The 130,704-nt window shown below is 38.6% G+C and overlaps 3 protein-coding genes across 4 annotated transcripts in view; 2 read left to right on the top strand and 1 right to left on the bottom strand.

The window, feature by feature from the left end:
* The first annotated feature begins 23,031 nt into the window (after positions 1–23,031).
* LOC100116701 (calexcitin-2) lies at positions 23,032–87,969 on the top strand. The gene is made up of 7 exons (XM_001601079.6): positions 23,032–23,489; positions 66,400–66,464; positions 82,805–82,857; positions 82,934–83,053; positions 84,133–84,247; positions 84,823–84,920; positions 85,618–87,969. The coding sequence occupies exons 2-7, from the start codon at positions 66,407–66,409 to the stop codon at positions 85,723–85,725; spliced, it is 552 nt and encodes a 183-aa protein (XP_001601129.2). The 5' UTR covers positions 23,032–23,489; positions 66,400–66,406; the 3' UTR covers positions 85,726–87,969.
* On the bottom strand, positions 87,627–110,817 carry LOC100116664 (myrosinase 1-like). Its single transcript, XM_016987289.3, has 7 exons — positions 110,580–110,817; positions 110,345–110,478; positions 89,765–90,098; positions 89,325–89,667; positions 89,043–89,193; positions 88,731–88,972; positions 87,627–88,652 (listed from the first exon to the last, which is right to left on the bottom strand). Exons 1-7 carry the CDS (start codon positions 110,755–110,757, stop codon positions 88,523–88,525), a joined length of 1,512 nt encoding a protein of 503 aa, XP_016842778.1. The 5' UTR covers positions 110,758–110,817; the 3' UTR covers positions 87,627–88,522.
* A 12,713-nt stretch (positions 110,818–123,530) lies between these two features.
* The window catches only part of LOC100679516, a 12,618-nt gene continuing 5,444 nt past the window's right edge, over positions 123,531–130,704 (top strand). For both annotated transcript variants that reach the window (XM_016987295.3, XM_003425575.5), the window contains exons 1-2: positions 123,531–123,972; positions 126,066–126,205. In XM_016987295.3, the coding sequence (XP_016842784.1) occupies positions 126,106–126,205 (100 nt within the window). In that variant the 5' untranslated portion in view covers positions 123,531–123,972; positions 126,066–126,105. The remainder of the gene's footprint in view (positions 123,973–126,065; positions 126,206–130,704) is intronic.

The raw sequence follows: 130,704 nt of genomic DNA, 5'->3' as shown, positions 1-130,704 counted from the left end.
GATCAACGAAAAAAACACCGATCCTTTTCAATAAACATGTACAAAATTTAATCAAAATGTTAGTTCCTAAGTATGAAGTACCACGACATGCCGAAGAAGCATATAATTTATTTGTACAAATTCTTCGTTTAATGAATTCTTAAAATTCAAATAATTATCGTTTTGTTTATGTTTATAAAATCATATTTAAGTGTACTTATAATATGTTTGAGAAACAAACATATTCTTTTAACAACCTCGAATCACAAATAGTTTTATTAAAACGTAGTATACATAAACTCTTTGTTATTACATTTGATGTACATTGTTTTTCTCAACACATTAAAAATTATATTCACGTCAAATTATACTTATCGCAAGATCATGATACAAAATTTGTTTAATATTGTTCATTTTATATACTTATTAGCGCATCATAACACTTCCGTTTCATAAAATAACTAAGACTTTTAAAAAACTTTTCGTAGCTACAGACAAAGAAACTCATCAAACATTTGTTGACAAGTTGCTCGGTTTTTATGATCATAATTAAGATCTTTAATTAAAATATTCTTAACTAAATTCGGTACTTTTTCTAATATAAGTGGTTCTTGTTTTTTTCTTAAAAATGTGATCCGATGAGTGTAGTCGTATGTGCCGCCTACGTCCCATATATGCTTCTCTTGAAACATTTCAATCAGAGTACAAGCAACAGCCCAGGCGTCGGAGAACTTGGACGCTAATTCAAACGTTCCATCTTCTTTCTTTATCAATAACTCAGGTGCCATGTATGGGCGTGTACCGACAGTAATTTCTTTACCTTGAGTTGTCAGAAGTAATGAACCGAATTCTTTCACTTTAGCTAAACCCATATCACAAATTTTAAGTTGCTTGAACTCTGTACTAATTAAAATATTCGTCGGCTTTACATCTCTATGCGTTATACCAAGATGATGCTTTTCTATATATGTCATTCCTTTTAAAAGTTGAGTACTAAAATTGACCAAAATTGAAAAAGATTTATCCTCTTCGAGTAAACCATATAATTTCTTTATATTCGGTTTGTATATAATGTCTTTCAAGTTATGTCCTTTAACAAGGCCCATAACAATCCAAAATTCACTAAATTGGCAGCAAACTCCGACAATAGAAACTATATTTTCATGATTAATTTCTCTCAAAACGGCTATCTCTTTCAAAATGGTTTTTGATGTAGTACCTAAAATATCTATAACCTTGATCGCTACTTCTGTTCGGTTGTGGTATCCAAGTTTTACAGTTCCAAAAGCTCCAGATCTCAAATACTGTTCTGTTATAGTTAAGTGAGAGTTTGGAATTTCAGTTATGAAAGGTAAAGGTAGTTTATGTACGTTATCCAATTCAATCGAAAATAGGACATTAGTATGTAGCCATCTTCCAAAACTACACACGTCTCTTCGTAGCCATCACACGTTATGTCCACTTCCATAATCTTTTCTGAATTAATAATAAAACGCGAGATTCTGAGGTTAGATTTGAATAAAAGCTGATCTCATAGTAGGTATAATTTACTTACGTTTGAGTGACGTGGTTAGCTTTCAAAGATCAATTATTCAATTTTCTTTAATTAACCTATGACACTGTGAATAAGTTATTATTAATATAAGATTAGAGAAAGTCGCTATTTCGAAGGTCTAATGGTGTAAGCTGGTCAAAAAAACAACATATCTCGGGCCGCGCTGCGCTGCGCGACTTACATTTGTTTAAACGCAAGCGCCGCGCTGGTGCGCGACTGCAGAGGTCACTACAAGCTTTCGTAGTATAGCGTATGGTGTAGCCAAGTGTGTGTAGCGCCTGTTGTGAACATAACCGTATTGTTCATTTTTGCATTTCGTGAAGCTAGAAAGTTATAATTCATTTTTGGAAGATTAAGACAAAAACTTATATATGGAAGAAGATTCTCCAAATGAAAACATTGCTTCATATCATATTTATTATTCAGACCACAGCAACAATTTTAGTGAAAGTAAATTCGACAGTGATTTAGGTAATACATTATTTATAATAAAACGAATCTTTTTTATTGTTTTTATTGAATGAGGATAAGATGAACGCTCATAACGGATTTTTCTCGAGTTTTTGAGTAGTTCACGCCAGGTGACGATGTTTCTGGAGATAATGGCGAGCATAAATTGGCGTAATTTTCTAAATTCGAGATAAACTGGCCAACAAATAGTCAAGATTTCTATCAGACGTACTGCTATATATACATGCACGACTATCTTATAGTTATACATACCGTCGCCCAAGACTAAAACAAAAGAATATATAATTTTATCGCGGAAACTCCTGCCACTATATTAGATTTTGTTATAGTAAACCAATCTTTCTGCATATACACGTCACGTTTTGACTTTAAGCTAGTTCATCTTCAAGTTTTGTTTCTCGATCAGAATAATGGAGAAAATATCTGAAAGCGAATTGATCGTGGATCTTATAAAAAAATGTTCTTGCTTCTATTCTAAATTTAATTCAAATTATAGGAATGATACTTTAAAATTAAATAAAAACAAAATTTAAGATACGCTTTTATTAGAAAAATTAAAAAAGACTAAAAAGAAAGAAATAATTTCTCACTAAGATTCAATAAAAGTAAGACATCGACACCTTCAATCTAGTGATAAAATCGCGGGGCGCCGAGTTTTGAAATATTCTTAAACTTTGGCTCAAATTTAAACACTAAACAGGATCCCCACGCTTTTATCACTAGATTGAAGGTGTCGATGTCTTGCTTTTATTGAATCTTAGTGAGAAATTATTTCTTTCTTTATAGTCTTTTTTAATTTTTTATTAATAAAAGCGTATCTTAATTTTTTTTTAAATCTTTTCAGTTTTAATTATTTTTACATAAATGTTGGATACATCGATAATATGCATCACACATATAGTACACTGACACATATATAGTTCTGAACTGTGGGCGTTACTGCCAAGGGTACTGCCAGGTATACGCCGGGTCCCTTTTCTGACCTGTCTTTTATTGCACCGAGGCGAAAAGACTTCGACCGACGCTGAAGCTCATCAGTTCTAGAACGACAGTAGCCAATCCCTGCTAATAGCGGAAGATTAAATGCGATAAAATTTGATTAATTTTAATCACATTTTAATCGTTCTTAATACTTCTAATCCTCGTGATCATTTTAGCAGAATCAATTTTAATACATTTATATTTAATAATTTTAATCGTTTTCGATCCGCATTATCACTAACAATTCCATTTAATCTATTTTAATGTTCTTGAAATCGCTGAAAATAATGCGGCAATGTCAGGTTTAATCCAAAGTAATCGTATCGTTTTTAAAAGACCATATTATAACTAAAAGTAATAAATTTTAATTATATTTGATTGTTTGTTAGTTAATCGTAATTAATGATGAGCCAAATAAAATTGTTTCTAACAGCATATAATTGAAATCATTTTAAACTACTTATAACGCAATTAAAAGTGATAAACTTTAATTCTTTGTGATTGTTAGTTGATAAATCCGAATTACACCAATAAATTCGGCGCGCACTCCCTGTGACCCATCACGGCTGACCCGAAACACCGACACCGTTTGAAAGCATTATACTTAAATGCTAAAAACTAAGGAGCGTTCTTACTAGACTCAGTGATTGGGGATCTGGAGCTCCTAGATAGAAGTTGCATTACTCCACTCTCCAAAATTTGAGTGCATTAAAACTGTACATCATCGCTCCCTACGAAGAGTAGTACATTTCAGATCTAGCACCAAAGACTAGTACATTTAGTTATTCACCGCGAAGACTAGCACTTTTACTTTTCGCCGCGAAATAACACGTTTTACGGCTCAAATTAATGCTCTTTGTAGTATGGGAAATACTTATGATAATTTAATAATTTTCGTACTAGCTGACTCTTTGCATGTGAATATTATTATGTACTACTTTGGCGTTCGTAAATATCATCTATTGTTTAAGCATAAGGCCCCGGAACCACTAGTGTTTTCGTGAAATGTGCTAGTCTTCGCGGCAAGGACGCGAAACGTGCTAGTCTTTGCGGCAAAGACTCGAAACGTGCTAGTTTTCGTAGGGAGCGAAGATATTATATGCCCGATTGTGAGAAAACATGAAATACTGTGCACAAATATCCCTATATAAAAAAGTTATGACCGGATGAAGTGAAGCCAAGAATGCGTCAATATGATTGGCTCATGTAGTGCGCATGCGTCAAAAGTATCGTTAGAATTTTTTGATTTGTTTCTGATTTCTAAAATTGATTCTAATATTAAAAATGTAATATAATACTATAATACATATAAAATTATAATTTGTGTATTTATAATATTCTAGAGACATTCTACTCTCGAAACATAACCTTAAAATTTTAAAAGAAAGTTGGCGACGAAACCGCGGCAACTTTGAAATTTATATGAGCGCGAAATGAATCATATATTGTAAAGTTTGATATATTTCCGTGATAGAAAACAAATATTAAAAATATCAATCACGTATTTATATTCCACATAATAAGTTAACGAAATATTAACTTTTTATAGTTACTATAAAAAGAACGCTCTTCTGAGTTGCCAATATAAATTTGTAAAGATGTGAAGCATTTTGAAAAATCATAAAAATTTTTAAAAATTATGACAGGTTTCATGTTAGTGATGCTCCAAATTTAAATATAAAATTTTTAATTTTCACATTATTTTACATTCCAACACAATTACTCAAAGTTTTTCACATTTATTATTTCCACAACATTTTTATTGTATTGAACAACAAACAATTAAAAAGTATTAAAATCTTCTATTAATATTATATGTTAAGAACCATTAAATTAATCTAGATTAAAAACGATAACACTACATCATGATCCAGCGAATTTCAGACAATATAAAAAGCATTGCAACAGATTGAAAACGTTTAGATACGATCAAATTTTATACCAAAAATAAAGATCCATTGCGATTATGCAAAACGATTGAATTATACTAAGAAACGATTAAGGGGCTGTCGGAGGAGCAGCCGGACGGTGCCGCCGCAACGTCCAAGTGGCGCTGCGGTCAGGTGGCAAAATCCCGATTAAACAATAAATACAAGAGAACCGCGTACTTTAGAAAAAAACTCGCTCTTTACCGCCCTTCCTTTTATCCTAATAGTAACTCGTGCAAAACATCGCATTAAGTACATTTTTTCGACGTAGTATTGGAATTACGTTACAGCAACAGAGCAGCCGAACAAGCGGCCATCTTGAAATTATATACATGTTTTGCACGAGTTACTATTACTTAAAGATAAAAGGAAGGGCGGTAAAAAGCGATTTTTTTTCTTAAGAGTGCTCCACGCTTATGCTAGAAGTTCGAATTTTTAGCAGAGCCCCCACGTTACGTCTGAATAACCATTAATAATTTAAACAAACTTAAAGGTTGAAAAGTGGGTATTAGTGAGTTTCAGCAAGTGTAGTGTGTATCAAGGAATATTACAAAATTAAGTTTATTAGGTAAAAGTTTAAATTCACATTTTATTCCGTCGGACAAATTTTAAGAAGCAGTGGCCATTTTGCTAACTACAATTTGACTTTTTCCGACGAAATAAGCCGTTATTATTTAATTTTAATTGCTTAATTTTTTTTCAAACATTCCTTAATACTTATTGCACGTGCTGAAACTCGATTTATGATGATAAAGTTAGTCAATTAATTATAATAAACAAAAAACGTTTTCTTCGCTAGGTGGCGGGTCACTCAAGGTGTGGAGCACTCTTAAGTACGCGGTTCTTTTGTATTTGTTGTTCGATTGGGATTTGGCCACTAGACCGAAGCGCCACTCGGACGTTGCGGCGACGCTTTTCGGCTGCTCCTACGAGTTCCGACAGCCCCTTAAGAATGACTCGTAGCTAGGTGGCGTCCGGATTTTATTACTTGCAAGTGGTAAGAATCTGTGATGGTTAGTATATAAGACCATTCAAGTTATTACATAAATAATTCATTATAAAATTCGTGTATTACATGCATTAATGTAAGAGTGGGTGCAAGATTAGGCAGTACAAGTGTGTATTTATAAAGTGTTACGTAAAATATAATGAAAAAGTCCTAAATATAAAAAAAAAGAAAAATGATACATGAATATTAAATATGATTATAAGAGATTAAAAGCGATTAGATTTATAAATGCAGTAATTAGCATCAAAAACGACTAATATATATAACGGATTTTTAAAACATTTTATGATAGTATATTATTCGTTTTTTATTCCATTTTAATCGTTATTGTAATACCAAATTATAGTTTATAATATTTTTGTATGCTGAATTGATACAATACATTCTAATACCTAATAAAGCCAAAATTACGTTACACAAACGACTATCAAAAACGATTACGGTTTTTGAAATCGTTTTTGATCTTCGGATATTAGCAGGGAAGAGATAATCATAACGCATTATATTCACAATTCATGCATTTCATATTCACTGTAACCTTGAGTCGTGCACTGATAACGCAGTGTATTTTATAATTTAATAAAGTTTGCCTCAAAATAAAATATACATTCCTGATTTAACCAATAATAAATAATAAATAACATTATTAAAATGTATAAATATTTTTATTCACGACTGAACTGTGTTGAAGAAGGTCTAAAACCATCAAAATAAAGGTGATTATGTCTAAGACATAGACATAATAGAAATATATATCGATCTGGGGGCACCCTATGAGAGAGAGACAGATGCAATAGAAGGTATGCTGTCTCTCTCTAATCGTGTTATTGCGCATGCGCGGCCATGCTCACGCGCGTCGAGCTTGTCGCGACGCGGGAATTCGCTGGATTTAAAGTGAAACGGCGAAAAACAATTGGATTCAATTAAATAAGCGTGTTAAATACATATAGTATACGAGACTTATATAAAAAACAGTATGTACAACCTTAAATATACAAATAAATTAAAGACATAATAAGAAAATGAACACTTATATAATTTACTGTACGCAGAAAAAAAGTAAGAATTAATTTAATAAGCTGAGATCTATGATCACATACAGGCGACTGATCGAATTCATGATTATCTGTAGAAAAAATATTTGATGGAAGAACATGTATGGTTTTGACAATCATTCTTTCAACTACAAAGTTTTCGAGGAAATTGCTTTGCATTCTGAAAATTCTCTCTGCTGTTTTACAGATGCAGATAACATCCTCACTTGCTGAGATTAATGTACCTCGAGTTTTTCGTCTCTGTAAACAAGATATAGGCTCCTGGTCCTCTGGCATCAGTAAATACTGTATGCACGTTTCACATTTAATTTTTTTTTTTACGATTCGAACAACTGCGCCACTCATATAAGCAATTATATCGACTAAATAATTGTTCAGCTCGACAAAATCAATAGCGTGACTAATCACTAATAAATCTTCATCACTTATTTGGAGAATTGATTCATTTGCCTCTTGTTCATTATTTTCATTACGTACAGTAATAAGCAATGTATCTTCGTCAGGTATACAGTTTGCTGTCAAGGGGACACTAATCGACACGTGGCTTAACAGTTTTTTATAAGCATTTTTGAATTGAACTACCGTGGGGTTATTATTGAAACCACCGAATCGCCTAATGCATGAAAAAAATGTTTCCAAATGGTCCTGCGAAAGCTTAAAAGTCAAGACAAAATGGAGTTTGCCTTCATGAAATAAATGTTCTGCAAGAGAAACAACATTTTTCATCCCAATCAGCAAACCTAAAAAGCCAGTTCTCTTATTAGTATTCAGTATAGGAACTCTGTCTATTGTCAAATTTTGTAAGTATGTAGCATAAGCATCTACTATTCTTTTGATATCATTCAAATTTTGTGGAGTGATTCCTCGCTTTCCAGTATCCTTGTGGAATTGATTTTTAGAATTCAAAATATCGAAGTAGTCATTAATGATTTGGCAAAATCGCGCCGTCGCAGAAGCGCCTTGAAACTCATCAAGCTCAAGATCAAACTCGCAAAATTGTAGTGCTTTTGAAACGCTTGAGCTTAACGTTTGAGCCGCTAAAAATACTTTCATTTTCTCGTTTTCAAAAGAGATATGCCGCTGTCGTAGCTTCGTTGCTGGGTGTAACTGTTCCATTTCTTGAATATTCAGAAGAGCTACGAGGTACTTCCAAGAAATAGTATTTCCTTCGTCATCTGTTATATCACATGTAAGGCATTCCGAATTAATTTCAGCATGTGACACGCGTCTAATGTTACGAATATTGGTTTGGAGTTTACAGACATGAAGTGGACGTCAGATGTTTTATCATAAATACGAGCTCCTAATTTTTCAGCCATATAAATATTGCTTGAAGCTCCATCGAATGTGATATTATATATCTCTATATTGTTTAGGAAACATTCATCTATTATATTTTGCGTAAAAATACTTTTTTCGTTACCGTTCATGCAGTTGATCAAATAGAATGCGATTGGGATTTTAAAATGTCCATTTATACAAACAAGCATGTAAACTAATGCATTCGTAGCTAATGGAGTATTGTCACTATGAAGTCCATCTTCATTTCTTCCTAAATCGACGTATCCCTCAAATTTTGTCCCATTCCAAACAAGCTTTTTACGGATTGCCATTTCATCAAGTGTCAGACTAAAAATCAGTTTCTTTTTTTGTTCCTCTTCAGCCTTTTGACATAAACGTTTGACAGTTTCAAGTGCTTCTCTCGAAATTCCAGGTTCATATTTGTAAGTTTTAAGCCACTCGCGCATAGTCGATGGATGAGGCAAAATTTTGATAAAACTTGCTCTAACAAATTCGTATGAACGTGGAGAATAAAAATGAAGCGTGAGAGCGAAATTTTTTAATTCCAGTGGAAATGCTCTATATTTTTTTCCCGTTAGAATGCCTTGAATTATTTGCTGAACTCCTGCAGGTATCGAACCCTAATAAAAAGAAAAATACAAACATGAAGGAGTTCGCATTAATACATTTTTATATATGACAAAGCAAATATTTTGTGTATAAATTAAGTAAAGAATTCATGTTACACTTACATTTAAAAACTCTTCACCATTTTCTGATAGTGCGTATTTTTTTCTCAAAGTAGTCAATAAACCTTTAAAATCTTTTGCTTTTTTTAGATGACGACGTTTTTTCTTTTCTTCGTTTTTTATTTTGTTTCTTAAAGAATCAACCATGTAACGAAATGCAAACCATTTATTTTCATCGATAAAATCCTCTTCAGATATCCATTCAGTTTTGTAGTCTATTGAAATTTTATATTTTTTCTCCGGGATTTTTTCTCCACAATCGGTATCAGCTTTTCTAAGGTAAAAAAGTGTTTAAATAGCAATATTTCAAGCAACACTACAAATATTCAATAAAAGATTTTTAAACTTTAACAAACAAACCTTTTAACATTGCGGGATTCGGCTCGAGCTTTCGTATTTTCAGTAGAGCTTTGCTCTTCTTTGTGTACCCACTGTAATTTAATTGCGTGATCTTCTTCTGGCGATGAACTTCTATATTATAGTAATAATCAAAGAACGAATTTTAATATATTAGTAATAATTTATCAAGGCATTCCAAATTCAAATCTTTATTCTATTATTACGCACCTATCCAATGACACAGAATCAATGTGAACCGATATTTCGTCTCGTCTATACATGTATAAGGAAGAATATTTTTTTCAACGTTATTATAATATTTAAGCTATGCGGATTTATAATTAGAAAACTATTTTTTGTTTACTTACTCTTGCATGTACTGTGCACTAAACGGCCGCATATCAAAAAGTTGATATTTTCTCATATCTGATGCATGATAAAAATTTAGTGGGCATCGGTTTTCTGTTATCAAATTTTGAAACCGTTGGTGATGCATATCAAAGCTTGGTTGTAAGGGAAACATGCGTATTTCCCCCTTATCAAATATATTGATTAAATGATTCCTCATTTGAGATTCATCAAACCTTATACTGCATGGGCAAATTCCGCACATAATTGATAATGCAAATGCGATAGCAAATAATCCGCAATTGTAAGGTTGACTTTGGATTTGAACTTCTTCGTTCCAAACTTCTAAATATTCTTTTTGTGGAAATATGCGATTCAAATACTTTAAGTGATCATCTTGAAGACCAGCTCCTATACTATCATAAACATGTAATATACTAGTATCGTACCACACGCATATCCAATGTCCTTCTCTCATTGGACCTCTAAACAAAATTTGAACAAACTCATCATCAACTAATCTTTCTTGTACGTTGCTCAACATTTGAAGAAAAATTGTAGGTTGCATCTGCATGCTAGGTATCATTTTTGAAAATTCATATATATGCGAGTCATTCAGCATACTTTCTTTTTTGCAACCATTTTCTTGAAGAATTGAAAAAAAATCTGTTTCAAATCCTTTCTTCTTATTTCCAGGTATCTCGTTTTGATTACCAAAATTGTCGCTGCATTATTAAAAATAAGTGTATAGTTTAATGTTAGGCGTGTGTACAATATTAGCGTATAATTTTAAATAGATTTAAATTTTAAATCGTATAGATTTTTAAAATTCTTATTTTATTGTTGTTATTAACTTTGCTCTTTTGCAGTAACATTAAAATTTATGGACGGAACCACTACCTCACTTAAATCTTGATTAGTTGACGTTAATAAATCATTAGCGATTTTCACTATATCATATTCTGATACTTTGTCTACACCAGCCAAATGAGATACTAATTCATTGATAGTAGACATGCTCGAACCATCTATTGCATTGCAATAACACAAACTGCGAAAAATTCGGAATATTTTTAAAGTATGATACCAGCAAAGATACAAAAATAAAAAGTCATGAAAAGTTCTATTACAGTTTCATCAAAAGCTCTTGTGAATGTGTATTTTACTAACCATTATTAAAATAATGAAATTTTTTTTCATTGTTATTATTATTTCAAATTCACTGTAGTTTATGTCGTATAATAATGTATGTACATCTTACCTCTGTGTATTTTCAATTACACTTAAATTCAGAGATGGAATTGCAGTGGGTTTTAAACGCCTACGACAACGTAGACTTTTTGCACAAATTACAAATTCTAGCGGTCTTGGGCACTTCTTTCTTAGATATTGCTAAAAGCCAAGATTCTTTTCGTTCATCTGATAAGGGAAATCTAAAAGGTACGTGAAGGGCAAATTTTGAATTATGAACGATGATTAAAAAGTCTTGTGTATTCAAGTTCTAGATAGATTGAAAAATATGTGTTTATACTTACGAATGGAAAGAACGATTTTCACTTGAAGATTGATCTTCCCTATACACACAACAAGTCCAAACCATTTTATCACTTAACGTAATAAACTTTCACATTTATTTCTTATAATCTAATTATTGATACGCGATGTAGACGCTGTTACTGTCAACCGTGCGGACCGATGTTTAACTTGTTCTTTGCCGATACTCAACATGCTTGTCGTAACTAAACTTCGAGCACGACTTACTAGACAAGAACAAACTTGTTGCTTTGCTGTTTATGTATAGACATGTATAATCGGAATATGTATCGAAATATATACATTTAGAATATCAATTTATTATTAGGGTGGTAAGAGAAAATATATGAAATATAATTGTTGAACAACAAATTATTTTTTATCATGATGAAGTAATACAGAATATTCATTAATAATAAACAATGATATACTTACCGAATTAAGTAAGCAAAAATAATAAACAGTAATATACTTACCAAATTAAGTAATTAAATAAAATACAACATATATATACATCGCCACGCTTATTTAATTTAATTCAATTGTTCCGTTTCACTTTAAATCCAGCGAATTCCCGCGTCGCGACAAGCTCGACGCGCGTGAGCATGGCCGCGCATGCGCAATAACACGATTAGAGAGAGAGACAGCATACCTTCTGTTGCATCCATGATGTAAAGAAAAGGTGTGCTACAGCGCATCCCGATTATCGACCAATCATATTTTCATCCCAATTTCGGCCATATTGGATTTTCAACCAATCAGATTAACGCGCAATTATTTGAAAGAAATTACACATAATATGAAATATCTTATTTAAAAAAAAACAAAAAAATTTTAAATATTAGAAACTAAAAACGAGAAATACACTAGATAAGTACTTTATAGAAGAAAAATATTTGTTTAGTAGGGAAAATTGCTTGACAGTGTAATATTAAATAATTTTCATATCATAGTACACAAATATAAAATAATGAACAAATAAAAAACAACAAGATTACCAAAAAATAATTTATTTCATCAACAATGATAATAATCTAAGCAATAAATAATAACATATCATGTTATTTTTAAACAACACCATGAAACATCTCGTGAAACATGGTTTTATGAATAAAATTTAATTGCTTTTGCTGATCTTTCTGCAATCCTAATTTTAGCATAACTATCCTTTCTAATTTTATTTAGTTCTCTGAGTCTAATGTAAGTACGTGTTCTGACAAGGCACAAAAGAGCTTCATCTGGAATTTGGAATTGATTATTTATTTGTCTTTTAACCAAATTAGCTACTTTAACAAAAATTAAGTTTGTATCCGACAGCGTATCTTTATGAAAACAATTAAAAACTTTTTCTAAAATACGTGCACTTGTAAGCAATTCGTCTGAAGGATAAATAAGCGAGCCTCTTGATATATGGCATATCCAGTGTATAGGATCTATTATAGGAATTTCTCTGGTAGGTATACCGAGCATTGGATACTTTGATCTAAATCTATAAGCTACATATCCAGCTACATAAATTAAAGCTTCATCAGTGATAATTGCACGAATTAATTCTATCTCAGGCAGCCCATCAACGTAATCTGTACAACAGAAGAAAATATCAATATGCGTGTAAAAATCAAAACTTTATTATAATATTTATTTAAGACAAACATATACAAAAATATATGTATGTACATACAGATATATGCATATCTATGATATACCTATATTAGAAAACCTGTTATAGGAATTATAAAAAAATCATTGCATAAATTTTATTATTGCGCAATTGATTGGTTGGCAAATAATCACCGTATCTTTTTAGAATATATGTACAATTTCTTTAAAAAATGAACGTGTATAAACTGTATATGAATTTGGTACATATAAAAAAATATGTAAGTCAAAGTTAAACAATTCTATTAAAATTGTCATTTAAAATAAAAAATCTAAATACGTTATGCACATTAACATTTTATCATTATCTATTTTTTATATAAATTCGTACCTTCGTTATTTTCATTGGCATTCATACAATCAACCATTTCTTGATCATACATTAATCCTAATATGTCTTGCATACTTTTTTCATTTAAGGAAGTACGTGGACGTTTACTGTCTTGTTTATTAGACGATATGTCATCAACTAAACTAGAGTCTCCATCTTCTTCGGTATTACATTTTTCGATAAACATATCGGAGCTATGCTTTCCTAAAATATACCATCTTAGTCTGTATCGAAACTGTAATGCTGATGGCTTGTCATGAGCAGCCCCCATGCCTCTAATATAAGAGAAAAAATTTTCAATCACATCTTGGTTTAGCCTGCTTGTTAAGATATACTGAATTTGAAAAGTTGCTGTATTGTAATTTTGTTGTAAATATAATAGTAATTGCGGAAGTGATGAATTATTCAAAAGTATTCCTTTTTGAAACGGTAAAACGTTCTTGTGATTTGCAACCTGGATATTCTGCATATAATTATTCATAATTCTAAGAACTTCGTTTTGTCTCTCTAAGTCTATACCGTAGGCACTTGATTCCACTGTCTTATTAAGCTTAGTTTTACTGTTGAACAAATCAAACCAATCATTGGTTGCTTTAAAAAAATCAGCACATTCATTGTAATTGTGACACGACAAAAATCCGTTCAAACCAAACCATCTTACTGATTCAGCTGTATTTTTGTCGCTCAGAACCACTTGCGTCCAAGTGCTTCTGTTCTAGCTTGTAGGGAATTTTTAAGTCATTCTGATTCAGCGTTAACAATTCTTCAAGACATTGTTTATTCAGTAATGTTCCGTTGAAATAAAAACCAGAGTCAATAAAATGGTTCCTTATCAATTTGATTAAATGTGGTGGGTCAGCGAAAACAAACACTTTCAGTTGAGCATCTCGAGGATGAGAGAAAAAACAATCCTTATCATCAGTAATCCCTATGTTAAACTGATTCCATACGGCATTATTTGTAGGACCAAGGTCAGTTGTGACAGCAACAACAGTGTAACCAGCATCGTATAATTTACCAATTGTTTCAGTAATAATTTCTGAAGTAAGAGGCTGATCATAATCGTAATAAATTGGCTGCTTCCACCGTTTGAATAATCCTCTGATCATTCCAAATTGAACAGTTTTGTGTGGACCGACTTTTTGTTCTTCTTTACGATCAATTTCAATTTTCTGGGAGATATAAACTTCATCGAAGGAGAGCACACATAGCTTATCAACGGTTGGTTCACCTTCACCATTAGTTTTCATGACAGACAATACTGATTGTAGGATTCCTGGACTCATATCTATACTGGAAGCTCGCTTTCTGAGAGTAGATAAAGCAGGTAAGGGAAAAATTTTTTTCCTTAAATACCTGTAACCTTTTGGCGAGACACTTCTTAGGGCTATTGCTGAGGAAATATCAGCAATGCTCCATTTCACACGTTTCTGCGTCGGATGCAATAGCTTTTTTATTTGTCCCATTGTAAAAACAGGAGTGAGAATCTCGTATATTTTTTTCTTTACAGCTTGTTGTTCAGCTTTTTGTTGTAAACGTAATTTCTTGTTTAGTTTATTTATTTCTTTTTTCATTGTTTTATTTTCCATATCTAAGGCAGTGCATCTATTTTCTAACTCTTCATTTTGAATTTTCAAATCATTGTTTTGTGTTTTTAAAAAATTGTTCACTAATTTTAATCCATTATTGCCTGCTTGAAGGTTTGTATTTTCTTCTTGTAAGCGTGTCACTTCACAATTATGTGTTTGCCTGAAAGATTATATTTTATAATTAAATTATTAATTAATACATCTAAATTATCAACATCATATAAAATATCAATACGTATTCCATATTTTACAACGCACTCATTTTAACAATAAATGTGTCGTAAATTGTTATTTTGTAAATACATGCTATGAATATTAAAATATAATGCAGTAATTTGAACTCACTCATGCGATTGTAACTCCGTCAAGCACTGGTCCTCTAGTGCTGGTTCTTCTGAAGTAAAGCTTACAATACTGTCAGTTTGTTTTTCAAAATTATCTTGAACAGCACAGCTACAATAAATAAAATATTTTTACATGACGTGTACGTTAAAAAGATATTTCAATTATTTATTTTTATTTTTATATTGTACAACATATACAATTAATTAAAAATAAGTACACCAAAGAACTTACCCAACATTTTCTTTGTCATTCACAGGGTTGGCTAGTGTAAAACTTTTCGAATTATTTGTTGACTTCTTCAACAGAGGTTCATTGATACAGTCTTGCAGTACTTTTCGTTTTCTTCCACATCTAAGATATTTTTGTAAGAAACTATAATTTAGCTGTATTGCACATATCGTCAATTTAATATAATAAAACTAATATGCATGATTTTACCTTGCACTGTCATCGTTGTGTAAATTTAGAGTTGGAATAGCAGTTTTGGACAGTCGAACAGTGTTTGTATCTCCTGGTACTATTAAATGGTTTGGCTTTCGCTCAAAACAATCTTCAGCAAATTGAATGGAACAGATACGAGCTATTTGAAATATTGACTATATTAATATATTGTTTATAAAAATATTTTCTATAAATCACTATGGGATTAACAAACAAATAATTTATGTTACCATTTTTGAGGTTAATTTTTTCATTTTCGCAAGCTTTTATCCAAATCTCAGCAATTCTCGCATCTGCAGGAAATCTGTAAAATTTTATTCCTTTCTTCGTCGTGTTTCCATTCCAATTTCGACAAGATTTTATAGAACAGGATGGCATTTTTTTGAATTCTTGACACAAAATTTCAATCTTCTGCTAAACACCAACACGTAAACATTACGCCGCCATATTGCAATATGGCCGAAAAGTGGGATGCGCAGAGCGAGTCAAAAACGTGTCTGCCTAGGGAGCACACCTTGTTTTCTTTACATCATGGTTGCATCTGTCTCTCTCTCATAGGGTGCCACTTTCGCTAACCTCCACCCGCAGTCTATTTCTATTATGTCTATGGTCTAAGAATAGTAAAAAATTTGGCTTATTCATATGGTTATTTATAAGTTTTTAATGAAAAATTTTGATTTTAATTTCAAATGTAGTGTGCCTCCTTAAATACGGAAGTTCAATTTTTTATTTTTAGTTACGATAGTATTTTAATTGTTTGAAATCATTTGGTAATTTAAAGAATGTTGCAATTACATTAGTTTTATCTTTATAGTATTTGTTCTTTAGAAAATAATTCTTGTGATAGATTGCGCGGGAAATTTTGAACCGTGCTAGTCTTTGTAAGGAGCAACGATTTTAAATGATCTACGGAACACATTGAAAACATAAATTGGAATCTTCATAGCGTGAATAAAAAGTCATATCCACAATTGTTATGGGTAGCCATACTAGGCGTATCTTCTGTATAACGATTGTTTATGATCTGAAAGATTTAAGATCAACAGCCCGTGTAGTGTGCACTTCAGCAATGATTCTTTAAGGTTTACACACACATACATCTATACGGACATTTTCTAAAAACACTTGATTTGAACTTCTAACACACCAAGAAGTATTTTCTAGAAGTTTTGACGAAACTCAAAATTTTACTATTACAAAGCTTCCTCTAAGAGGAAGCAAAAAAAAAAAAAAAATGAAATCACACCCGTAGTCCCGCTGGTCTGTGTATGTGTAATCACATTAGTAATCTCGCTAGTCTGTAAAAGTATATGGGAAAGCAATAGGTGCGGCTAAATTCACGGTCTTAACACTAGCCGTGTGCGGTTAGCTTCATGGTCTGATTATGTTGGGCTTAAGAATCCCAAACGGATTTGAGCACTTTTGTTGAGACATGCTTCTTTATTGTAAAATAGCTGCTTTTTTGCCAATATTTTGATTAGAAATCATAGTTAAGCATACAAATATAATAATACGTCAAAAAAATTCAGATTTGTATTTATTGAATTGAAAATTTGAAAATCCAATATAAAAGTGAATAGTGTCGCGGTCGCCGCAGGCTCCTCATACTCGCCTTCGTGGCGCTACCACGCCACTTGATATACGTGTACGTATTTTTGATGTGAGCTATTGACTATTTTCTTTATAAATGTTTTGGCGGGCTGTAGCTGCTAACGGAGCAGTATCGCGCTCAAAGTTTGCACTTTTCTTTAAATTTAATAAAACTAATAAAAAATCAAATTAAACTAAGCTGAAAATATATTAAAATAAAACAAACTGATTAAATTACTAACGAAGGGAAAACTCAAAATAAAAACTAAATATTTTAAATAGAAAATAGGAAAACTATTATTATCGGAGAATATTATAAGTGAAGCTTTTGGCTCCGTATCTCATTCGATACTGACCCTGCAGAGCACGCGAGGCGACGCTTGCCCCCGCCAAGTCTCCTAAAACAGTCTCCCTTTCCCAGGTCCTTGTTTTCCTTGTCCGCTGGTCTGGATCGCCAGATAACGATGCATCTGATATCCGAAAGTTTTTCCCTCCGCGAAAAGCTATAAAAATTCGGACCCGACACCGCGCTCGGGTCGTGCTCGGCGCTGAATAAACACGGTGACGCGCTCGCTCTCATGAAGTAATAAATGCGGTCCCAACGCCGCGCTCGACGTTGAGCCGAAACATATTACGCGCACTCTCTCGCTGTCCCGAAAACTGACCCTGCGCCGAACCCGGCGCCGAACCATAAAGCCCCTCGACGCGAACAAGGACCCTTTCTTTTCGATCGCGCATGTGCTCCGCAGTCGGAGCCGTCTTCACATCTTATCCCTGCCCTGTTCCCGAATTCACTCGGGCTTTCGCCCGCGACGCAGGGAAAACCTCTTTAGAGGAAAACCTACGTCAGGAACAGAGCGCACACATAAAAAATATCTTAGTTTAAACCCGCACACAACTCGTCGTTGACCACAAATCTAAAACTGAAGCTCCCATCCGCACGCCCGCTCGACCGAAGCGTATAGAATAACGACTCCATGCTTTCACTTCATGGCAGTCGATACGGACAAAATGCTCCCAACAAACTTTGGTTGTCTAAGCCTAATCGCGTCCGCGCAGAAAAATCTCGACTTTTCCTCGCCCCGCGATCTATCCAATTACCGGGTGTATCCACCCGAGGGAGAGAAAAATACTGAAGTATTCAAAAGTGGCCACACATACCACGAGGCCTACGCGACATTTTGCATGACGCGCTGGAGCATTTGTCAGCCGATTTTTGTTCTCACTTCAAACCGCACCTGTACGTCAGGAATACGGGCGTTTTTTATGTTTTTTTGTAACACATGCACGGTTTTCGCGTTTTTTTTGACCTAAAATTAGGGACAAAAGTAGTCGTTTTCCGACCGACGGGTCAAAAAATGCAGCAGCGGGCGCAATAGTATATTACGTGCCTAGGAAGGAAAAAACTTGGACAGTCCATATCTCATGTAAACACGAGGTATGGCATGTTCAATTTTCCTCCCGTGGTGCGTATACTATTTTTCTCCACACCTGCACCGAAAGTACCACATTCCCTTCCGGGCGCCTAGAGAGGAATGTGCATTTCCGGTGCTGGTGTGAAGAAAAATAGTATACGCATCATAAGGGGGGAAAATTGAATAGCCCATACCTCGTGCTTGCCACCCTCGCCTTCGATATTATGGACTGTCCAAGTTTTTTCCTCCCTAGGCACATAATATACTGTGATAGTGCATATGCCCTCACAACAGCTCGGCAAAAGCCCAGCACATATACCCGCGCGCGAAGCACGCACACACACACATACAAACACGCATCGCGATCGCGACGACTATCGAGGCGGCAGGAGCCGCGCGCGAAGCATATAGAAGTAGAGTAGGAGAGAGAGACAGAGGGGGGGGGGGGCAAAAGGAAAGCAGCGTGACAATAGCCGACGCTGACTAATAAACATTATCTAATAAACAACTATCGGTCTATCTCTCGACTCCCGAAAATCGTGCATGTGTTACAAAAAATTATTTAGTTTACGTCTAAATACTAAAACTCAATTTAAATTTTAGACCAGAAAAACTAATTCAACTTTGATACTTCTCTGAAATATATTTCATTCCTACGAAAAATAGATAGTTATTGACAAGTGTTATAGGCCCATATAAAATGTGAACAGTTTTATTTATTTTCAGTGCCCAATTTTCTTGTGAATATTCTTGTCTTTGTCCGATTTTAACCTGTATAGTCGGGACACGGAATCTGGAGTTTTCTTGCTGAAGATGCAAGTTTTAGATTATTTTAATATTATTATTTACCAAACATTTAACATACGTTCGCAATGCCTAATCCTAAACAAGTCGCGGATAAACGCATATAGTTGCACGCATTTTACAATTTACTAGGAATGAAGGAAATGAAATTTTTTTACTAAAAATTACATATATTTTATCTGTTATCAAGGTTTCCACATTTCATTTTAAACTCCTCAAACATTTCTACCAGGGTTATGAGATATGACTGTTTTGAGGGTTATGAATTTAAAGAGCGGTTCTGATCTCGTTGCCTAGGCAACCAACCAGCAACCAATCAGAATCACGTATTAAATGCTTCACAACAAAAGCCATCATTTTTTTAAGAGAGGATTGGTTTGTAGTACCTTCCTGGTAGAAACGTTCTGTAGTGACTCGCCAGTCTATGCTCAGTTCTCTGCCATGCGATTATTTTCAGATTTTTATTCATGCTCTACCGAAAAATCTCACGTGAGATTTCAGGTGAGATCACAGGCTAGATCTCACGCCAAAAATTCATCTAAGAAATTTTTCGTTTTTACGTGTCAATCCATTCTCCGTCGATTGGTGACTTTTTAAAAAAAAATTCAAACACACATTTTTGAAAAATTGTACTTCATTTTTTTAAGTTAAAATTTATGATAAATTTTATAAGATCGAATTTTTTTAAAAAAGCCACTAATTGACTAAAAATGGATTGAAACATGTAAAAAACAAAAAATTGGTTAGATGAGAATCTCGTAATGAAATTTTGGCGTGAGATCTCACGTGAGATTTTTCAATAGGGTGCCACTGGCCATCAAGGACTGCAGAGTGAAGTAAAGACCAGTAAATAACTATACATTGACTCATAATTATCCAAAAACACTCATGAAACTAATGAAAAACGCTTATATGACCATGTATAACATGTTTTTACCCGAATATTGGATTTTAACCCTCACAAAAATAAGTATTCCATGAACACACATTTTTGGAGGTTACGTGACTTGATGCATGAAATGTATTTTTTTAACTTCTAATTCTTGTTGACGTACTGTTTAAAATGCACCTTGACACGTTTTTGTCTCAATCAAATGTGTACATATACAGATAATTCGCAAAACAGTATATGGGGAATTCTACGGAAAAAATACACTTTTTTGGTTGCACAAACGAGAATAAAAGAAAGGGAAAGGGGCTTTAATTAAAAAAATGGCTTTGAAAATCCTTGATTTGGTCAAAAGTTACGCATATAGTTGAAAATACGGAAAAATCATGAAAAAAAAAACATACAAATTTCTTGATTTTGAAAAATCAAGCAATTTTCATAATTTTTCCGCATTTCCAATTGCATGTAACTTTTGATCAAATCAAAATCAAATCAAATTTTCATCGCTTTTTTAAATTTAAAGCTCTTTTCCTGTTCTTTCATTATACCATATTAAGACATTTTCTGTTCGTATCCTTATACATTAGGTACACGCCGTTGAACAATGTCTATTTTTCAACGATTTTGAGGGGCCAAAAAAACAGTCTTACAAGGCACTTTTCCAGTGTTGAAACGTGGTTTTAGATTGTTCTAAACATGTACAATTCGAAAATAAATGGTTCATCTGCGTGTTCCAACAATTTTTTTCCACCGTTTTTGCAATAAAAAAAATGTACATTTTCCGTAGAATTCTCCATATACGTATGTACGTATTTTTCGGGGTTAAGCATGTTGTTATTTACGTTTCACATAATTCGGAATCTTAGCAGTGCTTGGACGGTGCCTAAGCAGTCATCATGCTTTGAACTCGTCAGTGCTAACTGGTATGTTCACCAGTTTCACTGCTTAATTTTCTACCAGGGCTTGAGCGGTCTTATAACTAACGAGCATAAAATCTTAGCGCTTGCGAGTGAAAAAAACCGGATGTCTCTTAACGGCGGGTCCGCAACAGCCGCTTTGAGAAAGTTTCGTGAAAACTATAAAAATAGTGAATTTCATTATAAAATATAGTACAAATAACAAACACCTGAGTCGGTCCTCGTTTTATTATCCAAAGTAGTAATTTTTACAATCTAATTTTTCTCAGTGCGGTATTCACTGAGCAGTTCTCGTACGGCAATATTATACCAGTTAATTTTCCAAAAACCATCCAGCAAAAGCACAATTCACCTAAACAACAAAGCAATGCAGGCGCCTGAAAATAAAATCAACCCAGTGATTTAGCATGTACGCAAAAGTGCGCGTTGCTGCGCATATTTTTGCGCTCTCGCATTTTGTCGATGTACGAAATGAGCCAACCCCACCAGCCTCCCGCTCAGTCGGTCGGTTTTGCATTTCGGGACAGCAGCCAGAGGGAAACGCGAGAGCGGTGCGCTGGGCGTTGATAAATTTTCAAAATCAACACGAATCCATTATGCCGCGTTTGATGTGTCCTGCGGTCGTGTCGTCGAAGCTCGGAAAATAATGCGCGCTCGGGTAAACTAATTGAAAAATAACTTATTCAAGGGATGCTGCGCTCGCTCGGCTCTGTCGCTCGGTTTCGCGCTTCAAACGTACGAGTCGGACAGAGAAGCAAAGAGGACGAGAGAATCAGCCGCGGAGTATACATAGTTATTACGCCGCGTATTTATATGTGGAAGGCAAAAGAAGGAAAAAAAATGATGGAATGGTTTTCATTGCGTAACAGGTTATTTGCGCAGCGCTTGTTTGTGTTGATGCGATCAACATTGATTTATAGCCTATCTGCATACACACTCCGGGATACGGCCATATGGCGGCTGACTGCTTAATTTTCAATGCCGATTCATATTGTTACGGCTGCTGTAGCATCGCGGCGCAGGTCGTCGGTAAGGCTCAAGAACTATTGTGTTAAAGTATCACGGATGCAATAATATGCAGTGTATATTGATTGCAGCTTGATGTGAAAATATATCGCGAGACTATTAAGCCGAGAGCGTATCAAAATTCCACTGTACTCTGCGCGGAAGAATCGTGTTTGTCGATCGAATCCACGGATCAAATTAAAAAGGTATATTAACGATGTTTATGATTGATACGTGACACGGTTTTCCCTCCTTGGCATTACTCGTATAAATTATTTACGCGATGGTCTCTCACCTGTTGATAATTTATAATGCTTCGAATATAATCCGATAATCCTTTAATAACGAAACGCAAAAAGCGCGTATTATTAAAGCGAGCGTAGCAGGAAAATAATTAAAAGAGACGCATCAGTTGGTCGAGCGCATAATGTAATGGGTCGTGCAATAATTAACGTGTCCAAGTCCCATTGCCTCAAACTTTCAATCAGCTTTGTGTAGTTACAAGAAAATCCCCTGCACTCTCGGCGACTGCTGAACTTATAAAGTTTTCGGAACTACCGCTCGCGGCACGATGAAGTTTCGAGCTTCGGATGCTCAACCACGATCCTTGCTCGGATAGCGCAGTACACAGCGATTTCGGCATGATTTAATCAGGTCGCTTATTCCAAATTACTTTTCGCGACTCTCTGAACACTCGACGAAAAGGTGTGCGCAAAATTTTAGTCGTTCGCATGCGCTAATCACAAGCGCAGAATCGCAAAAAGCCTCGAACCCAGCCGACGGCGAGTTATAGGCTTGGCGTAGGATAGAGAAGAGAGTATGATGTGGAGCAACAGCAGCATCAGCGCATAAGCAGTAGCCGGAGTGTAGAGCGGTAGCTCGCGAGGCTGAGGTATAGGGAGGGGAGTCGGCGGCGCGCATCGAGATCGAGAGTGAGTGGAAGGGGGAAGGGGGAGGCGGGCGCGCAGGGAAGCTGCTGGCGAGCTGGCGAGCCAGGCAGGCAGCTTTGTAAGAGTAAGTTCTGCGCAAGCACAGGTGCAAGTTTCCAGGGGGTATAAAGAGCCGGAGCGCGACCCAGCCGTGCGCACTTTGTGTTTCCCGCTCGCTCGCTCGCACACGTTGCCGACAGCTCGCAGTTCTCGCATACACACGTACAGACGTATACTACGCTTCTTTTTCTCATCGGCCGAGGCTAGCCGAGACTCACGTGATCCGTTGCCGCGCTTTGTTTTTGTCTTGCTGCTGCTCCTGCTGCTGTCGCCGTTCCACGGACCGAGTAAGTACCTTTTTTTTTCTTCTTCTTCCCCTTTTGGTAACTCCGCATAAGTGAAATGCGCGTTCGACGCACGCGTGCTTTAAAAGAATATGTTTTTGACTTCAGAAGCACGCACCTCGTGATTGATTGACGATTGGCACGTATATACGCTGCGTGATGAATTGAGCGCTGTATTGATATGATTTAAGTTTCCGCGTGATTGATTGATCGTACATACGTACCTTCGACAAATGCGAAATGGAATATAAACTGCGCGGATTTCCGTTAAACCTGAACATCTTGCGGTCTCCGGTTTCGTTTTTCTCGCTAAATTTGCACTCGGATAAACTTAACGAACGCTTGGCAAATTAGTTTTTTTTTCTTCCGAACGAGAAGAGGATAGTTTATCGTGTGTTATAATCATTCTTACTCGAGAATCGCGGAACAACGGAGGCGTTAAAAACAAAGTAATTTATAGCATAATTTTACTCATCGATATTTAAAACACGTGTAATTTTGATTACCCACTCGATGATTACGCTGATTAGCTGAGCAGGAAAACGCAAACGCATTGATGTAGCTCTATAGTAAAACTTATTTGAGTCCAATAGCAAACCATCGACGCAATCACGTAGCCTATATCCAATACACCGTTTGCGGTACAGAGCCAACAGCAATTCTACATTTTTGCGTTATCTGCACAAAGGCCATTGGATTTTCCACTAATAACGCGCACACGCACACACGACTCTCGTCATGATAGAGTCAATAAACGTACATTATACGAAGAGGGCAAGAGAGAGCTGCGCAACGCACTCGTTGTCCTCCCGCTATATATACGTATATATCAGTACAATTACACGGGACAAGGAGGCTGCATCCGAAACTCGTTTTGCCCTCGAATTTTGCATCGACGCTCGCAACATGTGGCTCTCGGCGGAGGCGAACTTTTTCCGCAGCCAGTTTCCGCGTGCAAACATTGGGCGAGCTGCGCGCATGAGAAATAAAAATAAAAGACCGCCATCAAACTTCGCGCCAATGCTAATAAGTGAATTACGGCCGCGCGCTGGTGAAATAATACTTTTGATTCCCCGATGAAAAAGCTTTCGATTCTCCTCGAGCGCACAGAGGAGAGTGTGCATTATTTTTCTCCCTTTCTCTCTCTCCCACTCTCTCTCTCTCTCTCTCTCTCTCTCTCTCTCTCTCTCTCTCTCTCCCTCTCTCTCTCTCTCTCTCATCTGCGTTCACTCGCGCGCGCGCTCTTCTTCGCGCTCATATCTCGCACTTTGCAGTCGGGCGTAATATCGTAACGAAAAGCGCTTTCAATGGATCTCGTTAACCAGGAAATACGTAATTGAACGCATTCAGCAGCCGAGTATGTGTGCGGGCGCGAAAAAAGGCCATATGAAAGGCTATTTTCACCGGCTGAATTGAAGTCAGTCACTTTCAAAAAAGGATCGGGACAGAGTGCGAGAGGGAGCCATCGAAAGCCTGAGATCTCTCGACCCGTAATTGTCGTCGACGTCCACGGATGTCCATGCTTGGAAAAGGCACTTGTCAATTTCGCTCTTACCTCGTATATCCCCTCGTAGATCCTCGCGTGTCTTGCGCCATTCTTTCTTTTAGTCAAGGCTTCTGAAAACTATGTTTCATTGTGGGTTACGTCTAAACTGGGCAATTAAATTTTGCTTTGTATTTCCGCGTTTTGTTTCTATTCTCACATATACTGAAGTACCTATATTGAACTCGCTGTTATACGTCTCTGTTTTTCGGTTGAAACTAACTTGACATCGTTCCGCAGGCTTTGATTTCGAATAAAAATAAATAAATAGACATTTTCATAAAAGTTTAAACGCATACATATCCATAAATTAATACGAATTGTGGTGAGTACAAACTTGCTTTCCACTCGTCACCTACGAACTGCCAATGAAATCGATCATCAGAGTATTTATGCTTTTATGTGCATATTCATACTGAAAGAATATTGAAGCTCGTGCAAGGTAGTGACAGCCTAAGTTAATACATAGGTTAAAATAACAATGAAGAATAATTTTTTTCTAAAGAAAAAAAATAATATCCGTTTTGTTGTCCATAATAACACTTCAAAGATTTTAATTTTATGTTTTTTTTTTTGTTTGCACTTTTGACGTTTGTTTTAGCAATTAGTCAGCGTTTCTGAAAATCAGTAAATTTTTCAGATACGTTGCAAGTGAAGTATTTTTCCCAGTATTATTGAATTCAATTTTTTTTAATTTCAGATATTCATCAGTTAGAATTTGTTATCGTTAAGAAATTGCTAATAAATTAAAGAGAAAACTGTCGTTAGCACGAAAGTAATGAGTGAGCATACAAAGTAGCTATCATCACTTTTCTTCATTAATTTTGCTTTTAAGAACTTTATGCTTTAATTGAATAAAGAACTTTATAGACGTATTAAAACTTTAACATGTGCCTATATTGTGCAGGTTGTTAATTTCTGGCTGAAAACAAATTTCCTAATAAACAGTTGAGGAATTAAATTAAAAAATTATATGCAAAAAATATAAATAATCCGTAGATTATTTTCTCTTAGGTGACTTGTATATTGTCATACTGCAGATGAAGTAAACGATTTGCCTTATCCGATTGAAAATCTCTCGTATCTTAATAGTAATTTAGCATATTATATGATTACGTCGTTGAGTAGATTGACAGGATAGTATAAAACTAGTACTAAATCTTCGTACACTGCATTACTGTCAAACGGACTTAGTTTTGAAAAATAATGATTATTAATGGCAATCGCACGGATGATCTCTAAATTGTTGCTAACGTAAAAATGATGATAAATACATTTGGGATGACTCCCAGAGATATGCAAATGTCTGTTAAATTCGCTTACAGCGTTATAGATTTGCACTCGCACGTGTCTTGGGATGCGAGTATGCAAGTTTCAAATATTCATATGTTTATGTTCAACGCGTTAAAATTAGTATATGCAAATTCAGAAGTGCAAACTTGCGTCACCTTGATTCTGACTTCTGTATTCATGATTCTGCATTTACCGTATACTTATTCCTCCGCGCGAATCCGAATAATTAGAGGTGTACGTCCAGAGTATATGAAATTTATATGATTACGCTTTAACGGCAAATCGTAAATATTCTTGCGTTAATTAATCCACGAGTTTATAATGATTACCTAGTTACGAAGTAAATCTATTGGCAGTAAATTAAAAATTTATCTTTCGATTAAAAAATATGGAGCGAGTTCCATTTCGTCGGTGTGCACTCGGTTCAAAGGAACAACGAACCTCAGCAGAATTAAGGAACACCTGCGAAGCAAAAATAACAACTGCAAAAAGCCTGCACATGGAGGTACGTGACCACAAGAAACGCATCGTTAGCAGCTCATAAACCAAGCGACCGGCGCGATCCACGAAAATCGTAACTCGGCATTCCTCCTATATTTGCACTCTCTTTTTTCTTTCGCCCCAGAAGTCCGGAGCAGCTCGCATTCCTCTATAGGTATACACTGCTCCCTACATTCGCAGCTGCAATTGATGATCGTTCCGTCTGCCTTTCTTTCCTCACTCTCTCGTCGCACCCTATACATCACGCTCGCGGGCGCGCGTTTACCTCCCGGCGTCCTTAATCATTGGCTGAGCTCGCGTTTGGCCTCGCGGAAATGTCGCGCATACCGTGGGAAATACGAGAGGAACTTTTATCCAGAGCCGCGCACGGGAGAAGAGCGAACGTCATAGTCGCGTCGGTAAAACTCCTTATGGTTTTTTCCATGCCCTCGCGGCTTTACGAGTCTCGCCTTTCTTTTACGACTCGAGCAGCAGTAGTACAGCGGCTTCGTAAACGCGCGCCATTGGCTATACGGTCGTAGAAGCTCGGTTGCCGTTTCCTTATCAGCGAAAATCGAAAAATATGTCGCCTTAAATCGAGCGTCGCATGCGTGCGTCTTACCGCATACTCGAATTTAACGAATCGCGGCGCACTGTATAGGGGAATGTTTCGCAATCAGCCCCGAGCGAGGGATGAAAACTCTCGTTGGCGCAGCGCGTCGAGCTGTGCGTCGAGCTGAAAGAATGCTCGCGTGTGCACGCAATACAGTGGGAAAAAGCGCAGTAGAGCGTGCGATCGCCCGGCCGAATAACTTTTCGGAATATGGACCGCTTTTTCCCCGAGCTTCGTTTGGACGGTTGAGAGGCAGGAATGCGGTCGAAACAGAAGTTTGATTCATTTTCCGTATTATGAACTCTTAACGGCGGCAGCGAAGCTTCTCTTTTTTAGTTCTCCTCGCGTGCACGTGCGGAACGCTAGGGAATCCGAAGTTTTCATTGCAGTTAAATGATGCTCGTAATTTTAGCCGCTCCTACCCGCGGGAAACTGCGCGTGAAAAGTATTCGCCGGAGTAATCGCGCGGTAATCTCTTCGAACTCTCGCGCGTCCGTATAATATATTAATAGACCGATGTGCCTATACACATATACGGTGCGTACGAAACGCCAGTTATAGGCTATTGCATCGCTCGGGCTCGATGAGTCCATCAAGCGACGCAATTTTCTTCCCCGTTATTCGCCGCGCGGGAAAAAGCGGAGGTAGGGAGGGTATTATTCCGAATCGATTATAAAATAATACGTCCCTTATCAAAGTGCGCGCGGCCGCGAGTGAATCAGATATTCGTAGATACATCACGTTCCCCTCTACGCTCCAGTTCGTTCTCTCTCTCTCTCTCTCTCGCTCTCTCCTGTGGGTATACAAAGATCGAGTGGGTGAAGCCCGAGGAATCGCTTAAAAGCTCGCCCGTGGGGACGAGGCACTCTGTATAATACCTCCTGCTCCGCGGCGCGACTCCGCCTCCGGAAATTCTCGGCGCGGCTCGTAAAAATACGCATCTCTCGCGAGCGAGCCGGGAATGGGCTTTTCCTTTTCCCCGACGCCGTCGTTGCGATGATGGCTCGCCGCGGCAACTCGCGCATTAGAGTCGCGGCGGTGGCGGCAACGCGTGTGTGCCATCCGGAAAGCAATTTCCCCAGATTTTCCGCTTATCGGGCCGGCATCGCTCGTCGAGAAGTGATTCTTTCTGCGCCAGGCTGTCTACGTCTTTTAGCTTCTTTCTTTCGTCGGTAGGGCGACGAGCGCGTGTAGAGCGCGATACGATGATGGAGAGATTGCGTTTGATGTAATTTTTCGGCCAAAGTGAGAGCGCTTTAGGGGAGCGGTGTGTCTTTCTTTTGTCTGCAGGGGTTGATACTTTTCGAGGGGGAAAATTTGTCTGATATTTTGGCAGTTTTTCCTGCATAATGTCGCATCCTTTGTGCCGCACGTGATTGATTGTAAGTTCATTTACAGACGAGTGCTGCGCGAATTTTAATTAATTTCGAAGAAATACGCGTAGTAAGAGAATTTTCTATGAGTTTTCTACGCAGCTTTTCGAAAGCTGTCGGAACCTCTCTGTTTTTGTACGAAATTCGACGGAATTCGATTTTCCGGCGCATAATAAGCGTCAATCATGTGGCAATCAAGCAATACTGCAATCGCGCGAATCGAACGCGCTTTCTTTCTTTAAAAAAATCTATCATTTCCTATTCGTCGTCCGCGCGCTCTCTCAAAAGAAAATGCCGCGAGTCAACTCGTTTCCCTGCTTCATATCTAGCCGTAGCGATCGTAGTATACTCGCACGCAAAAGTACATTTCGCAGGTGGCAAAGTCCTTCGCGCCTGTAACCAGCCTGCAGCTATAATGAGAAGAATATCAGCAGCGGATCTTTTCCACATCCAGCAGTGTATTCATCAAAAATAACCGTGGCGGTTAACCTCGCGAAAAAGTCTCTCAAGCGAACGGTGCGAGAGCAGCCAGGTATCGATCGGAAAAAGCTCGTATACACTGTACTGCAGGCAGCGCCTCGATATGATCTACATCGAAAAAAGAGCCGCGCGAAAACCGCAAGTCCGCATCCTCAGCTTTTTTGCTCTCTCGCGCGCCGCTGCAGCCGCTCGCGTACTTAATGAAACCGTCGATTTCCCGCCCGGACATTATATTAGACACGATTTCCAATAAGTCCGAAGAATGCTACGAGCCCCGTATAAATTTCGAGGCCGGCGACGCGAGCTTAATCAGCTCATCTCCATTCTGGTGCAATAAGCGATAACTGATTCGACGGGCGAAGTGAATTAACCTTTTGATTTGAGCTCTCGGAGTTTGAAGGAAATAAGAAGTAGGTACATTCGCGCCCTTAGCCAGACATGTCGAAACACCGATAAGCAGCGCCGAGTCATCGGTTTCTCGAAATTGAGTCGCCTCCTGATATCCCACATCGATGCTCGCTCATCCAAGTGACCTCGCGCGCGCGAGATGATCCAGTACCCCTATCTGGCTGGCGACAAGTCAGTTATATACACCGCATGTACGCGTACACGTAGGCACACACTATCCGCGCGTGTAAGTTTATGTAAGCCGACTGGCTGTCGTCGAAGCCTAAGCTCGGTTTCGCTGTCTGTCTCTCCGTGTGTGGTACCGAGCGGCTCTCTCTCTCTCTCTCTCTCTCTCCGAGGCGAAATTAATCGCTGGGACTGTCTCCGTCGGCTCGGATTGCGAATAAGCTCCCGCGCAAACTTAACGAGAGAGGACAAACGCGAGCTTGCCGATTCGTTGCGCGCCGGTCCGGATTAAGAGCGGAGCTTTCGCGCATCGCAAATTTCCGACTCCTTATACACGCCGTTCTCGTCGCCGGCTCTCTTTAGGATCGGGATGCGCCACACGCGTGCGCGTGTATTCACACACATGCACGAGCTGTTTGCCGCGTCTTCGACTATATTTGCTCAGCTTTCGTTCGTGCATGGTCGTCGTGCGTGTGTCTCGATTCCCACCGCGCGCGCTCTCGCAGCCCCTGTTGTGTGTGCACGCAGGCACGTCGGGTCAAACACGTTTGATTTGTTTTCCGTATGTTAGCGCCTTTCTGCGGAAATTGTTTGTTTTCGAAGCTGCTCCGAATCATTTGGATCATAACTCGTGTATATGTTAATGATTTCCCGCACACACTTGCAATGTGTTTCGCTCGCGAGATTATACGCGGGTTAATTAGGTTTCGATGGATGTCCTTTTGATACAACTCGACGCTTTTCGAGATGGTTTTTTTCACCGAATTTTTCTAATTCGCTTACATGAACTTTGATCTTGATATACGAGTAGAGGTGTTGAAAAGCTTTTCGCTATGAAACTTGATAAAATCCATATCGCAAGATAACGACGCGTGCTCGTAAATCTGCTGGCTCTCTGCAAGACAAGCCAAAGGGGAACTGCAGCTCAGCCGAGTTTGCAACAGAGATGGAAGATGGGTTACACACAGCGAGTGTATAGTCGAGTGAGGGCTGCGTTAAGCCAGCCGAGAGTGGCTAAGTAAACTCACTTTCGCCGCGGCGGCGGTTGTAGTGGCAGCTCTCTGTAGCTTGGCTTATCGGTGGAATTATCGGGAATTATTGGGAATTAGCGGACGACCGACACGGCTGCTTTTACGAGAGTAGCGCCAGCTTGATCAGGATGATTCATTTCGCGCGCGCGCGCGCTCAAGAGAGACAGTGAGACATATAGAGACAGTGAGACAGAGTGAGAGAGAGAGCCTCCGCAGGGATGTGATGCCACCGCCATTGGGCCAAGGTCGCGGCGGCGTTGTCGTAATTAGCGGACGAGGAGATGCTGCTGGTGCCGTTGCAGCCGAGTATAGCCTCTGCTACACGCCCGGATCTCTGGCGCGCCTGTGTGTTGGTATAGCGGCGGGGAATATACGTGCCGATGGGTCGATTCGCCGATGGATGTGTGTATAGCTTGATTTACGCCTCTGATCTGTTTTTAATGGCTGCGCGCGAACTGCGACGAATTTTCGGTGACACGCACGCTGCGGCCTGTTTCCTCACTGTCGACGGCTCGTTTTTCTTCTGTCAGAATCGCGACGAGCTCACTTTGGCACCTCTGTGTGCAAGCTCTTTTATGTATTATTTCGTTTGCATCGCCAATGATTGGCTTGAATCGTGAGACAAAGTTTCTTTATTGTTCACAGTTCGGCCAAAACCGCGTAGCCAGATCGCATCAATTCGCACCGTTTATTAATATCAACTAGTTCGTGCGTAAGGGAAGAGCTTTAAACACTGAATAGCTATGATTCACATAATATACGTATGAAGTTATAATCACTTCACGCTTTGGCTCCATTGTGAATGCTGCATCGTTGAGGACTTTTGTCTGAATTACAATGCTGCGTTGTGTACCTGTTTCAACTGGTTTTGGATTATTTAGACTGATGCACATATAAAGCGATTTACGTTTCGTATATTTAATCGAAATTAGGATGATTATTAAATTTACAAATACGCCAATGTATGAATTTTCATCGAAATTAGCTATTATTGCGGGGCATCCAATTTATTGCCTATTATCGAATAATTGTTATCTCCCTGGATGGAATTTATTGGAGGCGATCGTCATTATTGTGCAATAACGTTATTTATTATACGTTCCAGAGAAGAATCAACCCTTTTACGGAATCCTATCGTGAAACTGCAACTTTCATTGCACAATTATTTCTGTGAAACCTGACAAGCTCGTATTTCGGTCGCAAGTTGTTGTGAATATTGCTTTGAAACGAGAGGTTTCAAATCCAATTTTATCTGCTGTTAAAGTAAAAACTGATGCGATAATAAAAAGTGCTTCTGTGCTCTAAGTGGCTTAGTTAGTATATCCTATATCGATGAATAAAGCGGCGATGTGTTTTATTTTCTAGACTTTTGAAATACTGCATTCGCTGTTCATAGAAATCGTAGTAGGCACGAGTTATCTGAGACGTTTGTTGATATTTATTGTATAAACGACTTTCAGAGAAATTTCGTGGTCTGGTTAAACTTAAATGTAAAATATAGCCGGCATTTATCTATGTCAATCTTTTGAGATCTCTACCGGGCGTATGTAACGCAAATAAAGATCCAATCAGGTTGTACATTTAGTGCCAGAGGGATTCAAAAATACTACTGCACTTTTTGCACATGAATATTACATTCGACTACATATCAGTTGACGTTCCACAGAATTTCTATCATTCGTTCCCGGAGAACCTTTGGTTGGAGAGCTCATTTCTCTTTCGCAAATCGATGTACTTTTTAATCAATTTTGACTTCGCTCAATCCCACAAAGGAGTCTTCATCAGCTCCGCAACAGGAGCTAATCTCGCCGTCGCATTGATAAAAATCCACAAAGGACCCGCGGCTAGTCCGCGGGTCCTTTGTGGATTTTTATCAATGCGACAGCGCATATTACGTCCCATCAAAGTGCAGGAATTACTGCACAGGCAAAGTGCCACTTTCGCCTTCTAGCTCGCACAAAAAGAAGTGCGAATCTCGCCAGCCCGCAGCGATAATCGAACAGCTGGTCGCGTGTAGCAGCGATTAATTCGGGGGCTTGTAATCGCATTATACCCGGCGGAGCTACACCTCCGAGAATACTCCTTCTTTTTTCGACCGCGAGCTGATAATTAACGGCGGATCGTAATTTAGCGAGGCGCATGCATACAGTATAGCGCGACGAGACGCATAGTAAATTCCACGCCAGTGTGGGGGGAACCGAGGCACTTTCCCGAGGTTTTATCGGTTACCGCTCTAGCGCCCGGCGCTCGAGTGCTGTTTAGCTATGCGCGCACGAGAGCCACTGCTGCGGAGGGATGCGAGATAGCAAGAGAGCTGCCTGAAATAAAGAGGACGTTGTCTTTGAGAGCTTCGGCAAAGTTAATCCGATCTAGTGCGGAAATTCCAGTTGAGAGGAGTTGAATGCCGAGAAAAAAATGAGAGTGAATTTAAATAAGCTTCCATAATAGTTCTGTAATCTGGGAAACTTGTTCGGGAGCTTTATTTTTCGAACTTTATTAGCGCGCACAAACGAATCCAATCTTCTATACTATGTACGCGCGTTCAGCTCTCGTGCTGTAAACAGCAGCACGAGCGGTATTATCGTACCGATTATCAGTAGATACGTTCCGGGTACGGCGAGACTCCGGGTCCGATGCTCAAAGTTTACAGTGGAACAAGCATTCGTAAAAGAATGCGTAGAGTTAGGTTGATTCGATACAAAATTCAACGCATTCGAGGCAATACCTACATACATCATCTCGAATAATAGGACGCGTCTATAAATTGCTTATATTCCCCGTTTTCATCCTCATATTGAAATATATATTTCTGTCGAACACGTAAACGCGTACCCCGATCGTGAAATCCCGCGCTGTATATAATATGCGCGCAAATATGTGGCGGTAAATGCTGCATATAAGAGAAGCAGGGCTGCAGAAGAAGAGCACAAGCGACGCCTCGGGGTGCGCGCGCGCGTCCTTCGCGCATCGCCGCGCAGATGCATTATTGTTATTATTATCATCATTATTTTATATACTCGGCGCCGTTGCCGCGGTTATTATTATAAGCCCATCGCCGTAAACTTCGATATTTCTGGAATTGTAAAATAAAAAGTGCTCGATATGCAAACACGTATACACAGCGGCTGCACACGAGCGCGAGCGTGAAGGCTCTCGCGGCCTTGTTGCGCGCGTGCGTTGCTTATATAGAGAGCTGTACTGTCTGGCTGCGCGCGCGGCCATTGATGGATTACGATGAAAATCTGTGAAGCGCGCCTTTTTCTCGCTTTCTCTCTCTCCGGCTGTTATACCGTAAAACTCCTCAACGGGATAAGCGCGTGCTCGCGGCTTCCTTTTTTCTTGCTGCTGCCCCGTGCGCGCTATCAAGCTTTTTGTTATACGAGCGAGAGAGGCCGTTTTGTGCATAGTCCGGCAGCCGCGGACGAGTTCATTGTTGCGCTCGTTGTTTTCGCTGCGGGGATAGCGCACGCGAAAATTCGAATGACGCTTTTACGAGTTGAAATCGCTCGCTCACCCTCGGTTTTACGGTGCCCACTCACTCTCTCTCTCTCTCTCTCTCTCTCTCTCTCTCTCTCTCTCTCTCTCTCTCTCTCTCTCTCTCTCTGCATTTTACGCACGACCGCGACATGGAAGTGCCTTATAGTTTCGTGTGCGAAAGATGTGTGAGATGCGCGATATCTCACGCAATTTTCGACCGATCGGGCTGAAATTTTAGGAGAAGTCTCCTTTTGCAAAAGCTAAAAAACTATTTTTTTTATCTCGATCCTCTACGTCGTTTTGAAATGCGAGCACAATTTGTTCGATTTTCAAGCGTTTTTTTAATAAAAGACTTTAATCAATCTCAGAAAGACTTTAATCAATCGGGCTAAAAATTTGTGTGCGAACTCCCCTCGTAATACTAAGCTGACAGATTTATTTTGGGCTTGATCCTGCACGTATACGCAGAATGCGGTAAACGGTTTTTTAGCTCTAAGCATTCTACAAAAAAGTTAAATGGAAAAGTTATAGATCTTTGAAAAATATAACTTTTTTCTATTGACATCAAATCATGAAAATGCTTATAACTCGAGTTTACAGCCCAAAATAGATTTTTTACAGCTAAAAACCAATTATTTGCCATAAAACATTACGGATTTACGTTTTACATGAAAATTGTAAAAGTTCTAAACATTTTCAAAATACAACTTTTTACCGTGTCAAACATTTTTTTTTAACACTTTTTGACATACACAACCCTAAAAGCGATTTTTTGATACATAAATTCAATAATAAGTTCGGTGCAACATGCCCCATCCAACCCAATTATTTTCAGCAATTTTCCTATATTATTAAAAGCTGAAAGTCATATTTTGGCCTTTATCTCATACATATATACAAAATGAAACCACTCTTTAAATTAAATTATAAAAAATGCATAATTTAGGAAATACGTAATCGCTGAATACAATCCGTGTCACTTGGCATCATATAACGACGTACGCTATATTAATTAAATCTTTTAAGCTGAATCAGTACAATTCACTTTCAAAATTGAAGTGTATATACTGAAATAGAAAAACCTAAACTCAATAAAGAAAATTGCTTAGATTGAAGAAAAGCTCTAAGTAGCTTACTACACCCTAAACTATGCTAAATACCTAAACAATCAATTTTCTAATATTCTAATTTAAATCCTACAAACGAAATATCATTCTTTTTTTTACTTCCTCTTGAATACTGCGATACAAAAGTGTTGTATTATTTATCTGAAATTACAATAGAATAAAATTAAAATAGAATATATTTAAGAATATCTACAAACAAAAATAAATAATTGATACAAATACAAATAAGTTACTAATTTTTCAGTAGTTTTGATGATAGTGTTGATGACCGCCAGAAGAATACCAATCAAAACTTTGACAACAATATTGAAAAAAAAACAGGATAATACTGTATAAGCACCGACAGGCATTACGAACGCGAAGCGCGAGCGTCAGCGGTCGTGCCTTATGCGCAGGAGAGGTTAATTTTGCGACCGCGGCTTCGAGTGCTTACGCGGTGCTGGATGTCACGTTATTATATGGCTTTTACCGTCCGTATGGTTAAGTAAATGTATTTTAAATATGTATATCGAAAGCTGCGTACGCACCAGTGGTTTTTGTTCGCTTATTGATGATTGAGCTTTTTCTTACTATCACCTGCCGATTTTTGCATTCTGCTATCTCGTTATAGACGGCGCAGGCAATAATGAACGTTTCAATTACGTATAAACTGAAGTTTACATTAAAGAAGGGAACTTGTCAATATTTTTTTACCTGTATACAGGAAACGACGCAGGCGAGACGCTGATCTTACAAAGAAAAGCGAATTTTAATTAAAGAAGTCTTGTGCATCAAGAGGCAGAGCTGTATAGTATTTATGTTTGAAAAAAAATCACTCGATCGACCAGCATCTGACGTAACATTGAAATGGTTCAACTTACACGGAAATGAAATAAAATTTCTACATGGTTTGCCAGAGTCAGTCAAACTCAATCACGAAGATAAATATTTAAATTTCACTTGGTTTGATGTAAGTTTTTGCAAGAGAAGGTATATATACGCCGACGAACTTGACGAAGGACCAGACAAAGCGAGAGAGAGAGAGAGAGAGAGAGAGAGAGAGAGAGAGAGAGAGCCAGAGGGAGAGAGAGTTGGATACAACGTTACGTTGTATATGTACGTACATACATCAAGAAATTTGCGCGCAAGTCTTTAGTCATCATTTGTTACAGCCGAATGGGACTGGTCATACTGCCAAGCAAACAAGTAGTAGTGACTTCCGCAAAGTTTTCAATGCCTTTAATTAAAGTCTCTGGCTGCAAGAGTGGCAAACTTTATTTAGTGGCCTGGAGATTTTACTGGAAACGCTGGAATTTAATTGACTTTCCGCGCCTATATACAGGCTGCTTTATTTCTGTTCTCGCAATTGAAATTATTCTGCGGCATTATGTTTTTCATTGATTAACATAAATTATGGAAGCTGCGAGTGGGAGAAATTTATTTTATTCGAGATGTTTAAAATACACACGTCGCATAAATAAATGATAATGTACGATTAATATTGATACAATCACCAGCTATATCAAAATCAATATTCCAACACTGAGCAATCTGTAGCAGTTTTTCGAATAAACGCGGGGATTTTCTCGAACAGAAACAAAATAACAGCTAGTGTATTAGTTACGGTATGCTAGCGTTTCAAAATTTTTCAATTTCCAGCGAAATCCCCCATAACCGCATAGAGGCGAAAATACGATTACCGAAGGAACGAAGCTCGCTCGACTCGAAAGCCGGCCGAGGCGTTCACTCCAACGCTACACACAGCACCATAAACCCCTTCGATTTAAAGACTTCCGTACCGGCCCGCAGTCCCAGCTTGAAAACATTTAAAAGAACTTTTACGACGGTTAAAAGAAGAAAACTCCCCTCTTCTCTCTGGGATAATTAAACATAACGTTTCTCGTATTTTCAAGGGCGACGAGTGCACGCATAAGCTGTTGCAACGGGAATAAAGTGTTAAGGTAGAAAATGCATGACCACCGGTATAAGAGCAGTGCACAAAGCTAGTGAATGAGACACGCGAAGCTAGAGGTATCCAGAGAGAGAGAGAGAGAGAGAGAGAGAGAGAGAGAGAGAGAGAGAGAGAGAGAGAGAGAGAGAGAGACAGAGAGAGAGAGAGAGACAGAGAGAGAGAGAGAGACAGAGAGAGAGAGAGAGAGAGAATAGCGAATAGCGAATCGAGTGCAAGGCGTAGAGGGATTACGCTGTACTGCTCGCATCTTTGAAGCATAGGTTAATTTAACAGGCCGCGAGCGAGCGCCTCTATAGGCAATCGTTCATTAAGGGCAGCGTCCTCCAAAGAGTCGTATTACTTCGTTTGTACGGCTAAACACACGCGCTGCGCATATATGTACAGCCAGCGTGTAACCAGCTCACGGAAGAGCGAGCTTTTCGTCGGCATTAAGCAAATGTGCATTATATACAATTATATGTGTGCCCCGCGTATTTGCATGTATTATGACTGAGACTCGTTACATATTAAACAGGGGGGACAGTTTACAAATTTCGACGGACGTCCGTAATAACGTCTATGCGCGCGAATTGATTTCTTCGTTACGAGGCTGTACAATTGAGCGCGAAAAAATAAAAGCACTATTTGAATATCAAAGGACGGAGCAGGCACTCGGTGGGCATCGATTATTGCCTCGTTAAACGAGCACTGGGCGAGCGCGCTTCTCGCGTGTTATTTTCCGACGGTCGGAACGACGCGGAGTCAGCTCCTTATGCTCTAATGTGCTCTTAATTTTATCGCATTGTGTGCCGGCCGTCTATGATAATTTTCGTCGTGCGCGCGCGACTCTCTCGGCTCTATTATTTTTTATCGGACTTCTTTTATAATGCGGGAAATTCCAATTAAAATCGAGAGCGCGCGAGAGGGATTTATGTGTATATATATATATATATATATATATATATATATATATATATATATATATATATATATATATGCGTACATTGTAGATATGTATAGGTGCGCAGCTGAACTCGATCCCGGGGAGGAGGATTCATTCGATTTATTAAAAGTGTATATAACTCGTTTGGTCATTTCGCCGGGAGTTATAAGTGAAACTGAATCTCGTCGCGGGGAATGCGAGGTCTATTATCCGTACAATGTCGTCCCAATTGCTCCTTATTTTTAAAAGATATCTCTGCGCTGCTTGAAAGTATTTGAATATTGAATCTGGCGGAATATTGAAACGCACCTCACCTTCGAAGCACATTACGAGCCGAAACAAAAGTTCGAAAAAATTAACTCGATACGATCACAATTCACTCTAGGCAAGCGAAAAGTCGGAATGGAATTCACTAACACGCGTAAATTCGCAGCTCTCGCGCTCACAGGAGCGCATCAAAACCCTCCACAAAGCTTGGACGCACACACGAGTCGTTGGGAAATATACAGCTAAGTTTAGCGTCGGGTGCACTCGTGCGCTCTCGCGCATGTATACCCTCAAACTGACTCCCAACAGCGTTTCCCCGCAGCCCGTGTGTCTCGGAAAATTTCAACGGGTTTCCCTCGTCGAGTGCAGTTCCGCGACTCCACCTCTCGATTTTCGCGTGCTGCTACTGATGCACGAGCGCGCAGCGCTTATTTAATACACTCCCATGCGGGGAGGAAGCAGCCATTAACTTAGCGGAAAATGAAGGGATTCTCGCTGGTGCAGCTGCTTGCACAGGTGTGTGCGCGTGGTTTATGAGGGGTTTGCCTTGACGCTTTTCTCGCGTGTGTGCCTACTGTGATTTTTCGTTAATGTCAAATGAGAGTTGACGCTCTTGGATATTGATTTTATAATCTTGAATTTAATCTTAAAAAAGGCTATTCATGCGGCGAGCAATTTACTTAATCTACTCACTTTATCCGAGGCGGTTATTACTCCCTGGGCAACTTTCTTGACTGATGCGCTCCTTTCATACGAGCTATGGAGGAAGCGTCCTTGTAATTGACACGAAAAAATTGAATTTTAAGCACTGTGCGAATATAGGAGGCTGTATATTTTCTCGCTAATCCTGTACACGGCCGTTTTCGATGACATGATAATTCCTTCGCGCTTCGCCATATAATTATAAGTAATCAACTGTTGTTCGTAGAATATTTAAAACACACGATATCAACTAGATCTACTCACAATTCAACCGCTAATCTGAGCGACAAGAAGACAGGCGCTAGACGCAAGCTCGCGCTAGAATAAAAAGCTCGACGCAGCTGTAATCGCGATATCGTAATTTTTAATAAAGCAAATTCCATTTACTCGCTACGAGCTTGAGCTGCCTTACAGGTATACACGAGTCTAGCAGCAGCAGCTGCACAGCACGTCAACGTCAGACGGCTCGGGTTCAAAGGGCTTGAAACAGGCGCGCGATCCATATGAAAAGTGTATGCGCGCGCGTTGATAAAAGATAAAAAGCGCGAGAAACAGTGAGGAAGCACGACGGCTTAGTAATTGGGTTAGCCTTAATTAAAGTATCGACGTCGAAAAAGAGCACTGTATAGGGAAGGGGCTCGGGTGCTGATACACAGCCTGCAACTTTCGGGGAGTATATACTGCCGGTGGTGGCGTCGCTGCTGCTGTTGTTACTCTAACGCTCAAAATGAGCTAGACTGATCGCTCGCGGCTCGTAATGCGTTTATTCCACAAAGTCACTTGATGCTTCGGTGGTACATATGGAGCTCATAGCTCGGCTTCGCGAGATGCTCTTACCATACGTCCTAAATTAGAAAGTTGTGCAGCCGGGCTATTAGCTGATTACTTGGGAGCTCACGACGTGTGCGTTAGGTGTTATCCGAGAGCTTCCTTTCCGAGCGAGCCAAGAGGTCTCAGTTTCTTTCTCATTAGCGAAGCCTGCCCCGCGCTTTGCGTTTCCTTTTCTTTGTCTATACGCAGAAGTACGTCGGTCTTTCAGTATTTTTCTTTCCTTGTATAGTCGTTTATGTGATGCAATTTTTCCTAATTCCTTCTGAGACCATTACTCCACGATCATACTTCTTGCGGTATTTCTTTACTTTCGCAAACAATCGCAATCCTAAAATAGTTTTGAAAACATCGTCGCCCTGCAAGTCACATATACCTATTCATAAAAGTGATGTTTATTAAGAGGTACTTTGAAACAAGCAATTTTAAACGCCATGCAGTCAAAATAATTTGTTCAAAATATTAAATCAGTATTTTCCAAATTTCTGCAATTCAATTATACTTTAATTAATTCATCATAACCGCAAAATGTACAATGTGTAACGCGATAAAAGCACGCGGAAGCGAGTGCTCTGAATTGGACGACAGTATAGCAGAGAACGAGAAAACTTGGAAACCCATCATAAAACATGAGACCAAAGGGCGTCCAATGCGTTCAGCAGCTCTTACGGGTTACGGCATCAACGCAAGCGTCAATTCCGCGGTGATATTTTTTTGACAGCGCCGCGTATAAAATATGTCTCGGCATTTGATCATAAGAACAACGCGCACGTGTGATCCGATTAGCGCGCGAAGTCTGCCATTGCCGAGACGTGCTTCAAGAGGATGTCCGACGTGTGCTCGGGCGCTGTAATATTTAATTCAATAAGCAGCATCTAATAATACCCACACCCCTGCTCGGCCTATCTATATCTCTTGCTGCGCGTATGAGCGCGTCGTGTCATGGGTATTTATACCGCCATATGCTCTCCGTTGGCGTATGCTTTTAACACTATAACTGAATTGCAACACGTGTTTGCAGTTATATAGGTGCACTGTATATTGCATAATGATGAGAGTTTATTTTTACATAACGATAATTTTTTACAAATTTTCTTCCCAATACTTATTAAACAAAAATCACACATCGAATTTAGTAAAATTCCATTTCAGAAATAATATTTTCGGGATCGCAAAAATAGAATTTAATAAAACTTTTCAAACGAGAGCCTATGTTTGCCTTTTTCCTCGACTAAAATGAAAGGGAACTTTAGTTTAAAAAATTGTTGCAAAACATTTCGCCCGAAGCTACTGCAATTTACACCGGCAATTTTTTCCATCTCTAATCCTACAGCCCGCGCCCGGCGCAATCACGTAAAAACCGGCAAACTCTCTCGTAGCAAGGCTATATACATCAGCCTCGGATTTTTTGCCGTTGCAAAAGTAATTACAGAGTCTAAAGCATTTTTTTACGGACGATTTGCTCAAAGTTCTTACGGTAGCTAACCACGTTTTGAATTAACCGCTTTACGCGATCCCTACGCATCGCAAGCTCTTCGAAGAAATCTCGAAAAAGCGAGCAGTTCTATTCTTCAAGGTAGAAGCATACATCCGAGAATGAGCTCCGCGGCGCAGTTATTTCCGGGACAAGAAAATGAAAATTTAAGTGCAAACGTGATTGTAAGTAGTGAGAGTTTTTTTCGCCGGCAGAATTCATCACCGCCGTTACGGATTATTAGTATGTTGCCCGTCGCGAGAGGAAAGGTAAAAATCACCGTCGCGCTGCGGGCACTGTGCTATGAAAATTTATGCCGTTTCCTTTACGCGAGCTTCCTCGCGAGACAAGAATAGATCGACTGTACATTGACTTCTTTCACTTCGATGGTTTCCCGCGAAAGTTCTCGAGCCCGGATTTCCGACCGCATTGAACGCGCGCAGCGCGTTATGTTCGCGATGTCGTCGGCGATAGGTATTTTCATATTAACATCGTTGCATATTATTATAGAGATACGTAGTTTTTTCATCGATTATCCTGACTTTCACCTATCGATCGGAGGCTATATTAGGAATTTAAAAATAAGCGATTTCTTTTAATATAAAGGCTCAGTCGATAGAGGTTACGATGTATCCGAGAGAAATAGAACCCCTTGATCATCCGTAGGCGAAATCCTTCATCGCGCGCATCTCGGAAAAAAGTATCTAAAGTACATTAAATATCTATTTTCAGAATTGCATTATACGATTCAGCTCGCGTCCTTGTGTCGCGTTTCGCTTAAGCATGCGAGTCGTCAAAACGTCAAAACGTCAAAAAACCGTTGTGGACTATACGCGCGTTTTCCAAATTCCTGATTAGATTCCCAACTTTCGGAAACACACACTCCCCGCTTGAAATCACTCAGCCGAAAATCTCTTTACAAGCACATCCCAAACGAAGCATTCAGAGTACACGGCGCCGGCATTAATCCAACTTTCCCTGCGCATATTCGTTGCGCGAAACAGCTTCTCCGCGGCGTAGATCGCTCTCAATTACCCAGCGAAAAAGCAGAGGCAAATCCATTTCGCCGCGAGGCTACAAACCCTCGAAACTATACGCATCACCTGAAATCCGGCAGCTGCGCCTCAAACTCACGGCTATATAATACAAGCCCAGAGTAAGACGCGCGTCTCGAGCCTCTGAGACGCGTGCAGCACTTTGGGCCGTGGATCCAACGTCGGTTAGAGCAATAAACGCGGCCACGGTGTGCACGCTCAGCCCCCCAGGGCCGTGACGTGCGTCTGCAACGTGTATGCCAGAGCCGTATGCCTTTTATGACGCCAGCGCTGCAGATGGAGTGGAATAGATCCTGCGCGCTCCGCTTTTATTCGGGGAAATTGCAGGCGCTGGCCGGATTGCCGCGACATTGACCCGCGCGCGAGGGCTGAGACGGAGAGGAGCTGCTGCAGGCTTTATTGTGAGCGCGTCGCGTGCGGAATATCGGATTGGCGTGTATGGACTGCGCAAGAAAATTTCGCCCTCCGCGCGCGGGAGGCGAGGATTTTTATGGTCGCGCCCCGCTTGTGTATCCTTAGCGGCGGGCTTAGCCCGGATCGGACACATTAAAGTTTCTATGGGGCTGTCCACAATAGAGGAACCGTTGCTCGCAACTGTGTTCCGTGGACTGGAAAATGGCGATTTTCACATTGTTGCCAAATCAAATCAATTTTGTAGTGGATTGTTAAGTTGTCATATGACCGTCACAAACGCTCCACGGCCGCGAGTCTTCTGCTCTTTCTGTTGAATGCTGATGGTAGCAGTAGAGGTAAACATAACCGCAATTGTTTAACCTCGATTTCAACTTCTCAAAGTTAATGTTAAAATAGTTAAAGTAGTTTTAATAAAAATCACAACAATGGACAGAGAAAATCATTTACAACTCATTATAGTTTGGATAAACATTTTGAACGTTATTCAATCTATAATAGATAATCTGGATCAAAGTATAAGTTTTACTACCGAGAAGATTTTTATTTTCAAATATGTTTATTATTACAAAAATTAAAAATTGCATAGTATACATATTGTGCTTTTTAAACTTGATCTTTATCAATTTAGCACACTAGCAGACGGTTTAGCTGTGCGGGGAGAGTTTGTGACGGTCATATAATAACTTACTACAAAATTGATTTAAGTTGGCAACAATACGAAAATCGCCATTTACCAGTCCACGGAACACAGTTGCGAGCAACGGTTCCTCTATTGTGGACAGCTCCTAAATATTTAAGTTTTTAATAGGAGCTCGGGAGAAAGTTGCAAGCGCCTGTGGCCGTTGATTAAAGAAGTTGAATGCTTCGGGAGGGGATTTGGAGGAGTTGTTATTTCGGCGAACGAGCTAGGAATTATATGCTGGCGTTAATGCTGTCATCTGGCGTATAAGGGAGTTGGCTTTATGTTTTCATGCATTATTAAAGGTGGATCATCGTAATGTTGGGCGTTTAACGATTGTTTTAGTTTTAGCTTGGAAAATGCGCGTGCATGAATCATTCTTTAGAAATGTGAATAGAATTATCGGTATAATAGCTGCGTCTATGATGTGATGCAGGTCTGTTTGAAAGATTTAAGAATTATTTGGTAGATATGTATGATTCGTAGTCGGGATGGAGAGTTCAACATTTAAAAGCTAAAATAAAAGTATGGTGTGCAATAAATACACGTTGGTTGATCTTTTATTACTTTACGAAGACGATAAATTTTTCTGAACCGGCCATCCTTTAAATACTTAAAAATTCCATTTCAAACGTTTTTGTTACCTGCACAATGGATCCATAGTGAATATGTATTTATTGAGGAAGGCTATAAGAAATTTGATAGTTTCATTTAAAATGAAACTCGCTGAGCCATTGCTGGACTTTATGAGTTCTCTTACCGCAATAGTTGCAGCCTCTGAAGAAGTCAATCTTTTCGTCGATTACTCTCGTAAAGGATTTACTATACCGCGGATTATAAAGAACTGCCTGCTATATACTCATTTTTATTCTCATATAAAGTCAACTAATTACTTCAGCAATTTTGCTTTTAATATTGCGATTTATCGATCACCCTTTTTATAATACCCAAAAATTGTATGAAAAGATTTGTCGATTAATTTATTCTCTCTTTGTCACGCGGCATTGAAATTGAATGTCATAATCAATTTGTAAGATATTAATTTTAACAATGTCAGCATTTTATTCTCTCATCTATATTTAAAGTTTTTTTTTTATTTTTTACTCGAAATGTTTATTTTTCGTGAATCGCTCTATATAAAAAAGTTTATGATTGCAATGATCCAGATGAGACATATTGCGTTTGGATATTCTCTTTTTTATAAATCTCACTCTTTAAAAAATTCTTTAAATTTTTTATTGAACATATAGTATGCATACAGTACAGTTCAAAATGTACTTCAAATTTCAGTTTACTTCTATTCATGTAAATCACTATACTCTATATATACATATGTATACTGCAAACTATCGTAGATTTTCTGTATTTCGACCAGGAATTCAAAATCAGCGACCCAAAAAACTAAGCATCGATTTTCATACAAAGAGACCAAAGTAAAATCATTCTTACGAATATAAAGCGCAATGATATGCATTGCTAAAAGAAATTATGTTAAATTGATTATCATGACTAAGTAGTAATGTGTGCTGTGTTATTTGTAAAGGGTAGTGTGCCTGCGTGCATAATATATTATATTCTATGCATCTATCTATATTATAATCTAAAAATGGCATGTTAATAATTATATTCATACCTGAAAAAGTAAGAATTGAAAAACTATGATAACAATTATTCGACTGCTAAAATTTATCAATTAAAAGATCACGATACTCATTTATTCTTTCTTCGAATTAGTTTTCAAAATTCTAATAATCTTCAAAATACAGAGAAAAAGTATACCTTATTTTGAAAGAAAAAAATGCACAATTTCGCAGTCCAAAAATAACTCTCGATTGTAAAATCTTTCCCAATAAGCATCGTGGACGTCATTTACCCTTATCATTTTAAGCCTGCGCATAATCAAAAGAAAATAATTCGCTGCAGCACTCTTAATTACATAATTAATATTTACATGCGCTCATAAATAATAACCGGCGACGTTTTAGCGGGAGAGAGTAGGCTCTTAGATAAGCGCACAAGCATGCCAAGGTCCCTTGTATTCTCATCTTTCTCTTCTTTTTATCAATAAAAATCGTTTTTCCCCGGCTCGTTCGCGTTTCACAGGTATTATCCGTGAAATGTACTCGCTTCAGCTAGCGTATTGCATAATTTTCACCTCGTTAACTCGCTGTGTCTGCAAGGTTTGTGCGTTTCTGCGCGGGTCCGACGATGGTATATCCTTCAAAGAATATTCTTAAAATCTTAGCTCTTGTCGAGGCACAAAGGACCGCCCGTCCTTAGAAGATCCTAGAGTGTATTCGAGTTAAACTGCCCTCTCGAAAGCTAAGGAAGCTGCATTACGCCTCTTAAAAGTAATCTCTTTACGAACAAATTTTGTAATACTCTTATCGCGTGATTTTTCTTGTCCGTCGTTCGCGAACTTAGTATAATATCAGCTACTGAATGCATGTACTACCATTTTTCGTATCAGTAAAATCAGAATATAACGTATATTAGCAGAGTATTCAATAGCTATTTTGTTTATCATTAGCAAGAAGCATCGGCAATGTTCGAATTTCAATCTGCGCCACAGCTGTTCATCTATAATTAATTCTAATCACGCGCAGTGTTTGATTAAATCATTGCGAAATGCGCGCGTGCGTGCGAATGCCTCTCATTTAGCAAACTGACGAGCGGAGCCCCGAAACAGCGGAAGCTTGAGTATTTTTGCGTGTACTATGCGTTATACAGCGAAGCTCGAGAGTTTACGACCCGCCGAGAGAACTAAAATTGAAACAGAGGCTACAGAGGTGTAGCATACGTCATCGACTATTAGCTTTGACAGTCGTCGACAAATTCGTTATTGTGCGATTACCAGATGTATGCTTTACGTCGTCTTGTTTTGTATGAAGATCCAACGATGTTTTATTGCGCGAATGAAATCTGTGATCATATTTATTGCAGCAGTTATTCACGGTAACGGTTATTACTCTAAGATCGCAATAAAATACATCACTAATATTTTCTGTGGAATCAGTGGTATGATTGATTTTTCGAGCTTTCGCGTCTTACAATCCTTTGTTCCTTTTATTACAATGTGAATACAATGAAATACGGCTAACATTAGTTGTTTTATGTTTTAATGGCGCTATTTTCCTTTCTATAGCCTTTAAAAGAGCACTGAACTTTTTCGAACGATTTTAACGCACCCGACAAACCCTCCGAGCTAATTCGACGAAATTGCGCCAATTCTCGCTAAAACCCCCTCACTCGCGCACGCGCCACGTCAAAACGCGTGACATATAGCTCGCAGGACAGGTATACACGGGCGAGCCCACGAGCCTATTCGTCGGCGCCAAGAACGTCGGAACTCGAGTCTACGTCTCTGAGCGCGCAACTGCTCGCGGTAACCCACACACACAGCAACATCCTCTCTTTCTCTCCGCACACTTGGGAAACTTTGGAAGTCGCCTTTGTCAAAAACAGCGCGCGAGACAGCCCACTGTATACACGTGTATACATTCAAGCCCCGGAGCGGAGCGACAATTTTCCTGGCTCGGTTAATATTATCGCACTCTATCTCGGCTCTATTCAAAGCCAGATTTTCCCCTGTGCTTCGCGGCGCGGCTCTTCCGAATCGGATCCGCCGAGACTGCAGTGTATACCGCGTCGAGCGACGCATCAGTCTTCCGGGAGCGCAAGGATTCGCTCGTAAAAACCAGCGGAGAATGCCGGCGGGGAATGGCGAAAATTAGCGTTACCGGCTATTTCCGGGCTGCCTTTAATTTGATCGCCTGTACGCATACCGCGGATATTATAACATGTACCGGGAATTTCGTTGTGTGCATTATTTCGAGGTAAAATACGGCGGAGCTGCAGCGGAGTTATCGAATCTCGTCAAAGTTGCACAACGAGTTCTCTGAATCTCTGTGCGCGTGCGTGATCATCAAAGTTCGAAATGTAAAATGAAAATTCCATATCGCTGCGATTCAACAATACCCGCGCGCGCATGCGATCCATTTTTTAAGCTCAACGACGGCGACAACGACGACGAGAATTTGAAGCTCCATTCGATTATGTTAAATTTAAACTGGGCTCGTTTGGCAAATGACGTCATATATTCATCCGATATCATCGTGCGTATACACAGAGCTTTGAGCTGCTGGGATCGACGCTAATAGGATTCAGATTTGCGGTCGTTCTATGCTGCACCTGACAAATTCTATCATCGCTATTGAGCGATAATTATTATCTCTAAAATTTTTCGAACGCGGCTAGTTCCATAGTCTATTGTATTACTAATGCAGCCAGCTATTGTACTTTAGTGTAATACTAGTTAACAACGCATCCTATAGTCCCAGGTTTTAATAATCGAGTTTTAAAAATATTCCATTCGCAATTTTTCAATTTGCCCGACAACGCCAACCTTATAGCTCTCGGCACAAATTTTAACATCGCGTATTTCCACCCACTGCTCGGATCCGCAATAAAAGCACTCGCGCGCAATAAATAATCAATTCTCTCGCTCGATACCTAATATGCAAGGAAGAGATTACTTGCCGGCGCGTAAAAAACGAAATGCGCGAATGTACGTACATTATAATATAAAAAACGAAACGCGGAAAAATGAGACGTAAGCATCGCGCGCACTCTTGTTTTGTGTAGCGAGCTTAAAAAATTGATTGCAGCCGCGAGGCAAAACAGAGAGAGAGAGAGAGAGAGAGAGAGAGAGAGAGAGAGAGAGAGAGAGAGAGAGAGAGGGGGATAGAGAGAGGGTTTTTCAATTTCCAGCGCCGATCATTGCGCGAGTGTAGCGCAGCACGTCTAGGAAACGGATTCGCAAAACTTTCGCGCTCGCTGTTGCGTTAAATTTTTCAAATCCTGGAACTCTCGACTGCTTCCGCCGCTGATGCCGGGGTAAAAATAGAAGAAACATACAAAAATAAAGCGATGTACAGGTTATAGCTGCATCGAGAAAGCAACAGGCTAGCTATTCATCTTGCGGCGGCGCGTCCGTCTCTCTTGCACTGCTGCGCTCGAGAAAGTCCAATGTTTTATAAGCGCTAGGAGTATTAGATCTCGCGGGGAGTCTGCGAGCGCCGCTCTCTGATATTACTGTACGAACGTGAATAGCACTTACCTGTGCACGTATACCTATATCTATGGTGCCTATATTTGTGTCCGGGTATATTCCCGGGAGCGCGGCGCTTAATGAAACTTTCATGCTTGCCCGCGAAATTAAAGTGGGCGGTATTACTCGATCATTTTAATTCAATTAAAGATTTGACCGTGGCCTAATAATCGAGCTGGCCACTGGCGATGCGCATTCGAATGCTAAGTGAGTATTGTTCTTCTTTTTCGTATGAAAATTTGCTGTGCATCTGTAGGAGAATCATATTTTGTTTCTATAACAGTGCCTGCGTATAGTTGTTACTCTCGCTCTGTAAGAGGACAAGCCATTAAAAATGCATGAATTTTTCGTTCTTAATAATTTTGCGCTTTTCCTTTTAAAGACGCGCGTATAATGTTCCCAACCGAGAGGAGAGACAGGGAAAATATCCGTTTAATATTGTAATAAGTCGATTTTGTTTCAGCTGAATTTTAAATTCATTTGCGTTACGTAGATACAAAGCTGAGGAGACGGTAAGGGAAATTTCAATTCTGTATGAATATAATTTCAAGTTTCGCTGCGAAAATGCTCTGGAACAGCATAAATAAAATTTTCACAATGGTTTGTGCCGTGTTTGGTCACTGTAATTTTGAACAGCGTTTGCTTTAAGAAAAAGTTTTTTTCCAAGACAACTTTAAGGATGCAATTTGAAAGTAGCATACAAGGTCCTTCAAAAAGTAGTGAAAGACATGCATAGTCAGACTACTATAATCTTTCGAATCTGTAGGTATGTATGAGTATTGTGTATGCATCGAAAGAACATCTGATGCATCTATGATAAGGGTTAGATACATATCCATACAGATATCGAATTCTAAAAAAGCTTGACAAAATATGATCAAATTAATCCTGATATTCAAAATTTAAATCTTAATTTGCACGCGCTATTGTAGCTATTGTACCTTATTGAACATTTGGCATCCGACTATACCAGGAACGTATCTACTGCGAGTTTCATATTTCGCACAGACACTCTCTTGCTCAATCGCTTAAGTCGATCAGGGGCGCATGATTATCCCTCGGCAATGATCAGTCGAGCCTTTCTTCTCGTCCACCGAAATCCGTAACCCAAGCGTCATCTCGTTTTTCCCTGTCGCAATCGTGGTCTACACTGCTACAAAGAATCCTCGGCTCTCCGTCGAATTTCTAATCAAGACTCTCTTCTCAGACATTGTCGGCCGCGCGTTCCCGGGATAATTGAAAATACAGAGGGATACTTTGGCTAGAAACAAGTACACAGAAACAGAGAGAAGCGGGAAAAAGGCCGGGATACAAGAGAAAATCCGTGAGACTGTCGCAACAGCAGCAGCGGGGGGACGGTCCCCCGCGGCCATAGCACGCCAACAATAGATAACTGCGCGACTGTTCACAAATGCGCAATCTCGAGAGCGCAAGCTAGCTCTGTACGCCCGGCAATTTGCATTTCCCTACATTCGAGAGCCGATGTCTCCGGCATCCGTCTTATGCACGCGTATATGCATGTAGCAGCCTGGCTCTGTCTCTTTCTCGTCCTGGCAGCGCTAAAAGAGCTCGATGAAAATTCGCATTTGTTGCCCGTCGCCTTGTCCTTCTCGGCGATTGTTCTATACGCGTTATCGCGCTTTTGCGTTTGATCTGCGTCGCTTGGTAATCAGTACCATTGCTTCATTTAAAATTCAACTGGATCGTTTCATTATATTTTATACAATTTTAAACGTTACGAAAGGGTGCATTTTCCGAACACGCGAATACCGGTAAACATGACGTGCTCTATTTTTCACTTCACACGCGTCAAGTTCCCGCAGTACCTCCGCATCGCCGTGTGAATCCGTCACATCTCTCACTACGCTAAGCGCATCTCCTTAGCTTCAAAAATATATGCCCCCACATGCTTACCTCCGTTCTCGGTCTAATGCAGACTCCTCCGGTCGCATCACCTCGTCGCCGCGGAGAGAAAAATTTCGCGACGCGTCGATAACGCGCTTTAGAATATCAAGTCCATGAATAATTGATGCGGGCGTATCTCGCGTGCGGCCGCATGAATGTGTATAGCCGGAAAAGCGGCTGCCGAGGAAATACGGCCACGCTTTCGCCCTCAGCTTAGACACTGGCCGCGGCGCCTTATGCCTCTTCGGCACGCAGCGCTTTACCGTAGATAAAAGCAGCCCGCGCCCGCCGGTGTTTACCCCGAAACTATCCCGACTCTGCTTCCTCCTTTTTCGGAGGAGGAAAAGCTCCGGGCGAAAGAACGCTTTGTTTATTTAAAGAGGCTGATGGGTCACCGGAGAGAGAGAAAGAGGGAGATTCATCGCGCGGGAAATTGAAGCTCGCGGTCGGCCTCGGGATTTCGCCTGACTGTGTCCGAGTGCGTTTTTCTTCCTCGGCGCGCCGGGGGTTTTATCTGGCCTGCGGCGGGCACCGCGAAGCGTTCGTTTGGAATTCTGCGAAAGAGCTCTAACGAGCGTAAACGAATTACTTTGCAATATTTTTGGGGCTTTTGAAAGCCCGAAGACTGAGCGCAAACGTGCGGTTTTGCGAAATGGCTTTTTCACATTTATCGGATTGATCCCGCAGCCGGAAATCCGAAAGGAAAATACGAAACGTTTAGGATGATTGATTGGTTCTACTCTGCGCGAAAGAACGAGTGTCTGGGCAATGCAAAGCTATTATGAATTTTAATTTAGTCGAAGGGGACGTTTTTGCTGATCCGAAAGTATAAATTAAATCTTCCGAATACACCCAGTTATTTCACCTTTGTACAGTAGAATAATTGGATATTGGAATAGATTTATTTCAAAAATAACGACGCAGCATCTGAATCGGAGGAATAAGTCAGTCAGTCTCTGGGAAACGTCTTAGAAAATTTCGATTCGCTCGGGTAAGCTTCTTGGGGATAAAGAAGATAGAAGGTTTACGAGCATGCTCGCCGCTTTAGGTCAAATAAAAAAATCTTTACAAATAGAAAAAGAGGCGAGCGCAAGCGCGCTGTACACGCGAAAACATTATTTAAATCGCATTTTTTTAGTGTGCCATTCTTTAATGCATATGTAATTTTATGGGCACTGCGGCTGCTCCATAATCATATACGAATTTATGATTCGTATAGAACTAGCGCGCATAAGAGCGCATTTAACTTGTTTTAGTGTGTATTCGTTATTCGCGAAAAAAAGGCATTCGGAGTGAATATATGCTGGTTTAAGTGCATTACGAGACTCTGGAAAAATGCTTGAATGCAGGTTGTCAAATGCTGTTTTCGATATCGTGCTAAAGTTTTACTTTACTGTATACGAGTGTGTGGTATAACTTACGTATTCGCTATCGATTTAGCAGAGAAAAAGAGAAAGTAACAGGAATTTTCTCTCGACGCCATCAGTATTTCAGTTCTAATCAACACTCATTCAGTCGATGTTTTATTGCTGGTTTATGAAACATTTTAATTAATTGCAAAAGCGCTTCATCGAATTAAATCCTCTCAGCAAATACCTTGATCTCGCGTAATTACACCTCGTTAATCGGCCAGAGATGACATTCTTGTATATCATCACTGCAACATTCCACGTCCTCAGTGACGACACATTTTCAAGCGTCAAATATAAGTCGCGCTCTGAACAGAAGCCGTCAGAGTAACGGCTCGCGTCGAATTAAAAGAGAATAAAGCCAGCCGCATAATATATGCTCAAGTATCCGCAACGAGCTCATTCCACGATTATTCCCATCGGGAGGCTTTGACTCGCGTCGGAGACAGCGGCTGCAGCGACGCGTTGAAATTGAATTTCATCTCAATAAACAAAGCGTGCGCACACCTCCGCGGATAGAATATAAGCGTATGAGGGACGGCGGCATTCGCGGGCTCGTCTTCTTTCTCTCTCTCGCCGGTAATTGCTTCGAAATCTTTTCTCTGCGCGTTTTGCGAGGCCGCGGCGGCGGATGTGCGCCAGGAAGGGTATAGCGTTTAGTTGGCGCAGCTGCGCGCTAGAATCTGTATTTCTTTTCCATTACAAGCGAGCCAGCTGCGCGCGATCGCTATAGAAATGCATCGAGCGTAATCTCTGTCCCCGAAGCAGCGAGAATAAAGGATTGAAATAATTAGGCGATAAGGACGCTTGCGCGCGAGCGAATGAAAGCGAATGAAAGTGAATAAAAGTTTAGGGCTGCTACACGTCGCAAAGGTAAAAGTTGTGGAGGTAGTGATAGATTTATCCGTTAAGGAAAAATATTCACCGAGAATCGATGTCCTTTCACACAAAGAGCCGTTATACAACAGCTGTATGCGAATAAAGCTGCCTATAGTAGACTCATATTCGATTATTTATTAATCCGCGATATTTCACACTATAATCGGCATATCCTGCAATCACCGCGAGTACTACAATCGCCTCTAAAACGCACCGAAAACGGCGTACCCATTATCCGTCGAGCGTAATAAAAAGTGCTCGATCCATACACACACGTCGCGTCGACGGCAGAGCGAGAGCGATAACTTACTCTCACCGACGATCGCGATCCCACATACGTCGAACGCACGAATCGGCGCGACGAGTGCGCGCATACACACCGGGCGAAATATATCATCGGCATTACAGCATCGTCGGCGCGCGTTTATACGCACACACTCGCGATGGCGCGGCTTGATTTACAAGCCGTGTTTCCCCGTGGCTTTATCTGCGCTCAGCATTGACGCGATAAAGAGAAATCTCCGCTCGAGCGGAAGAAGGAGGAAAAGAGTCCGCGGTTTTTCCCCCGTCTCTCGCTTTTTTGCGCTCCGCCGGGAGAATGTATAAACATAAAGTGCGGGGAGAGAAGAGGGACGGGAGATACAGTCACCTCGGGGGCTGTACAGAGATACGTCTCTTGCGCTCTCTCTTTCTCTCGCGCGCGCCCACGCGGTAAATCGCGCACGAGCCGTCCTCCCGTTTCGGACGGCCCTCCATCTGCCGATTCTTATTCTTCTGCGTCGTTGCCACTCCTCTGCGCTCTATATACCTACTGCAAAGTCGAGGGATGCGAAATGAAGTGTGTATTCCGTGAGGCGGGGAACAGAGGCGGTTGATTGGTGGCGCAGGTCCGCTCGGATGAGGTTGATAAAAATCTACGCAAGAAACGGCGTCTTCTTGTTTTTGTTGTTATCCTCGAGTTTGGGATGAGATTTTTTAAGCTCGAAGGTAAAACTATACGAGTACACGCTCATTTTATTACAAAAGGATAAACCGCGATACGACCCTTCGAAAAACTTGGCGATCTCCGTCACATTGTAACACTCAAACTTGTCACGGAAAAACGAGCGAGATGACCATCTCGGTTTTAGTTTACGGGCCGGCTAGAGAGAAAGAAAGAGAGAGAGAGAGAGAGAGAGAGAGAGAGAGAGAGAGAGAGAGAGAGAGAGAGAGAGAGAAAGAGAGAGAGAGAGAAGTACAGGAGAATAAAAGTAAAAGGCGGTAAAAGGCCGACGATCAGTCCGCCGAAAAAAAAGACAAAGCGGAGCACGTGACAAAAAGCCAAAAAGTGAGAGCCGAGGGTGGGCCGAAAATCTCTTCGTTATACAAAAGTGCGGAACACATCTTTCATCGGACTCGTCGCCGTCGGCGGAATATATAGCCTCGCGCGCTCGTAAAAAAGCCGAACTAGAGTATAAGAGAGAAGGTCTGGGAGGGGCCAACGGCAATATATATATATATGTCAGGCCGCGTCGTATATACCTAGGCACAAGCGGCGCCTCGTGATTACGCCTATTGAGCGTGTCTGTGGATCAATTCCTGTCGCGAGTTTTTCCTCCCCCTGTGCGTTGCGCGAAGGGAATGTTTTCTTTCGGCTGTTTTGTCTGCAAATATGAGGAATTACGGCCGCTTGGATAATCGATTTGTGGATTTTCATTCGCCGGCGCACCTCCTGTACGCACTTGTGCGCGGACTCAATCAAGTCGGGAAACATTTGTTTACTTGAATTTATTCATCGAGTTCGTATGGCTTTTGACGTATTCTGGAGGAGATTCGGATTCGGTACGCACTGATGGGCGAAAGTCGATTTACAGTTGAATGACGGTAACTTTATTGTGAACGGGAGTACGACAAATTGTGAAATTCAACGCTGTAAAACAAATAAATAGTTTTAAGTCGTTTTGCAAATTATTTTACTCGATTTTCTAACGACCCAGAAGCAGACATACCTATTGCAAGTAATCAAACTTTTTCCGGATAGCTTCTCCATTACTTTATTGATCGACCGACTTTTAGTTGAAGTTCATTCTTACACAGAAAAGAAAATTATTTTAGTATACTCGGATACCCTAGAAGTTAGGAGAGTAAGTAGGAAAGGTTCATAGAAATTACGAGAAACAATATTCTCTCTTCTTCCCGTCACATCCGCGTCCAGCTGCAGAGCGAACGCTTAATCGTCCAATCAAGTTCGGGCTTCACACCACAGCGCGCGTCAGTTACCGGACTTTCCCTCTGTTCTCGCAAGCTCTCTTTGTAATTTCAAGCGCAGGCTCCTTTCTCGCGCTTTCGCGTGTCTCACCCTGTCATTACACCCCCGCAGCCGTTGCTCTTTATACCCCATCATCGCAAACCTTTTGCGCTCCTGTTGAAATGAAAAAAAAGTGTCGTGATAGTTCTGCACGTAAAAATATACGTGTGAAAGTTAATAAAACGGCAACATTACTCTGAGAACCGTAAGGTCACCTAGAGGACGATATGGTTCATTAGAATCGGGGTTCTTTCGAAAATTCTGTTGATCAGGATTTTAGTTCCCTAGTAACTGGTACCCGAAGCATCGGTTGCACCAACGGCCACCAATAGCGGAGTGCCCTTTAACTTTTCTTCGTCGTTTATCACGCAATGGGCGGCTGTCAAAGCGTACCTATCGCCAATAATTCTTCCGCCACAAACGTGACCGAACATGCTTTGTACGGAAACTGCGTACTTGAATTGATCGTCTTCTGCTAGATCGCCGCTGATGATCGATTCTCCCTCAAAGCATTGTATTGTGTAAAAGAACATCGGTTTTATTTCAGACCTACTGGGAGAATGTATGAGAGACATGTACCAACGCCAAAGTATTGACTAGATATTACACTCGTAAAAAACACTCTTTAGACTTTTAAGTGATAGGGTAGAAATATCAGCGTAAAATATTCAACGATGAAATACTTAAAATCAATCTTAAGACTGAAGCGTACACTAGATGGCAATAAAAATTCCGATCATCTTTTATACTTTCACTCTCAGTTTTCGAATACATTTTTCTGCACACAGTAGATTTAGATATAGTTTTACAGCTGTTGTGTAAATATTTTCAATTGAACTGATTATTTCATACCAATGCTTGGAAACTAGACACGTGTAATAGAATGGAATAGAATAAAACGGAGATTTGCATTTGATTTAATCATAGAAGTAATCTGTTGTAATACGTTGTAAAATTGTTCAGCTGGTTATGACAGCATTCGTATCACAGATCATATAATTGAAGGTATAGACATCTTGTTAATAAATGTAAGTTTAAAATAAATATTATATTATCAGCGTTGATGAAATGCTATCGTTTTCTTTGCGCACAGATAATCTACGCTGTGACGTAAGTAAATGTATATTCGAAGCAAGATGTTGTCTGTAAAAATTTAATTTTATCAAAGGTGACATAGATTTTCTCAATGAAACTTCCAGTAGTCGGTGTCTCGCCTATAATATTCAGTATACTTGATCAGAGATAAGCTTTTCAAACGTTTATTTTCTTGATATCATCGAGAATTTGCTCTCTTTATTTAAACAAACTTGTTCCTTATTTAAAATCAAGATTCAAACACATTTTCTTCTAATCCAATAAGCTTCTAATAAAGGATTCGAAGAACAAAACTAGGTCAGCAAATAGAGAGTCAGTGTATTATTCGCTTCTATCGATGCTCGCAGAATCGCTCAACCTTGCATACACTTAAAAAAGTTGCTAGCAGTCATATCGTCGGCCACTGGGCGAACTCATCTGGCCTCGGAATTTAGCTGATCTGTGTCAACGACGTTTGGTGTGCTCCGTTACCCTTCATTAAAGGACTTGGCCCCGACGATTTTTTTCACCTCTATTTCGCACGACTCGCGGTTGCCAAAACTGATTCTCGGGGTTGATCGTTCCTCCTCGTGCCCACGACATTTGGCCCGTGCTCCAGCCAAGAGCCGTTAAACGCCAACTGTTCCCGGCTCTTATGAGATGCAGATGCGGATAGTAGACGTGTCTGATAGAGACGCTTCGAGAGCTGGAACGACTCTACGAAGGTATTTTGTACCTGACAATCTGTGCCCTTCAATAGTGTAGAGGGTCAAGAGATTTGCATTCGAGCGTCGGCGTCTTTCGAACATGCGGTCGTTGATATAAATATATGCAAGCCATTATAAGAGAGATGAAAAGTTTTAGTGGAATACGTAGCACTCGCTCATTCTTGGTAATACAGTTTCAGTTGATGGACTGAATCACAAAAGCGGCGGACGTTACGTTCGTTCGTCACGCTTTTATTTGCGGACAATTATTCCTTTTATCACCGTAGAAATTTGCATTTGGGTTACTAAATGGGTTAACAGTACACGGCAGTTTTAGTGTAGCTCAAAGCGTACGCGTTAATAAACCTAGTTTTCTTAGGCATCTTGAACGAACGGTATTCGAAAGTTTCGTTTGTACATCTTTTTTTATTTTATGAAGTTTCTTAGAGTAGAAATTACGAATATTTGCATCAACGAGTTGAAATTAGATACCTTCATCTCGAAAATTTATTGCAATAACTGCATCGAAATCGGTTTAAAATTTGAAAACACAGGAAAACCTAGAATCAATTCGTACCTTCACATTTGCATGCAGAAAAAATGACATCTTATCAGTGCCGCAGCTGTTGCCTTCTTTTGTCTTATAAAAAATAACTAATCCAATAATATCCAGAACAAAATACTTTCGTCAAAGTTCAACGCCTATATGCGCTAATAGCATCACGCTCGAGTGACTCGCGCGAACTACTAATCACTCGAAACTCAACAAACTATCCCAGCCCCGTTCAGTCGATCAAAGTTTGCCCCTTCAACGACATCGGAGGACCACAAAACAAATCGACCCCAGCATCAGCGGAACAGCGACTACTCGTCGATCGGGCCGTCGATAATCGCTCTATCTCTGCAGGTATAGGTACTCACTGATCGCGTCGCACTACACAAGTCCCTTACGAGCAGACGTAGCGCCGGGCGATAATCGCGCCCTAATGCCCCGGCGATGGCAATTATGTTAATTAAGGACTGGCAAACGATGATTGCTGGTGTTAACTCGGGGGGCCTCAACCGCAGTCGATTTACGATCGGTGCGTGCGTATTTCCCGGTTAATTAGCGGGCTGGATCGAGCGCTAACCCTGATGCGTTCGCGGCGCGTGTCGGCGCTACGAATGCGCGATATGCCGTTCGCCAGCGCCATGTACAGTCGCTATTGTGCGCGCGGTGGGCGTACATTCGGGTCTCGCTGAGCGAACGCGGCGCGAGATGGCATTCAATTATTCGGGATTCGCGTCCTCGCCCTGTACCATCGGCGTTTAGCTCTGTTTGCGGGCCGAGTTATGTCGGTTTGCGCGGAGCTACAGGGGAAGCGAACATTCCTTGGGCTTTGTTCCGCGAAAAGGGACGCGAAGAGACTATTGCGTTAATTCAGGCAACTCCGTGTTGTCATTTCCTTTTAGTGCGTTGTTGGCTTTGTGTAACGAAGGGAGGAGGAATTTTTAATTTGAAACCTTTGGAATTCACCGGAGCGGCTGTTACTGGCTTATGGCAAATGTTTGAGATACCACGTTGCATGATTTTTTTTCTCTTACAGGGAGTCGGAAACGATAGGCGAGATACCGAGGGACTGGTTCGATTAAAAAGGGTTTTCATTTTGGATCTCGGTTGACAAAATGCTTTTGTTTACACGGCGAGAGATGTCGGCTGGCGATACCTGGCGAGGGGAATATCGATTCGAGAGAGATCAACGTGAGAGATTGGAGAGCACGGAGAAATCCCTATTTTATACGAATTGCACAGCAAGGAGAATTTTTTTTCCCAACAAAATAGCGGTCTTGGTCCGATCGTCACTTTAAATTCTCGACTCCAAAATATACACTCTTGACAATTCCTCATTATCGCGCTTACGCACGATTCGTCTCGTTTTGAAAACATTTTAGAGCTGTAGCGAATCTGCTTGTCGCCCGCGATGATACTTATTGTAATAAACAATAAAACACACTCCGGTGCGAACAAATTTACCGCCGCGGCGCGCGTGGAGATGCTATGCATGTAAATGACATTTTGAAAAACGAGACGGTTTAAAATTTAAATGAGCTTTCCATTATTTTGAATGGATGATTTTACAGCTACTGGCACCATGTTTGCGTGAATTATTATAATACGTAATAAAAATAAATACAAAAAATAATAGTGGTTAGAGAAGCATCTAGAAAAACCATACGAGTATTTTTCTCTTGTACTCAACAAAAGCTTCGTCTCCACAGAAATTACGATTCCGATAATAGGAAAAGCAGCATCATAACAGCCACCGATAGAGCCGCAATGCCAGCGCAGCTCACACTGATAAGGCGAGAGAAAATTCATTACTATGTATCCGATGCGGTATCTCTCCATCCCACGGCTGTTGTGTTCCAGTATAGACTCACTCGCTGCAGAGCAACAATCGCCGGACAGTCCGCCCGACTGCAAAGAGTGAAAGCAGCGCGGAGCTACGTCGCAGTCGCATAAGGCGATAACAGCCGGAAATTTTTCGGGACGGCAATTCTCGATACGTCCGCAGTGAGCAATGACGAGGCTCATCTAACCCCGGCATTTTGCGAGATGGATCTTTTTATTACGCCCCGGTGGCTCGTTCGCTTCTTTCCCGCTCCGCAGCAGGCTTACAGCCCCGCTACATACGTGTGTATATATGTATACGCACTTATCGCGCAAAGCTCGCTGCGTATTACCTATACTCTCTCTCTCTCTCTCTCTCTCTCTCTCTCTCTCTCTCTCTCTCTCTCTCTCTCTATTCGACCCACGCGGGGGTCTTGTCTTTTATTTTTACTTCTTTCTCGTCTCTCTGCTCGTCGTTTTGACTCTTTACATTTTCCGTGTCTGATGATGGCTGTAGGGGAGAAAATCCGAGTCGCTGGAGATTCCGGAGCTGAGATAGAGGTTCGAAGGTGTATTTAGGTATTTCGGGAAGACTTGACTTGAAAAGCCGGCTTGCCTTACGAGAATCTTGTTTACATTGTTTTTCTGCGGGTGTTTGCGCGGCAATTCTTGCAGAAATGAGAATCTCTGTATGCGATGAATTGAGTCTGTGCTTGCGTAGGCATTTTAGAACATATTGTTGAATAGAACATCGTTCTTTGGAAACGACCATCGCTGAATTTCAATAATGAAATTTTTAACTACATTGTTGTTTCTAAGAACTTTAGACTTCAAAACATTTTTTAATATAATTAATACATATTGCGGTCTGCAAGAAAACGAGATGAAAAAAATACGAATATTTTTCTTATGTATAAATACGTCTAAAACAAGTTCTATTGTTTTACGGTTGCATAAGCTAGAACGAACAAAACAAACTCGGTAGACGTGTGCAGTAAATTTGCATTTAATGCGTACGTCGCGTCGCTTCGTCCATCAAGTCGGTATTATCATATGCAAAGAAGAATGGGGGATTAGCCGAAGATTTCAGCCGAAAGTCTTCCCTCCCGTGTATAGTATAAATTATTCGTTAATCTCGAAAGTTTTTCAATAAATATTCGAGATACAGAGCGCACAGTTAATTCTTTCAAATTAAGGCGATCGCGTCAGAGAGATTCACATCGATTACTCGCGTCGCCGCGAGTATAAAAAGATAAAAGCGTTTCGGAAAAATAACCAAGACCACACAGCACGGGGAAGTTTGGGGGGCACCGAAACATCTCAGCCGGAACCTCGGCGCGCAAATTAATCTCCCCCATCTCGCGGCGCGGCGCCCTGTTTCATTATTAAGACTATATCGGCCACACTTCATTTTTATGCTAAACTTCTCGCTCCCGCCGATCTCTCTCTCTCTCTTTCTCTCTCTCTCTCTCTCTCTCTATGCTTCCTTAGCCATTATCAACCTATCCATCTCGGCCAACTTTCTTCCTCCCACTACCCCTCGCGCTATTCTCTCTCTCTCTCTCTCTCTCTCTCTCTCTCTCTCTCTCTTCGCGTACACGCGCGCGGGCCATCACTTCCGGGGAGCGAGGCGTGCGTCGTAATGACGCGATCCCCTCATTTCACCGAGATTGGACTCCGCCGCTCGGCCGAGATTCCCGATCTTGCGAGCTTCAATATCTGGGTCTTCGCACCAGTTGTCTTAGGATTCCCCGGTGTCTACTTTATTCTCGCTCGGCTGCGAATCATTTTTTTACGCAGCGCGTGAAACGACGGGGGGAAGGCTCGTTAAGGTGTCGCTGTAGCTTCTCCTATATTCGCAAGATCTTTCCGCGACGTCCGCGGAGCAATGTATGGCGGTAACGAGACCGAGCCGTGCTTTATTGCGACGGCCGACCGTCAGCCGAGGTTCTAATGTTAATAACGAGGACCATGACTGTTATGGTAAATGGGGCAGAGATTAGGATAGAGCAGAGTTTTATGAATATTTGTTGTCAGGAGGTTTGTGCTTCCGCTACTAATACTACTGAACGTCGTCATTATAATATAAGAGCACTTTGATTTGACAGTTTCTGGATGGTTGAATAGCACGAGAGGTTTATACGAAATTACTGAAGATAAAAGCAGTTTTTTTCCTAAAAGTCAATTTTTCTATTCTGATTGGTAGCAACGTGAGCCGTAGTAGAAAGTAATAACTACATTTGCAACTAGATCATATAGTCAAATAGTTGAATAAAAACTAAAAATTCTCCATAATAAGCAGTTGTGTACATCAGAAATAAACTACATTAACAAGCTTTAAAATTGTGATTTTTAATATTGTTATTTTGAAAGTCTCTCGTCGTTAAAAGGTTTTTTAATCCTCATGCGGGTAATCCGTCAAAATTTTACGTTCAAAAATATCTAAAGTTTTCTTTACAAATTCCTAACAAAAATCCACGATAGGTTTCCCACTTTTATTTATGAGAATTCATTTTTTAAAGATTTTTATTACCTTTTCAAGGTACTATACTTTGTTACATTCACTTGTGAAGTTTCGAACAATCGCACATGGGTCTTAACTAAGGAGGCTTGGTTCTGCTACCATGGCATACGATTCTATACTACTACAAAGTGCGCCTTGCATCTACTGCTCGTCAAAAACTATCCGACCACGGTCTCAACAAAATTTATATCCCGTACGATACACAACAGTGCCGACGAAGGACGGCGTGTCATTAGATCATAGAAAGTGCCGTTACAGCAAAAATGTGAGTTTGCGCTCGCGCCTAGGTTTCCCTTAATTGCGCTTCGTAGCGCGAACAAGGGCCTCGATGAAAGCTATCTTGAACTTGCCAATTAACCCGGAGACGCGCCCCTGCCCCTTCTTCTCTCTCTTTCTAGCAACAGTTCATATTTCATCCCTCGACGAAAAAAAAGTGCCGGGATCGGGGCTCGTGAATTTACTTAGACCCAGCTCCTTTTGTGCAGAGAGATGCGCGCTGGCGCTGAAAAGCTCGCGCGCTCTATTGAGGGTAAAAACAGGCGAAGGAATCATTTTTTAAATTTTCCGTTGCCCGTGGCCATCCGAGCGAGAGTAGCAAAAAGGCTGGCTCGCTCGCCTCGATGCAGACTAAAGCCATAATCTCAGATAAAGTTTTCGGCGAGCGGCTCAGTGGCGCATGTCGTTACTACACCATCAGCCTGTATACGGTTTATTTAAAGTATCTGTCGCCTGCTTCGTCTCCTGCGCTTCTTGTTTTTCTTCTTCTGCTTCTTCCTCTCGTAACGGCGCGTGTGACCCAAAAATGGCGTTGCACAAAGGGTCTTCGATTTATTAGCGATGTACGTTGACGCGATGAGTTTTTTGTCTGTTAGGCCGATGCTGCGAAAATTGCAGAAGTTAATCATAGTGTGCTCATGCAGGGGCTTCTGATTGCGTATCGTGAGGGACGCGCGATCAGCAAAACAATTGCCTTCGTACGTTAGAGCAGAAAAAAGCTTTTATTAATAATTTTGGCTAACAAGAGATGCAATAAACTTTGTCAATCATCAGTTGATTTAATAAAAAATCTCGCGCCAATCAACGAACAGTTTAATTGATTTTCTGACAAAAGGTTTCTACACTACTCCAAAAATTACCATTACAAAGCTTCCTTATAGGAAGAAAGCAAGAGATTATCTTCTCAGAAATATATTTGGACCAGAGGACCATAAATTGCGAAGACTACAAGAGGATCCAAGACAAGTTTACAAGTAAGCAAAAAATACAAAAGGTTCTCGTAATCACGGATTTGTCACTCAAGAATCCTCTTTAAAATTACGTGAAAACTCGAATGTCGTTATCGAGAAGGATGAATCTTTAATATACAACCACGCCGAAACTTTTCCGAATCGTCATCAATGGCAAGGGAAAGAAGAAAGAGGAACAAAATTAGCGAGCGAAAGAACGGAAAGCAAAGACAACAAACTTTCTCTCCCTCATTATCAAACTTCTTGCGCGGTGTCGTAAAAAAGGGAAAATAACAACGACGTGAGGGGGACGGCGACGACGACGACAACTGGAAGAGGGAAGCCCGAGTCTCGCTCTTAAAACTGGGCTTCCGCCTGCGCGCGCGCGCGGTTTTCCCGTTAACGTCGAGGAAAATACACAGCCGATCCCAGAAGACAAGGCTCCGCACGCATATATATATAATACACGCGGAAACCCGCAAACAAACTGAGAGAGAGAGAGAGAGAGAGAGAGAGAGAGAGAGAGAGAGAGAGAAAGCGGGGTGATGAGAGATATATACTTTTCAGGTGCTCACTCTTGTTTACCCCATTTCGAGAAAGACGGCGGCGCACGAGTCTGTGTACATAATATACACCCGCGCACGGGCTCGGCGTCGTTTACGACTCTCGATCTGATAAAGAGAAAAAAGAGTGTGCACGCCGGCCAACTGGAGAGCGAAAATTTAATATTTTTAGAAACCACTGATTACTGTTGCGGTGTCGTAAAAAAAATAGAAGGAAACCTGCGTCACAATACGAGTTTAGCCAGCTATATCGCGTCATCATCTCCTTATAATATACGCTCGTCGAGTTTTATCAGAAGCCGACGACGAGGCATACGCGCATCGTATATCTGTACGCGGCGGCTGATGAAAAAGCGCTCGCTGAAACTCTATATACGTGTATACACATGCGAGGAAAGCTTTAATAAAAGGCGAGGTGGAGAAAGATTGGCCGTTTTTCGGGAGAGAACGCCGAGCCATGAGCAGCACTTAATTTTCGTCCGCGACGACGAGAGCAAGAGTGCCCGCGCGCGTGTGTGTGTGCTGGAGAGGAGAGGAACCAAGCTCGTTTTGACTCTCTACAGCACCGACGCGAGTTAGCCGAGAGCGAAGGTTTATTCATTTTAATTCGTCCTCGTAATAAATGTAAGTAAGTAATTTTCGGCGCGCAGATTTTCCTCTGTACGCTCAGCTCTTGCTCGGGGCTTTTGTTAAGCTTGTGTCTGTTTTTCTTTTTATTAATTAATTGTCCACCGGCTGGTTTATTTTATTTTTCAGCCTCCTTTTTTACGCACCTCGCTTCAGAGCAGCCGAGTGTGTTGGGGATGTACGCGGAAGAATACGGTTAAAACTTCATTCGCGTACATCAAGTATAAATTCATCTGAAATTCCAGCCAGATGGAATTTAAATAATAATTGCTTTGAAAACTCCGCGTGGCGGTCTGCGGAATGAAAGTTTTTAATTCTGCTTGGCTATTTTAATAAGAAGATCAAAGATCAAAAATACGCACGCAGCTTGAACATGCAAATTAGCGAAGTAACGAGAAAAGTAGGAAGCAAATCTAGGAAAAATAATACCCCCGGAAACGAAACGCCACTGTCATCGCGCCGGATTCGGCGGTCGGTAAAAGACTCCGATGAACTTTCGATATCGCAGCTCATGAACGACAGTCGTCGTGTATAACTCTTCGTACTTGCGTACACAGCTCTCGCGCTACTCGTTGTTTAATCCAAGCAAAAGCTCCCCAGCAGCCAGGGAGAGCTCGATTACGTTAGAGAGCATCGCGGCGATCGGGAATTTGTGCGCAAAGTCGCGTCGACGCGGACTTTGCATGTAAATCGGCAGGTGTAGTGCAGCACGGCTGCGTCGGGAAAAAAGAAGAGCCACGGACAGATAGCGAGTGAGAGAGAGAGAGAGAGAGAGAGAGAGAGAGAGAGAGAGAGAAGCGAGGCTGTAGCTACCCTCGAAAATCGCCAGCGGCCAATCGGAAACCACGCGTATCGATTCCCCATTCGCCGGCTGCGATTATTACAGAGAGAGAGAGAGAGAGAGAGAGAGAGAGAGAGAGAGAGAGAGAGAGAGCCGACAGCCTCGGGGAAAAGCGCTCTCCCGAGAGAGCCGAGAGCGAAAAGGCCTAAATCGCTTCCCTCTCTTATGCCCAGTTAGCCTAACTGCTTACGAGCTCTCGCAGACTTGATCCTTATCCCCCGTTATTCCGTGCGCGCCGGACTTTTTATCCAAGACCCGCTGCGTGCGATGCGTACCTATACTCGCCCGCTGCGATTAAACTTTTACGGCTCCGAGCGGGGATTGCTCATTTTTTGAGAGGGCCGACCGGAAGTCCGACGATTGTCTACTCTTCTCCGCTATCGGGATGATGAGGAGGCACTATTGCTTCGGGGCGCGACGGAAAGGCTCGTTGTTTATTATTGAGGCTACCCGGGTTATTGGGGATTTCTTCGCTTTCTCCTCTTTTTTTACTGCGGGCCGGGAGAACGAGATGCGAATCGAAGACTGAGGTTAATAGTTGATCCCACGATGTGTTTCGATTTGCGAAAGCGCGCGTGAACGGTTTCTTTTGTGCAAGCGGGATCGAGTCGCAAGCTTGTATTTTTAATGCAAATCGACTCGAGTTGCTGGTGGATTGAAAGAATCTAATTGCGTCGCACTTGCGCGTTAATGACATTATTCGACGATCCGAAACCTTGGGTTTCGAATTATTCAAAGGGTGGCCGTCTATTAAAGTTTCTCAAAGAAGCGATCGACCCTTCGCCACTATACTGTTAACTAATCTATTGTTGAAATTCAAATTCCATTCGCCGAATTAACAATTCGAATTAATCTAGTTATACACTATGGCGCTGACATTTATACACATTACTGAAAATCGTTAGCGACCTAGCGCGTTACAATGGGAGTCGTAACTACCTTGATATTTGCATACTCCGAACTAATTTGCATACGCCAAATTATTCGTCGCTGTGTAACTGATTTCGGGACTAGTTTATGCATCGTTATGAGAAACGAAAAAAAAAATAAAACTAAAAATCAGTTCTTGAGCAAACACTAAACTTTTTCCTCCCTTATCTTGTTGCAGAGTAAGCATGCCGCTGACAGAGTTCCGTAAGAAGAAGCTGCTCTTCGTCTTCAACACGTTTTTCGGTGAGTATGTCCTCCCCTCCGAACTACCTCTTGCGCGCATAGTTTTTGATCGATGCGGCCGCGCTCTTTGAAACTAACGACGACAAAATAGAAAATAAACGGCTAGCTTTAGAAGCGAGGAAAAAAGAAGAACTTCTTGCCAAGGAGAAAATGATTGTTCTAGTAGGACGAGAGTTCCATCGTAACTTCGCCGGGAGGAGGCATAAAAAAAAACAGCGCAGTCCTATATCTAGAGTATAAGAATAAAGAACCGGGAGAATCTGAATCGCGCGGCTCTTTGAAATTAATTTGCATAGCGGAAGTCTCGTCCGGCGTGCGTCGACCAAGTTACCGCGCACATAGCTCTGAGTCGCGGAGACGGAGAAACTGAAAAGACATTTTATTCCGCGAGACGGAGAGGAAGAATGAGCGCGTTCGATATGCAACGCTATGCGAAAAAGTTTATTGCGATAAAACGAATAAGGCTAATCGTTATTCGCGGAGAGTGAAAAGAAAGAGCAGAAGAAAGTACAATTTTTTCGTCTCACGGAGTAACGTCTTTTAATATGTTATTCTTTTAGTATAACTAGGAATGAAGGCGCGCTTCGCGCGCTCTTGATTCTATCTCTGTCTAATAACACTGGTAGAAAATCCACCATAAGTGTTGGGCGGCACACTAAGGTCGGCTAATATTTTATAAGCATTTAACATGTTACTAAATCCCTCAAAACTATTAAAAATATATATATATATATATGAAGCAAAGAACAACTCTCAAGATAATTAGTACGTAACTTGCCATGCCCGTTTCATTGTACTTATAGTGTTTGTATGACGTTCTAATGGTAGAAAGCTTCGATATTGAGAAACTACGAGATAGAACAGAGCGAATTAGGTACCAGATAGAAATTAATAACAGGTTTCAGGCACTTGAAAAAGCAAACACATCGCCGGAGGGGAATGACGAACCGAATAGCTTATGGGGGGACATCGAAAAAACGGTAAAAGAGGCCGCGAACAAAGTACTGGGTAAAAAGAAAAAGCCAAAGAGCAAACCATGGTTTGATGAAGAGTGCGAACTCTGGTTTGAAAGGCGCAAAAAGGCTAAATTAGATAGCTTACAAAATAGAAGCGATAGGACCGTAGAAGAGTATTCTAACGTAAGGAAACAGACGAGCGCGATCTACAGAAATAAGAAGCGGGAGTATCAAAAGAATCTTATTAGGAGAATAGAAACTAACAGTAAGGAAAATAACCCCCGCGAAATGTACAGAGAGATTAACGCCATCAGAAAGGGTTTTAGGAGTAGAGCGCAATTGATGAAGGACGAAAACGGGGACCTCGTAATAAATGACAACGAATTACTGTCGCTGTGGAAAAATTATTTAGATAAATTATTAAACGTGCACGAAAATAGCGAAGAATTAGGGGACGAAATTCACACTGCTGAACCCCACGTGGAGGAACCGAGCTACCAAGAAGTAGAGGCCGCGATTAAAAAACTAAAAAACAACAAAGCCTCGGGAAATGACTCTATACCAGCTGAGTTACTCAAATATGGGGGCGTCGAGCTCACTTTCAAAATCTATAAACTAGTATGTGCCATCTGGAAAAATGAAACAATACCCGAAAATTGGAAGGAATCTATCATTATACCGATTTTTAAAAAGAGGGATAAGACAAACTGCAATAAGTATAGGGGTATTTCACTTTTAGCAACGTGCTACAAAGTTCTGTCAAACGTAATACAAGCTAGACTCACTCCATTCGCGGAAGATATAGTAGGAGATTATCAGTGCGGATTTCGGCGCAACAGATCGACGAGCGATCAAATGTTTACCATAAGACAGTTGTTAGAGAAAAAGTGGGAATTTTGCGAAACCATACACCAACTATTTATAGATTTTAAAAAAGCGTACGACTCTATTAAGCGAAGCAAAATGTATCAAATTCTAGTACTTCTCGGTGTACCGAAAAAACTCGTGAGATTAATTCAAATATGTCTGAACGGAAGCACGGGAAAGGTCCGAGTAGGCGGTAATGTATCAGAACCCTTCATGATACGCGATGGTTTAAAACAAGGGGATGGACTCTCTACGGTGCTGTTCAACTTAACGTTAGAGTATGCCGTTAGAAAAATGCAGGTTAGCCAGATGGGCGCAACGCAGATACTAGGCTACGCAGATGATTTGGATATACTGGGGGATTGTAGGGAAACGGTAGCAAGAAACGCGGAAATCCTCATAAAAGCGGTGGAGTATACAGGGTTAGAAGTGAGTGAATCAAAAACAAAGTACATGATTGTGGATAAGCTAGGCATCTGCAGAGGGGAGGAAGATCTCAGAGTTGGGAATTTTACTTTTGAAAAGGTTAGCGAATTCAGGTATCTGGGTACGACCATAAATGATAGAAACGAGATTAATGTCGAAATAAATAAGAGACTCCATTCGGGTAATGCTTGCTTCTACGCCGTGAGTAATTTACTTAAGTCGAGGCTGTTGTCTAAAAACGTTAAAATAAGAATATACAGGACAATAATACTGCCGGTGGTTCTGTACGGGTGCGAAAAGTGGGCTCTCACTAAGCAGGCGGACAACCGTTTTAGGGTATTTGAAAATAAAGTCTTGCGAAAAATATACGGGCCGAAGAAAGATGAGGAAACCGGGGAATGGAGGAGACTACACAATGATGAGTTACACAATCTGTACGCGTCACCAAATATTAACAGAAGAATAAAATCGCGCAGATTGGGATGGGCAGGGCACGTAGCGAGAATGGGAGAAGACCGTACGGCAGCGTGTGTCGTGAAGGGCAGGCCGATGGTAACGCGACCTCTAGGTAGACCTAGACGTAGATGGGAGGACAACGTAAAAGCGGATCTAGTAGAAATAGGACGGGTGGGTGTCGATCGGAGAGGTGCATCTTGGGTGGGGTTGGCACAAGATAGGGCAGCGTGGAAGGCTTGCGTAGATATATATATATATATATATATATATATATATATATATATATATATATATATATAAAGAAAATTAGTTGTTCACCAATAAACAAAATGAAACGGGCATGGCAAGTTACGTACTAATTATTTTGAGAGTTGTTCTTTGCTTCATTACGATTAAATATAATAAACTTGACTTTGTTTGATTGATCTCAGTTCTTTTCTATCTGTAATTTTGTTGCGGAATATATCAAAATCGCCTAACCTTTGACTTTTTTAAGAGTTAATTTTTTTTAGAGATTTCAATCCTTTTTTTAAAATTGTTTAGAGTATTTCATATTCAAAGTCATAAAAAAAAATATAAGCATCTTTAGCACCATTCGACCACAGGTTTTTGTAACATTTTTATTACCAAGATGAAATCACTGATTGTTCTAATATACATCACCCTCGAATTATTTCTACACCTAGACACCAAAAACCACGGTGCGAACTACCCAGACCTCGTCATCGGCCACCCTGTACACCTAGATGCCGCCCTTAAATGATTTTTACACCTAGACACCAAAAACCACGGAGCGCACTACCTAGACCTCGTCATCAGCTACCTTGTACATCTAGACACCGCCCTTGAATAATTTTTACACCTAGACACCAAAAACCAGGGGCTAACTACCTAGACGTCGTTATCGGCCACCCTGTACCTCTAGACACCGTCCTCGAATGATTTTTACACCTAGACACAAAAAACCACGGAGCGCGCCACCTCGACCTTGTCATCGTCTACTCTGGCAAGCTAGTTACTGTTACAGCTCCGGAACGCAGAGTATGCACTGGCAACCTCTTAATTCAAAATATCGTAATATATTATTATATTTTCTTGAGAAAGCAATTCCCATCTGTATATAGCTTTGCGGCCAACTTCACGGTCCTAACACTTTTTGCGTCTAACTTAACGGTCCTTTCACATTTCGGGCTGAAGAAGAAAAACGTAATTTTAGCATTTGTGGATTATACACTCACATATTATAAAAATAAGCAGCCTTTTCAATAATATTTTTGTTGGAAATCATAGTTTAGCTCAGAAAACATACTAATAAGCCAAAAAATCTTACGAACAGTAACAATAAGCATTTTTTTCTGTATCATGAAAAATCCGAACACCAATATAGAAGTAAATAGTGTCACGGGCGCCGCGGCTTCGTCTGCTTCTCAAACTCGCCTTCGTGGCGCTACCGTGCCACTTGATAATGATAGACTTAAACTTACTGATTCGGATACTGAACTTTTATTTAAATTCACCTCTCAAACCTCACCGAGGGCGACTTTGGGCACAGAGACACAGTATATCTTCAAACTCTTTATTCTTTTAATTGAACTTCTCACTGACATTTAAAAAAAAACTAAATAATATTCACACACTTTAAATAGGGTTAGGGTGACACTTTTCAATACACATGTTGTAATACTACACACTCTTGGTAATGATTAATTTTTAATAAAATTTCTTGCTAGTTATATTACATATATTTTATCTGTTATCAAGGTTTCCACATTTCATTTTAAATACCTCAAAGATTTCTACCGGGGTTATGAGTTATGACTGATTTGAGGGTTATGAATTTAAAGCGCGGTTCTGATCTCGTTGCCTAGACAACCAACCAGCAACCAATCAGAATAACGTATTAACAAAGGCCATAATTTTTTAAAGAGAGGATGTCCGCCATACATTGAAAAATTATTTATTGTTATTTATTTCAATGTGTTATTTATTTCAACTGAAAAACGCGTGCATTATTAATTTTATAAGTTTCAAAAGTTCTGAGTATAAAGCACTACGAAGTCTCATAACATGGACTGGGATTTATAATGATGGGAAAGTACATCAACGTTTATTTATTATTTTTCGTTGTATAAGTTTCATATTTCGAAGCCAGAATATCGCCTCTATATTATAATGTTCTCGGCTCTATTACTTCACGCGCAAAAAGAATTATGAGAGTAGCGATTTTTTAATTTCTTTTTCTTTCTTATGTTTCATTACTACGGTTACTAATAAAATGAAATTATAAACCTACTATAACTTGTCTGATAACAGTTAATATATTGAATCATTTCTGAACAGTTAATTTTATGCGACCAAATTTGTAAGTATATTATAAATTCTAATATCAACATTACAAAACATACTGACACGATTTTCAGAATTATAATTCATTGTGGCTTAACTGTAATAGCCACATTTATTTCTTGAAAAGCTGGACTAAAGTAGCTTTTTATTCCCACATATATTTTTTGTTCCGCGTTTGCAGGAGAAAATTTTTGTAATTATTTGAACAAATTAAAAAAAATTTTTGGAAAAATTAGAAAAAAAATTTTAATTTAAAAAATATTTTAATTTTAGAAATTTTTGAAAATTTTATTTGAATTGACATAAGTCCCACTTTTCAAGTGAACAAGGTTTTATTACATATGTTATTTTACCGCCTAATATAGTCAATATATTTTTTTAATTATTAATTTTAACAAAATGTAACAATGCATAAGAAATTGTAAGAAAAAGTAAAAGGATGTAAGCAGTAGTAAGAAAATAAAAAAGTCGCCATTTTCTTATGTAATATTACTCTTACAGACAATTTTTTACATTTTGTTATACTTTTTTACGTATTGTTACATTTGTCGTTTCAAAGAAGAGATCCCCATGAAATCCTGGATTTGTAATAAATTGTAATAAAACGTAACAAAATGTAATAAAATGTAGCAAACTGTAATAAAACGTAAATAAGGTCCGAAATCCAACAAAAACGTGCAAAATGGTAATATTTGTTACATTTTCTTATATTTTATTACACTTTATTACATTTTTTATTTCCACTAGGGAAGCTTTATATTCCAGTGACTCTAATTGTCTACGAAACGATTAACGTAACAAAGCACAAAGTCAGGACAATTAATTATGTACTTCTGAATAATTATTTCAGTTTGGCAGAAATAATTTTTTGTGTATGAATATTGGTAGTTACGTAAACGCTTTTGGTCTTTCGTACCTGAATATTTTTGCGCGTGCCATACATGTTGATAAACTGAATCGTTATAAGATTCGTGAATGACTTTTTGATCGAATTAAATACGAGATGATTTATGCTTTTGTTCATGAATTCGTTATTCAGATCCCCTTTAATCTTCTAAAATTTTAAACATCCCTGCACTCTAAATATACATTCTTCCGACACTCTTCACTAAACTCTTTCACTGAGAAATACATTTCAATAAGACTGAATAACTCGAGCCAATAGTCATTTCACTTACAGCACAATCAATTCAACCGAAAACTTTCGTAATTTATCTCCTTCTTATGCGACTACTATTTTAAATTAATCAACAACTTCATCTTGTCTAAGTGTTCTCAAAAGTTTTCGAAGAATCTCGCACAATAAACTAGCGCGCCACGCGCGGCCTTACGGCCGCGTTAGCTTACCGCCTTGCATCGCTTCGCGTTTTGCGCATAAGACACGACCGCTGATGCTCGCGCTTCGCGTTCGTAATGATTGTCGGTGCTTATACAGTATTATCTTGTTTTTTTTTCAATATTGTTGTCAAAGTTTTGATTGGTATTCTTCTGGCGGTCATCAACACTATTATCAAAACTACTGGAAAATTAGTAACTTATTTGTATTTGTATCAATTATTTATTTTTGTTTGGAGATATTCTTAAAATATATCCTATTTTAATTTTATTCTATTGTAATTTCAGATAAATAATACAACACTTTTGTATCGCAGTTTTCAAGAGGAAGTAAACAAAAGGATGATATTTCGTTTGTAGGATTTCAATTAGAATATTAGAAAATTGATTGGTTAGGTATTTAGCATAGTTTAGAGGGATGTAGTAAGCTACTTAGAGCTTTTCTTCAATCTAAGCAATTTTCTTTATTGAGTTTAGTTTTTTCTAGTTCAGTATATACACTTGAATTTTGAAAGTGAATTGTACTGATTCAGCTTAAAAGATTTAATTAATATAGCTTACGTCGTTATATGATGCCAAGTTACACGGATTGTATTCGTAGCGATTGCGTATTTCCTAAATTATGCATTTTTTATAATTTAATTTAAAAAGTGGTTTAATTTTGTATATATGTATGAGATAAAGGCCAAAATATAACTTTCAGCTTTTAATAATATAGGAAAATTGCTGAAAATAATTGGGTTGGATGGGGCATGTTGCACCGAAGTTATTATTGAATTTATGTATCAAAAAATCGCTTTTAGAGTTGTGTATGTCAAAAAGTGTTTTAAAAAATGTTTGCCACGGTAAAAAGTTGTATTTTGAAAATATTTATAACTTTTATATTTAACCTTTTCATGTAAAACGTAAATCCGTAATGTTTTATGGCAAATAATTGGTTTTTTAGCTGTAATAAATCGATTTTGGGCTGTAAACTCGAGTTCTAAGCATTTTCATGATTTGATGTTAATGGAAAAAAGTTGTATTTTTCAAAGATCTATAACTTTTCTATTTAACTTTTTTTTGTAGAATGCTTAGAATTCGACTTAGAGCTTAAAGACCGTTTTTAGCGATTTTTGGAGGTGACCGCATTCTGCGTATACGTGCAGGATCAAGCCCAAAATAAATCTGTCAGCTTAGTATTACGAGGGAAGTTCGCACATAAATTTTTAGCCCGATTGATTAAAGTCTTTTCGAGATAATCGCATCACAGGAAAATTTTTATTAAATAAACGCTTAAAAATCGAACAAATTGTGCCCGCATTTCAAAACGACGTAGAGGATCGGGATAAAAAAAATAGTTTTTTAGCTTTTGCAAAAGGAGACTTCTCCTAAAATTTCAGCCCGATCGGTCGAAAATTGCGTGAGATATCGCATCTCACACATTTTTCGCACACGAAACTATAAGGCACTTCCGTGTCGCGGTCGTTCCTAAAAATGCGATTAACGTTAAAAACTGCAAACATGTTTCGAATAATAAGAAAATGTAAGAATTCGTTGTGTAATATCTTCGCTTAAAACTATATGCACTATGTGTATGCTGTGCGGGTACGCAGAGGAGATAACATACCAGAAGTTATTTTACTTTTTTCTGTTAAGTTCTTTTTGCGTTAAATTTTTTCGAGTGTGAAGTTCATACTGAAAGATTAGGTAATATACAGTTAGCACAGAAAACATCATCACTTATACCCAAGAGTAGAAGTATCGATTTTAAGTAGATCAAGTCATCGTACATCAAGACATCGAAATAAGTATTTCAGGCCCTGTGTTGATACTTTAAATAACACAGAGACACACATATAAAAAAGTTGCTTGATATTTTATCCAACACATCCTGTTGAGTTCTAAAGGCTAAGAAATCTTTAACGCAGCGATCCGTTTGCATTCGAATCCATCAGGAGTTAAAACATCGTGCATCACGTGTAAATCCTTGCATCGGTAATATATTTGGGATAGTAATTTTTACTGCTTTTGATAATAAATTGGTAACAGACTTTTAAGATATTAGATTTTACTATCCAAAGATAGTAATTTTTGATGAAATCGAATTTTTAAAAATTTAATTTCAATTTGGCTTATTTCTATATTTTACACCTATTAGATACTTCGCGCTGTTATTACTTTATTATTTTTATTAATTATTATTATGTTATTTTGAAGAAAGAAAGAGATTAAGTTTTTTTTTTGCGGCGACGGGAATCGAACCTGGAGCTCCGGCGTGAAAGTCGAGTACGCTGACCATTTACCTAAACAGATCTGTTACGTACAAAATTTCAGATCTAGCTGATGTATTAATTGATGTACGAACTAAAGTTAATAAAAATTAACGACGAATAATAAATAATAAAGTCATATCTGAGATAGTAAAAATTACTAGCATCCGAGTCTGTTACCAAATTATTATCAGGGATAGTAATTTTTACTGTCAAATTTTTCTCAGTGTATACACATCTATAGCGAAGGCCGCCGTCGCGAGCAGAGACAGTGATAAAAAGTAAGACTCTCTCACTTGCTCTTCTGTATACATAGCGTACATGCGCACACGCCTGGCAGCTCTCATTAGCCCCCACAGCGTCGCCGCTTTCTCGCGCGTCTTTGATGCCGCTCTAAACATAACTCTGACAGAACTGTGTGAGTAGCTGTACACGGAGGGAAAGACGGCTGCATTATTTTACCGCGAGCCATAGTAGCCTTCGATCCGCTGACAAGAGCCAGCGAGAGGGAAGGGGAGAGAAGATGCGACATAGTAGAGACACACGTGTGATTTCAAACGGACTGATGCTACCACCCACGCGCCGAGAAAAGAACAAAAAAGCGCGTACGTGTAGGAAAGAGCGTCACTGGCCTGTAATTTTAAAAATTCACGCTCTCGCCCTGCTGCACTGGACGATTGATTTTTTTCCTTTCTTTTGTGCGCGGTTTTTTGCGCGAACCGCTCGCGACATACGCGGACGCGCTTTGCACTTGTTCCTTCTATCAAAGGGGAAGTGTAAAAATAAATTTCGAACCGCTGCGTGCATTTTACCTGCGTGCACGCTTTGTCTTTGAATTTTTTTCGACGGGGTACCAGCTCATGACGAGATGCTGCTTTATTTTGCCGTTTTGAGCGTCACGGAAATTCTGCGCAAAGCTGTTTATTCTCAACTCGTGTAATGTTTTTTATTGTGTAAAGACGCGACGTAGTGTGAACTTGTTTTCCTGTTTCGTGAAAAGCCCTTGTTTGTTTATCATTACGCACAGGTATGTATATCTGAAGAAAGTGTGAAGAGGCGCTGTTATAGCTAGGGTAATCGAGTTTTTGGAACGATGATCCGGCATAATGCCCCATGTTGTTGTTAATAAGTCGTTAAGTTTTTAAGTTAAACATGTTTTTGCTGCAGTTGTCGAAGAGTTTCTCATTTTCATCAAGATTATAAAAACTTAAAAGAATAAAATAATATTGATTTCGTATACATTGAGAGCAAACACTTGCTGTACGTACTTCTGTATAAGATTTCAATAGAATCGATTCAAATAAATATAGCATAGGTGAGTATAAACTCAACATGAATGACTAGACATCGCTTTATCGTCAAATTATGAAACATCAAAATCAATCAATCAAATCAATTAATTAAAATTTGCTTTAAATCGATTTCGCCCATCAGTTTAATTATATCAAAGTTAGCAAGAATTCTTAATATAATTTTAACATAATAATCCCTTACTATCCCTAGTAGAAATGACCCTAAGAACTGGCCATTTATTAGGTAGTAAATAGGTTAAATCCTAAGAACTGGCCAGTTACTAGCCTGTTCTTAGACTCATTTCTACCAGGCTAGGGAGGTAAAATTTGCTAATATCGAATAAAAAAACCTGAATACACGAAAAGTTATACCTATTCTTTTTTCTGAAAGCATGTGTAGAGAGGTGGCTTCAGATTCATCAGGGCAAGTGTACTCTATTTTTAAAATCACAATGAGAAGTGCATTAGCGTGAAATTTTATACAGGCAGAGTGATATTCCATTTCAAGGCTTTGGAGCTTGCGCACCATGTGCAAAGTTTATCAATTACTAGGAATGAAGGCGCGCTTCGCGCGCTCCTTATTCTATCTATGTCTAATAATAATATGTCCAATAACCCTGGTAGAAAAAACAACATAAGTTTTGGGTACACTAATTTCTGCTAATATTTTTACCATATTACCTACCATATGTTACCATATTCTGTAATACTTTTAATATAAATATATTAATAACGCCCAAAGTCGTTGTCGTTAAGGTCTGAGAAGTGAATTTGAAGAAAAGTTCAGTAGAAGAGTCAGTGAGTATAAGCCTATTATTACAACCCTATTCATTTGCATTGTAAAAAAGCTAGGCAATTGAAATTTTACACAGATACTTGATATGCTACCTATAAAAACATGTAATCCAGATGATTTTAATTTAACTGTTTTCATTCATATTTTCACATTGAGGCACATGTGAATTTTTTAATTTGGCGGGTCACATTTTGCTTATAGGCAATTGCGCAGTAAATACTATCTCTAGCACATTGTATTTTTGGTTTTCAGTGTATTTTTACATGAAGAAAGTGATAAATATTTTGCCTTTCTTGTCAAGACATTAATAAGAATTTTAACTCTTAACAGTCGTGAGAGATTTTGAGATCGATGCCTATTTCTCTATTTTTGCATTTACTCTCATTCGAAAACTAACGGGTCTAGAGAGCGCATATTTTACATATAGATTTATTTTGTGTCAATGAAACAATATACAAAGTTCAATTAACCTTAACTGAAATACTTTTTATTTCGATTCCGACACTGATGTGAATAACTTATACGACTAAATAATTATCATGGGTGTTGAAGTCGAAATCAAAAGTATTTCAGTTAAGGTCAATTCAACTTTAAATATTTTCATAACCAAAACAGAAATATATATGCAAAAAATGAGCTCTCTAGAAATTAGTTTTTAAATGAGAGCAAATGCAATGCAATGGAAAAATCTCTCACAACTATTAAAAGTAAATATTCTCATTAATGCCTTAACAAAAAAGCCAAAATATTTATCATTTTCTCCAGTTAAAAATACACTGGAAACCGGAAATACAATGTGCTAGAGATAGTAGTTACTGCGTGACTGTCTATAAGCAAAATGTGAGCCGCTAAATTAAAAAATTCACATTGCCGTTGGTGTGAAAATATGAATGAAAACAGTTCAATTATCTAGATTACATATTTTAAAATTTAAAGGGCATTGTAGTGATAAACTCAAATTCACTGACTCGGATACTGAACTTTTCTTTAAATTCACTTCTTAAACCTCACCGTGGGCGACTTTGGGCACGGAGACACAATATATCTTTATACTTTTTATTCTTTTAATTGCACTTCTCACTTATATTTAAAAAAAAACTAAATAACATACACACACACACACATTATTACCTACTTCAAATAGGGTTAGGGTGACACTTTTCAATGCACATGTTTCAATACTACACTTTTGGTAATGATTAATTTATCAAGATTTCTTGTTGGTAATATTGCATATATTTTTTTCTGAATCCGCTATTCAGATTTCATACTATTTAACCTCATTTCATTTTATTTTAAACACCTGAAAAATTTCTACCAGGGTTATGACTGTTATGAGGGTTATGAATTTAAAGCGTGCGGGTTCTCATCTGTTACCTAGGCAAACGACCATAGCAACCAATCAGAATCACGTATTAAAGGCTTCACAACCAAGTCCATCATTTTTTTAAGAGAGGATGTGCAGCTAGTAAGTTTGAGCGAGGTTTTTGTGCTTGCGAGGCTCTGAAAGAATTTATACTAGGCGTTGATACAAGTTCCAAGGTCATTTATCAAAATTTAATGAAAGATTTTTGCATTGGATCTTCTTCAGTTACCTGATAAATGGATTGCCTGAAAGAATGAAACCTGAAAGGTTAGCATTGCTATAGAAAATGTGCTCAGACAATCTTTTCACTTTTGATAATAACTCCTACTCTTGATTCATTACCGTCGATCAATAACTCTCAGATGTCTTCGTACCTGAGAATCTTGACCTTTTTAATGTATGAATAAATACGTACGTGTGAACCAATAGAGCGATATCAATTACCAAAACAAAGCAATGGCTCTTTCGGCTCTACCTAAACTCACTGTGTCTCTGGCAAGTGAAAATAGGTAGCGCATACTTAAAAACTTTTTCATTTTCCTCACAACAATAAGCGCACCGAGTCTAGATAACTTTTAAGAACTTTAAAATTATATATTAATAAAATTAAAATAATTCATTTTCCTCATTTCTTTCCGTAATTACCCGTTCGATCAACATTCACGTATACGCTATGTAATTTAAATTTTAAAGAATTCTGATGAAAAGTATTTCATTTAAGTATCGCGGGTAATGCAATTTTTTAATTCAAAGACTTTTTTGTATAGCGGATGTGAATTTTACAAATGATTTTTTTCTCTTTCTGGGAGTATTTCTATCTTTGAAATTATTTTTTGATGAGAATGGTCGCTGATTGCATGGGTTTCAAAGATTTTAATCCGATATTTAATAGCTTTAGTATTTTTCGGAACTAATTAATATGTTTTATTTTGCATTTTATAACTCAAATTTTCACGTCCAGTGACGCTTCTAAACTTGAAATAAATAAGCGATAGCACGACAAATAAGAATGAGATAAGCGAAAAACGGTTAACAGCAATCAAGTCTAAAAATGATAAACTGCCGCTAATCTCCTGGAAAAAGTATCATTAATACTCATTACACTTACACCCTCGCAGCTATTACGAAAGCCAGTAAATATATATCTTCGGAGCTTTTTCTTAGCTCGGCATTGGCCGCAAAAGTGCTCGTGACACTAACCCTGATGTCAACTCGTTCAGGCTCCGATCGTTCACACGCGCTCGCAGAGACGGAGCGACCATTCGGGCTTACGCCGCGTCATAATGCCGTATATATTGATTGAAGGTGACGGTAAGTCAAGGCTTACCCGTGTGCCGCGGCCACTTGAGGAGCTTCATGAACGCACGTTATAAAGTAGCCGCACAGGCCGATTGTACATCAAAGCTTTATTGGTGGGCTCTTCGCACTGAAAGCTCTGTACTATAATATCAATTTCCGGGCGACGGGGCTGATTTTTACGCGAACGCGTTCAGCTATTGCTTTAGCGCCGAGTATAATTAAATTGAAAGCTGCTGAGGGAATTTTCATCGAAGATATTTTAGTTAATTAGTACACGCGCAACTGAATTCGCAAGCTTTTGATATGGAGGTTCACATCATTGCACTTGCCAATTATTAATTAGTTACATGTGCGTATGCTTGAAACGTCTAAATGATGAAATTCTATCCCCGTCAAAGCTCGATCTTATTTGAGAAAGAAGTTATTTTATACTTGTATGCTCGAGCGTTAATTCTTTTTCACTCTACGGGGGATTTCCCGTGTACGTGTTGCGGCGCAGACGAACGAAGCGGCTCTTAACGCGTGATTTCTCGCTTTCCTCGATAATTCGCTATCTCTATCCCGCTGCTTCGTCCTTTTCTCGCCTCTCTTTCCCGGCTCCTCCATTCCGGCCGGCAGCTTCTTGAAGTGGGGCGATAAAACGCAACGGCCTCGATTCTGCCTGACAAATCCAGAGTAACGTTCGATATGTGGCTTTCGCCACTGCGAGATTCACGGTTCTTTCGGGCTACCACCGCCACCGCCACCGCCACTGCCACCGCCACCGCCGAAGCCGCCGCTGTGTTATGGCGCGAGATTTAGTGCCGTTTTATTGACAGATTAAAAAAGGGAGACGGGCCGCTCGCGCTTGATTAGCCATCGCGCCACAATAGGCTCTTAGCTGCTTTTTTACGTTATCACACCACGCATTGCAGTGTATAAGCTTTATTGTATTTTCGTTCGATAATTTGGATTTAGGCGAGACTTATTACTGCGCAGCATGAAACTCTGATATACCTATATGACGCAACGTTATGACGTGTTCTCTATACGGATTTATAAATACTATCGACAGTCTTTGATGTAGAATCACTGCTGCAGCGATATGGGATTAACGATTATTATTATATTTTTTTTCAACGCTATGTTACAAGAAGCTGTGGCTTTACTTTGAATATTTCAACAATGTGTAGATGGGATTTTTTTCAGTAAGAGAGTAACGCGAATGATAAATTATTTTATGGATTTTTCCTTATAACAAAAAATCGCAGTACACGCTGCATTAACGTTACATCGTTGTAAAGTCCCTGCTCTGGGTCCGTAAATATTTGTATTACACAAGTACCGCATATTTTAATAAAATCCTGTTTTGGTTTATTGATCGAAAGCCGATCATAAACCTGCCAAATCAATCACGCATCCATAAGCATTGTCATAATAATTTAATTACAAAATGCATCATGCATTCGAATGTCAAATGACATGCATTATTATAAAAACTGTAATAAAAATGATTTAGCGAAAGCTCGAGTCATATAATCTTCGCGCGAAATCTTTCTTCGATTCACGATTCGAAATTCCAGCCCATCTGAATGCCAAATTGCTTCCATCAGCGCAAGAAGCCTTAGCTCAGTTACCAGCTCTAACGACTCATAGAGTCGCACACATCCCGTTGAAACGTATAGCGGCAGCACTAACAGGCCAGAATTAAGATCTCCCTTCATCTTGCTCTTTCGAATCAGCGAGCGTATATATATCAGCATTTACTACGAGAATAATTAATCCCCGGGCATAAGAGCAGCTGCGCGCGCTGCCGTGCAAAGTGCATGCATTAATAGGCCGCTGCGTCGCGTGAATTCGCCGCCCTCAGGTGAGCGCTTTCTCCCTCTCTCTCAAGAGTATACGGCCGAAAGCAAAATTCGAGCGATGCTCCGCGCTGGGAAAACTAATGACACGCTCAATTCAAGAAGATCTCGACGTGAAAGCAGCGAGTTAATGTTTGCCGTTCGGCGAGACCATTGTGAGCGCATCCAGCGCAACGACTGGACGCCAGCAGCGGCTCTTTCTTCTCTATTTCGGATACACTACGTCGCTCGCACGTTCGCGGGCGAGATTTATGAGGGCTGGAACGTCCTTTTCGATCTTTATTTTTACTTGTTTTCCCGGCGAATGTGCTGTACGAGCAAAACGAGGAAGCAGACACGTTGCAGGCACGGGGAGAAGGTACGCGTGAATTTGCAGGAATTTTTTGAATTTAGAGAAGACTCAGTCGATTTTTGAGTGATTTTTGTTCAAGCTTTGGAGAACAGGGTGAAATTTTATTCTTTATTAAAGCTGCGCTGTTGAATAGATGCGTAACGCTTGATAGTGTGTTTGGCGCATAAAACGCTAAAACGTTGTCTGGACTTTTTAACGGGAGTTTGAGAATAATAAAATATTTAGTGTATTTATAAGATTATAAAATTTGTTGGTCGTAAAAGTCGAAAACGTTGGAAAGCTATAAGCGCGCTTTAATTAAACGTATCAAGCTTTTTGAATATTCATCCAATGTAGCGAGCATAAATAGTTTGGCAAAGCGAAAAAACAAAATAAAAGTCGAAAAAGTTGAATAAATGGGTCAAGTAACGTTGAAATCGAGGTAATTTTACAGAGAGAAGAGTATAAGCGAGTAGAGCCGAAGACAGTGAGAGAAGAAAGTTTTTGGGAATGAAGTGTAGGAATGCAGGAGCACTGCCAAATGCTTTTTCGAAATTCAAATTGATTTTTCGAGAACGAAGGCCCGACGTATATTTCTGAACTTTATCTCTGATTACACGCGGCGAGAGCTATAAATTTTTCGTCCCTTCATTCGGAACTTTAAAATATAAATGTGGCTCCCGAGACGCTCGATAATCCGCGCGTCTTCGATCTTTTCGGATTATTCAATACTTTGCACGGAATTAAAATTTGACTCTTGTTCTTCTCTTTCAGATGTCAACCAGAGTGGATCGATCGACATCAAAGATTTCGATCTCGCAGTGGAGGTGAGTTCGTTCTGAAATATTAGCGACTACGCTTTTACGAGCAGCCGTTAATAATTGATTGTTCTTGGGAATCTAGAGAATCTGCGAGGCGAGAGGATGGGCCGCCGGTCATCCAAGATTCAAGCAGACGAAGGAAACATTGAACAAAGTCTGGGATGGTCTCCAAAAGCGAGCCGACGTTGACAACGACGGCCAGGTACATTAAACATCTTTCTGTTCCTCCGTACACTGTTTGTGTAATTGGAAAAGTTTCCGGCGAGGCTGATTACTAAACAATAGGGATTGTAGACTCTGACGATCGTATAGTAGCTGGTTTACGAAATCTCCTCGCCCTCGAAGGCTGATAAGGCTTTCGGCTGATCCAATTGTTTTTCATGCGATGATTGAGAATTTTAGTTAAAAAAGTGAAACATTTGTTCGAAAATTGTACCAATTTCAGAGCCGATATCGCACGCGAGTAACATTCAGAGTCCATCCAGGTCGAGCACCAAATGAAAACGCAAGCCTAGCATATTCAATTACAGGAGTATCTCGCATATTTCGAAACGCGATAACAAAGTAAAATCGATACCACGGATATAAATGCGCATAAGTCTTCCTCTCTTTGCCGCAATTTTCTGAATAAAATATTCGCGGGATCCAGGCGAGATGGTTTCGTTGTGAAAAATTCGCAAAAGCGGCTCTTAGCCGAGAAAAGCAGCGTCTTTATCTTGAAGAGTTCGTAGATTCTCGTTCCCCGGTGGAAGAAAGTCGCGCCTTCGTTTGGAAACAATTCACGGGCCCGATGCGCTCCGGGAGTGGCAAATAAATAACACTAGAGGAATCTGGTTCAAGGGGCTCGCGATACGCCCTAAGATGACATCAGGTCGCGCGATGTCAAAACAGATTCGATAAAGTCGGGACGATCTGCCGCTGTTTTGGTCGCGGCACAGCTTCGTCTTATTTGCATTACTCATCTCTCTCGCTCGACGCGCTGAGTCAGCCTCGGAATCTCGCGATATTCACGAGTGGTTAAGTGGTTTATATTGTCGGGCTCTGAACTTGAATGGATAATCCATTAGACAAATTGTCCGCGAGCACAAAAGTCCCGCGTGTGCCTATGCAAATTGCAAATCGCGTGCACGCGCGCGCAGCTGGCGCATGACTCTCGCTTTTATTTCTCGTTGTGCACCTACTATACGCTGGGTATATGCCAAGGAGTGATTGAGAGAAAGATGCGAGAGCGATAAGAGAGGGAGCTTGATTAATCGCTCGATTTTAACGTGCGCTTTGCAGATCAGCCGAGACGAATGGTACTCGATGTGGGAAGAGTACGCCAAGGACCCGGAGCACGCAGTCGAATGGCAGCAGACTTACATGAACCTCGTCTTCGACCTCGAGGACACTTCCGGTGAGTTTACGTCTTCGTACTATAATACTCTGTGCCAGCGTACACAATGTGCGCGCTCGCGTTAATAGCCCTTCCCAAGATCGATCTATACGTATTGTGCTGCTGCCACGGGCAGATTGATCTTCTTCAGAAAACAGATTCAACTAGTCTCTAGACTTGAAACTTCTCGCTTGATTCGTGATTTACCATACGTAGAACTTTTCTCGATTACATTTTCGCAAGCGTGCATACACTTATAATATATTGGTAAGGAGGTTCGTGATTAAATTTCTCTCCGATGGAAAAAGCGAATTATAATTTTGCGAAAATCAATACGCGCTTATCTGCATCAAATTGCTTATAAATTCTGAATAAATATGCTACCTAAATTCGCTGCAGTTTTAAAAACCTGCGTAAATTGAAAGCAATCGGGGTCACACATCGAATGTGATGGCGCGATACTCGCAAAATTTCATTAAAAGTGGCGCGCTGCCATCCCTTGATGAAAACACGTTATCCCATTATACCACATCCGTTTTATGAGAAGCTAAGTGATGGTAATGTTTAGGATAACAACGATCATTGTGCGTTTTCAGGTGACGGCTCAATCGATGAGGCGGAATTCAGCCAGGTGTGCAGAAGCTACGGCGTCGACGAGAGCGAGTCGCGAGAGGCCTTCAAGAAGCTTCAAGTCGTAAGTTTCCAGTTTTCGATTAGCGCTAGCATTAGAGAGTTGGCGCGCTTAGATTCAAACGATACCCATAAATAGATTTCTCTCAGTCGAGGTACCACCAACAATAGAGGATATGATCTTGTGATCGGTCAAGGTGTTTACATTGTACACGTTGTATTTTTAGATCATATCTAAAATTTTACTTTTTCCCAATATTTCTTTGTCAAGCATATTGTGGATACTAATACATTATATAAAAGAATAGATGAATATTTTATTTTTGCAAAAAGTATATTTTGTTCGTGCTCCAATTAAATGTATGATTGATTTTTTCCAACGATTTTTCGCTCGTTATCAAGTTTTTAAATGATTGGCCACTATTTTTTCAAAGAAAAGTTGATAGATTTTTGACTGTGGCAAAAAGCACGCTTATAGCCTACGTCTTTCTCATTAAAGTTATTTTACTCTTCTGCTTATTTTAACGCAATCACTTAATGAAGCATCAGTTATTGTTTTTTCTAAAGAACGTACAGAATAATAGTGGCAAACTCTAGAGATAACAAGTTTAACGTTCCATTAAAGCAAAGCTTATACCGGTGTCTTAGCAAAACTTATGAACCGTTAAGATCGGAAGGCGATCCTTTGGCCCGTGTACAAAATAAATACATGAGCGAGGACCGCGGCTGTGCACCGCCAAACTAATCTAATGCGCTTTCAGGGCAACGAGGTGACACGCGACAAGTTTGAGAAGCTCTGGCAGCAGTTCTTCTCGACGGACGATCCCAGCACGCCCGGCAACTTCATATTTGGCAAGACGTTCTACTAAGTGCTTTGCAGCACGAAAACATCTCAAGCAGACACGCACCAAACCAGCGCATGCACAGGCGACGTTTATTCGTTCTAACCGCTCTCAACGGCTATGCCCGAAGATACAGCGCCATATACAAATATCACACGGACCGACAGCCGATTAAAACTAGAGGATGACATTGTAAACAGAGTGAGAATGAGAGAATAAAGAGAGATGTTGCTAGTGGAAATCCGACAAAGTTTAACATAACAATATGTACGATAGAGAGAAATTCACGGTCGGGATCGCGCCGAAAGCACTAATCGACTGTGGGCACAACGCTATCTATCATAAAAATGCCTCTTGCACCTTTTGCCCTAATGCTCTGTACTGCGATTGCGCGACCATAATCCCTCATCGTTCTGACTCTAACGCTTCTTTACGCTCCTTTTTAGCAAATTGTTACTTTATGCTTCCGAGAGAATCGATTTAATTATCTGCGCACTGCTGTTTCCGCCGCATACTTTTTATTCTCGATTTCATCGTTTTCCGAGAGCTTTCGTTTCTTTGTCTATAGTCAATTAAAAAAAAAAGCGGAAACGAACGAAACAAAAAAATTCAATTGACGTTCATAGATCAATGATGTACCAAACACCGTCAATTATATATATAAAAGAATTAACGAATGTATTGTGGCGTTGATTTGATGTTTCAATGTCTTTATTCCCTTGTTGTAAGAAAATTTCTTGAAATTGTAAATGATTATAAACGAAAGTTTAAAGAAAAGCAGCTACTATTTTCTTTACTTTCTTTTTTTTGAAGAATAATACAGTCAAATCTCATCGTATACCCACATATCTTCGTGACTGGCGAAAGACGCTCTCAAAATACTGAAGGTTGTATTTTAATGGACAACGTGAGCCAATAAAACAAAAAAACTATTTTAGTATTCGTAAAATAAAAGAAAGAAAAACATAACTATTTACAATCTCATAAAGCTATGCATATATAATAAATAGACGAGATATTTTTCGAATTATCGATTGAAGTACAAGTGAAAGAGATGAGGTTGAAACGTTGCGAAGTAAAAAGATGAGGAGAAACTGAATGACTGTCTGATAAAACTGTCAAAGTAAAACAAAAAAGCAAAAAGTATTGTGTTGCGAGTACTACGTTGCTAAGTCGATGAGATGTATGTTTTAACGAATATATATATATATATATATATATATATATATATTTCTCCGTTGATGAACAGAATAATATATAATCATTACTGTCATATAGAAGTTACCGTATATAGAATATCATATTAAGTATTAAAAAAGAGAGGAAACAAGAAAGAAAATATACAATTTTGTCGAGTCTCGAGATGATATATCTCTGTTGAGCACTTCGGTTAAAAAGTGAACACATAAAACTAAAAATGATGAACATTCCAGGCGAGCTTTACAGGATGAGTGCGTTATTTACGCTCTTATGCAACATGTGTGTTGAGTTCTGTCAGGTTTTCTTGCTGGTTTTCCGAAACGTCGATCACTGCCCATCGAAGACACGCGCGGAAAGACGTCGCCAAGTTGATCCTTATCCATAAATCCACTCATATTCGTATATTACAATCACGAAACTCAAAGTAATGTCAGAAAGAAAAATTCATTAAACCGGATTTGGATCGTGTGGTGCGAGTGATTCGACGCTGCAAAAAAGTTTTTTCCTATCTGTAAGGATCGAATCCTCGAGCATCTGTTTATAGTTACAAGCCATTGATCTCTTAGAACCTGAGAAAATAAAATATATTTCAAAGACACTTGGAAGTAACGATATCCATTCATACCGTATTATTTAGATCAAAATCTTACGACTTACGAGAAACATATATAGCATTGAGGTACTACGGGATCAAATGGAAACTAAAAGATACTCGAAATACTTTACTATTATGCTTCAGAAAATAGTTTTATTATACAATGAATCATTTAGCTTTTACATTTCATATACTGTACACAGAATGCAGATTTAGTTGATTAATGCTTATGAAAATTAAACAAATACTCTTACGATATTCTGGCGCAATGGTAAATGTTTATGTCATTGCTGTTCACAATTTCTAATTGTAAACGTAAACGTACATAAATATAAAATTAAAGCCTGTCGAAATCATCGACTATGTTACATATGATAATCATTTTAAGCGAATATTAATATATAGTGTATTGTTTGACATTTAAAATAATTTGTCAGAGTAAATAAAAATTGATATTTGTCTTGAGTTGCTAAAAATTGTATTTTTTGTTTCATCTCACAAATCTTTGATTTCCCACTGCATAATTTATCATAATTTAAGTTTTGAGATTTTTTACGGAACACACGCGATTCGCGGATAGTCGGTACTGAATTTTGATGGCTAACACTCACGAAGATGGTAAATCGTTAGATAATGATGATTGAGCGTTTTTACTAGGAAAGTGAAAATAATAACTTGACATCGAAAATTTGATTATTTGTCGCTCTTTTCGAAGAAAACAAATCTCTTGTTTTAAGGAATTTTTCAAATTGAAGCACTTTACATGCGTATTTGAATTCTAGTAATGTAATATTAAGTAACATTTATTAAATGTAGTAAATTCGCTTCTTAGTTCTTAGACAATCATGATATGCATGCCGTCGAGTTTTGCCAAAAATGTTTGCCATTTGCATGGATTTGATCACGCTTATTTTTATATTTAGAAAAATACAAGTACTTAAACAAATTTCTATTTGTATTTAAATATTTGTAAAAAGCAGCAATAAAATACTTTTTGGAGTCAACATGCAACTGAACTATCAATACTATTTAGGTGTAATCTATTATAGGCATTAATTTACGAGACTTTAAAACTGACTTCAGCCACGAAACTGACTTTTTGGGTGTTCGTTTTCTGTTGGGATCGTTGAAATCGACACTGATAAGTCCAAAGTGATCTCTGAAAAAAAGTATTATTCTAATTATTAGAATATATGATAAAAGAATGATCTACCATTGTTACTTTAAAGAAACTAACACGTAACCCATATCCCATTCGAAGCTATCTAAGAAACTCCATATTGTGTAAGCTTTTATATTACAATTATCTCTTTTCATTGCAACAAGCATTTCTTTCATGTATGCATACAAATATTGAATCCTAATTGTATCGTTAACAGTGTTTGGATCTGAGACTCCATTTTCCATTATATAAACAGGAGGATTGTTGTACCTATTTTTAATCTGTCTTAAAATTTCTCCTAACCCATCAGGAACAACCTAGATATACAACCAGTAAATTACAATCAATTTTTAAATTTGATAAAGTTTTTAGATAAATCTGACAAACCTTTAGCCATTTGCTTTGACTTGAAAGCCATTTTTCATCTACTGTATAAAGTAATCCGTCATCATTCAGAGAATCAAATGCTGCTGCTTCAGGTGATGGTTCAACCAAATCAGCAGTGTAATGATTGAGTCCAAAATAATCTGAAGTTCCTCTAAAAGTATTGTTAAAAACTTAAAATTCTATCAATTATTAAATTTAAAGATGTATTGAAGAACATTGCTTTAAAGTTTTTACAAAACTCGCAAAAGTTTAACATAGTGGTAATATAGATCTATTAATTACTTAATGTATTCAATCCATTGTTTAGAAAACGTGGGTAGTTTGGATCTTTTTCGACCCTCGAGTTTACTGTTTTTTGCGATCATTTGCTTCATAATTTTTGGATAATCGCCATCCTTGGAAAAAATTGGATGCGCAGTCCACCCACATTGAAACTCAAAAGCAATATTTGTAGACACCAAATCATTTTTATCTTTACTGTAATGCTGAAAGCATGGCATGATGATTCCGATTTTACCATTTTGTTGGCTACGAAATTCTCTGTCATAAATGTGATAAGCAATAGCGTGAGCCTTTAACATGTTATGAACACACTGATATGCACCCCAACCACTTAGATTAAGACCTGTGAAAGAATAAAGAAAATTTTTTATTCCTTTTGTATACGCGAAAATGGGTCTTTTTCGTGCATCTATTACAAAAATCTACGGGTCCCTTATTACCTGGAGCAAATCGTAAGGTTTTGTAGCCTACAATACAATATATATACGGTTCATTGATGGTAGTGAACATTTTTACTCGATGTCCGAATTCTCTAAATACAACAGTTGCGTAATCAGCAAAAAAATCTGCCATTAATTCATTCATCCAACCACCCAATCGTTCTAAACTCTGTGGATGATCCCAGTGATATATAGTAACCATAGGCTCGATTTTATGTTTTTCTAATTCATCAAGAATATTGTGATAATAACGAAGACCTTCTTTGTTAACGTCTTTAGAGTAACCCGTTGGGAGTATTCGAGCCCAACTCAAAGAAAATCTATAATGGTTTATCTGAAATCATTTAAAGAAAAGCACGATTATGATTATATACATATGTACATCATCCCTGGTAGGAAGTAGCACGACTGGCCAGCAGACTAGGAAAATGCTGCCACTGTCAAAGAACTGCCAACTGGTATATAAAAATATATTATAAATAAAAAACTTATATAATTAGAACAGTCATACATGTATCACAATAATATTATTATCTACTATCTACTTCTACTATTATATTAAAGTACTTAATGTGTGCCGTGAAGCCATTCACATCTTTTCTCAATACAACATTATCTATGAGGCGGAAAAAATTTGGGGGCCTTATAATTTTTGGGCCTTGAAAATTTTAGGCTTTAAATTTTTTAGGCCTGAACATTTTTAGGTCTTAGCATTGAAGTTGGCTGTTTCAACCTAAAATTTTTTAGATTACAACAAACATATATACGTAATATCATAAAATATTTGAAGAAGCTAAATATATCAGTGATTGTGTTAAGAAAAAGTTTTCTTCTACTTGTTCTAAGTAGATCTTAATTTTATGAATATTAAGAAATTTTGTAATAAAAAATTCTGATTGACTTTCTTTATATAAAATACTCAGATTTAATATTTTTAAAGTTAGCTAATAAAATAACAAAGTTGACTGAACAGTTGATAAATAGCTTGATTACTGCAATATGCGACAGAGCAAAATTTTTTTTATTGAAAAAATTATGAAAATTCGAAAGAGGAAATAAACAAAAGACATCATTATTATAATTTTATTTGCATACTATTTGGTTTTCTTCACTTTCTTTTTTGTTATATGCAATTTCGTACTGGATAAAAGCCTTTTTAAAAATTATTGTATAGAGAGAAAGAGAGGAAGATGAAAGTATGGAAGCATATCATTAAAGAAGGTTTGCTCAGAAAAAGAAAACAGTAGTAGAACTTCAAATATTGCAACATTCGTCGATATTTGTGAGTTAGAAACTTTGAAACCTCTTCAACAACTTCTACAAGAATGTGACACAGGTAGGCAAGTTCCCTCAAAATATGAGATTCGCATAAGCTGTAAGAAAAGAATAGAAAGAAAATGTGCAGTGCTATTATTACAGAAATAATGAACAAGAAGAAAAGATAATATCAGCACAAAAGATTGCTCATAGCATTGTAGAATTGTTTCCTTTGGAATCTGCTAAAACTTTTTATAAGCCACTTGTAAAAAAAAGGGAATACGATAAAAAGTTTGGATAATCAAGCAACACGAATAGAAAAAAACAAGTCAATTCCTTCCAAAGGCAAATTGATCAGTATATACAAAAATAGAAATAGCAAGAACAAACGCTTAGAAAAATTATTAGTAGAAGAAACTGAAAAAAAGATGAATCTAATAACAGTATTTTTAAAAGATTAACATAATAATTTTAACTTATGTATAAAAACAAGTTGTTTATTATTTCCTTAAAATTTTTAGAGTCCATAATGACGATGAAAATCAAGAAATCCAAGAGGGTATTGATTGGCTTGCAGTCAACGAAGTTCCTTGGGATCTTGTTTTGAAACATTGAGAAGAAACTTCCAGAATACGTCAAGACGAATTTAAAAATTTGACAAATATTTTCAAATCTTGCAAATTATATGATCATGTCCATCAGAGATATGAATTAATTAACCTTGATTTTAAGAATGTGAAGTAACCTAACGTATCATTAACAATAGATGTAGATTTAAATCAAAAACTTACTGAAGAAATTTCATTAAGTCAAATTATATTAATTTATATTTATTTTGTATAATTTTGTTCAAAGTTATTAAATTTACATTTTTTTGCACATGTACCCATCAAAGTCGATGAAAAAAATCCAAGGGAAATCGGTCATCCATTGGACTATCAAAAAATATAGTATCTTCAAAATCGCAGACGTTAGTTTCAACAATTATTTTATGATATATTTTGACTCAAACTGTTGTCAATCATATTATTTATGTGGCCAAAATTTGATTTAAAAAAGATACGACTGTTTAATATTTGTTATAGGCGGTTGGTGATATTCTGCGGCTAAAAACCACTGCAAGAGAAAAAGCAGTTGCACAAAAATTACCAATCCAACCATATATCATAGTTATTGGCGCAATTAAGGATATTCAGGACGCTTATGTTTGCATTGATAAAAAAATCTCTATAAAGTAAGTGGTATTTTTATGCTTTAGATATATTGCTTTAAAGCATTTCACATGTACAATCTTGAGTATCCAATATTCAGCGAAAATTTATGGATATTGGTCCAAAAAGGAATATATAAAGTAAATTTAACATGCGATCCCGAAAGAAGTTCTATCCAACATGTGCTGACGAAATTTATTAATAAAGATAAGTAATAAATAATGTAATATTTTGTTATTTGTGAATAAGTTTTTTTCTAGTTGACTAGAGACAAGTGCGCGTAGTAGTATTATTAAATACTAACCTTGCAGACTTAAATAGTTTTATTTGATACTTAGAAAGAAAGTGATTTTGCCATGTTAGTTGTTTAACTACCTAAATGTACAGAGATAACAGTCATCGCCATCAAAAATAAAAGAGATTTAGAATAAAAGTAGGGCATCAGATTAAAGTAAAATAGAATTTCAAAAATCTTGGAAAAAAACACGTAAATCACTGCTATATTATTTATTTATATTGATTCGCAGGTGAAATGAAACCTTATAAATATGGTTTTATAATTTATTCAAGTAAGTATAATAAGTTTTGATTTAGTTAAAAAAAATGTGTTTTTGATAATTTTGTTATTTTATGTATTAAATTATTTTATATAATTATTTTATACTTTAATATCAAAATTGTTTTTACTCTATACATATAATTCTATACAGTTTATGTAATTTTTTGTTTGATGGATAATAAATATAGTACATTGTGCATCAATGGGAAAAACAGGCTATTTTAAGAGAGGGGGAGGTGTTCAACACGAGTCGGAATCGAGGGTGCCGAAGGCGCCCGAGACGTAGACGAGTGCTAAAAACACTCACCCGAGTATGAGATACGCTTTCTTCCCGTGGTACACACCGTATTTTTTACAACGAGGGCATGAAAGAATCTCTTTTAACGCCAGAAAGTAACGTAGGGAATCGTGGATTTCAAGTCGTGCACAAATAGAGTTATTTTTTGTGTTTAAAGTTTAATTTTAAAGAATTTATAAAATTTCCAAAAACTTAAAAAAATAGTATATTGTGCAACTAGGGGGGTGGGGGTGGGGGGGGGGGGAATGAGGGTGAGATTTGAATCAAATTTCACCCGAGGTAGAAATTGCCCTCCCCCCCTTGTTGCACACTGTACTTTTTTTGACAAGTGCCTGTAAAAACCCGTTTTCATGCATATTGAGTTTTGAAATTTTTGTCAATTTTGACCATTTGAAAAAAATTAAAAAGTATAGAACTTTATGATATGTACATGTACAACGTATTTTTCGTAACGAGAGCATGGAAGGGCCTTTTTAATGCCAGAAAGTAGCGTAGTAATCGTGTATTTCAAGTCGTGCACAATAAATAATAGAGTTGTTATTTTTTGTGTTTTAAGTTCAATTTTAATGAACCGTTTCCATACTCCCAAGTATTCTGCCAAATTTCTGTCATAGATTCTGCTAATCCACCAGAAAATTCGATCGATTTCGGGCAATACAGCCTCAATATTCTACCAGAGCGACTTTGGAACAATAACTGATGGTTCGAAAGAAATGTGTCAGGGTGCTTTTTGAAACAGGATCTACAAATAGATTTAATTTTTATTAGATACTTTTTAATTTATAGACTGAATTGATACAATAAAATAAGAAAATATTGTCATGTTGCCAAACTTACCTAAGCATATTTAACACCTCTCCTTGACTTAATTGGAAATTTCCTTATAATAAATTCCATGGAGTAATTTCATCCTGGATGTCACAACTTTTTGAGGCGCAATAACTTGGATGGGGACTATGGTCTTCTCCTCTCGACAATGGATTGCGTACCACACGGCCCCTCCTGGCTACCGTTTCTTTCCTATTGTTAACGTTGAGGGTGTTTGAAGCTACCGGGTCTTGTATCTTCGGCAAAGTTATAGGCTTACACGGTGGTTTCGGAATGTCCGGTATTGATGTTGGCGCTTTTTCGCCATCGCTCGAGCTAGAGCTACTATTATTTGAAGACTCGGAATCGTCGCTGCTTGAGCTCGAGCTAGAAGTCTCAGAACTGCCGCTACTGCTATTTGATGATGATGATGACGACGACCGGACGACGTAGAACAGGTTGAACACGTTGAACTGGTTGAACTGGTTGAACTGGTTGAACTGATTGAACTGGTTAAACTGGTTAAACTGGTTAAACTGGTTAAACTGGTTAAACTGGTTGAACTGGTTGAACTAGTTGAACTGGTGGACACGTTCAAAGGGTTCTCGTGAGCTTCTTTGTTGTTAATCGTTCGACCACCGAAAATAGACAACGTAAGGTCGACAGGCTCGGATGCTGGCTGCAGGATGACTGTTTGTTGATGACAACACTGTTTGTTGTTTTTTTATACTATTATTATAAAATAGTACGTATGCGCCATTTTTTTCGTCATTAATAGTAAAAAGACGCACGAATATCACAATCTCCTCGACAAAGTCGCCGCTCCTCTCGCCGGCGTGGATCAGTTCGAGCACTGGCTTTACTTGTACTCGTGATCAGCTCTCGGCACCGAAACACTCCGGGTCGAGCAGATAGCGTTCGCTGAACCCTGGCAATACTTGTTCTATCTCTAAAATGAAAGACGTGTTTTTTTATTTCTCTTTTGTTTTGTCAGTTAGTGTTGTCATCTAGAGAGCATACGCGCATTTTTCAAACGAGAATTTTTTTCTTTTGAAGTTATCAAATTTGCTAAAAATATTTGCACCGATATCCACGGTTCTTCGAGCGATATACAGTGAGATTCTTGAGCTCCTCTTGTAACAAGCTCAGCTGATCTCACGAGGTCTGATCCAGCCCTTGCACGCGAAGATGTAAAAGTCCTTGCACGACTCGACGCTCTTGTTCAGACGCTTTATCGCTCGCAATGTTGCCGAAAATCTCAAGCGCGCGTGTGCATCGCGTAAATTACACTATGCGTGAAGAATTCGGGTCGAGGGATGCTTACTTATACGTTCTCAGGAGAGCTCAGCGTTCGGCTTTAAATAATCTACGCGTAGAAACTAAAGAAAAAGATGCAAGGCGCATTTAAAAGTTGCCAAGCAAAATGCACTCGGAATTTTTGGTATTCTTTTCACTAATCGAGGGACAAACTCGACATATGCAGGAATTTTAGTATCCTTATCCTTTCCTTAGCTTTCCTTTTATAAAAGTCATGACCGGATGTCTTGATGAAGCCAAGATAGGGTGTGTTCCACCTATAGCTTCGGGAATGCGCCGTGGGAATTGCGCAGTCGTCTTTCTGCGATTTGTTTATTTTAAGTTGGTGCCACAGTAAAAACTAAGTGTATCTGGGAAAGCAAATCGCAGAAAGACGACTGCGCAATTTCTACGGCACATTCCCGAAGCTAGGTGGAAGGCACCCTATGATTGGCTCATGTAGTGCGCATGCGTCTAAGTCAGTGCGTGGGCGGAGTCAAAAACAGTAGTGGGGAGAGGTGGGGGAGGGGGTACTAGGTGCAGCCGGAGGAGCCTTTGTGCAGCAGGGAATACCATCAGTCGATCTGAGCACGTAAACCTGAAAGGTGCTCTTGCCAATAAGTGAAGAGAACCCAAGGCTGAGATCTAAAGTGACAAGTGAGTGAGTCTTATTAAGATCATCATGAAATAAAGCGACGACCGCTAGACGCTGTAAGTAGAACTTTTGCACATAAATTCGAACTATATACATACTGCGTTATTATTAAAAGAAGAAATAGAGTTAAAAGAAATATACTCTTTTTTTTCCAGGACACCAGCAAGCATACAAATCAAATCGCCAAGAGATACCTTACGACAATGTGCGGCTATTACGTCAAATTCCGTAGCGATAGGAGTGATGGATACGTCTTTGATAACTCTTTCATGGACCCTCGCATATTGGATCCACGGATCGAAGTGTGGGACAAATTAATAAGCAAAACAATCGACAACGTCTTCAGGGAGCTCGGTCTAACTAGTGGCCAGATGAGGACATTCATTTCTGAACCCACGAGACCGGGACAGAAAAGTATTATGAAACTGATTGTGCGAGAACCCGAGCTCGCTTCACTAATTCCAGAAGGAGATGAGCCCTCGCTTTTGTGGCTATGTTCATTAAGCGGGTACTATCAGTCAGCCAAGCTGCTCATACGCAGCGGAGCTAACATTAATGAGCTCTGCAAAATTAGGGGTTCGACCGACCACCTGGACGTCAAATCAACTCTGCTCTATGCACTATTGCGGATGTACCCTTCCGAGGGTAACGAAAGATTGATCACCCTTTTGATCATTAACGGAGCCAAGTTAAAAGCTCGAGAATTCGATAAAAGCACTGTTATTCATTTGGCAGTAAAGTACGGCCGTATTAAGGTCGTCTAAATGCTTCTAGAGAAAAAGGTTAGCGTCAACGCTAGGCGCTCAGGCTTCGTAACACCGCTGCTTGACGCAGCCATGCATAGCGGAGTGGAAGATGTGCTTGTTTCTTTGCTGATGAAAAATGGTGCTAATATTTACGCAGAGGATCGAGACTCAAGCAACATCTTGTGCGCCATGGCGATGGCCAATTCTGAAAATCTCGAGCTTGTTAAGAACTTTATTAAAAAAGGAATATCACCTCAAGAGGACCCACGAAAGAGTTACTATCAACCGTTACACGCGGCCGTCTCAACAGGTAGGATCAGATTGGTAAGTAAAATCATTCTCTTTTACATCATAACGTGCAAGATTCGATTGTAAACCGTGTCGCGTGAATTTAAATTTCTAACGTTGCTTTTTTTCCAGGTGAATCTCTTTCTCGATCATGGCGCAAACGTGAACGCGCTACAAGAAAGTGCCGACAAAGAATTTAATTTGTACATGGCGGACGCGTCTGTGAAAAGCCAGAAATGCTGGTAACTCTGCTCAAACGGGGCGCGAGTATAGACCAGAAAACCTATTGCGGTCAGACTGCCCTACACGGTTTCGGCCTCAGCGACGAGTATGGCCAGAACCTCGAGAAGGAAATAGAAAAACTAAAAATTCTGTTAACGGCTGGCTTGAACATGTTTGCCGCGGATGACGATGGCGTCACTCCATTCGACCTGATAACAAGAAAAAACGACGCGTACGCACCGATAATGCTCAAGGCGCTGGCCTTGAAAATGACTTGCCTCGAGTCGTCGAACGAAAACAAAGAGGAAAGCATCGTGAGAAATGGGTATACGGCTCTCTGGAATTACTATGAAAAGTGCATCGAGGAGATAAAAAAAAACGAAGACTACGAATTTGATCCACAACTGCACCTTACTGAATATATTAGTAGAGTGCAAGTACAAGATGATAGGCCCTATGCGCAACCACAATTTCAATAAAAGTTTCGAACTTCTCGATTTGCAGAGCACTTTTCCGTTGTACAGCTCTGATATACTCGAAGCCCACGAGCGCACGTAACTATATTACCAATCGGTGCTGGACCAGGAGAATACGATCTATGAGTCTATATACGACCATTTACCTTACTTCGTTGCTAGACGAAAAATGTCTGATTACGTAGTGAGCTGTGATACTTGCGAATTGAACAAAACTGTATGCGAGTCAACAGAAGCCAGGAGAAGATTCTGGAATGGAGGATAACTACCTTATAATCTACCTCGTTTTCCTCTTTTGAAGTCTGAAGAAGAGAGCGAGCCAAATCGATTTATGCACGAAAAAACGCCGAAGAATTTTTTAAAGTAAAGAACTTGACGAAACTACCTGTTCTCGCAACTTCTTGATTCAGTGCTTTGGTACATACACGTAGCTCTTCATTTATGATCTGCGTCGTTTACGTATAGTACATATTGTATATATATACATACCTAAATAAAAAATGCGTATTCTTCTAAAAAAATATGAGATCAACTTCATGTTACATACCCTTCCTACAGTCTTGCGTGTTTCGCAAATACTTTCAAAAATATAATAAAATTATACATGCTCCTATCTTGAGGGGTCCAGCCTGTGTTAAATCCTAGAAAAAAACAAAAAATATTTGTCTAATATAATTTTTGTCTTTTTACTTAAATTAAAAATCAAAAAATATCTTCTGAAAATACTTATAATATACACTATTTTTACTAAAAAATATCATATATATACCATACAAAATCACTGACCAAAATTCATGACATTTTACTATATAAATAAGTGTTTTTAGTCACTTGCCACGGCTTTGTGAAAGATCCGGACCGTCTTCTTTACTCTACCCAGGCTTAAAATGTACCTTAAACATGCCCTCTCAGACTTAATAAAAAACATTTCCGAAAAATATTAATTAAGTAGTATTATACATACGTTGTATACGTACGGACGATTCTTACCCTATTTTTAATTGCTTGTAGTCGTCGTACCCTATTTTAACTCGTCTAGAATGAGAAAATCCGACAAAAAACCGAAAATTCTCGTTTTGGCGTCATTTTCGAAGATTTTTACCCTATTTCAAAATGCTCGTATCTTTCGATAGGGAAGGTCATTTTCGACATTTTTTTTCAAATACAAGATCTCGGGCTAAGCTGTTCAGTAATGCCGAAAAAATAATGCTCGCTTGGCCAGGTCATAAATTACCCAGGGCGCAATAAAGGCTATTTTCTGGTAACTATTTGGGATTGTAGCTTGTTATATTTGTCATAATTTTATTTAAAGGTCTATCACTGATACATCTTTGAACAAAATTATAACAAATATATAATAAGCTACAACTAGAACTCTGATGCTACACGCCGAACCGAGTGGAAAAATGCCTCTGTGACACTATGCGCGCGCATGCTTCGAAGAGAGCGCGCTGCGAACGAGGTAGCGCAAAAACTGGTGCCAAAACAGCACCGGGTCTGTGCTGCATTGGATTCGCTCAGACCGTTCTCATTCGGCACGATTGTGTGCCCTAATGGCACGCGTATGCGCTGTATCGGCATTATTCAGCTTTCCTGATTCTGCACACGAGTGCCGGTGTCCCCCCAGGCTCATTTTTTTTCCGTGATAATAGTTGCGTAGACTGTCGGACAGGATACGTAGGCGCAAAGCAGTCGCGTCGGTCCCTTTTCGACCACTCTTCTGTCCACTACGACCGCATATATGCGGGAGGTAACGCTAATAAAATTGGTCCTGACGTAAATAGCAAAGTCGGATAAAGGTCGATAGACTTCGGCAGGTAGTCGCACGATGGCTCTATTATGATGGATATGTAGACTGTCGGACAGGGGGCGCAGGCACTGACAGTCGCATCGGTCCCCTTTCGACCACTCCCGAGCCCATTACGACCACACGGTCGGGTGGGGTGGCACCCAGGGTTTGTACTCGAGCGTAATTTTATTGTTTTATGGTAGTAGGGATTAGCACAAGGGATAGTTTCGACGTCGGTCGTTAGGATTTTCCTCGGAAATTTCATGAGAATTTTTTAAATTATATATATATATATATAATATCAGTATGACATGAATTTATAGGGAGGGACTTTAACGACGCGCAACGACACCCCTCTAAGAAGAAGCAAAAGTTTTAAGAAAAATGGTTTTTACAGTTTAGCTCTTTATTTAAGAACCGCTTGACGGAATTGTTTAAAATTTTAGCAGCAGATAGCTTTTTATGGTTAATCTCCAATTAAAATTTTAAAGCATTTGAATACATGTTTTAGCGATATAAGGCATCAAACAATTTTCAAAAAAAAATTCAGACCTTGATATCTTAAGAACCATAGGGGTTGGAAAGCTGCGCAATAAACTTAGGCAAAACACATAAAATATCTACTTTTTCCCAAAATCTCAAGTGCATCAAGGCCTTTTAACGTCCGTAATCGAGGCACAAAAAACTCAGTTTTTTCAGTTTTCGATTTATTATTGAAAAAATAATTAGTCAAATCACTTGAAATTTTGATAAAATATAGTTTGACATGACGTGAACCATCGACATAATTTTTTTCGTGAGGTTATGATGTTTAGTTTCAGAGATATGAATTAAAAAAAATCAACGAACAAAGCGGTCGATCCCGAGGACCAAATGAGGAAAAGTAGGTTATTTAATTCTTTTTTCAATGCATTTTTGCTGAATTGTTTGTAACAATCGAATGGTAAAAAATCGCAAAATAGTGTTTTTTTAAAATTTTAAAATAGTCATACATGAAAAAGTAAAGAAAATAACAAATAACTGTTTTTTCCGAATTCAGAATCCAAAAATAGATAAATAGATATAGCATGTCAAATTTTATTGATATTGACGGAGTAGTTCCAGAAATATTACGGTATACACACACCCACATATCCATACGGACATTTTCTAAAAACACTTGATTGATGAACACACCAAAAAGTATTTTCTAGAAGTTTTGACGAAACTCAAAATTTTACTATTACAAAGCTTTCTCTAGGAGTAAGCAAAAAAACTAAAAGACTGATTGACTTAATTTTAATAGCGTAGTCCTACTTTATAATCATGCACGTGTCTTAGATTGTTTAAACCTATGGATCGAGATTGAGGGTTGTACAATAAGGAAGGCGTGTCTAGACACGTTTCGTTCTATACAGAGATGCTAGCATAATCCCTGTAAGAGCTACCCTGGTAGAAATGAGTCTATGAACAGGCTAGTAACTGGACAGTTCTTACACTGAGAGAACTATATATTAAAATTTACTACATATGCAGGAAAAATTACTATATTAGATAGTAACGGCAGATCATACTCGCTCCATGACGATGTTTACTATATTCATAGTAATAATTGTTAGACATATTAAAATTTGTTACGTGTTTACTAGAAATTACTACATTATATAGTAAAAATTATTTTATGAATTTCTCCGTATGCCAGAATTTGATGTTATAAAGATGATTTATGCAGTAATCAGAGACCGAAATCTATAATTTTTTGTTTATCTGGTATTATTAAGTGATAAAATATCATTCGCTATTATTATTTATTAATTTTGGTCAATTTATTATTAATATTAACTCATGAGTAAATGTGATTAATATATCAGATTTGAAATATTGTACATAACAGTACTGTTTGGGTAAGTGGTTAGCGCGCTCGACTCACATGCCAGAGGTCCAGGTTCGATTCCCGTCGCCGCAAAAAATTTCTTTCTTTCATTTATTTCTTGCACTTAACAACATTAAATATCAATAATAATAATAATAATATTCGAATCATCGCGTAAAATTGGCCAGCAAAAAAAAATAGAATAAAATTTAAAAAAATTTCATTTCAGTATAGAAATTACTATCTGAGATAGTAAAATTTAATACAAAGCAAGTATAACCGTCCGTTACTATATAATATAGTAATTTTTCCTGCATATGTAGTAAATTTTTAGTTCTAGTTACTACCTAATAGATGGCCAGTTCTTAGGGTCATTTCTATCAGGGTAGACACCTGTTGTCTCTGGGAAAAATCCAGCGCCGTCTGGTGCAATTTTATTGTATGTCTGCAACGCATTACGACACACTCCAGGTATAAAAACCCAAGCCTTCAGCGCAGCAGTTGAGCGTGCCAAGAAAGACCCATAAGCCCCGCCACCCCTACGAACTTAGCCTAACGTCAGGTCAAGATGCACCCTCAATATTACAAAGCAGATCACGGACGAGTTACCAGATAGCAGCACTGCAGTGATGCCCATAAATATACAGAGTGGAGCACGTATCAGGCAGAACTGGAGAAGTATCAGAGTCGAACCTGTCAGAGCCAACTGATCATTAAATATAAATTAAGGCGCGTAGTTACCAATACTGTAGCGGTACGTTTTTCTTTATAAGTATCGCGGTTTATTACATTTAGTAGTCTATTGATTTATTAGTTTATTAGTTTTATTGATTGGTTTATAGTTTTCACTTAACCGATAAGATCCGTGTAATTTTTAATTTGATTTAATAATATTTTTCCTAAAAACATACAGCGGTTCGTAGCTTTTTACTTATTAAAAGCACGGCGCAACAAAGGTACCTAATAGGAAATTGCAAACTTGTATAAAGACAAAAAAATTTATCTTGAGATATTTGAATTTTTCTTATTCGAGTAGTAGTGTCGTTATATTTATCATCAATTTAGTGATGATTTCCTATCGTAAGAGTTTTGTAGGTAAGTTTAGTTTAAGGATAATTAATGCACTAACGTTTTTCTCAGACGAAACTACACATCGAGGAGGAAGAATGGCATCAGTTCAACAGGGTAGCGACTACATTCCTGAGCAGTTAAGACTAGACATCACAAAGAATCTGGCACTCGTGAATATTTTCAGACGTTCAACATCTTCAAAAGGTACGTAGACAGCAAGAATAACGTTATTCATCCACTTACGCCTTGCTTCTTGGAAGTTAACGCCGATAACAAGCACTCGCTCGATTATTTCAATGCGCTTGTTTACAAAAATCCGGAAAAGGAATTGGCACGGAGATTAATAGATCATCATCAAATAGCAGTAGCAGCAGTTCTGAGACTTCTAGCTCCAGCTCAAGCAGCGACGATTTCGAGTCTTCAAATAACAGTAACTCTAGCTCGAGCGATGACGAAAAAGCGCCAACATCAATACCAGACATTTCGAAACCACTATGTAAGCCTATAACTTTGCCGAATATACCAGACCCGGTAACTTTAAACACCCTCAACACTAATAATAGGAAAAAACGGCAGCCAGGAGGGGTCGTGTGGTACGCAATCCATTGTCGAGAAAAATAAGAACTACGAAGACCATAGTCCCCATCCAAGTTATTGTGCCTCAAAAAGTTGTGACATCCAGGATGAAATTACTCCATGGAATTTATTATAAGGAAATTTCCAATTAAGTCAAGGAGAGGTGTTAAATATGCCTAGGTAAGTTTGGCAACATGACAATATTTTCTTATTTTATTGTATCAATTCAGTCTATAAATTAAAAAGTATCTAACAAAAATTAAATCTATTTGTAGATCCTGTTTCAAAAAGCGCCCTTACACATTTCTTTCAAACCATCAGTTAATGTTTCAAAGTCGCTCTGGTAGAATATTAAGGCTGTATTACCCGAAATCGGTCGAATTTTCTCGTGGATTAGCAGAATCTATGACAGAAATTTGGCAGAATACTTGGGAGTACGGAAACAGTTATAGGACAGAATTCTGGCGAAAATTCTGGCGGAGGTAGAGCAAGGCAATATGAGGTTAGGTTAAGGACAAACTTATTTATTTATATTTTAATTTTTAATATTCTGGTATCCAATTATTTATATTACTGTAACTGTATTCATTGTAATCTTTGCACAATGTTATTCATATATCGTAATAATTTTTGTGTCAATAAAGATCTGATGAAGTTGGATACCATACCAGCGAAACGTCGTCAGTTAACGTGAATTTTTAGTTTCGCTAAAACTTTGTAGAAACGCATTTGGAGGTTTTTAGAGTTCGAATCATGCGTTTTTAGAAAATGTCCTTGCGTATGGCTGTGCGTGTGTATACCGTTATGATTCTGGAAGCACGCTACCATTCGTAATAAAATTTGACATGCATAAATGATTCCTGATTCAGAATTCGGAAAAAATTATTTTTATGATTCCGACCATTTAATGGCCATATTATATCGATGTTTTGATTGTTAAAAAAATATTTTTTTTATTATATGATTTATACAATATATTCAACAATAGTGTATCTAAAATAGCGAAAAATTGTTTACTTTTTTCTGCAAGATTTTTCAGATTGATTGTTCCGTTTAATTGTTACGATAAAAAACGAGAGTTTCAAAAAAAATTTAATATCTTCAAAATGAAATTGTCAAACGTTTTGAAAAAATTTATGACAATAAAAGCGATAATATCTATTTGCTATAAAAATTTTAAGCTATTTTGGTGATTAGTTTTTGAGCTAAAAATTGAAAACCAAACAAAAAATGGATTTTCGATGTCGTACGATTACGGGAGTAAACTAGTATATTGTGTACCAAGGGCTTAAAGTAGGCTTTTTTAGCAGAAAGCCCACTTAGCGCTTGGTGCACACCATATTTTTTGTAACGCATGTACTGATTTCCGTGTTTACGCACACGCACACACACATATGTACATAATCATATACACAAACACATATACGTATATTTAATGTAATTATTGACCGTTAAATCTTTAAAAAATTTTAGCGGGCGTTTTTCTTATTTTTTGCTCATATATGCAATATTCTGCAGGCAAAAAAATAAACGACGCCCGCTAAAATTGTTTTTTGCCTGCCGGTCTGAAAAAAGTTACTTTATGCCCGCTTAATAGGTACGAAAAACGCGAATATCGTGCTTGTGTTAAAATATATACTATTAATTAAGTTTAAATCTTGAGAAAAGATAGATCTTTTGCCTACCTCGGCTAAGTTTTTTTGCAGCTTGTGAAACTAATTAGTGGAAAAGGTATTGAGATCATCAAATTCTTTGTCTCTCACCCTGTATACCCTGTATAACTGAAAATTACTATTTTGTTAAACCTTATACTTGCTAACTACTTTCTCCGTGTAAAATAGTGAAATTTCACCGATTGATAGTGCATATGCGCTAATTTATACAATGAAAAGTAGGCAACTGCCAAATAGTGACTATTCACTGAATGAATTAGTGAAATGGTCACTGCTTAAATCAGTGAAAATGTCGGATTTTAAATCGATTAGAAATGTACACTGAGGAAAAAAAAATTAATTTCTTTCTTTGTTTATTTATTTTAGACTTTTTATTATAAATTTTTATTAATTTAGTATGAAAATTATATTATTAAGAAACAAAGAAATTAAATTAAATTTTTAGTCGGAGGCGGGAATTGATCCTGGGTCATCAGCGTGGTAGTCGTGCGTGCTATCCGTTTACCTAAACTGAACTATTACGGTCAAAATTTCATATCTGATATATTAAGTACTTCAACATGTACAAAATAAAATTAATAATAAATAACGGCAATCCATAAATAATAGCATAGTATATCTCGAGCTTTGGTTTTTATGCGTAGCACATAGAAGGAAAGCAAGCGGAGGTGATAATTTTTCATCTAAAAACAAAACCTAAAATCTACCTACCCTATAAGCACCGAGAGTTCGTCAATTAGAGGTTATATTTTCGAACGATTGCTTCACGAATAAATAAATGCCTCAAGTATGCAGCTATCTAGTACGCTACATAGTTTTTCGTGTCTAGGTGTTCGGGGTCGGCGATGACGGACTCTAGAAAGTGCGCTCCGTAAATTTTTGTAAAAGGCTCACTTGTAGACCTCATTCTCTAGCTTTATGGAGTTGTAAGAAGGACGCATCGTTTCGAAAACAAAAAACGGATTCCTAACCTCAAAATTAAAAAAAATTTGAATTGACTACTTGAATGGAAATTCGATGTTCGAGCCCCATGTATGGGGCGAAAATTTCGTCCGTTTTTCACGAAAAGCCTCCCTTTACGAGATATCGACGAAAAATGCTTTTTTTTATATGCGGGCCCTGAATCCCGACATCGGCGACCCTCTGGACATCATCTATTTGTGATTCGTAATCTTAGTTTCTCCTGACCAGGGATCAGTTTCGAGAGAACTCCCTTAATAAATATTATATTCTTGCCCTCGCTTTCCTCCAATATTCAAACGTATTAATACAATTTTTTTCCTATTAAAACTTTGCTGCAGGGGGTGAATGGGGTATGTGGGTTTAAGAGTTTCAGTTTTAAGATCGCTCCTCTCATTTGTTCACTGTTGAATAAGTAAAATCAGATTCACTTATTCAAAAGTGAAATTTTCATTTGACAAAATAGTATTTATGTTAGCGTTTTACTGATTAGAATAGTCATATTTTCACTGTTCTAAAAGTTAAACCGAATTTTGGTGTCAAAATAGTGATTTTTTCACTATTTCAACAGTGAAAATGCGTTCACTGCATAAATAGTGAAAATTTTCACTGTTTTACATGGAGAGAGTAAAGTTCAGAATATTTTGAAAATATTCATGATTTTATGAGGTTATGAGGACCCTATGGTATTTAAAATACTAAGTTTAAAATTTTTTCAAGAAAATTATATGATTATTGATATTGTGATGGGTGCTTTTTCTGTAAAATAATTAAGATTGAGAGTATTTTTAATGGTGCATTGTACAACAAGGGGCGAAAAATATCATCCGAGTCTGGAGAAGCACATTCGCCCCTCGTTGAACACCGTGCTTTTTATAACAAGTGTATAAGGAAGACCATTTTTGTCGCCTATGAAATAGATCGAGAATAGAGTTTTTCGTGTCGTCCACTACGGTGTGCGTGTGTATATATATATATATATATATATATATAAATCAAACTTGAGAATTTTAATAAATTTTGAAAATTTCGGAAATTGTTTTAAAAGTTTTTAATGATTTAAATTTAGTAAGGAGCAACTACAAAAGAAAAGGTTTATTTATATTTCAATTGTATTATTAATATTTTACAATATGTCAATGTTTGTGATTAACATGTTGCATCAAATATCTCTTAGACATAAATTTTCGATCACAAATGGTACAAACTGAACCACAAGTAGCAACGTGCCGTTTCATTGATCCACTCCTTATATATTTTTTACACTTTTCGCACCTCATCCTTTTAGAAGAGTGCACATCTTGTTCATGTTTATATAGATTATGCACTTGTTTACCACATGTTCTGCATGTTTGTTTCTCATTGTCATGAAAATTTATGTGACGACTCAAATTGCTTTTTTTCCGCTCAATTTTCCGCGAAATTGAAGTGTTTCTTATTTCAAAAACCCAACGACTCATTCCCATTCCTCTTTAATTATACATAATCATATTGACAAACTTTCAATAATAAAGCTAGTGTATTATGTACAACAAAGATTATAAACAAAAGAGAAATGTATATTTTATTATTTTTCTAATAAAAAAAACCGCTGCCAATTCGTTGGCACGTAGCTTCCTCCAACGCAATTTATTGTTCCAATAAATAAAATATTGTTTTAAAATACAGTATGTGAATGCTATTTTAAATATTTCTAAGCTTAATTATTTTGCTGTAGGAGCAATTTTCTTATAGCAAAAGATATATAATAATCAGAAAAATCCGATCAAAATCTCTTAAAATCGCGAAAAAGAAGAGATTGATGAAAGGATAACTCTGTAAAAATAAAGTTATCGTATTAAGAGAATAAGATTGTAATCTAAAAAAACTTATGTATAATTTTACTATAAAAAAACAAATATATATTGTGCCGTATAATTCTACTCTCAAAACATGTTGCATAGGGACAATTCATCGGGAGGGACTAAGAAGAAGCAAAAGTTTTAAGAAAAATGGTTTTTACAGTTTAGCTCTTTACTTAAGAACCGCTTGACGGAATAGTTTAAAATTTTAGCAGCAGATAGCTTTTTTATGGTTAATCGCCAATTAAAATTTTAAAGCATTTGAATACATGTTTTAGCGATATAAAGAATCAAAAAATTTTCAAAAAAAAAATTGAAACCTCGATATCTTAAGAACCATAGGGGTTTGAAAGCTGCGCAATAAACTTAGCCAAGACACATAAAATATCTACTTTTTCCCAAAATCTCAAGTGCAATAAAGCCTTTTTACTTCAATTTTTTCAGTTTTCGATTTATTATTGAAAAAATAATTAGTCAAATCACTTGAAATTCTGATAAAATATAGTTTGACATGACGTGAGCCATCGACATGATTTTTTTCGTGAGATTATGATGTTTAGTTTCAGACATATGAATTAAAAAAAAATCAACGAACAAAGCGGTCGATCCCGAGGACCAAATGAGGAAAAGTAGGTAATTTCATTCTTTTTTCAATGCATTTTAGCTGAATTGTTTGTAACAATAGAGTGGTAAAAAAACGCAAAATAGTGTTTTTTAAAAATTCAAAAATGGTCATAAATGAAAAAGTAAAAAAATAACAAATAACTGTTTTTTCCGAATTCAGAATCAAAAAATATATATGCATGTCAAATTTTATTGATATTGACGGAGTAGTTTCAGAAATATTACGGTATACATACACACACACACACACCACGCGGGTAAGCCTGACACCCGTATGTGGTGCGTCCCCTGGGTGGCGGATGGAGGAGAGCTCGCTGGGGTGTATACTTCGGAGGGTGGAGCAGAAATAAAATATGCTCCGTGGATGAAATCAGGCCGCCGCGTTTGCCGTAATGTGCGATCCGTGAGTTGCCAAAAGGAGATCCTGGGTGGGGAGGCAATCTGAGGTTGCGAGCCAAAGTAAACTGAACTACCTTTGGCTCCCGCTGACGGCAAGACGGGAGGCCGGCCACATAGCCAGTACCGGTCAATCGACTAAGGCGAGTGCGTGATATTGCTTGATGTCTGCCAGAAACTCTCCAGAGAGCCAAGCACTTTGTTCGGGGTGGGAGGTTCGAGAGAGTGGAGGTGGGCTAGGGCAGTATCGCGTGCTATACTCTAGTATGATGTTCCCAGTCTGTCACCGCTTACAGTCATGTGTTGGGGCCATGTCAGCTGCCTCCATAGACGGGGGGATCGACGGTGGTCGGACACATACCGGAATGAAGACTATTATCGAGCATGGAAAATTTAACCGAGCAAGGAGAGAAAGCAGGAAAAGGAGCTCTCGAGATCCGGAATACAATCCGGGATGCTGAGCGAGAAGGAGAAAGCATATGGGAGAAGATTGAAGAATGGAAGAAGAAAAGCGATTTATCGGCGATTATGATCCAGGTTAAGCGGCTTGAAAGAGAACAAGTGGCGCTGGAAAAGAGCAAGGAGAGCCTTGGATTGATGCTAAAAAAGCGGAGATGTCACCGAACCAGCAGCACATTCAGAAGGAGGACAAGGCATCACAGACGATAGAAGCATCAAACGCGGTGACGACAAGGACGTTAAATAAGCGTAAGGCGACGGGACTGGAACTAGCCAGTCACAAAACGAAAGTTATCCTCATTTCCCGTAAGAAGAAGATGGAGGAAATCATACTGACGGTGGATGAACATGAGATCGTTTCTCAACTAACCATCAAATACTTGTGCATCACCATCGATACAAGACTAAGTTTTAAACAGCATCTGGAAATAGTCAGTGATGAAGCAGCAAAAGTTAGGGCTGCTCTATCACGATTGATGCCAAATGTAGGAGGGCCACCTCAGAAGCGAAGGTTACTCTTAGCCAGTGTAACCACATCGATTATGCTATACGAAGCCCCAATATGGGCAGTTGCGATGCGAGTGAAATCGTATGCACGAAAGTTGACTACCGTGTATAGGCGAGGTGCACTAAGAGTGGCGTCCGCTTACCGTACGGTATCGGACTATGCTGCCTGCATTAGAGCAGGTATGCCACCCATTGACCTCTTATAAGTTTTGAAGAAACTCCAAATTTTACTATTCCAAAGCTTCCTCTAGGAGGAAGCAAAAAAATTCTAGATGAATTAATATAAATTAATTTAGCAACCAAGACTTTTTATGTAATTTAAATGCTAACAATAGTAACAAACGTCCAATTGTTACCATATTATATTTTTCACTTCACTCGAAAGTTCTTGCGCAGTGAAGTACTTAAAAATCTGTCGAAAATGGCGAGTCTACTGGGCAGTCACTGCTTAAAAAACTAGCCAGTCCGTTCTAAATTAGAAATGAACTGGCTAAAAATGCGTAACGTTTCTACCAGGGATTTTCTTAATGTCTAGAGATTTATATGCTATGAGTATGCGATGATGATGTAAAATTTGAAATTATTACATCATTTCACCTGTCATTAGGCTTTTTATTACTGTGTTACCATTTGTCTGACACTGACTAACTGTACACAAAAATACCTTACACAAACGTATTTTCCTACACGAATAAATTCTAGACAGATATTTTCTACACGGATATTCTCTACACCTATTTTTTTACTATATTACTGAGAAACTCTATACCAGTGTATAACTTATTGTTCTAACAATGATCTAACAGTAGGTTACTCAACTGTGTAGAATTTCGCAGTGTAGTAAAATAATAAAAAAAAATTTCTGTAGAGATCTGCGAAACTCTAAATAATAATGATAATGTAATGATAATTTAATTAATTAAATTAATAATAAAATTTACATTACCTTACAACATTATCGACGACTCATGTTCGCATTCTTATGAACTTAATTATAATTATGATATTGATACTTACACCAATATCTTTCATTAATTGGATATCTTCTTTATATTTATGGTAGGAATCGCACGCAATATCTCCAGTGGATCGATCTGCTATTTTCTCCGGGCGTGTGTGCACAAAGTTATCCCAAACACTTTCACTTTTACCTGTACAACTTATTTTAATAAATATTCTTTTTTTTTATTTTTTAGAATTAAAAATGCTTGATTCTAATTATTGTATACTAATTATTACACAGATAATTTACCACTTGTATTCCAAGCTCCTTCAACTTGGTAAGAAGATGAAGCAGCACCAATGAGAAATCCATCAGGAAATGAATAATCAATATCAGCAGATTTGTCTGAACTATTAAACACTAGTAGTGTTATGATTATTAATATAAATATAAATACGTATATCTTAATTAAAGCTTTTCTGCACATTATACTAGCTTATGACAGAGACAACAATGTCGTATTAAGACTTCTTCTCTGATTAAAACTGACTTTCAAGTGGCAGAGTATACTCTCGATAAGGCCTTTTTTCCTGTTATCAGTTGTAATTCAAATATTGATATTGATAAAAGTATTTTAACGTAATAATTTTTTAAAAATATTCTTGATGAGAAGCTTGTGATCTATAACAATATATAACCATAATGAACAATAACAAGATAACTTCTTTTGTAGAACAGTGAAGCTGCTATTAGAGAGCATCAGTGAGCGACAATAAATATAAAAACGCACTTCTCTCTTATGTTATATCTGAATAAAGTAATTGAAGCGGACTTACCCGCTTTAGATAATGCTTGCATACTGATTGCTCTACCTTATCCATATATGAGTCATTTTACGAAAAGTCGGACACTTTACGGTCGAAAAATCGAGCTATTGCAATTTTGAGGGCACACTCACCAGACCAAGTTTTTTACTTGCGTTTGGACATACAATATGTAAAAAACATGGGTGCCACTTCCAAACCATAATCGTTAAAAATGCTAAAATCCGACAAAAAAATTGAAAATTCTGGCTTTTTTTTCTCATTTTCGACGATTTTTACCCTATTTTAAATTACTTGCAACTTTTGATAGGGACGGTTATTTTCGAAAAAATAATGTTCGCTCGGCCAGGTGATAAATTACCCGGGGCGCAATAAAGCCTATTTTTTGGCAATTAGTAATAAGCGTGTAACTTTTTGTGGTTTGAAGGTGCACCCATATTTTTTACACATTGTATGATCAAACGCATGTAAAAAACTTGGTCTGATGAGTGAGCTCTTAAAATTGCAAGAGCTCGATTTTTGGACTGTAAAGTGAACGACTTCTCGTAGAATGACTCATATACTGTTTACATAGAAGTAGTACGAAGAATAATCTAGGTTGACTATTTTTTGCGAATAAACTTCGATATAATCAATCATTTGTAACTCTTGATTTCTACACATCTTACACACTACGCTATTTTGAACACTCATAAGAGTATTATTGTCTTTTACTCTCATTTTTCAGTGTTATTATATATTATTGTAATCAATAAAGTATTTTTAAATGATGACTTCTTATTTTTTTTAAACAAATTCAATGTTTAAGAGATTTGATTTGAATTAATTTAAGTTATCGGTTTTGCTTTGAAAAACTTTCCTTACCTTGTACTAAGCAGATTTACCTCGTACAGGTCAGTTATCGTATGATGGTGTAGGCGGATAAATCTATATATATATATATATATATATATATATATATATATATATATATATATGTATAAACGAAGATGTCGGTAAAACAGTAAACTTCTGTATACCTCTACTGTTAAGATCAACTGCAACATTTTGTCGTCTACTATACGGATTAAACAAGTACCATTATTGCATATAATATGATGAAATAATATCATATATAGTGAATAAATAATAATTGACGAAACGATGAGAATGAATTATAAGATTTATGAAAAAAATCTCTATTTACTTTATAAATCATTGCATACATTCTACTATTTAACATTTTTCATAATAATTATACGTATTCTCTGCATCTTCAACTCACTTAGAAAATGGAAAATTTTATCAAAACGTTTATCATTATTTGAAATTTGTAAATAAAATAAACATGTCAAATTTTTGTAATAAAATGTGAAATTTTAAGAAATATTAAGAGGAAAATTTCGAGGGGTACGAAGTAACTAAATAAGGTAATAAATAACGAAAATCCAGAATACAATGAAAAGTGAACTGATGATATCCCGGGGACCTTCGTAATGTGATCATTACACCGGTTAATTGACGGTATATTGCCTTGTGAGAACAGCCAGAGATGTGTAAATATTCTGTCAATGAACAAAGAAGAAAAGCCAGGCTGGTTCTCCTATAGCTCCTTACACAGTTGTCTCCCAAAGTTAGTCTCCTTACAAAGTTGATTGACTAGACATTTTTTTTTTTAATAAAAATAAGACATGTGATATGCGAATAATTTTATTGTACTCGTACACAGTAAAGAATCGCTACAGTTGAAAATGTAATAAATTTTACTTCATATCTTACCATAAAGAGGTAAGGTAAGCATGTTCGCGTCACAAGTTTCTTCCACATAAACAAAGTTTGAAATTATGTCAATCGATACCACCCACCAAAAGTTTTTCAATAGGTTTAACAGCCATATTCCCGACTTTTTTTGAGTCGCATCGAACTGAAGGTCCTCTTCTTAAAGATGACAATCCTTTTAAAATAACTCAATTATCTATATGCAAAGAACCCATCCTTATAATTCACTTTCGAAAACTTCTAAAGATAGACATTAATCTTGTATCACACATCAAAATTATGTTTTCATACTTCTACAAACATGTATTCGAATGTATACCTTCCCACGATAAAAAATTCTAAAAACATACTCTTTAACAATGCAGCGTCAATTCTCAAGGCGCCCCCTTATGCCACGAACACAGCATCATCAAAACAGAAAAGTTTGGCAGTCGGGCTGATTTCATTCTTTTTTTTTCCAGCACTACGTAGACTCAAAAACACACGGCGTACTTAAGTGATTCATGTATACTCCAGGATGGCACATTAACGACGCCGGAGTGTTTTACATTTTTCGTTTGCGTGCGAGCACTGTGGAGGCGTGCAAAGGGACACTTCTTCTCTGGTGTAATTGAAATTCACGGTACATCCTGGGGAGCAGCGCACAATGAAGCCAACGACACGACACCGCTCTTCGCTCTCTTCCCTGAATCTGATTTTCGCAGCGCAATGATACTGGCTCGCGGCTTTCCTCACGACTTGCCTGAATCGTTATAAAAAGTAAGCTGGAAGTTGTAAATCAAAGTTTGCTTGAAGGACGAAGGGAAGGAAGCAAGCGTTTGAATCGAATGTATCGTATCATTCGTAGTATTTTAGAATAGGCTTGATGTAAGCAGTGAATTCACCAGTCATATTGCATTTTTATTAATTCTTCTCATATGTATATTTAGTTTACTATTTATTATCAAAATACAGATTCTATGCATTTTTGAATGAATTGAATTTTTTTCGAATCGAATGACACTTTATTTATCTTTGTTTATAGTTATGGTGTTGCGCTGTTATCATAAAATAAATTTTGATGGATATAGGTGTGATTAATGATGCGAGCAATCGATTAAATTAGACCATGCGCGTAGCTTATTTAAATATAATTTCATTATAAAATCTTCAGTGTTATTAAGACAAAAGGAAACAAACGAATTTTCGAAAGACCGCATTGTAATAAAAGTGAAATCAAATTCAAATGTGAAATCTCACAGATGTAGCAACAAAATGTTGATCAATAATTATCTGATTATCAATAACTATCATTAACAGTAAACCAGTGCCAAAACAAAGGCAGCGACATTTATCCCTTGTGAAATCTGAAAACAATATCAGCTCCATCCTCTATTAGGAGAAAAATACCATTACAATCTCAGCGCATCGAGCGTCAGAGATCCGCAAAACGGGAAGAGGGAGGGCAACGTTATGTCTCGTGTTACGTACACCGCGAATGGATTCTCCTGCACATGTTTCATTGCGAATTAAGTGCGCGCGTCTTTCTCCCTCGTGCGTGCATATACATCGTTATTCTGACGAAATAATTGGTTCCGACGCACAGCCCCTCGTGGGATTTTCTATGTGTTTCTGTGGCTTTTATTAACGTCTGTATTTTCGACTTCTACTCTCCCTACCTATGTACATACAACATGTGTTTGTAGGTCTGATTATAAACGTACGTCTTTGTGAAACGTCCACGTGATGTATAATTGTGCAGGTTGCAGTACCCTTCTCTTTTCTTCTCGCATAACTAAACATTTTTCAAAAACTATATGTTTGTTTGGAGGGCGGCAGCTCGTAACTTTCAAAGAAATCAAGTGCATTCCAGCCTTGCCCTAAAAAATGTCTATATGTGAATTTATTATTTTAATTTTCAGTGCTATGAAAGTATAGTATTTTTGAATAAATAGTCAGGTCCACCATCTATTTATAGAAAAAAATTAAAAACTTTTAAATATACATGATAAGCATAATTTATATCGTTTGGTGCATCAATTATAGGTAAACATTATAACAAAGCTCTATTTTTTTATTCAGAAAATTAAAGTGAAATTGATTTATTTTAATGATACTTATGAATGAGAAATATTTATTTGTTTATTTATTTATCGTAAACACTAATATAGAATACTATTATTAGTACCCTGGCAGAAACACTGATCATCAGTTGGCAAACCGTTAGCCAAATTCGTAATTAAAAACGACACACCATGGTTATGGCTTTACTATAGGGTAATAAATCAAAACGGTTAAATTTCTAATAATGTAATATTATTATTAGTATTTACAAAGACTTTAAAATACCATTGCAAACTATTTTTAAACTTATTTATTCTTTTTGTAGTTACAAATCTACCAACAAGATATTTATTTTTGTATTTTTCTCCATTTTCACGGTAAAAGAGTCGTTGCTCATTCGCGTGCTATCAACATCGAGTATGAAGGTGGGTTGAAAAATAAAAATTGATGGATATTCCGTATTTACTGGAACTTAATTGCGCTCTGCGCTCGCTCTGGCCCACTCGTCCACTTTAAAGAAGGAAATGGACGTTTATTAAGGATTCACATTGCTAGAGTATGCGTCAACTAGCATGCAAAATAGGCTTCTTCGCCTGTCTAAAAAATTGAAAAAATCGAACTATAGTAAAACTACGTACACAATTAAAAACTTACATCCGAAAACTTGACTAATGTCAATACAAGTATTCTGTATTTCAAGAATCTCAAAACTAAAGCTTTAACAGTTTTTTTGAGCACTTTCCTAACAATTAATAATGTTGTTTGTGAAAATGTGAATATAGTAAGCAAAATAAGGAACTATAGTAAATATAGTAGATAACGAAGTATAGTAGATAAATTACGAGTTGATTATAGTTCTATAATTTTAAGAATGTAAGTAGCGAACATCAAGGGAAAGAGGATGGAGGGGGGGGGGGGCAGACGAGAGAGAATAGGAAGGTCTGGAATATAAAACTCGCTCAATTAAAACTGCAAACGGAACAAACACCCACGGACCGTTTGTCCAGCGAGTGTCTCTTTTATCGGGTGTAAGTAATGCGTATTATATGCCTTTTTGTATACACGCACACCAGCGGCAGTAGCCGTTCTGGCGCACTATCAAACTGCTGCGAGGGCGCGCCTGGGAAGCGCCAGAATACGCGCGAGATCGTCCCATCGACGTCACACTTTGAATCTACAACGCGATGAACATCGCGCTAAATCGGGTTTAATTATTCTGAAAGTTACGCAGCTCCATTCGTCAAGACTCGATCTCGGTGCTTTCGTCCATATTTTCGCGTATAAATAGTTCTGACCTTTTTGGAACCTTTTGGACCTTTTTGGTTTCTGACCTTGGAAAGAAAATTGCGCAGCTCGGAACCTTTATTCGATTTTCAAAGCATTTGTTAACATGAATTCCGACCATTTTGACATACGTCATTCTGAAAAGAGACGAGTCAACGAAAAAATTTCATATACCATGTATAAGAAATCGAAGGTACCGCGCACGATTCCTCAAATTTTACTTCTGCTTATATCATTTGATATAAAGCGATGTAAATGCCTCTCAATGATTTATCGGAAGTTGAAATCGAAAATTGAATATGCGAATTTCGCACCAAACGTATATACACGATGTGTAATAAAGCGATTGATTGAGTTATCGTAGAACTGGTTATACTATCATTGATGACGGATCGTTTTGCCCGTCGTGAATATTGATAAGCGTCTTTGAAACAGCACCATCAATGCGAGATATTTCATTTTTCACCGAGAAGACGATTATTGGCACGTTAACTCGCGCTTTTATCGTGCATCGCCCGCGCCGAAGAGGTAAATAAAAATGCTCCCCCATTCAGCGGAATGAACGTCGACGTTATTATTATTGCATCTGTATGAAGTTTCGAATGAATGCTTCGGGGTTCTCTCGCTGAAACATCATATTTTTCCGGCTAGCTGATAACAATCTCCGGCCTCCTCGATCGAGACCTCTACTTCTGCCGCTTCGCTCCTTTTCCGTCTATACACACAGCAGCGGAGAAATTTTCTTAGTCGAATGAACTTCAGCTTGTCTCGGTGTGTTTGAACTGATGTTATGGTAATTAAGTATCCTGAGCTGATTATTCCTTTTATTCTTGTTGACGTGAACGCGGAAACATAAAACGGCCTTTTTCCTGTGACCCAACCAACACGCATGTACGCGCGCGTCTCAGAGCTTTTTATTTGAGCTTAGAAATGCCATTGTTATGAGTAAAAGTTCTCTACCATAACATTAATTTACCTCAGAAAATACTCGGGGCAAATGATGCTTGCATTTAAAAAGATTGTTTGGCCATCAGAAGCCCAGATCGAATTGTTTTTCGCTATAGAGGACGATAAATACTACGCATAGATTTTGGTGTATAATACACGATAATGTAATATATTAGTTTTCAATTTAATGACTATACGTCTCTGGAACGTGCGCTAAATCCGTCGTGCAAACACACAAAAGGAGATTAATTCGCTTCATATTCAGAGAAGCGCCCACACTCTATTCTTAGCGTTACCCGTTCCAGAATTATTTCGCCAGAAATGCCATAGGATTTTCGTGATTATTCTATCTGCTTCATCCCGATACCATACGCAAGAGTAACTGCGTAGATGTGTCTGTTCACGTCCAATGTTATAGGGTCACGAGAGAAAAAGCGATAAAATAGCCAAAACAACACGGCCACGCTGACTGACTATGTAAGGACAAAAATCACACACAGGAACGACGAATGTCTCCTAACCAGCCGCATCGTTATGATACTCAAGCCGTCAAATAAACAGGCGTAATTAAAAGAGACAAGGCAAGCCGTCACGCCTCTCTCTCTTCCACGGCATACTGATGACTTAGGCTTTACGAGCGCTTGAGTCAGAGTCCACTGAGAGAAGGAGGAGCGACAGTGGAAGAAGGCACCTTTCGGTACGACAATTAAGTTGCTGTACTCCATAATCTTCGGCCAAGGGAAGTGAGCTACACACAGGCTTTTAAAAATTTCATCCTCAAAGACCTTGCAGCATCGATTTATAATGACAATATCTCACGTTCATTAAAATACTTTTATTTCTAAAGCTGAGCGCTTGCAAGCACAAACAACCGGAGCTTGTGTTTTTACGATCGCTCCATTCGCAAACTTCCCTTCTTAATTAATTTTTTTCCGCAACGCAGAATAATTATTTGCAAAAAGCTAGCTACAAAACGCGCCGCTTCTTACGTGATCTGACGTCACAGTCTCAACGAGGTGGTTGTTCAGCCCCATGACGTCACGAGGAACCGGACGTAGATTTTAAGTACAGATTCAGTCCATGTTCAGCGCCACTGAACGCAATCCCGCCCCCTGCGTTGCAGTCTCATTCACGAATGAAAAAGTACGAAAGACGTAGCTTACTACTATTCGTAAAGCGGTCTTTTTTCTTTGAAATATAATAGCGCGAATGTAGAGCAGCTGCTTATTACGTTACGTAGATTTTATTACGGTAGACCAGACGATGCAACAATGACTTAGGTGACCATTTTAATTATGCAAACTCGCGTCGCGTGGGTGTCACGAACTGTGTGTGCACTGTGTGGGTATGCGCCGAATACAAGTGAGCAAACTCTTCTCCTCTGGACGCGACGTAGGCGCTCGGTCAAGTTAAGTTTACTGCTGAACCCGGCGACCAGCTGGAGTTTCAACGACGCTTCTCGGAAATTGATTTTACCGGTGGTACTTATAAACGCTTCAGAAATTTTAAGGCTCGACGTCTACAATGCCCGAATTTGATCAATTCTATTCGTTCGTCATTTTTCAAGGTTTTATCAAATTGCTTTTTTCTGCACCATCCCGATTATTTACGAATCGATTCCTTCTTTTCCGAGAAAATAGCCGCTGTAAATTGACTCCAGACTTTCGTTTGTTATTATATATTAATCTGTTTTTACTTTATAAAAACCATTCAAGAAATTCTGTACCACAGCATTTTTCTACTATATTTACAAAGTTTTCTTCAGGAGGAGACAAGCTTCCAGCGCGTAAGTAGCGTAAGCCATGCGGAGAGCGCACGCTGCAATCGACTAATGGAGAGTGAAAAATTCAAAAAAGCAATTTTCAACGCAACAAGTCGATCAGCGAGATTGCATAAACGTCGAGCAATAAGACAGAAATAAAGCAAAAGAAATCACGACTGTATTCAGATATATCCGCGAGAAAGTCGTGAAAGATTCGCGCCTTCTTCCACCACTGCACTGCTTCTCGTAAAACGCGAAAGCGATTTTTCCAGCTGGCGAGCATTCGGCGCACCAGCACATCCCCAACAGTCGTACGTACGTACGCGCGTACATATTGAATAAGCAGCGCTATACGGGGTTTCCGCCAGCGCCGCAGCCCGCGCGCGCGCACGAGAGTAAGTTCAGTCAAGTAGTAAAAGCGGGCTTTGGTCGGCCCGTGCTCGCTTGGCTCCCGGGTCTCCGGCGGAGTGCGAGTAAGTGCAACAGGTTGTACAGTAAACACTGTCCCTTTTTTCGTTATCAAACCATGATCCTCGCTGAGCGCGCTGCTTTTTATTCTCGAATTCACGTCGAGTGGAAGGAGAAATGAAAAGTTGGAGCTCAAGATTTCTTCGCATTCGCTTTTTACAGACTCGTGGGAGACCGCCGTAAGCGGAGCGGAATTTTTTATATTTTTAATATAGAGTGTACTTTTTATTACGACTGCCTCTTGAAGCTACGCCGCGCGATCACAATTTTTACGGGTTTTGACTTTCTAACATTGCATTTGCACTGTTGTACGTGCGCTGTAAAAGTTTGAGTAGACCGGCGCCGTGCGAAGGAAGCAGAGCGCGAGAGGTATTTTCGTAAAAATCGAAGCCCCGGCAAAAGTATTTAATTGCAGAAGTGCGTATAACGTTTTGTGCGAGTCTGCGAACTCGAAGTCAAAGAATTCAAAAGTTCAGCTTTTATTGTACGAATTACTGTAAGCAGTGCGTACAGTTCCTTTGGAATTCGAAAAATGTTTCAACCTTATTTCCGCGGCGCTCTGCGAGATCTTTCAAATTTTAAGCAGGCTCCAGAGCGAATATTGAGCACGGTAAAAAAAGAAACTCAGCGCACACATTCTCGGCTATTCGTACTCGCGCACGTCCCGCTAGCATCCCGCCGCAACAACCCAATTCCCGCGGCGTACACGAGCCAATAAAATTCTGATACGTGCAAAATGAAAGGCCGTACGCCGCGAGTTAAAAAGCGTAACAGCGAGACCAGTCGCAGCTGAGAAAGAAAAACGTTAAAATTCCCGCCGGCTGGCTGACATAAAGTCAGGTGCGCGACGACGACGTGTGCGAGTCGGGTGCGCCGATATGAGAAGGCTACAGCGACGCGTATTCGTCTTATTTGCCCGCAGCAGCGCGCCCTGCCGCGTTTATGTTAATCTTAGGATCTGCGAACGCATAGATAATGAGAATGAGGGATGAGGTAGCCGCACTATACGCGGAAAGGTGGAGGGAAGCCCCGCGGCTAGCTAATGCCCGCTTATGCTTAGACTTCGTTTGTGTAAACTGGCGGAGATATTGGACCTCTAACGAGAATCGCACTAGTGTGTAAGAGGAATGGCGCGAATCGAGTGTGTCGCGGTAATAGAATTACCGGCTTACTTTCTTGTATGCGTAATTTTTGAAAGGTTAATCGCTTTTTTCTCTATTCAAATAGAAAGTCAAATGATACGTACAATACGAATAAGTTGGCCCATAAACCAAATTTGAACAGCGCGCGTGAAAGTTGCTGCTTTTTATTTATTGAACGTATGCAGTAATTATAGCTGCGGAATGGGGTCATGAACGATAGATATTGATTATTTGGATTTCAATATGGCATATAGATAGACAAATACGCGTTTATATATCTCGATTAATGACAAACCTTTGCATGTTGATTTTATTCATTGTGACATGTTTATTTCAACATTATAATTATTGCATAATACAGGGAGCTCAGGTGAGAAATCCACCAGAGGAACAGTTAAGCAAAACACAAAACTATTCCAACGTACGAAGGGTGTAAATATTTTCAAATCGAATGCAGTACACATTTCAAACAAAAAATGGTTTGTACGGCGATGAAAAAAATGTATACGCCACAAAGTTCGTCGTGTTGCGTACGTGTCCGGACTGAAAATTACTGCGCTGTATTTTACGAATTTTTTCGAAATAATAAAGAACCCCCCCGGGTACAGTCTTGTAGCCGACTGTACGCGTTTACTGAATGAACCCAATCCGGATGAATCACTTCGCCCCAACGGCGTCCTCTTGGCGACATGGACCCGAGCCCGAAATCAAATGTGACCGCTAATTAATAGCCAGCCGATGTTTCAACAAGATGTAGACACATGACGGCGCTTGTTATCGTCGTTTGGCCTCGGTAATTAAGTTTCAACTGCGTTGATATTTCGGTCACTCTGCAAAGTTAACTCTGTCATCGTCGTAGTCGCGCGTTTTCAATAGGTCTCTGTTTTCATTACTCTATACTTTCCACCGGCTCACCCTCTATATTATATTTCTAGTAACGCTAAATAATAATAGATGCACTCGAGCCAGAACTCATTCGTAGATACTATTATTAGCAAACTCTAATGAGGAATTATGCAATGAAGGGCTTCATTCATGTTTTGCATCATTGTTGGATGCCAAACTGTGACTAATCGAATACACTTTAATCCTATACTTGCATATTCGTTGTCATTGTTAACAATTCGATAATGCTGGATTACAAGAATGCACTGCATCTCATTGAGCAAATTATTTCGAAATTTCAATGATTAATATACAATAATTACTCGCCAAGTGTCTATATTGTACGCTTTTAATTTAAATGCTTTTGATTAATAAGCAAGATCAGGCATTTGCATGGAATGTTTCGATGATCATCAGTTCCACGTTTGTATATGTAGGCGCAAGTCAATATTTATCCGAGCACGTATATATTATATAATCGAGTTATTTTGTAAAGAGCGTTAAAAAATGGCGCAGCATTGTAATTCGTAAAGGCTACACGTAGCATTGTGTCAGAGTTCACGTTCGAAGATCATCCCCAAATTGATTGGTAAACTCTCGGTAAAGTACATATATCGGGTGACTTCTCTGCGGTGTCTCCTCTTGAGTAAACTCGTCCCGTCGCGTCGCCTCAATCTTCCGACGCTCTACTTCTCCCTCTTGCGTTGAAGGAACCACACACGCGGGTGTATACGAACTTGGGTTATTGGACTGAAGCTTGATAACGCCGCGGATGCATCGCTTATAACTTTCCATTATTTAGGGAAAAATAATGTGGATAATTAGATTAGGCGCTGCTTGCCATGAAACATCGTTTAATGGATACAGACATTGAAATTAGAGATAGGCTACAAGCTTCAAATTTTCCAGTCTTATTTTTCTAGGTAATATCGTTCTATAATATGTACTATGATGAAGATTATTATAAAATTATTTGAAATTGGAAAGTAAAAAAATCGTAATTTCGCGTATAGTACTTGCTTGAATGTTTCCGAAAACAGTTGAATGCGTATGAAGCTGAAACAGAAAATCTTTAAAATAGAAGGCAATTCATACAACTCAACAAAATCGCTTGTATACGTATGATCCTTTAAGCTGATATTACTCTTACTGCCGTAAGGATAATTTTATTATCTTTAAAGTTCCTTCTGCACTTGAAGAAGAGAACTTTTTTTGCAACAACTGAAGCGTGAAAAAATTAAAAATCCTTTTTGAACGCAAACAATGTTTATTCACTAACGTTTAATACAGTTTTCCTCGTAATACGCCAGTGAAATGGTAAATTGAAATTGGAAAGCTTTGAGAATACATCTTCTTTTAATTCTTACATGTATAAAGATGTACAAAAAAATTAGTTGCGTTTATTAAAATACATTTCTAGAGTATACAGACGAAGCAACATTTAAGGTTGCAGCACTTGCGATGTATACCACATATCACGTTTCACCAGTATAAATTGATTCAGTATGCGATATCCGGTATCCTACTCATTAGTGGTTACACTGAATGAATTTTTGAAAACGTGTTATTGCAATGTTCATAATTTACTTCTAGAATACTTACGCCAACGACTGTGTGCCATACTATTGTGTTACCGACATCATTAACTTGGAATTCCGCGAGGAAAACTTGTATGAATATATGGAGTAAAGTTTGCTTTTATATTTCAAGCTCTCTAAAGGCACAGAAGAAGCCCTCTGAGCTAATTATAAATAATCCGATTTTAAGTAATTCTTTAGAATTGCCTCGCGTGCGAGAAAAAAAAATCAATCATGCATCCCTTGAAGCTAGTATAAGTCACTCAGACGATTTTCATTGCACGCGACAGGCCAAGCCTCAACGCCTAAGCATCTTAACCAAATTTTTTTTCGGTGCATAAGTCCTTTTGACGAGTTTACCTAACTAGATCCTACGCAGATGAATGAAATTTCCATGAAAGAAGCTCTCACCGGAGGAGGCGAGGGGTGCGCGAGCGCGCGCGCGCGCGAAAGAGCACCTATAGCTGCGCAGAAGAAGAACCGTGTTCTACGTACATGCGGAAGTCTGTATACAGCTGTCCGGCCCACATCGAGGCATTATGCTCATCCATAGATATTGACAATGTGCAGTGCGCCAATGCAGCTCGTAGACTGCTACCACCAACGCAGGTGCGCGACCTGCTCGGCGGCAGAAGCCGCGCCCCACCCCATGGACCGCGGCCGCCATGGGTTTACAAGCCTCCACTGCTCTTCTCCCTTCCCTCCTCTCCTCCATGTGTGAGTCGAGCGGCGCGTCTATAAAAGCCCTCGTGCTCGGCTCCTTGCCGCGAGTTCAGGTGCGTACCCTTCGGCACTTCTTCCCCGAGAGACGCGCGCGTTGCTGCTCTCTGTCTGCGCTGCTCCGCTTCTGTCCGCTGACGATTTCGAAGATCGCGCCTGCAGCTTCTTCATTCGACTGGTTCACGCTGCGCCGAGGCCGCCGGAACACCCTGCACTAGCACTGGGCCATCGCGTCAACGCTGCTCGAGACGGATTTACAGTGTCGAGTTTTGCAGGATTGAGGAAGAGAAGGTAAACGACTTCGTGAGGCGGGTTAGCGGGACGGTGCGTGTATTTTCGCTCGTCATCGGTAGACAGTTTCGCGTGTTGTCGTGATTTCGGGCAAACGCCGAGGAAAGCGCTTGTGAACGTAATTTCTCTTTTCGCTCGGCAGTGAACAAAAATTTATCCTATGAAAGTTTATAGAGAGTATGAACATTTCTGCACGGTACAACAAGTGCGTTTAGAAAATTGCGCGTGTAATCTCATAACGTTGAGTTTAGGAGGTCTGAAACCGGTTATTGATGGAATATTTCTTCGAAGCTTTGCCGTGCTGCGAAAGTTGGACTGGAAATTATGCGAAAATGTCTTCACTTATTTTTCTTATCAGTACCGTGACTGTAACTTTTGCGGTGTCTTTTAATTTGTGAATAGTTACTAACATTAGCGTCTTTTATAAAAATTTTAAAATAAACAATATTTTTGGAACATTATCAATTCAATGTGAAGATGATGTAGTATGCGGCACTGCACGCGTGGTGATAAGTAATTTGGCGGATTTCAGTAGTTTCAAAATTCAATTTATATCAAACGATTCCCAAACGTTGTTTTACTAACGATTTTTTCGCTAGGCGATATTTTAAATTGAAACTTAAAGCTTTGATAGAGTACGTTATCGATAATCTATATGGCACTACTTTTTTAGGAAGTGAAACACTTTTTTATTGTAAACTATGTCAACACTCGATAGTCTTTATATAGATATAGTTGCAAATATAATTAATAAAACTTTACGAATCAAAACTCTTCCTAACATTCTCTAAGATAAATCTATAATGTTTCAATGCTTACAAAGAAGCGATAACAATTTTAATTCAACTAATGCATTCATTTGTGATGTGCTTGAAGATAATCCAAATATAGAAAAGATAAAATTGATTGGTTTGAGCGGTCAACATGGACTTGCTATTAAAATATTTGCTTGTAGCTAAGAATAGCTAGAAAGATTAGTTGAACTTTGTCCTAATTACATTCGTTCTATATATATTTAAATTTATCTAGCATAGATTTTCCGCATTCAAAAACTTGAGTTGCAATCACAATTAATACGCATGTAACAAAGTTATTGTCGATAAAAATAGCGTAGTTTGTACGAATTCTGCAGAAAGTGTCAAACGAATAGAAAGTAAATAAATTTCAATGAAACTAAATAGTTTAATTACTCATCTATTAATTAATAACTATTTATTCAAAATGCAAAAAAGTCAACGCAATACATTTCGCTCAAGCAGGAATCGCACAATAATAAATGTTTACTAGCCTAAGTTAAACGCCAGAGTGAATCTTTAGGGAGTATTGAAAATTCGTTGATAAAAATAATGAGGCTGCAAATCGTTAGAGACGATACATTGAAAGAACAGATTTGTCCTACCCTTGTAATTCATAATACAACAAGTAGTAACAACGCAACATTCGGAAACGGGGTCAGAAAGTTGCATAGAGACGTGTACAACATATATCGGGCCAACTAGATGAATGATCAAGTAAATTACGAATTTGAAAGCGAGTCGGCATGTGGGCGAGGATGCCATGGCCACAAGTGGAATTTCCGTTTTCGTAGAGATGTGCAGCGCGTCAGAAGTTGCAGTTGCTAACGCATCCAATAAAGTTCACGCAGAAAATCTATTGCAGCGAATATTGTCAAGCGAATCCAATGCTCGCGCTTGTACGCTGATTATTTGAACATATTCCCGTAAAAGGTTTATTGAAGTCTAATTAAATTAAACGACTTTGGTTCGAAAAAAAATATCGTTTTGAATTGAAAATTCTGATAACTAGAAAGAATTTGCCAAAAATTAATCCTAACTTACGCAATATCGCGTACATCCCACGCATGCTTTACCTGAATTTTATTTTCGCAGTTGATCGAGTGCATGGCTCGGTGATTAATTTTTAGCAACTTTTACATGGAAAAAGAATAATTACAGGTACGCGTTCGACGTGATTCTCGTTCAGTAATCCATCTCCCCCTATCTCATTAATATAACCTCCATGATGGGAATATACCAACGTAATTTCATCAAACTTGATTAATCAGCCAAGAAATTATGGATTTATGTTTTCAGATTACAACATCACACGTTGAGCATTGACTAATAGCACCTGATGAAAATGCGGGGAAATCCTGAATTGGTCGCACCAAGGAACGTTTATTGTTGGGCTGGCATCTTAATATTAATTTCGTCTTTCGCCGGATGCGCAGCAGGTATAACTCATAATAGTTTTTCAAGCACCTTTATTGCAATTGCTGCCTTGTATTATTCGCACTGAACATCAAAAAGTTGTTTGACTTGTCAATTAAAATGTTAAGCTTCACTTATTTATTTCTGTACACCTGTCACGAGTGTTCATGAAACTAGTCGAGTTATGTATGAATATTTTGTAATACATTTAGTAGTAAGGGCTTTAAACGTATTTAAAGTTAGTAAATTAGAGTATACATAAAAAGTTATGAAAACTTTTATTTTCGCTACAATTTGGGCAAATAATCGAACGTAAAATGCAAGAAGTTCCACTTTTGATGCAATATATCAAAAGCGAAAAATTCACGATTCAAATTGAGTATCCAACCAGTAGTGCTTTTAAATGCCGATAAATAAATTAAAAAGTTGATTGTAAATTTACTAGTTTCAATTTCATCTAAATTCTAAATTGTATGCAAAAATATCGGTAAAGCATGTGACAGTATTTTCAGCAAATAAAATTATTCTTTTGTTTTATTTTAACGCATTGGATGAATCCTAGCTTTTGTGCAATAATTAGTTTGTAGCTAAATTTACTATGTTAACCTGATAATATAAGTTTCTACTATTTAAATTTCGCGAAAAATTCTTAATCTGATAAGAATGATGCGCTTGATGTAGTGAACAGGATAATGGAACATGCTTTAATTTTACATAATTAATTTTCCCTGTCATAGCTCGAGATAGCTTTATTTTTGGTACTCCCGTGAAATGTAATTTGAGACCGTTGAAAATAACACGACTTTTATAATATTTTTGAAGAAAAATAATTATTTCAGAGAAGAGATTTTTTCTCTCATGAATATTTGCAATTATAAGGCATACATAATCAAAAGCCCGACGACTTTTTTCAACATCTGGATAATACTCTGAAGGTTACAAAATTTTGAGTTTAACTCCTGCTTGTAATGAAAGACTTCTGTGGCATATTAAATATAAGTATACATCATGTTACCTGCAACCACTCGTCTACTCCATCCAGCGTTTATAGTATCCTGAATGTTATAAAACAAGTGCATGCTGGTGGTTTAAAACACCTCGAAAATCGTGTTACCTTGTTAAAATTTATTAATTTAATAATCATAACCAACAAAAATCCAATCATGAAAGTGAATTTAAAACACTTCCAACGTACGGTTTTCAGAAATCATAACCGCCCATTGAGATAAACAGCGAGAAATCACACTCTTTTGTCGTTATTTCAGAGAGACAGAGAGAGAGAGAGAGAGAGGGAGGGGAGCAAAAAACAAAAATCGAGTGTCGCGCAATCGCTTTTTTCCCCGGAAGTACCTAAAATCACCCAGGAAATCTTTGAGTTCCGTTACCGACGTATAAAGTCATAAAGATTTCATTCGCATGCCTTCGGCTCTTTAACGGTTTTCCAATCGCACGCTCACCCCCGAAGCGCGGAAACGAGGAGAGAAAGCGAACGCGGAAACCAAGCCGCGACGAATTTCCCTCGACGACGTCTAGCACGAGCCGAATCTCTAGCTTCTCTTTCTCTTGGGCTTCTTCCTATTTCTGACGCACCGCGGACTCGATGAAAGAGACAAATCGGTTATTCATAAAATATCCAGTTCCTTGGAATCATCGATGGCGCTCGAAACAATCGAGAGCTCATCGAGTATTTTCTTATTTGCATCGCGTTGGAGCTCAGTAAGTGTATAAGCGTGGAATGGAGTTGTCTATTTTAGAATGATTGAAGGGGGCATTGCGGTTTTAATAAAGTTCCGTTCGGCTGCACGAGTCAACATAAATCAGCGCGAAGACGTTCTTGATTAATTATTTGAATTCATTCCGAGTTTTCATACTATTTTCGCGGAGCTCTTTCGAAAAGCGAAATTTAACAATAAAGGTGCTCGAGTATTTAGTACTGCACAGTGTTCCCAGTCGTCGACATACCTTAACTATACTATACCACTTACATCCAAGTAGTTTCGAGGAAGTGCACTATGCGCGTATAGGCAATCAAGGAAATGTTTCTCACTATTTGCCATCGAAAAAACGGGCGGGACCATACCTCGACTACATTGGATATTTTGATTCCAACACGTGGCAACATTTTTTAGAAAAATTTGGCGGCTGGTTAATTTGGTTTTACAGCACTTTGCGTGAAACGTGACACGTTTTCTCGCGTTCATAAAAGATGCAAGGGTCGTTTACGCATCCCCACGCATTGGCCGACTGACGGAATCCATGCATAATTCGGGAACGTAGAAAAATCATCTGCTAAGACACGGAAGAAGAGAAACAACAAGTGGAAGACCTACTGTATTGATTATTATTTATTACATATATATTATCAAATTTTACGTGGCATATTGTCCGCTCGGTGAACGAGACAGTCGGGCTTTCGCCGAGTAGATCGATCACAGCCACAATCGAGAAAACGTACAAGACCTCTGAAGGGAGATGCTTTCATTCGCTATTTCGATGAGTTATCCCAGCGATAATATGGCAAATCCGCCAAGGCGTGGGCTTTGCTAATAAAAAATACATACTATATATATATATATATATATATATATATATATATATATATATCTTTCGTTAAAATAACGTGCTTCCTACTTTCGTATACGAGTCTCGATAAAGATCCTCGCATCGATGGAACCCTCCCCTCGCGAGTTTGCAATTTCGAGTGTGCATCGACAGCCTTTCTAATTCCACGTGAAAATATTCGAAGAATCCTTCCCCTTGACCTCGAGATTAAAGTATATAGCTACCGCGAAGCGTGGCTGAGCTACACACCGTAATACCTCGGCGCACAGCGAGAAAGGTAGAGAATCGCGCCTCTCCTCCTTCGACGGAAAAAAGCAAAACGTACGCACAAAACAGCCCACACACTTTCCAAGCAAGGCGAGCCCATTAATGTTTCAGAGCCCGAAAAGACTTATCAAAGTTTAATCGAGGTCTAATAAGCAGCCGCTCTCGTGGTCTCTCTATGAATACACAGCCGTCTCGTATACACCGATCTCGTGGACCGGTGAATAGAATTTAAATGCCGCGTGCTCCTGTACGGGGGCTGGCGACGCGTTCGCTTCTTTTTTACGACTCAACTGGGAGAAGTTGTGTTTCCAGCGGCAGCCATTCGTCCGACCGCACTTCAAGGCACAATGCCTCCTTGCCTCATTCTCGATTGCGAACTCGTCGTCTTCGTCGTCGGCGGCGCGAGCGTGCATACCTTTACGCGGACTTTATACACACGCATACGGGTGCGAAAGCGACGGCTCATGCGAGAATGTATACCGCTGGCTCTGCGGCTCTGTACGGAGCCTTCGGCGTTAAAACTTTATACGGGCATTTTTTTCCCGAAGAGGAATGGGCTTTCTTCGAGCTAGGCTTTTTCAGTTCAGAAGTTTCCTTGAAATTTTCAGGGAGTTCGATCATAATTTTTCCAAATGCCTTCGCGTGCTCGTCGGACTTGCACGATGTCGAGCCTTTTGATGCTATTAGCTGCTGTACCAAGAGTTTATTAAGACGCACCTACAGTAGTAAACTCGTTTAAGTTTCAATAACTTATTTTTCATATCAAATAGTTGCAACCGTTAACATTTTATTGGAATATGAATACAATGTTATCGTGCTATACATCCAGATATTTTTAGTTAACGAACTGAATTACGTTACGCATAGCATAGCTCGTTTCTGGATAAATGCTCTACAAAGACGTGTTTTAAGCAGTAATTTCCATTCCATGTGCCCTCTAAAGCTTCAATAATATTTGCTTCGTAGTTTCGCCCTTCTTTCTCGCTTTCCCTCGCGTAGCCATTTGAGTGTCCACCTGATGTAATAAGAAAATAATACAATGAACCTTTTGGCAGTTCGAATAAATTCTTACTTGTAATAACTGCATCCTGCAGCTCTCACATGCACTCGTGACGTAGAAAATGTATCCATAGCTCGTATCAATATTTCTATATCTATATTTATAATGAAGCAATGGGATTCTATAAATGGCCACTGTCGTTAAATTGGTTGAGACGTAACAGAGTTCATAGCTCGTAACTTGCGACCTACTGCTAGGCGACAGATGAGAAAGCATCGCACTTCCGTGATGAAAGATGTGCCTGGCATTTAGAAAAAATTCTACAATACTATCTTTGATGGCTAATGAAATATATCATTGGTCATTGTTTTAAATATTAGTATGCAATTTCCGGTTAGATTGGCGAAAAACTAGTGATCAAACTTTTTTTTCAAAAAATGAAAGTGTTTGTTATAAAACCGAATTTTTATTGGTTTGTAAAGTTTTATTTTGTCATAGTCTGGGGTCGGATGTACAGCAAAATGAAGCATTGCGTTGCGACATTGATTCGTGCTCCAAGCATTGGTTGGTTTATTTTCGTACCTTATTTGTATCTTGTTTAGTCTGTGTGTATCTTTTGCTTTATCCAAGGAGAAGAAGTCGTATAGTGAGGCGACAGGAAAAAAATGTTTGGTTAGGACTGTGCGTCAATTT

Source organism: Nasonia vitripennis, assembly GCF_009193385.2.
Source record: "Nasonia vitripennis strain AsymCx chromosome 3 unlocalized genomic scaffold, Nvit_psr_1.1 chr3_random0004, whole genome shotgun sequence".
NCBI lineage: Eukaryota > Metazoa > Arthropoda > Insecta > Hymenoptera > Pteromalidae > Nasonia > Nasonia vitripennis.
Note: the sequence above shows the minus strand (reverse complement) of the source record. Positions and strands in the feature narration are given on the sequence as shown.

Coding starts and splice junctions, on each gene's coding strand:
- LOC100116664 (XM_016987289.3), bottom strand. CDS start 110,757: ATGTGCAGAAAAGCTTTAATTAAGATATACGTATTTATATTTATATTA. Junction 110,479..110,579: donor AGGAGCTTGGAATACAAGTG/GTAAATTATCTG, acceptor TAAGTTGTACAG/GTAAAAGTGAAAGTGTTTGG. Junction 90,099..110,344: donor AATTAATGAAAGATATTGGT/GTAAGTATCAAT, acceptor AAATGATTTCAG/ATAAACCATTATAGATTTTC.
- LOC100116701 (XM_001601079.6), top strand. CDS start 66,407: ATGCCGCTGACAGAGTTCCGTAAGAAGAAGCTGCTCTTCGTCTTCAAC. Junction 84,248..84,822: donor CGACCTCGAGGACACTTCCG/GTGAGTTTACGT, acceptor GTGCGTTTTCAG/GTGACGGCTCAATCGATGAG. Junction 84,921..85,617: donor CCTTCAAGAAGCTTCAAGTC/GTAAGTTTCCAG, acceptor ATGCGCTTTCAG/GGCAACGAGGTGACACGCGA.